General features: G+C 37.3%; 4 protein-coding genes, 1 long non-coding RNA gene and 1 pseudogene across 8 annotated transcripts; 4 read left to right on the forward strand and 2 right to left on the reverse strand.

The window, feature by feature from the left end:
• The first annotated feature begins 11,863 nt into the window (after positions 1-11,863).
• On the forward strand, positions 11,864-28,830 carry LOC136220948 (uncharacterized). Of its 3 annotated transcripts, XR_010684772.1 has the most exons (9): positions 11,864-12,491; positions 13,558-13,617; positions 13,781-14,029; positions 14,151-14,227; positions 16,050-16,126; positions 16,388-16,520; positions 16,610-16,802; positions 27,511-27,666; positions 28,684-28,830. XR_010684772.1 is itself a non-coding variant. In XM_066008819.1 (8 exons), exons 1-7 carry the CDS (start codon positions 12,059-12,061, stop codon positions 16,760-16,762), a joined length of 1,182 nt encoding a protein of 393 aa, XP_065864891.1. In that variant the 5' UTR covers positions 11,864-12,058; the 3' UTR covers positions 16,763-16,802; positions 28,684-28,825. The 3 variants fall into 3 exon arrangements, 2 of the variants coding, with proteins under 2 accessions (XP_065864891.1, XP_065864881.1); XM_066008819.1 differs by lacking the exon at positions 27,511-27,666 and having other exon boundaries at positions 28,684-28,825; XM_066008809.1 differs by lacking the exons at positions 27,511-27,666; positions 28,684-28,830 and adding an exon at positions 17,400-17,797 and having other exon boundaries at positions 11,865-12,491.
• A 14,741-nt stretch (positions 28,831-43,571) lies between these two features.
• Positions 43,572-64,640, forward strand: LOC136220962 (ATP-dependent zinc metalloprotease FTSH 12, chloroplastic). 2 transcript variants are annotated; one of them, XM_066008831.1, is made up of 19 exons: positions 43,572-44,133; positions 44,831-45,015; positions 45,814-46,040; positions 46,245-46,522; positions 47,429-47,506; positions 47,592-47,834; positions 47,917-48,057; positions 48,167-48,334; positions 49,652-49,764; positions 50,124-50,340; positions 50,543-50,614; positions 51,123-51,242; positions 51,320-51,436; positions 52,424-52,600; positions 52,812-52,931; positions 55,218-55,292; positions 55,434-55,541; positions 56,717-56,797; positions 64,099-64,640. In XM_066008831.1, the coding sequence occupies exons 1-19, from the start codon at positions 43,720-43,722 to the stop codon at positions 64,174-64,176; spliced, it is 3,012 nt and encodes a 1,003-aa protein (XP_065864903.1). In that variant the 5' UTR covers positions 43,572-43,719; the 3' UTR covers positions 64,177-64,640. The 2 variants fall into 2 exon arrangements, with proteins under 2 accessions (XP_065864903.1, XP_065864912.1); XM_066008840.1 differs by having other exon boundaries at positions 43,997-44,133; positions 44,814-45,015.
• A 169-nt stretch (positions 64,641-64,809) lies between these two features.
• LOC136220975 (peroxisomal 2,4-dienoyl-CoA reductase [(3E)-enoyl-CoA-producing]-like) lies at positions 64,810-72,698 on the reverse strand (annotated as a pseudogene).
• A 4,821-nt stretch (positions 72,699-77,519) lies between these two features.
• LOC136220984 (DEAD-box ATP-dependent RNA helicase 36-like) lies at positions 77,520-81,266 on the forward strand. Its single transcript, XM_066008860.1, has 6 exons — positions 77,520-78,309; positions 79,554-79,876; positions 80,084-80,287; positions 80,370-80,451; positions 80,597-80,695; positions 80,866-81,266. Exons 1-6 carry the CDS (start codon positions 77,683-77,685, stop codon positions 81,025-81,027), a joined length of 1,497 nt encoding a protein of 498 aa, XP_065864932.1. The 5' UTR covers positions 77,520-77,682; the 3' UTR covers positions 81,028-81,266.
• An 8,758-nt stretch (positions 81,267-90,024) lies between these two features.
• LOC136212051 (uncharacterized) lies at positions 90,025-92,847 on the forward strand. The gene is made up of 2 exons (XR_010679279.1): positions 90,025-90,386; positions 92,392-92,847. It is a non-coding gene; the product is annotated as an uncharacterized lncRNA (long non-coding RNA).
• A 12,862-nt stretch (positions 92,848-105,709) lies between these two features.
• On the reverse strand, positions 105,710-106,492 carry LOC136212158 (SKP1-like protein 14). The gene has a single exon (XM_066002759.1). The coding sequence runs from the start codon at positions 106,420-106,422 to the stop codon at positions 105,895-105,897; it is 528 nt and encodes a 175-aa protein (XP_065858831.1). The 5' UTR covers positions 106,423-106,492; the 3' UTR covers positions 105,710-105,894.
• Between the last annotated feature and the right edge of the window lie 37,687 nt (positions 106,493-144,179).

Consider the following 144,179-nt stretch of genomic DNA (forward strand, 5'->3'; position numbering starts at 1 on the left):
TCTGTCTCGGTAATCAATTCAACAGCTGAGTATACCATGATCTCAAATAATGTTTCATCCTTCGTCACACCCAATTCTCCTTTCATCTTTCAGAATCCATTAAACTATCAACAGAATTTTAGCAATTTCATCTCTTCATGGCAACCCGCAACATTTCCTCAACCACAATTCTCAATCCTTCATCATTACAAACCACACTGCTGCCCAGCGGTAACATTTCTAGAAATCTCACAACGGAACTGCCAATTTCCACCATCCCAGCACCGTTTCAGCAGACAGGCCCACAATTCACATCATTTCCACGCACACAAATCGTAGGTCATACGATGATGCGCCCACGGCTCCTCCACTTGGACGCCTCATACAACATTTCATCCGCAAATTCATTTGGGTGAAAATCTGAACCTCATTAATTCTACATAAGGTACACACTCTCTTGGGTCCATATTGTTCAGCACATGCCATTGCCTACACCAGTATCCTCTAATATTATCATCAACATTAAATTGACTTCCAAGAACTACCATTCTTGGAAGATGAATATCAATACCACACTTCAGACCCATAGACTTTATGAACATGTTTTAAGTTTTGCTCCTGCTCCATTTAAATTTTTGCACCATCAACATAATCCAATGGACTACATCATTAATCCTTCTTTTAGTGCATGTGATAACACAAAAAACACAGCTCGATCTCTTCTGTTAAACTCCATAACAAAAGAAATTTATCCTTTAATCCATAATCTGACCACATCTAATGCAATATAGAATGCCCTAGAAATAACTTATGGGCTAGTATCTGGCAGCAAAAGGCTGTTATTAACCGTTGAAATGCAGAACTTGAGACACAATGGAAATAGTGTTGAGGAATATTTGCAAAAATTAAAAGTTATTTTGGATGATTTGGCTGCTTCTGGAAATCCTTATCCTACTGATTTATTACCAGGTCTTATTTTTCAACATGTCAATGATGAATTTCATCCTGTTATTGCTTCCTTATTGTCCAATTCGGCCATTGATATGGACTTTCATAAGTTATATCACCAATTAGTTTCTTATGAAACTTTATTAAAAGGGAAGCAATCAGGTCCAATTGTTATGGCAAATATCAGTACTAAGGCTGAAACTGTGAGTCCTTCTGAACGTCCTGTCAAAAAGAGGGGACATTGCTTTCTTTATGGTGAAATTGACCATTGGGCTGACAAGTGTAGCCAAAAGAAAAGAAATAAAAATATGTCTGAGTCTAGGTCCCGTGTAAGGACTCGCAATCCTAGGCCACAAGCAAACTTTGCCTGTCAACATCAAGCACCATATTTTGAGGAACCACAATCTTGGTACCCTGACAGAGGTGCAACTCACCACATAACAGCAAACCATCAACAAATTCACAATCTTGTGCTTTATAATGGGTATGATAATGTGTTCGTTGGTAATGGGCAAGGTATGACAATTTCTCATTCAGGTACCTCAACTATAAAAAAATTTCATTTAAATGATGTACTGTTGATTCCCAAATTAACCAAATCCTTACTTTATGTACAAAAATTTACCCATGATAATTTCTATTTTTTTGAATTTTGGCCAAATTTTTTCTTGTGAAGGACCTGGAAATGTGGGAAATCTTATTGTGCGGGCTGAGTAAGGACGGGCTATACATGCTACCCTCTTCTCTCAAACAAGCTCTAATCAATGAAAAAAATCCATTTTCAAGATGGCATGCTAGATTAGGACACTGTCAAAATTCCACAGTTGGTAGCATAGTCCGCAAAAATAATTTACCTGTTTCCGGCAGTCCAAAAGCATGTGATTTTTGTCCTTTAGGAAAGACATCTAGTAAGCCTTTAGTTTCCATTTTTCGCACTAGTACTATTCCATTCCAACACATTCATGTTGATGTTTGGGGTCCTATCCCTATTTTATCTTTCAATGGTCATCGTTATTTTGTTGTTCTAATTGATGAATTTACTCGCTTTTCATGGGTATATTGTCTCAAATAAAAAAGTGATGTTTATTCTATCTTTCAGGAATTTGATGCCATGATTATCAACCAATTTAATGCAAGCATTAAAGCACTCTATCCGGATTTTGTTGGTGAGTTTCAAAAACTCCAACCATTCTTTAAATCAAAGGGCATTACTCATAAAATTGCGTATCCACACACACATGCCCAAAATGGAATTGCAGAAAGAAAAATCCGACATATAGTTGACATAACACTCACCTTACTTGCCAATGCCTTTTTACCTCTTAAGTTTTGAAATTATGCAGTACTACATAACATAAGATTAATTAATATTCTTCCAACACCAACCTTACAAAATGAGTCTCCATCTTTTCATCTTTTTTTTTGGGTTCATCCCAATTATTCAAAATTACGCACTTTTGGTTGTGCCATTTACCCATTCCTACGACCTTATAATAAACACAAATTTGGTTATTGCTCAAAAATGTGCATTTATCTAGGCCCGTCAAATAATCATTATGGTGATCTTTGTTTAGACTTTCAAACTGAACGGGTTTACACATGTAAACATGTTGAATTTTGTGAGTCATTATTTCCTGGTCAAGAAATCAATAAAAAATCATCCCAAGTTTCTGACCTTGCGCCATCAGCCATTACTCTCCCGCTTGAAACTTACTCACCGACACAATATGGATTCTCACCTTCCGATTCTACAATGGCTCCATCATCACTTGCTCGGATAACGTCTTCCTCAGAAACTATGTCTAACCATCTCAATTTACCTAATAATGTATCTTGTACTACTGCTGGACCTATTTCAAACCGTCCCTCATTCCGAATTCATTACATCAGCAACACGTAATGAATTGAATGAGCCTGCTACTATTGAATTTTTTTGCTCAAAAAATCCCACAGCCATATCCAATTCTGCAGCCCCTGTTGACATTCATGGAATAGCAACTACTGCTACAATTCCCGCTCCAACAGCTACACCTACACGTTCAGATACAGTCGCACTTGCTGCATCGACTAGGCCCACATAACATATTGCCTCAGGTTCTTCTGCAAACAATACTACAACACCTGTTGCCCTAAGTTCCTCTTTGATTATCCCAGCAGAACCGGTTGCCTGATGCGGATTCCGTGAAGAACCCGATCTGAGGGATAAGTGTACCCCGTCGTTATCAAGTAATAAATTTCTGGTTAAGTCCAGGTTATCGTCCACAGGATTTATTTCTGCAAGTATCGAGCTACTCGGTTTCAGGTGTTATCTAGGCTTAGGGGGTTTTGAGTTGGTTTTGCTAAGTTAATCTATTCCTAGGTTGAATTATACTAATCCTAGCTAAGTTATCTGATTCTAACTAAGTTATTCTATGCCTAATTAAGTTACTCTACCCCTAATTAATTTAAACTACTCCTAATTGATCTTTCACTAATGCAATTATCCGAAGGAACATGGTATGAACGATAATAATGAAGATAGATTATTAGGTCTATTGAATGAAAACCTAATCTGGGTCACTTGTATTCAAGGCGATTAACCCTACTTACCCTCCTGAAGTTCTTAGCGCGTGATTCCCTAAGGCCGAAACTAGGTCTAAGGCTCAGTAAATTGGCGCTTAATCAACTAAGAGGTCGTCAATCTCCTAGGCTCTGACTAGGTCAGATTCAGCTCGCAATATGTGCCTACTAGATTTTGGGGCTTTTGAATGAGTTAAACCAATTGAATAAAGCGTAAGACAGAGATTAGACAAATAATCATAGAACAAAACAAGAGCTAAATTATTATTAAAGGCGGAGATAAATGTCACAAGATACAATAAGCTAAGTTCGGCAACTGTATCAAAGAGTACAAACAAGGAAAGATAAAAGGAGATACAAAAATCCCTTTCAGGGAACCTGTTTACTCTGCAGCCGGCGACTTAATATTAAGGACGGACCTTGATAATTCCTCGAGAAAAAAGCTTTGAAGGATCTTCAATGGAGGTCGAAGAAGATGGAGGAGATGGAGAGGAATTACAAGGGGAAAGCTAAGATAATTTACAAAAACAAAAGATATAAAATTACATTGGAAAAACTCTATTTATAGGTGTGGCTCGGCCCTCTTTTTGACCTATTTTCGCATCCTTATTAATGTAGGAAGTCGTGGGGTCCATCGTGGCTTCGTGGGGGTGGAATTGGTCTTTTTGACCAATTCCCGCAGGTCTGCTCGCCGAGCAGGGCGAGCTGCTCGGCGAGCAGGCGTTACTTGCGACGAGCAGCACCCTGCTCGGCGAGCAGGCCTCTGGCGGCCTGCTCGGCGAGCAGGCATCCTGCTCGCCCGAGCAGGCACAGTGCCTGGGCAGTGCCTGGGCGGTGCCTGGGCAGTGCCTGGGCAGTGCCTGGGCGGTGCCTGGGCTGCTCGCCGAGCAGCGCCCGGGCTGCGCGCCGATGCTCAATTCGCGAGCGACTGCCGGGTGTCCCCGAGACACGATTTTTGCCTGAAATTGATCATGTTTTAACCTGCACACGCACATAAACTCCAAATAACATTAGTCCAAGGGCTAAATTGACCCGCCAATCGCTTATTTGAGCAAACGCTTCGTTTGGTGCGACTTTTGACGGATCAATTAGCTTCAAAAGATAATGAAATTATAATATGCATGCCATTTTGGCCGTATTTGCCTAAATTGATCATAAAACGAGCCTAAACAACGAAAAGTAAATAAAACGTTTCCAATTTCTAACTAACTCACACAAAAGCATTTAAATGCAAGAATTGCTCGCTTATTAACTAAATAACGCTAAAACCCGTCCTAAAACCGTACCCAAAGATAGGGGTTTTTGACCCCTATCAAACCTCCTCGCACTTAAAACTTTACTTGTCCCCAAGTAAACTAAAAAAACTAAACCCGCAATCACAAGCAAGCTAGAAAACCTCCCGGTTTGACTAGGTGCTTGACACAATTTCGAGCATCTGTAATTACATGCATTCGGAAATACAAAGTAGAGACACGATATCCAAAAGCCGCATTTCAATTATCATAGGTCATATTTTTAAGAAAAAGGACACATGTTCAATTAAACGAGCTTGAGGGGATCGCTAAGTAAAACACCTCACCATAGGTAGTTCACTCAATTCACACAATTTTCTATGGCTAAAGTGTTTACTCTCGGCTTATGTTCTTGCTTAGGATTACGTTGATTTTGCACGTTCATCCGAGTTCCTCTACTATGCTATATGACTCCGATGATATCAAAAACAGCCTCGAATTGGGGTTGTAATGTGGTTAGAGGGTTAAAGGTACAACAAGGGTTAATAGTTCTAGCGCTAGAAAAACAAAGTTCAAATGGCTTTAGCAAATATGAAGTGACCGAGCTTTTTATTCATTCATTACTCTCTTGTTAGGATGTTTTCTTGAGACGTTTTGATTTTAAGAACTGGGGAATGAAGTTCTTCCCTTTTTGTTCGTCTCTCTTCTTTTCTTTTCTTTTTCTGTTTTTCTCTTTTCCCCCCCTTTTTTTTTGGGATAGTGATGCTCATTCACTTCTTAGCCTTTTGGCTTGCTACTATGATGCCATAAACAAAGACAAAGCGCTAGAATTGACAAAGGCTCGATGTGAGCTTTGCAAAAACTTTGGGTTAAGTAGCAAACCAAGTGATGGTTTGCAAAAATTGGGTTAGAATGAAAGAAAAATCTATAAACTACAAAAATATAGGCTCAAAGGGGCTTCCTAGAGTGGATGAAAAAGAGAAAATAAGGTAAAGAAAAGGGTTAATTCTAATGAGGCTGATTCATCGTTTATCATCTCAAATCATTGCATGTAGGTTCAACACAGTATTAGGTGCAAAATCTGTAATCTTTCCACAAGTCAAAGCATTCACACAAAAATGTCAAGAAAAAGAGCTTTTTGATATTCGCTCTTAGGCTCAAATTCAACTCACAATTCTTTGGGTTTCAATTTTGTGTTTACTAGTTCTCCCCAAACTCAAGTTTAATATCACATGCCTTCAATTCTTAAGTTATCTACCTAAGTAATGATTTTAGCATTTCTTCAAAAGTAGGGTCTAAATGCAAACTTTAGCTCATGCTTTTACAGATACAAGGATTGTGTCCTACACCTAAACTAGTTGTCATGCAATCTTAGATTCGGTTCTCAGCCCTCAAGGACAAATAACGAAGTTTAGATTCGAAGGAGGTTCACGGTTTTAGATCCTAAACATGCGAAAACATAAATAAAACCCGAAAATGCTAAACTAAACTAGACACGACGCAACAAAAATTTAAAAATTATACAATTTTTGTAAGTTTGTCTACCCCTCCTCCTCACACTAAAAATATGCAATAAGTTCCAACATTGCATCACAAACCAGAAAGTACAAGTGTAAAAAGTTAGGGTGGAGAAAACTTACGGATTTTATCGCAATCGCCAAAAATTTGATGATTTGCGGTGCAAATTTTTTTTTTATTTATTATTATTATTATTTTTCAGCTCCGTTCGGGATTTTAAAAAAAAAATCCCGAACAGTTTGCTTATCGCGGCCGAGCAGCGGGCTGGGCGGCAGTGCCCAGCGGCGGGCTGGGCGGCAGTGCCCAGCTCGGCAAGCTGGGCCTCTTGGGGCCAAATTTTTTTTTTTTTTTAAATTTTATTTTAAACCTGAACACTTAAAAAAAATAAAAATAAAAATAAAATAAAATAAAATAAAACTAAAATATCAATGTATAAAATAAAATAAACCTGAAAAGTTTTATTAAAACTTGGGTTGCCTCTCAAGAAGCGCTACGTTATAGTCGGTGAGCTCGACATAGAATTTCCTCCTAGGTGTATGCTTCTACTCGCGTTAGGAACTCGAACTCCTTAACAAATAACCCGTACCTACAAAACGGATTAAGAGCCCCAAATAAGTCTAATGAAAGTAGGAGGCTGAATTTAAACATATTATGAAAAAGTTTGGTTTGCTCCCTTTTGGATTCTCTTGGTAGGTCGAAGAGAATGAAAACTTCTGAACAAGGAGTAAATCCAAACTTTTCGAACTTTTGAGGAAAAGGTAGTTGATATACACAAGCTTCGATTTGATCATTTATCTCTACCACATGATTTAGAATTTCAGATTTTGAACCGGGGTTGCTTACCGCTTCCGGTTCTTCACTTACCTCGAGTGATGCATGTGATAGTGGACTTGGTTCTACCTTTTCGTCATTCCTCAAAGAGATGGCTTGAGCTGATTCCCTTTGTGGGATTTTTATGTTTTCCTTTATGCTTGGGAGGGCATCTCGGGAGTGCTCTTGCATCTCATGGTTTATTTGAGCCAATTGGTTGCTCAAGTCCTTGCAAACCTCCTCATTGATTGTAAGTCGGGCTGATATTCCTTTCAAAAGGGACAACACCTCATCTCGTGAGCTAGAGGGTTGTGGAGGAACTTGGCTTGCTTGTTCGTAAGGGAACATTCCCAATTCGTTTTCCATGTGCTCATTAACAAACCTCTTTGGAGGCCTCAACATGTTAGGGTTCCCGTAGGACAGATTTGAGTGTTGAGGTCTCCTCCAATCACTACAATAAAAGCTGTAAGAATTGGGGTTAGAATTATACCTTTGGTGATTACCCACAAAACTTACACTTTCATTGGTGTTGAGGCTCAGTTTCGCCATCAAGATATCCATTTTCTCATTTAAGTCGGCCATGGAGGGATTGGGAGCCTCATTCTCCAGGGCATGAATGTATTGTCTTGATGGGATAGTAAACTTTTGAGTTTGCCACTTGACTTTTTCTTGCCAATTCATTGATCAGAGAATGCTGAGAAAAAGTGAAGTTATAGCACAAAAGTTGATAAGTAACAGTATACAGATATGAACAAGTATAGAAAAGTATAAAGAAATCATATATCAACAAGTATAGACGATATAAACAAAGATATTCACAAAGGAATGCCTAAACTAACAAATCGACCTTTGGTTCGATATTGCAGAAGAAATAAATCCCCGGCAACGGCGCCAAAAACTTGATGCGGATTCCGTGAAGAACCCGATCTGAGGGATAAGTGTACCCCGTCGTTATCAAGTAATAAATTTCTGGTTAAGTCCAGGTTACCGTCCACAGGATTTATTTCTGCAAGTATCGAGCTACTCGGTTTCAGGTGTTATCTAGGCTTAGGGGGTTTTGAGTTGGTTTTGCTAAGTTAATCTATTCCTAGGTTGAATTATACTAATCCTAGCTAAGTTATCTGATTCTAACTAAGTTATTCTATGCCTAATTAAGTTACTCTACCCCTAATTAAGTTAAACTACTCCTAATTGATCTTTCACTAATGCAATTATCCGAAGGAACATGGTATGAACGATAATAATGAAGATAGATTATTAGGTCTATTGAATGAAAACCTAATCTGAGTCACTTGTATTCAAGGCGATTAACCCTACTTACCCTCCTGAAGTTCTTAGCGCGTGATTCCCTAAGGCCGAAACTAGGTCTAAGGCTCAGTAAATTGGCGCTTAATCAACTAAGAGGTCGTCAATCTCCTAGGCTCTGACTAGGTCAGATTCAGCTCGCAATATGTGCCTACTAGATTTTGGGGCTTTTGAATGAGTTAAACCAATTGAATAAAGCGTAAGACAGAGATTAGACAAATAATCATAGAACAAAACAAGAGCTAAATTATTATTAAAGGCGGAGATAAATGTCACAAGATACAATAAGCTAAGTTCGGCAACTGTATCAAAGAGTACAAACAAGGAAAGATAAAAGGAGATACAAAAATCCCTTTCAGGGAACCTGTTTACTCTGCAGCCGGCGACTTAATATTAAGGACGGACCTTGATAATTCCTCGAGAAAAAAGCTTTGAAGGAGCTTCAATGGAGGTCGAAGAAGATGGAGGAGATGGAGAGGAATTACAAGGGGAAAGCTAAGATAATTTACAAAAACAAAAGATATAAAATTACATTGGAAAAAACTCTATTTATAGGCGTGGCTCGGCCCTCTTTTTGACCTATTTTCGTGTCCTTATTGATGTAGGAAGTCGTGGGGTCCATCGTGGCTTCGTGGGGTGGAATTGGTCTTTTTGACCAATTCCCGCAGGTCTGCTCGCCGAGCAGGGCGAGCTGCTCGGCGAGCAGGCGCTACTCGCGACGAGCAGCGCCCTGCTCGGCGAGCAAGCCTCTGGCGGCCTGCTCGGCGAGCAGGCACAGTGCCTGGGTGGTGTCCGGGCAGTGCCGGGGCGGTGCCTGGGCTGCTCGCCGAGCAGCGCCCGGGCTGCGCGCCGATGCTCAATTCGCGAGCGACTGCCGGGGGTCCCCGAGACACGATTTTTGCTTGAAATTGATCATGTTTTAACCTGCACACGCACATAAACTCCAAACAACATTAGTCCAAGGGCTAAATTGACCCGCCAATCGCTTATTTGAGCAAACGCTTCGTTTGGTGCGACTTTTGATAGATCAATTAGCTTCAAAAGATAACGGAATTATAATATGCATGCCATTTTGGCCGTATTTGCCTAAATTGATCATAAAACGAGCCTAAACAATGAAAAGTAAATAAAACGTTTCCAATTTCTAACTAACTCACACAAAAGCATTTAAATGCGAGAATTGCTCGCTTATTAACTAAATAACGCTAAAACCCGTCCTAAAACCGTACCCAAAGATAGGGGTTTTTGACCCCTATCATTGCCCCATGTTTTTCATTAACTCCTTTTGAGGCTCCTGCTCCCCCCTGTGCTTCATCAACTTTGTCAGCATCGTCTCTACTTTTCCCTACTCACTTAATGTGTTTTGCCTTGGAGAACCGATCAATAAATGACATCAACAATGAATTAGCAATATTACAAACAGCCAACACACTGTCCTTATGAGCACATCCACTGATTATAGCAACCCCATGCACACACAGAATGTGCCTTTGTCAATCCACTCACCAATCTCTTGGCTGCTTTGCTGCCCTCACAGCCACTCACAAGGATGGATTAATTTATCCCACCTGTTTCACGAAGGCAAATAAGATCTTAGCATAGTGAAATGCAGTGAGCGGAGAAATCAAGGCTCTACTTGATAATGACACATAGGAACTTGTTCCTCGACCTGCAAACCGTGACATTGTCACTAGCCGATGGATCTTTCGAACAAAACGACGGTTTGACAGAACAATTGAGTGTTATAAAGCATACTTGGTTGCTCGTGGCTTCACTCAGCAATCAGGTCTTGACTACAAGGAGACTTTCAGTCTAGTAGTGAAAGCAACAACTATCAGAACCGTTCTCGCACTTACTGCTTCAAAAGGCTGGTTTGTCAATCAACTTGATGTTTCCAATGCCTTTTTATATGGAAACCTCACGAAAACCATCTTTATGGAACAACCACAGGGTTTCACTGATCCTAACAAATCATCATTTGTCTGTCGGCTAAAGAAATCCTTATATGAGTTAAAATAAGCCCTCCGAGAATGGTTTTCATGCCTAAAAGGATTTTTGGTTACGATTGGCTTTGTCATGTCTCTTGTAGATAACTCCTTGTTTGTCAAAACTTTTGGGCTTCATATGTTATTCATACTCTGTTATGTGGATGATATTCTCATAACATGCTAACCCTTCTGGAATTCAATCCAATATCTTACAAATTGAATCTGAATTTCCTATACGCAATCTCGGGCGTGCATCATACTTTCTCGGTATTGAAATATACTATTTAAAAAGGGCATTCACATATGTGAGGCCATATATGTTACTAACATTCTTGAGCGGGTGTAGATGATCGGCAACAAACCATGTATCAATCCAATGGCAACAACTCCACCTCTCTCTCGTGATCAAGGCACACCACTTCCCTCTGCAACCGAATATAAAAGTGTTGTCGACGCCCTTCAGTATCTGATAATTACTCGTCCTGATTTATTCTTTTCGGTCAATAAGCTTTGCCAATTTTTTCATAAACCAACTACAGAACACTGGAAGGCTGTCAAACGACTACTTCATTACATTCAAGGGAATTCCGACAATGGGCTTCTATTCTCTCGCTCCCCGATTGATCAAATGCATTGTTATAATGATAGTGATTGGAGTGGATGTCCAAATGATCACAAGTCCACTGACGCTTTCTGTATTTATCTCGATCGCAGTCTAATTTCCTAGCACACTAAGAAGCAACCAACCATTGCTAAATCCTCTACATAGCATGAATATAAAGCAGTTGCAAATGCAACTATCGAACTATTATAGCTGCGATCCCTACTACAGGACCTCGAGTACCCACTACATCGTCTGTTACTTTTTGGTGTGACAATGCCAGTGCTATCTATCTTACTATTAATCTGGATGTAATCTGGTGTTCCATGCTCGAACAAAATACATTGAACTTGACTATCATTTCGTTCGTGAACAAGTCCAATCAGATACAATTGAAATCCGCTTCATTTCAACTGATGATCAAGTAGCTGACATACTAACCAAGCCGCTTCTGACATCTCGTTTCCAACGACTTTGTCAACGTCTCAGTCTATCGTCTCGGCATCGGCTTAAAGGGGTGTTAATAATATCTAATTATCTATCAATATGATTAATATTATTAAATTACCCATTCAAACCCTTTTTACCCAGTCAAATAACTAATCAAATTGTTAGGGATTTCAAACTTCAAATTAAGATATTCTAGGAACCGTTACAAACTCTGTATATATACTCATCATTTTATTGAAATTTCAATTGGGATAAAATTGATTTCGATTGGAAATATTAGAATAAAATTTTATCATTCCTTATGTTAGAGTTAAATCTACGACGATAGGAGAATTTCGACCGAATCCATAAATTATAAAAAGATTTTGTTAAATTCTCCAAACAGGCCATTAGAAGAAAGCCCAGAAAACATTATACAGTGTTAAGTCCAATACTTGTCTCCACAATCCTCGGCCCAGTTCAGTGCGAACTTCAACCCAACTTCCTTGTTGCTGCGCAAATCGTCTCTTGCTTGCTCTCTCTCACGCATTTTATCAAACACTTGATTGATGAAAATGGAAAGATCTGCAACAAATTTGAGGCAGAAATTGTTATCCAATTTATCCGAAACTTCGCAATTTCAAAATCGGAATTGAAATCTTTGTTCTGGTAGCAATCTTCTGTGATTGATGGATTTCCCCTCTCCTCTTTTAACCCTTGGAAATTTTCCGCAGTTTCTCTGCTCACCTCACTTGTTTTCTAGCCAAGTTTCCTTTCTCTCTATCCAAACACCCCGTAATAAGAAAACCAAACTCGTTCCGAAAGCTCTAAAAGAATGGCGCGAGTATGAGGATGCTGTGAAGCGTAAGGACCTTGCTAGAGCTCTCAGGTTCTTGAAATCCGTAGAAACCGCTAATTCAGCTGAGAAAGTTAGTGACTCTCTGTCGGATGAGTCGCCACAGCGTGGAATCTCTGATTTAGGGTTCTATGATGGGTCGCTAAGGGATTGGGAGGTCTTAGATACTTGTTTGAATGCTGATGATATGAGGCTTGTAGGCAGTGCTTATGGATTCCTCAAGAATAGAGGTCTTTTACCCAATTTTGGAAAATTCAGCAATATTAGTAAGTTCACTAATTTAGTATGATAATTCATGTGAATTGTTATAAATTTTATGCAAAGTTTGTTTTGGTTTCTAGTTTTTTTGGTTCCATTTGATGATATAGTTCTGAATTTGTAACATCATTGAACTAAGTCTTAATGTTTGATAAAATGCTATGTTGCAAAGAAACGAAAACTGAAATGGAATGGGATGTACTGGACACCGGGAAAGCTTGGGGCGGCTCGGTGCACTACGATTCCCTGCCAAGCAAGGGTTGGGGGAGGTGTCCCACCACAGGGTGTATTGGGGGCAAGCCTTCCCCTGCCAATTTTTTTTGGCAAGAGGCTGCTCCCTGAGACTCCAACCCATGACCTCTCAGTGACACGACAACAACCTGTAAGGCTCGCCAAGGACACCTGGAAACCTTATTTCTAAATAAAATATAGCTAGTTAATGGAAACGGAAACTGACACGAAATGCAGAAATGCTAATGAAGAGAGTTTCGCTGCAACATTGATAAAACGTTACCCTGACTCGTACTAGGTGGAAACAGGGAAGTGCTTATGAACTATGTTACATGGAAACTGATAAGCAGAAAGGGACACAGAGAAACGATATTTGTAAAAAACATAGGAAATGGAAATGTGGTAAAACGTGTAAATAATAAAATACAAGGGTATATTTATAAATTTTTCAGATTATAAGGATTCATGCTTAAATTTGTATATAAATATACATTAAAAGAAATTATGTACAAATCATGTAAAAGAGGGAAAAAAAGGGGACTTTAATGATCTAGAAAATGTTAGGGATTTGCTAAACATGTGATTAGCATTGATCTACTTCTGAATACACATTACATCCTAGGAAATGAAAAACGAGTTTCCAATTTTTTGAAATTACAGAAATGTGACCCGAAATGTTTCGTGCAAGTTTCCGAAATGGCATATTTACTGCCTTTATCTCATGGAAATGGCATTAAATCTCTGGATCAACCTCCTGCCTTCCTGTCTTTGACCCCATATATTTTAAATAGAGGAGCACCAAGCCCTTACTTGTTTATTCCATGTATTTTTTTCCTTCTGCAGTTCTGGAGGGGCCAAGAGATGTTACACCAACTGTTTTCAAGTCATCAACAGGTTTAGAAGGTGCATATTTTAAAATACTTTCACCGTGTCTTTCATATTCATGGCTCATGCTTGTCTAATTGTGTCACTTCAAAGCATGTTATGTTCAGATATGTAATTCCTTTCATGATTAAGTGTGAATCCGTATAATATAATACATATGTTTATCTGTTTCATTATCCAGTGTCTAAATTCTCTCCGAAGAAGTGGGGTGTTTCAGGACCTTCAAGTTTTGCAATGGTTGCTTTTCTAGGTGGAGCGTCTTTTCTCCTCTCTCAAGGGATTGATATCAGACCTAACCTTGCAGCCATATTAGGATTGGCCTTTCTAGACTCTATTTTCCTTGGTGGTACTTGCTTAGCTCAAATCTCAAGTTACTGGCCTCCATACAGACGTCGGATTTTAGTTCACGAGGCTGGTCATCTGCTGGTAGGTATGTAACGAATGAAATAGCTTCTTAGCTGCAACTAGATAAGGATAACAGAGTCAAATGTAGGAATTATTCAGCTTTATGAGATTCTTCAACAATCAGCATTGTGAAATTCTTTTTGCAGCTTATCTTATGGGCTGCCCGATTCGCGGTGTGATTTTAGATCCAATTGTTGCAATGCAAATGGGCATTCAAGGCCAGGTACTCCTAAAAAATTTGTTTTCTCTGTTTTTCCTGGAGCTAATATCTTTAGTTAGGTAATTGTTAATACTTAGATCTAATAGATTTTTAATACTTATGTTCTCTCTTTATATTCATGTTTATTTGCGCAAATTGCTGGAGTTCAAAGAGCCCTTTCAGTTGCAACTCTGCTCCTTTCATAATTGTTGAACTTAAAGGAGAACCTAGATTATGAAGTCAATTAGAATTCCTAGTCATAAACTGGAGCATGGGGCCCTAGGCAGAGAATGAGAGAATGGGACTATTAGCAGCTCTATATTATTGTGGGATAAGGTACAAATTTAGCCCATGGATATTGCGGAAGAACAGATTTAGCCTCTATACAAAACATTGCAAACTTAAGCCTAATGTATAATTTCAAACCTCATTAATGAAATATGAGCTTTTTCATGTGTAGTTTCATGTTCCGGCTACCCTTCAACCTGAACCAAAAGGCTTGAAATTTCACATCTTATGTTAATGACAAAAACTCTTATCCTGTTAGTAAAGCTTGAAATTGTACTGCCTAGTAAATGTTGGGCTTAAGATTGTACTATTTTGCACGTGAATGCTAAATCTGCTCTCCCCGATTAAATATAGATCTAAATTTGAACTTATACCAATTATTGTTAAGAGAGAAGTTATGAAATAAATTTGAATCCCCCTTTGTAGTATTGTTAGAGAGGTGGTGATTGGAAAAAAGAGAATGTATGCTATTGTTGTCGACTTTTGATTTCATTTTATCAAATTGTATTCTTATTTTTTCATAGATGATTACTCAGATATAAGATAATAATTATTTATATGGATAATTTATAGCAATTGAGATCTCAATAATTAATTGAAATAAATTTGATATTTTATAAAAAAAAATAGATTGGATGGAAATTGTACTATGGTCTCGGTCCAATATATCTTAACAATGAAAAGATGACAATTGCATAACTTTATTATTTAAACCAGTCATTTCTCTCAATGAGGTGGTATACATCTCATTTTCATTGGTCGGGTCCATTTCATCAGTCCCCACCACATTCTTGAATTAGAGGCCCCTAAATTGGAGGCCCTAGGCCGGCCCCATGAACTGGAGATAGTTTTGGTACAGTGACAAGTAGCTTCTGGATCAGCTGTCTGTTTACATTTATTTTCTTTTCAGTTGGAATTTACTTCCCTTGCCGATAAGTTCATGTCACTTTACTCTGTAGTTCCCTTATAATAATTGAAAGTCACAACAACAACAACAAAGCCTTAGTCCCGAAATGATTCGGGGTCGGCTAACATGAACCGTCATACAGAACCATGAAATCAAGTCGTGTCAGCGACATAAATTCTCTCCCTCCACTCCATTCTATCCACTGTCATATTTTCCTCAATCCCCAATAAACTCATCCCACTTTCAATCACCCTCTTCCAAGTTTGCTTAGGCCTTCCCTTACCCCTCACTATTGCATCCCTTTGCCACTTTTCAGTCCTTCTAACCGGTGCATCAAGCACTCGTCGTCTTACATGGCCAAACCACCTTAGTCGATTTTCCCTCATTTTATTCTCAATAGATGTAACCAATAACTGAAAGTCACGATACATGCAATATATATATATTTTTTTTTTTGCTGTTTAGTTGAAATAAAAGATCACATTTTTGTGTTCATTTTTTTCTTCTTTTTCTTGCATATTTTCAGATTGACCCATTTGCAAATCCCCCCAATGATCATTGCTGCATTCTTATTAGCATCCTACTATCTTATGATAAAAATTCTGCATTTCGTAACTGGCAATAGAACCTCATAATTATCTATTCTTGTAGGCAGGAACTCAGTTTTGGGATGAAAAGATGAGTACCGAGCTTGCTGAAGGACGATTGAGTGGCACTACCTTTGACAGGTAGGCGTCACCGTTAGAGGCTTGTTTGTATATGTTCTTTATGTTTTGACGAGAAGAAAGAATTGTTTCTATGATTCCCATTTGCAGCTATTTTTTCCGGCTACATGTTTTAAATCATTCAAATCAGATGCTTAATGTGACTTTGTTGCAAAAACTGAACATTGCATTTTAAGCTCACTTTCCTCAAAAAGTTATACAATAGATAGTTAGCTACTTATTATGAGTGAATCTGTTATTATTCCAGCATCGTGTGATGTCTAGGTACTGCACCGTGCTTTTTGCCGGAATTGCTGCCGAAGCTCTTGTCTATGGTGAGGCAGAGGGTGGAGAAAATGATGAAAATTTGTTTAAAAGCATCTCTGTTCTTTTACAACCTCCATTATCCATAGCCCAGGTACGTGTTCTTCTTTCGGAAACAGTGCTTCGTTTACCTTTTTAATTGCTATAACTTTACTCTCTTTCTTTTGTCACTATTTTGTGTAGATGTCAAATCAAGCAAGATGGTCAGTTCTGCAATCTTACAACTTACTGAAGTGGCAGAAGCAGGCTCATCGTGCTGCTGTTAAAGCTCTTGAACGTGGTAGCAGTTTAAGCGTCGTAATTAGGGAAATTGAGGAAGCTATGTCTTCTAGATGACAAAGAAAATGGTGTTTTCTCTCTCCTTGATTCTTAGAAGGTAAACCCTTTTCTTTTTTATCGTTTTTTTAGTGTTGATGCGGAAATCGGAAGGAATTTTTAGGGTTATTGACACATTTGTGGTCATTTTCCAAACATTTTTCCCATTTATGGTGGTGGATTTCAAAGTATTCTGAGTTAGTGGTAGTTTTGGCTCGGTGCACCGGTTAGAAAGACGGACATGTTGGATGTAGAATTTTTATATTTAGACCAATATCAGTCCGCCTGTCGCCTGTTGCACACATCCAAGGAATGACAAAAACCTCGGCAAGCTAGAGAAAAGCCAAAGAATCAAATTTCACAATTGTTTGGATTAGAATCTAAGCCAAACAATTGTGAAATATTCGTCTGCCTGTTTGATAGGCGGACACATATTGGTCCATCTGATATAAGAATTCCTTATCCGCCTTACTAACCTGCGGGGCAAGCCAAAATTGCCACAAAAGCTGATGTAAGGAGGAGGTTCGAACCTAGAACCACATGGTTATGAAGGAGTCCTTAACTACCATTTAGACCAACTGTGTACACTTAATTTTGTGTTATACAATCACGTCCTATATTATAGGTACTAACTTAATTATCTTGGGGGGTTGTTCAGGACTGAACCACTATTCCTCAAGGATGGTGCGAAGGCCGGGGGGTCCAGCCCCTCCCCTCGTAAAGTTGTCCAAGAAAAGCATAACAATTACTTAATAAGCTTGGATGAATACCTCATTAATCAAATAACACGAAATTCATGTCTGTTTGGTTGTTCCTTTTGTAAACTTTTTTTGTTGTTTTACTCAGTAGATATATAGTGTTTGTTTAGGATTAAGAAACAATGGATGATAGCTATTTTAGAAGGAAAAGCAACGGGATAAGATTTAAAAATACCTTCAATTTTACTTCTAATGTTAGTAAGTTGGGTCAATTTCAGACATCATTGTAAAACACAACGATTTTGTTCCTTATTTTGCACCAGTTGCATAGCAATTAGTTCTAACAAAATTTACATTTTTTTTGTGATTTAATAATAGAACTAGATACACGGGGGGTTGTTAATTTGTTTGCATTAATTTTGTATGTATGGAAACTATATTCGGATTACATTATTTTGAATGGTGCCTTCTATGCTTACTTTGTTTTTGACAAAGTAAGCTTTACTTTGTTTTTTCTACCATTGGATGAGCTTACTTTGTCAAAGTTCATCACCAAAAAAACAAAGTAAGCATAGTCTAATCCTATTTTGAATATATAAATTAAAAACAATAATCAAATGCCGGTAATTTAAAATGAAGTAATGAAATTGATTGGACTAAATTATTCACTCTATATTATTAAAAACGTTTGTTGAAAATTTTATAATTATATACTTTCTTCTTCTCATTCCAACGTACAACTATTTCCTTATTGTTGTGTTTTGTGTTGTGAAGGTTTATCAATATAAAATTATTTATTTAAATTTAGGGAAAAAGTAAAAAAAAAAAAAAAAAAAAAAAAAAAAACAAACCTTGTAGGTAGAAGAATGTGATATTTTCTTTTGAAAAAAAATGTGTTTTATATAATTAGTAATTTATTGTAGTGTTCACTTAGATTTTGATTTGGTCATTTATCGGTAATTTAACATTAACACTCACTCATTAGATATTTAGGGGTGTTTGGTTGTTACTTTTCATACTTTTATTTGCCTTTTCACTTTAAAAGGAATGGTTTTAAGTGTTTGGTTCTTGTTTGTCTTTTACACTTGAAAAATAGTATTTTACAAAAACAAGGAATTTCTGGTTTTTTTTTTTTTTGAAAAAACAGTTTTTTCAAACGGCAAACAGCAACAATAAACAGTAGGTAAAACAAACGGGCTCTTAGTTTCCAGCTATGTTGAACAGACACTTTTAGTTAGTAACGTTTCTGTGTTTCGTGTCTATGTCCATGCCATTTTTATTTATAGGTTATTTTATGAAGGTTATGTTTTAGAAATAACGTTTTCTATATACATTTTTGTATCCATGTTTGTTTCCGTATTTGTTCAACGTAGGATTTTAGAGAGTCCAAAGAAGGACGCAGCTAGAACAAAGGTAATTCAATTTGTAAAGTCTTTATTTGAATTGAATGAATGGGAATCCAATCCAATGGAACAAATCCTCTCAAAACCCAAGATCTAAGCACAATAAATTAATAATAATTGAAATTTCCAATAAAAAAACAACATAAATTTATATAATTATATTTTTAGGGTGTTGTTAAACCCAGTCCCATTTTCCCATCCCTAGTCCCGTGAAAGGACGAAATTACCCTTTCATAGGTTTTGGGGTAGAAAATTCACTTTTTTTTCCCTCTCTCGATGCAAGGGCGTATGGGCATCACGCCTCACCACATGGTGGGGCGTGTGAAGATCACGCCTTCCCGTGTGGCCGGGCGTGATAGCCCTACGCCTCACCGAGTGGTCGGACGTATGAGTATCACGCCCGACCACTCGGTGAGGCGTAGGGCTATCACGCCCGGCCACACGGGAAGGCGTGATCTTCACACGTCCGTGTATCGAGAGAGCAAAAAATTGTGTTATGTATCCCGTAAAATTGTGTTATGTATCCCGTATATATGCCGTTAAACCCGTAAATAGTCCGTTAAATGTACTTAACAAAAAAATTTAAAAACATAAAAATTAAAATAAACATAAACATTTATAAACGTAATATATACAACAAAAAGTGTTCAAATATATGAGTATCTAGTTCGCCCGACGCCACGCATCCATCTCCCTCTTAATGCGTGGAACATCCTCGTCAGATCGGTGGGTAGCCGCTAGTTGGGTGACACGCCACAACCAGCTAACCCACTGTAAAAAAAATGTATAAATAAATATTTAAAATTAAACACATATAAACCAATATAAAATAATAATATTAAAAAATAATAAACTTACCAATTCGCTGTTGGCGCGAGAATGTTGTACCGGTACAGCCTGTGGTGCATGAAGGAGATGAGGATGCGAATACTGCATATACCAACCCATATAAGCAGGATCACAGGCAGTGAGATCGTATCCGACTGGTCGGCATCTCCTCCGATCGATGCCTCGAGCCGATGGAAATCTCCGCCAGGTATCCTCAACTGTGACTAAGGAATGCGTGAGCTTGTACGATAACGACTTCCATGGTCGTACTGCTTTATCAGGTCTAATACGCTCAGCTGGGATAGGCTGAGTATATCCGACCTGTCGCAGCGCTCGGTCGGGCATAAACGGCTCGACGATGTCTCTACACCGTATCCAACCGGCGTAGGACACCCGAAGCCGATCATCATCAGCGACAGGACCATAAGGCAACCACGTCACCTGGAAAAAAGTAATACTCAATTATAAAAATAATATACTATAAATAATAATTAAATAAATTCTAGAATTTTATAAATTACCTCTGCCGCCGTCATTCGATCCAGCTGCCCCCGAAAGGTATCTAGTCGGGCGGTCGTCTTGCCTGGGACCCCGACCTCCCATCTCAGTGCACGGGCATGGTCAGCTGGGATCAGGTGAGCTCCTCTATGCGGCCGGAAAACCGAAAAATACTCATATATCCATGCCTGCAGTAGGGTCAAACATCTGCATATACCGGAGCAATCTCCTCTGCTCGCTATCCCCAGCTGCCGGTACAACATGGCTAATGTGGCAGACCCCCATGATAGTCCAGCTGCCCCGCTGACACCGCTGTAAACCTCATGAAGATGGGCCGGCCTAATCCTATCTCCACTCTTGTCAACAAACAGAGTGGATCCAAGCATAAGCCACATCCACGCCGCTGCCCGAGTAGCGTCATCCCTACCCTCACCCAGTAGCCTCTGTATAGCCGCAACAAATACACCTCCACCTGACCATAAACGACTAGTCGACAATAGAAGCTCAGCCTGACTCACCCCAAACATCATCATGCACATGGCATGAAGCGAGTCAACAGGGGGAGACTCGGACACCATCTGACCGTCGATCGGGATCCGAAGAATATGCCACACATCATGCAGCTGGATAGTCATCTCACCGAACGGCATGTGGAAGGAGTTCGTATCGGGCTGCCACCGCTCAACGAACGCAGTCAATAACGGAGTGTCGAGGTTCCTGAACATGGCACGTGGAAGGTGGGACAAACCAGTCCTCTCGATCATCTCCCTCAGCTGTAAAATGACACATAAAATTATAAAATTACAGAATGTTTTGTATGTTTATAGTTAAAAATACGAATTACAATAAATATTGACACACTATATTATGCTTACCTCGGGTGTCGCATCAGAAAACCACTGACACAAATCTTTGCATGCTGCTGATCTATTATAGCATGTCAGAAACGACCGAATCTCCCCTCCCAACATCCGTGAGGCAACATGTCCTAGAAAACTAGGAATCACGGAACCATCAACGGGACCACCAGCAACCGGTCCGGTAACTACCCAGCTCTCGTCCTCATTAGCTTTGGAACGTTTGCTTGTCCCTGATAATTATAAAAAATTATACAAAATTATACTAAATTATACTAGATTATACTAAATTATACTAAAAAATACTCAATTATACAAAATTATACTCAATTATACTAAAATTACACAAAATTATACTCAATTATACAAAACTATACTCAATTATACTAGATTATACTAAATTATACTAAATTATACTAGATTATACTAAAAATACTAGATTATACTAAATTATACTAAATTATACTAGATTATACTAAATTATACTAAAAATACTAGATTATACTAAATTATACTAAAAAATACTAAATTATACTGAAAAATACTCAATTATACTAGATTATACTAAAACATACTAGATTATACTATAAATACTAAATTATACTAAAAAATACTAAAAAATACTAAATTATACTAAAAAATACTCAATTATACTAGATTATACTAAATATACTAGATTATACTAAAAAATACTAAATTATACTAAATTATACTATAAATACTAAAAAATACCTGTACCCGCAAAACGACCTCCTACGCGCTGGGTCGGCTGTCTCCCCGGGGTCGGCTGCTCATCGCTCTCCTCAACCTCGGGATCATGTGCAATAGCGGACTGTCGCACTGCCCGGGCTGCCACATCGAGGTAGTCCTGCAAAGAATCGCTACCGGGCTCTCTGTCATCAAAATCAGTCGCCCCCTCTACGTCATGAATATCGGCCTGATCCGCAATCGGCCCTCTCCTCAACTGCTCCGTCGCAGCCCCTCTCCGCCTACGACCAGATATATCTATACCACGCAATCTCGTATGCCGTGGTGTATCATCCTCGTCCTCCATATCTAGACGACGAGCAGATGACGGGATGGATTTTCCACCCCTAGTAGGCCGCTCCGTCTACATAAAAAAATTATACTAAGTTAATAAAATTGTAAATATACTATAATTATAAAATTATAATAAATTATACTAAAGTTTTAATCAATTTATACCAAAATTATAAAATTACCCTAAATTAATAAAATTGTAAAAATCATGCTAATACTATACTAAAATTAAACTAAAATTAATAAAATGTTAAATAATATAAATTAAACTAAATTAATAAAATTTTAAATAATATAAAATTTAAAAACCCACGTGGGCGTAAGGGAATCACGCCCGAACCATTGGTCGGGCGTATGAGAATCACGCCCTACCAATGGTTCGGGCGTGATATCACCACGCCCTCCCTACGGTTCGGGCGTATGAGTATCACGCCCTACCGTTGGTGAGGGCGTATGGCAATCACGCCCTCACTATTGGTAGGGCGTGATTCTCATACGCCCGAACCGTAGGGAGGGCGTGATACTCATACGCCCGACCTGCGATTCCGGCGAATTCCAACAAAAACCAAACAGATTCGTTACGAGCTCGAATTCAACGAAATAAAGCGGTGAATCTTACCATTTTATCTTTTCCTTTACGTCTTCTCTCGCCATCCATGATTCGGTTCAATGTGTTGTCCGGATTTGAGCAAAAAACGTTTAGGGTTCTAGAGAGGTTTTGGAATTTTTGAAATTTAGTCCAAAGGGTATTTCGGTCAATTCTAGGGGCTAGAGGTGGGAATTAGTGGCTAGGTTTAGTAATCCACTATTTCTATTCATTTGGGTCTATGCATATGGGCCTCTCCCTTGCTCAAACTGATACTCCTTCCGTTTTTTATTATAGGGTAAAGTTCAAATAAAACCCCTGTGGTTTCACTAATTTTCAGATAAAGGACTATGGTTTACTTTTTGTCAAAACGAGGATTGAGGTTTCACACTTTTAATAATGCTATTAAAAGTATATTTAACGACCTGAAAATGAAAATTTTCAAGAATTAAAGTTGTTCAATGCCATATTTTCTATGGAACTACATTTTCGATTTTAGAAAATCATCTTTTTTGGAGCTTTCTCTTTCTAAACATTAACTTTCTCTCTCTTTACCAAATATCATCTAAATAATCTCGAAATAAAAAAGTTGAAGAATTAAAGTTGCTTAGAATATTGGTAGTTTTTAAAATATGTCATTTTTGAAGTCGTCAGTGGTGATTTTAATAATATCAATCGAAAAGGTCCTTATTTTGCTAAATTTGAAAACTTCAGTCCTCGTTTTGACAAAAAGTAAACCACAGTCCTTTATCTGAAAATTAGTGAAACCACATGGGTTTTATTTGAACTTTACCCTTTATTATATGACGTTCTAGATTTTTTAATTTGTTCATTTTTATGTCGTTTTATATTACTAATGCACTTTTTATAATATTTTTTTCAATTTTCCATTATTTATGGTAAGAGAGGGTTATAATCATTAATGCAAATAATCTTAATTAAATATTCAAAAAAGAGAATTTTACATAAAAAGTAGAGATTCAGAAGAAAAGTACTCAGGGTAAACTAGTCATTTTAATAATTTCATTAATATTGTATTAGTTTTGATAAAAAAAAAACTTAAACGACATATACAAAAGAACCATCGGAATATATCTTGCTCATACAAATCTAAAAACAGATTTCTGTCACTATCTTTCTATTTTAGTATACTTTTATCTCCGATGGGTTTTTTTGTATACTTATTCCATGCTCTTCTTGAAAACTAATTATGTTATTTGATGTCTTAGTTGGTCTTTTGGGTCTTGTTTGGATGGAGGTATTCTAAAGTAAAGTAAGGTAAGTGAAGTGAATGAAATAATTTGTTGTGTTTGGATAGAATGTAAGGTAAGTGATGGTTTAATAATGTAATTGTGTTTGGTTTGATGTAAAGTAAGGTAAGGTAAGTTATATGCAAAATTACTCTTATATCCAAACAATGTCTTATTTTAAAATAAAATATAGAGGGTAATTTTGGAAAAAAAAATTACTCTTATATCCAAACAATGTCTTATTTTAAAATAAAATATAGAGGGTAATTTTGGAAAAAAAAAATCTGTCACCTCCCTACCCTCCAATTTGGGGTGTAAAGAAAATCAGCCAAATTTCACCTCACCTACCCTCACTTACTATTACATTCAATTACACCTCGAAACAAACAAGATTAGCTACCCTCACTTACCCTCACTTACTTTAAAATACCTCCATCCAAACAAGCTGTTAGAGTTAAGTTACTGACTAAAATTTTGGTTTGAATAATGCGCAGCTACCCAAGGTCAACTGCAGTTTTAGTTTCGTTATTTTGGTCTTACTAACATCTGTTTTTCGATCTAATTACATGGCACGAGCTTACAGATGTGTTTATTGCTGTTTTTCATCGATTTGTACTAGTAAATTCAAAATTTGTTCTTACAAACCAGTTTTTATACACCCTACTATAATTTTCTAGCAAATGCTCTATTTCCAAATTATGTTTTGCAATTTGCAGCAAATAAGCCTATGCCGGAGTTTCCCACTCCTATGAGAATCTTTAGAGTGTCTAACATATCCCAATAGAGCAAATAAGCCTTTGGAGTCAATGGTCTTATTCTTTTTTACTGACTGAAATTATATTTTTAAACTTTAAAAATAGTAATAATTAAAATAAAAATCTTATAAAAATAATAATGGTTCAAATAATAATAAATAATAATAATTATAATAAATAATGATAAATTACTGAACTGAACTGAAATTACTGATACTGAAATTAAGTGATTAAGAACAGAGCCTCGGTCATCTAAATAAATTTTTGAAGTTTGTTTTAGTTCATTAACTAGTCAGAAAACTGACATTTGCTCTGTACTTTTCCAATGCCAAAATCATAGTTATTAAATCGAAATTCAATTCGTGACTCGAAATCATCATTTTATGAATTGGGATTCTTGAATCGAACCGAATTGTAATATTTAGATCAAATTCAAAATATTATAAAAAATAAAATATTAACCATATTTAACTTTAAATATTAGTCTAAAAATGCAATTTTATTATCAAAATAGAAATTATATCAAGTTATCAATCAAACACTTAAGTTAAAATTCAAATCTAATGCGACCCTAATAAAACTAACCTCAATTGAATGTCTTTTGTCAATTTGATATCTAATATATGTTGCTGCCTATGTTGCAGAGATACGGAAGCAGATACTTGGGAAACGTTATTTTTAAGAAAAATTAGATAGGAAACGGTGGAAAGGGAAAACGCTACTGAAAAAGAGTTTCCGTGCAACATAGGTTGCTGCACCTGCATTGTTGAGACTTGATGATGACTCTTAAACTTGTCACGTTTTGCCTATTGGCACCCTAAACTTTTAAAATAACCTATCACATATAGTTGGCTTTAAGAACCTATCACACACTTATAGTTGGCTTTAAAAACCTATCACACATCTATAGTTCGCTCATTCGGACCTCCTGCATACAAAATCGTTGATCTGCCATCTTTAATAGTTGAATAGCAAAAAAGAAAAGCTCGTAAGTTCGTTTTGTATACCGCCTCATCTGTCAAAGATGATAAATCAACGATTTTATGTGCAGGATGTCCGAATGAACCAACTATAGGTGTGTGATATATTTTTAAAACCAATTATAGGTGTATGATAGGGTTTTAAAGCCAACTATAAGTGTGTGATAAGTTATTTTAAAAGTTCAGGGTGTCAATAGGTAAAACTTGCTAAGTTTAAGAGTGTAAATATGCATTAAGCCTTTTTTAATTCATTTAAATTAAAAACCATTTTTGTGATGTAGTACATGAATCGACTGAATCGATGGACTGACCGATTCACCACTGATTCATGTCCGGTATGATTTTGAGTCATATCATAGATGCGACTCGAAATCATACAGAATAGCCTCGAATCGTACAAGTCGACTCGTTCGATTCTAGCAACAATGGTCAAATTTGACATTAATATTCTAAAATTTGACAACTAATTAATGGAGAAGATTTTTGGGTTAATTTAAAATTTTGACAATTCATCCATTGCTAACATGACATGCTCATATAACGATTATATATATATATATATTCTTTCTTCTATTCAACAAAGTGGTATCAGAACTTGGGTAAAGATATTAACTACTTTACACCTATTGATCTAAAACTAGGGCTGTTTAAAATTCTAACCAATCCAATCTAATCCAACACCCAAATATCTAGTTTATTGGTTTATTTATTATATTGGATTGGTTATAACCAAACCAATAGAAAAATTTCACATGGATAAAATAATTTAACTGGTTAATTAACCAATTCAAACTAAAAAAAGCCCAACATTTTTAAAATGCAGCTAAAACTCTTTTTCCTAACAATTACGAATCAACGTAAGCCCAAACTAAAAGGACCAAAACAATACTACGTAAAGTTATGGAATTCAAAATAATTTTTTATTTTGTATTTATTTAGTTACTCGATGTTTAATGGGTAAATTACACCTATGGCCACTTTAGAGGTGTGTATCGGTATAAAACCAAACCGAAAAAACCGAATACCGAAATGATCAAAATAATTCACACTGATACCGAACCAAATAATAGGTAAAACCGAATTAAAACCGAACTGAAATATGTTGTTCAGTTTGGTTTGAACTGAACAAGCCGGATTAAGTTAAAAATAAAAAATGACAAATAAAAATCACTATATTTTCTCATTAAATTTACCTCAACAACAACAAAAGTTGAAATACTTTCAAAATATATATATTGGGTTCTTATCTCAACAATAAAAAAAAAAATTAAACTTGTTGTCACACCCGACCCTAAACGACCCCAATCGGCATCGGGCGTGAAATAGAAAGATCATAATCAACACTTAGGAGTCTCCAATTTATCCCAATATCATAATATCATATTATACTACAATTGAAATACCAAAGTTCTAACCATAATTCTAACAATAAGCAGCCAACTTCCAAATCTTGATAATTTGAAATAATTTTGTGATCTTGGAGATTATTTGAGGAAGAGAATTTAGATTAGAGAATGTGAATTTCGAGGACGAAATTTCTTAAGGTGGGGAGAATTGTCACGTCCATGTCTAAATTCTTAGAATTTATACCTTGATAGTAATATATATTATAATTATTAGGCGTGTGATTTTTATTTGGTGCTATGGGAAAAGTTTGGAGTTAATTCTGATTTTATGTATAAATTAAAAGTTTAGAGTAATTTTTAAAAGATTATATAAAGATGGAGGATCAAACTGGATATTCTCCATATTTGGATATATATTTGACGAAGAGGTGCAGGATCATTATCTTTTCTTTTCTTTTCTTTTTATATTCCTTCCAAATTCATCAGTTTTCTCTGAACCGTTTCTCCACCGTTTCTTTGATTTACAGATATTCGACCGTCTGAATTTCGAAATTTAAAACATAGCATTCTTATCTATAGATCTAAGTCCTAACCGAAGAGTTTTTGAGTTTTGGAAACGTTTGGAGGGAAAACGTCTTAGACAGAATTTAGAGAAGAATCGATCGGGTCAATTAGTAGCCAAGGTAAGTAACTATCAACTATATTTTGAGTTATATATATATAATCAAAGAAGTTTCAGAAATTGGTATTTTAGGGTTATGCAGGAATTTTGTAAAATTGGGGTTTTTCATGCTTTTGCTTTTTATTGTGAAATTACGGTTCAAATGAAGCTATTGATTATGTTTCTATGTGAATTTCAGATTTTACTTGATTATGTTGGTTTAAGGTTTAATTTGGTTGATTTACATATATACATATATGTTTTTGGTTTCAATATATATCTATATTGAACAAAATGAATTTGATGATTTCTTACGAATTGTTTTTGGATTGAGAAATCTGTTGCGGTTACTGTTGTTATTATTTTGGATTGAAGTCCAAATATGATTTTTATGATACAAATGGGCTAATTGAAGCCAAATGATTTATGATTATGAAATAGTTTGCAATTTGATTGTGAAAGGAAATTTGAGCACGTTATGATTTAATGATTTTATATCCATCGAGAGTTATCTGGATCGGTGGTTTTATATTTGAAGACCATGTTCAGTGAGGGACATGGCCTGTGTACACAGTCTGAAGACCTATTGGGTATGACAGTGAAGTGTTGGGTAAGACCATATGGGATAGGCAATGTTAAGAAACGTCTCGACTATATATGTGGTTATGGATTGATACTTAAGGGGAGAAACTCGAGGATGGATACAATGGTTTAAGTTCATTTGGATTATGTTTTCGGTTATGATTGATTTTGATATAAGGTTTTACGTTTGATTAAATACGAGTTGGTTTGATAAAACACTTATTTGGTTACAATATTTTATAAGGTTTTGAACTCAAGAATGGATACAAGATTATATATATTTTTGGTTTTTGGTTTAATCCTTTGACTATATTATGAATTTAAGTTTTGAGTGGTTTTGATTAAATCCCTTTATAAATTTATATATGTAGTTATGTTAAGTAAAGTTGGTTTTTAAAGCTGATAGTTTCTTACTGAGATTTTTGTCTCACGTTTTTAAATGTTTTACTGTTTTTAGGTGAGAAAGTACAGGCGTTTAGGCGGGGTTTGGAAGTTGGCTGCTTATTGTGAGAATTATGGTTAGAACTTTGGTAGTTCAATTGTAATATAATGACGTTGGATAATTTGGAGACTCTTAAGTAATGATTATGATCTTTCTATTTCACGCCCGATGCCGATTGAGGTCGTCTAGGGTCGGGTGTGACACTTGTAAAATCAAAAATATATATATATATATATATATATATATATATGTGTGTGTGTGCGCGCGCGCGCGCGCGCGCGCCTTCTATGCTTACTTTGTTTTTGACAAAGTAAGCTTTACTTTGTTTTTTCTACCATTGGATGAGCTTACTTTATCAAACTTCATCACCATCCAATGGTGGAAAAAACAAAATAAGACTTACTTTGTCAAAAACAAAGTAAGCATAGCCTCAACCGAACTAAACCGAATACCGAAAAAGACTTAAAAACGGAACCGAATTGTAAAAAAATTGAACCCAAAAAACCGAATTCAATCGGTTCGGTTCGGTATGCGGTTTAAACCGCACCGATGCACACCCCTAGGCCACTTAACTTTGCTCATTTTGACAATGTGGCCCCTAAACTTTAAAACAAAACATAAAAATCATTCAGCTTCACATTTTTTTACATTATGGCCATTAAACTTCAATCAATACCTCAAAATAAAAAATTCGAAGGATTGATAATAATCTAATAAACTTTAATTCTTCAAAAATTTCGTTTTGAGACTATTTAAACGTTGTTTGGTTAGGAGAGAGAAAGCTACTTAAATGACGATTTTGGAAAATAAAAAGTGTGGTTTCATAGTAAATATCATTTTAAATAACTTTAAAGTTAAATGGTTATACCGTGAAAATGAGTAGAGTTCAGTGACCATGAGTGTAATTTACTCGATATTTAATTAGTGAATGATTAGATATTTAGCTATTGAAATATTTGATGTTTTTCGTATTTAATTAACAAGATATTTAATTTTATTGTAATTAATAGATTAATTAAATATCTAATTTGATATTTAAACACAATTATTGATATTTAATTTGAATTACTTTACAAGAATACTTTACATTAATTTATAAGAAAAAAATGCAAACGCTCTAGGAGCAAAATTTACCAGATTAGGAAGAAAAAAATATGAAAAATTAAATATAATAAAATTAAAATTGAAGACATTAAAAAATTAGATTTGATATTAATTGAAAATAAATAAATTAAATTACTTAATCTAATTAAAATAATATGTAATAGGGTTGGTGAAATTAATTTATGGATTAATGGTTAATAACCAATCCAAACCAAAACCAATCCAATCCAATTTTATAGAGTTTTTATGGATTGGATTGGTTATTTATAACCAATCCATGAATTCATTCCTTAATTGGATTGGGGTAGGGATCCTCTAGAGTTGCAAAGTCTCTAGAGTTGGTGGAGTTGTAATCTCAACCATTAATTGCAACATTAATGGATGAGATTTAATTGATAAATTTTAATATTTAATTAGTCATTTATTGATCAATCAAATCTCATCCATTCATTTTGTAATTAATGGTTGAGAGGCATATAACTCCAGAGGATTTCAACTCTAGAGGATCTCCACCCATTGGATTGGTTAGGTTTTTTTATCCAATAACTATTGGATTGATCCATGAACACCCCTAAATTAAACCATGTCAACAATTTTAACTTGAATCCTTGGTTAACATGTCATTCACATTCCAACCATCAAATGGTCTTCACACAATATTCAAAGTTTTCATCCAAGCAACCTGATCCGTTTGATTACTGTGTATCCAACGGGTCAGGTTGCTTGGATGAAAGCTTTGAATACTGTATGAATATCATCCAGGGGTTGGAATATGAAGAACACGTTAGCCAAGAATCCATGTAGAAATGGTTTAGTTTGAGATCAACATAACAAGAACGTAGAGTAACATAGACTAGTTAACACCTTTAGCCAAGCTCTGATATCACTTTGTTGTAAAGAAGGAAGAATACAAAATAAATAGTAGAGAAGACACGAAGAAACTATGTTCTTGTTAGTTGAGGTTGTGATATGAACTTGCAAAACAACATAAATATATAGTGTTAGGATTAAATAACTCTAAAATCCTAGCTATAAATTAACTTAAATACATAAATCAACTAGTAACTTAACCATCCAATAACTCACGTAACTTTAGCTTTTAATCTAAATTGTTATAAGTTTATTCATTAAACTAAAGATTAATTACAAATAACCAATGTTATTGGAACCGGACAGGACATCAAACCGGATTGATGATTGGATTACAAGTCACTTGGTCGGACCGGATGGCTCGGATTGATCGAACCGGATGACGTAATAAATAAATAAATAATATTTATATATATTAAATATATATAATTAATTTAAAATTATTTTTATATATTATATATATCCAAAATAAATTATAAACAACTTTTGGTTTGTTATTTTTTTTTGGTTAATTTTAGTCTTAAATATATAAAGAATAAATTAAGTTTAGAATAAATTGAAATATATCAACGTATTCTATGTCATAAGATCTTTTTAAAAGTATATTATAAACTCAAAACGGACAAATGATGAATGAGAAATTGATGCTAAAAGTGAACGACTTAAAATGGTTTGGAAGAAGATAAAACGAAATTAAGCATTCACATCCTATATAGGAAAGAAAGGAGAAACTTAACTAGTTTGTAAGTAAATGGGCTTTACAAGCCTTTAACCAATTACTAGGGAAAAGACTCTCTCACGCATAGGAGGGTGCAATCGATTAACGATCGGGTTAGGGGCGCACCCGCACGATGTGGGCGACGCGAATGCCGCACCGTAATAAGGTTCCATAACTTGGCCACTTTTGTTATTAATTTTTAATTCCATTGTTAGCAACCCTATACAGAGTCTAACCCAAAAAAATTCAGCCCACCTAACCACAAAAAATCAGCCCGCCAAATTTTTTCCTTTTGCCGGGACCATTGAAAAAACCGGACAGGCTCGGACCGGCTTCCTCGCCGGAACGGCCGGTCGGTCCGAGCCTGATAACATTGCAAATAACTAGTATGTGGTTTGGCCGATTTGCAGACTGGTATATGTGGTATTTTTTTTTTACAAAAGCAACCATCTAATTTGCAAAATTTTGCAAACGCAATTCTGTGGTTTACAAAAGTTTACATTTGAGTTATTTTTGTTAGAATTTAGTCGATAACGACCCCGAAATGAAAATTTTCAAGAGTTGAATGATATTTTAAAATTTGAAGTCATTTAGGTGTTGTTTTTTTATGAGAGAGAAATATAACGTTGAGAGAGAAAACTCAAAAAATGATGATTTTTAAAATTAAAAATATGGTTGCATAGTAAATATGATACTAAACAACTTTAATTCTTGAAAAATTTCATTTTGAGGTCGTTATCGGCCAAATTTGGCAAAGTAAAAAAACATATAAAATTTTACAACTATAGAACTGTGTTTCTAAAAAAAAAAAAACTCACAGGTACCGATCTACAAATCGGCCAAACCATAGAGTAGTTATTTATAATTAACCCTCAAACTAAATTTCTAACAAAAAAAACGGGTGCCTCTCCATCTGATTTTTTTGGTTCAAAAAAAAAAGTTCTTTATTGTGAGTTATTGATACTTAGGGGTAGATCTGTCTTCTCTCTCTCAGATCTGTTGTCATGGTGAAGAATTTTTATGAAGATGGAGAATTTTGAGATCTATCTCTTCTCTTTTAGATCTTTCTCTCTCTTTTAGATCTATCTTCTCTTTTTCAGATCTGTCTTCTCTCTCTCAGATCTGTTGTCATGGTGAAGAATTTTTATGAAGATGGAGAATTTTGAGATCTATCTTCTCTCTCTCAGATCTATTTCTCTCTTTTAGATCTTTTTTCTCTCTTTTAGATCTATCCTCTCTCTCTCAGATCTATTTCTCTCTTTTATATCTTTTTCTCTCTTTTAGATCTTTTTCTCTCTGTTAGATCTATCTCCTCTCTCTCTCTCTCTCTCTCGGCTAGGGTTCATGGTAAAGCGTGTTAGGGATAGATCTAGGGAGAGGGGGGCTGTGGCCGGCGAGGGGGGGTCGGATCTGGAGGGGATTTGCGGCAAGGAAGGGGGCGGTGGCCTGGTGGTTTGGGGCGAGAAGGGTGAGGCAAGTTTTGTTGGCGGCGAGCGTGCACCTGGTGTAGATCGGGGCGGGGCGCTTGGCGGGGTGGAGGCAGGGGAATCCAGGGGCGTCGGTAGGGATCTCGTGGGCATGGATGGTGCGTCAGCAGGGTTCTCGCGGGCGCCGCCCGTGCGACTGGGGACGGATCTTTGTGATCCACAGGCGGCAGATTCGACAAGGTTGTCGCGGCTGGGTGCGGATCAATGGGAGATACGGGCGGCTGGGTTTTCTGATGCCGGGGGTAAGGCTCCCCCAATCTCGAGGGGAGAAGTGGGGAGGGGGTGCCTAGCGCAGGGCTATGCGCCGATAGTGCCGGGCACTGCCCAGGCGCTGCCGGCTCCTCGGTCGGGCAGTGGGCTGGGGCTGTCGGCGCAGTGCCTTGCGCGGGATCCTCTCCTCCGGGCTGTGAGGGGCAGGCAGGGGCTACGACGGGGAGGCAGGCTGCCTCGGGTCTGGATGTTTCTAATAATTCGGGAAGGGTGGGTGTTGTAGGAGTAGCTCATGGGAAGACGGTCTCCCCCAGACCTAGGGTTCAGATGAGCGAGATTGGTAAAAACTCTTGGAAGGACACGGTCATGGGGGTGGCTGAGAAAGAGCCGGTTTTAGAGGAAGTTTTAATGGTGGGAGATTCTGATGATATGTTCTCGGATTCTGATGAGGAAGATAATGGCCAGGAGGATCCTCTCTGTCCGGTCATTAGACTTTCCGCTGCAGAGAAGCGTGAGCTTAGAGAGAAGTGGAAGGTGTCTTTGATTGTTACTGTCCTGGGTAAGCGAATTAGTTTTAACTATTTTGCCCAAAGAATACAAGCGCAGTGGGCAAGGAAAGGTAAAGTCAGTATTACTGACCTGGAAAATGACTACTATGTCATTAAATTTACTAGGGTTGAGGATTATAATTCGGTTATCAAGGGAGGCCCATATATCATTTCCAATCATGTTTTGGCCTTAAGGCCTTGGGTTCCTAATTTTAATCCTCACGACTGTTCGGTTAACAGGATCTTGACTTGGGTAAGATTCCCGGGCCTTCCCATTGAGTACTACAGTGAAAACTTTCTGAGTAAAATAGGATGTTTGGTTGGTAAGGTCCACCATGTGGACAAGACTACAATTGGGGCCATTAGGGGTAAGTTTGCTAGGGTATGTATAGATGTTGATCTGGCTAAACCTTTACTTTCTAAGTTCTGTGTTCAGGATAAAGTGTTCTTTATTGAGTATGAAGGTTTACATAACATCTGTTATGATTGTGGCATGTATGGTCATTCTCAGGAGGGTTGCCCTAAAAGGGAGAGGGTTGTTATAGAGAGGGTTGAGAGTAGTGTGCGGATTACTGGAGGGAACCAGGGGTATGAAGGGAACTTTGGTCCCTGGATGGTGGCAAAGAGGCCCGTTAGACGTAGGAATCAACCTGCAGTGGTTCACAATCGTCCTCCTGATATCAACACAAATTCTAAGTCCCTTTCTCCTAAAGCTACTGTTATTCCAAATGTCAAGGAGAAGCCTGTCCTCAAAGCTAGAAAGGAGGCTGGGGTTTCTTCAGTAGCCTTGCCTGGGTCCAGATTTGGGGCCCTGATGATTGAGGAAGTTCAAGAGTCAGACCAAGATGAGAATCATATGGATGAGAGTATTCCAAGATTTGAGTCTGTAGATCCAGTCGAGAAGGTGGTTGAATCTGTGAACCCGCTTTTTGTCTCTAAGGATGAAGCCCAGGGGGGGACCCTGACCCTTGCAGCTAGAAGGATGAAGAATTCAAATGAGGTTAGTATTCCTGTTCCTGGTATTTATCCTGGGATTGGGAAATCTATGGGAGTTAACAAAACTAATATGAAAAAGCTTAAAGGAAAACAAAAAAGTGGCCTTAACACTTTGGCGTTTCCAGATAAGAGGGGGCCCGGGGGTACCTCGGTAAGGCTCTCAGGAGCCCCTAGTAAATACCTAGCTTAGGGTAGGGGTGTGGTCAGTTGTCCTCCTTTCTATGGATTTGTTATTTTGGAATGTTAGGGGTGCGGCTAGCAAGGCTACCCGTATCCATATTAATGATCTTATTAAGCAGTTTAATCCATCTTGTTTTGCTCTTTTGGAAACTAAGATTAGTGGTGAGAAAGCAGATGAGGTGGTTAAGAAGTTTAAGAACTGGCACTGTGTTAGATCGGAGGCAACTGGCCGGGCTGGGGGGATTTGGCTTTTTTGGAGGCCAGATCGGATTCATTTTGATATTCTTAGCATGGATAAGCAGTTCATTCATTGTAAAGTGAGTATTTCCGGCAATACTCCCTTTTTTATTACCATTGTGTATGCTGACCCTATCTTGTCTAATCGAAAACGGCTCTGGGAGGTTCTCTATTCTATGAGTGTCAGCATTTCGGAGCCCTGGTTTGTGGCCGGTGACTTCAATGATATCGCCTTTATGAGTGATCAGAGAGGGGGATCCAATCATTATGTTAATCGATGTCTGCATCACAAGAATAGTATGGATTTATGTGGGCTTTCCGATCTGGGGGCTTCTGGTCATAAATTCACTTGGAAGCGTAATAATACTTTTGTTCGATTGGACAAAGTCTACGCTAATGTTTTAGCTCTAACTTCCTTCCCCGAGTGCTCTGTGTTGAACCTCCCGTTCCGTCATTCGGATCATTGTCCTATTTTGTTTAGACTTTTGAGAGGTAAGCATCCTAGGGGTAAGAGACCGTTTCGGTATCAGTTGGCTTGGGAGTCCCATCCTAAGTTTAAAGAGTTCGTTCATGAGAGTTGGAGACCTCATTCGTATGTACTGCAAGCTGCTGAAGGGTTCAGGAATAAGGTGCAGGGGTGGAATAGGAATGTGTTTGGGCATATTATCAGAAGGAAGAACAAGTTATTAAAGAGGATGGAGGGCATTCAACGCAGGTTGGAGGGGAGGTTTGATCATAGCCTTGAGGGCCTCCTCAGAACCCTTCAGAAGGAGCTGGAGGCTGTGCTTAGGTAGGAGGAGTTCCTTTGGTTCCAGAAGTCTCGGAAGTCCTGGATTAGAGATGGGGATCGTAATACCAAATACTTCCATCTCTCTACCCTGATCAGAAAGCAGAGAAATAGAATTGAGGCCATTAAGGATTCTAATGGTGATTGGGTTTATGAAGATGAGGTTATTCGGAACTTAGCCCTGGATTTCTACAGAGAGCTGTTCAAAGAGGAACCTGTTCTTTTGGAGAGGGCTCACTCTATTGCTACATTTCCTTTAATCAGTGAGGATTGTAGTCAAGAGGCCTTTCAACCTATTTCCCGAAAAGAGATTGACCAAGCTATCTTCAGCATTGGGGCTTCTAAAGCTCCTGGGATTGATGGTCTTCCGGCGGGCTTTTACCATAAGCATTGGGATGTAGTGAAGGAAGGCATCTATAATTTTGTCTTGGGGGTGTTCAGTGGTTCGAAGGATATTGAGCTGGTTAATAGAACCCTCCTGGTTCTGATTCCTAAGATTGATAAGCCTTCTTCCTTTTTGCATATGAGACCTATCAGTCTTTGTAATGTTCTTTACAAAACTGTTACAAAGATTATGGCTAATAGAATCCGTGGCATTCTTCCTGCGATCATTTGTCAGAATCAGGGTAGCTTTGTGCCTGGTAGACAAATGATGGATAATGTGGTGATCGCCCAAGAGATGGTCCACACGATGAAGATTAGGAAGGGGAGGAAAGGCATTGTGGCTCTGAAGCTGGATTTAGAGAAGGCCTATGATCGAATTAATTGGGATTTCTTGATGGAGAGCCTTGAGAGAGCTAGAATCCCGGACAGCTGGAGAAGTTTAATTAAGGTATGTATTTCTTCTCCTGTGTTTCAAGTTATGGTCAATGGGGATATGTCGGAGGAATTTTCCCCGGGCAGAGGAATCCGTCAGGGGGATCCTATGCGCCCTTTCCTTTTTGTTATTGCTATGGAGAGGCTCTCTCACCTGATTCAGGATGCGATTGATAATGGGAGTTTCCACCCTGTGGCGATCAACAGCTTCTGTCCCCAGGTGACTCACTTATTCTTTGCAGATGATGTCCTTATCTTTCTTGAGGGTAATGAGGAGCAGTTGAGAGTCATTATGGATATTCTGGATTGTTTTTGTTCGGCCTCTGGGCAGAAGCTTAATATCCAGAAATCTAGGATGATGTGCTCTAAGAATATGAATCAGAGAGTCTGTAAGAGATTAAGTGATCTCTCAGGTATTCCTCTTACTGATTCTCTTGGGAAGTATCTGGGCGTTCCCCTCCATAGTGAGCGCGTGTCTAAAGGCTCCTTCAAAGAGACTTTGGATAAAGCTAATTCGAAGTGTGCCACTTGGAAAGCCAAGACTCTGTCTCTCGCTGGCCGCCTCACGTTAATTCAATCTGTTAATTGTGCTGCTCCCAATCACATCATGCAGGCTTGTAAGCTTCCGGATCCTGTGCTTAATGATCTTGACAAGATTAACCGTAGGTTCCTGTGGGGGGAAGCTGCGGAGGGCAGGAAGATCCATCTTGTGCCTTGGAGTGAGGTTTGCCAGCCTAAAGATTCTGGGGGTCTGGGTATTAGGAAAGCAAATGACAATAATAAAGTTTTATTAATGAAACTCCTTTGGCGTATGTGGCAAAACCCCTCCTCTCTTTGGGTTCGCCTCCTTTGTGGTAAGTATCGGAAAGACAAAATCTTCGGGGGCCCGAAAGAGAGAGTTGCTAATTGTTCCTTCCTCTGGAAAGGACTTAGTGCTGTGTTTGATGAGTTCTGCTCGGGAGTTGGCCTGGAGGTGGGGAATGGTAAGTCCATTAGTTTCTGGTTTGATAACTGGATTGGGGATAAACCGTTAATTGAGGTGTGTTCTTCCCCCCCGCCTAGTGATATACGCAACTGGAGGATTGCCGATGTGGTTGACTCGGAAGGGGACTGGATCTGGTCAAAGTTTGATACTTTCTTTAGCCTTGAGACTCTCCTTAGAATGCGGGGAGTGAAGGTGAGTAATCAAGAGGAAGACTTGGATAGGCACTGTTGGGCGCTGACTAACAATGGAGTTTATTCTTGCAAATCGGCCTTTGAAGCTTTCTCTCTCTTTAGATCTGATCCTCCCTCGGATGTGTGGAAGTCGATTTGGACCCTTAAAGTTCCTTTCCGTATTAGGAGTTTCCTGTGGCTGGGCGTTAAGGACAGGCTTCTTACTAATTCGGATAGGCACAGAAGGCACTTGGCTGATTCTGGAGCTTGCAGTAGATGCAGAGGCCATGTTGAGACTTTGTGCCATGCTCTTAGAGATTGCTCTAATAGTAAAGAGGTTTGGAGGAAAATTCTCCCACACCATATTTTCTCTTCCTTCATGGCACATTCTGAGGTCGACTGGTTCTCTGATGGTGTTAGAGGAAAGTTGCTTCCATACATGGAGCATGGTGACATTTTCTTTGCTATTATCTGTCACCAAGTTTGGAAATGGAGAAACGAGGAGATTTTTGGAGATAAAACTGTTTTTATGACAAACTTAGCTGATTTCTTCTCGAAAAAACTTTTCTCTATTATCGATAGTTTCAAAGGAGAGTCCCTTGCCAGAGCCTCTCAGTGTTGTGATGTCCATCTCGTGGGATGAAGCAGGCCAAGAGAGGGGGTTGTGAAGCTGAATACTGATGGTTCCTGCCTCAGTAACGGTAAGATTGCGGCTGGAGGTGTGCTTAGAGATGTAGGGGGCGTCTGGCTTTCTGGGTTCTCCCAGAATTTAGGGTTGGGTTCTTCCTTTTCTGCGGAGCTCTGGGCTATTCTTACTGGAATCAATCTTGCTAACAGGCTGGGTGTTAAGAGGCTCTCTGTGGAGTCTGATAATTTGGAAGCAATCAAAATGATTTCTGAGAATCATTCTATGGGTCTTAACAGTCGCAACCTCATCAAAGCTATTATAAGGCTTTGCTCCTCCTTTGAGTTCGTAGAGTTCAGACACATTTTTAGAGAGCAGAATCGTGTTGCTGATCGCTTGGCGGCGGCGGGCCATGAAGGGACGTTAGGCGTTACTACCCTTCCTGTTTCCCCTAGTTTCATCTCTCATCTTCTCTTAGAAGATAGGATTGGGGTTAGCTTTCCTAGGCTAATTCCTGGGTAGTTTGTTGTTGTTCGTTTTTCTTTTCCTTTTCTACCAAAAAAAAAATTTGATACTTAGGGGTGTTCTCAATGGGTGGTCAATTTTATATGTGCGTGTGTAATTTATTATTATTATTATTTTTTGCTAAATTGAACTAGTTCATTTTTTTTTGCGTGTATATATATATATATATATTATCATCTGAGTGATCAAGGACCAACTTTTTCGCACCACTGTAAAACTTCTCAAAATTAAGCTAGATTTAAACTAAAAAAGTAAACTCTGAGTAGTTTTGAATAAACTTAAGAGAAATTTACCGCCTATCATATATTAATTAAGTTAGATTTTGTAATTAAATACAAACTCAATTAGTTAATTAGCCACTAGAACCTTAATTTGTAAGAAACATGGAGCTGAAACCATATAGAGTAGAGATAGTTCCAACGCCAGGGGGACCGAAAACATCCATGGTAGTGGTGGTTCCGGCGACGGGGGGAGGGGAGTGTGGCCCCTCCAGGCTCCTCTGTCTCCGTCTCTGGGTATTCTACACTTGGTCCTATGCCAACAAGGAATAATAAGGTTGAATGCAGATTCAATAGAATCGGAAACCTTACATTTTTCAATTATTGAAATTCGGTGCATTGTGTCGCATTACCTAACGTTCATCAGATCACTCATTGTTTATATTGCACGGAAAGGGAAACTCAGACATAAATGGAACCAGAAACATAAACGAAAAAGGATACCGGGAAACAGTTGTTTCTGAAAAAATGTAGCTAGAAAACGATAATGAAAACTAAAAAACTTTCTGAAATATTAAAGCCCTGTTTGGGAATTAGCTGTTAGATGTTAGCTGATTACATTAGCTGTTAGCTGATTACATTAGCTGATTTGACTATCTGTTTGTGTAGACCTGTTTGGTAAAAATTAGCTGATTGATAATAGCGGGTTGTGCAAAAAGATGAATAAGGGTGTTAATTTTGGCGCAGGAGAAGAGGAAGTCTATCTATTAGAGTTAAAGAAGTTCATTAATTTTAATATTCCAAAACGCTAATTGAAAAGGCTCATTTTAAGAGCTTTTTCTAAATTAGCGTTTTCATCCCAAAACTCTCTCCCAAACCTCTCTCCACCAAACACTCCAATCAGCAGTGTCAGTGGTCAAACCTCTAAAATTGGTCAAAACCGCTCTTCTTATCCCAAAATGCTCTTTACCAAACAGGTCTAAGATGATTCGCTGTTTTTTCAGTGAAGGCCATATGTCTAGAGTTCGAAATTCAAACCTTATGGTTCTCATTACAAAGTTCACATATGCTATCTCTACTGAGCAGTACAAGTCGTTTGTTTTAAGGAATTTCAGTCTCAGGATAATTATTTATCAGTTAAAATACCGACTTCTCGATTAGATTTCATCTCGAGCATAATTATTTCACATAATCAGTTCAACTTTATAAAGGCATGAATGTTTTAGACCGTGTCGTTGGGGCCTTTAAGGGTGTTAATATTCATAAAAAAATGTTTATGTTAATATTAACTATTAATTTATGATTAATTGGTTACGTGTGAAAACTTGTTTTTAATAATACGAGAAAGCTTATTTTTGAATAGTGTGAAAATGCATACTAATTTGATAAAGCATTCTTTTGAAATAGTTGGGGAAGACAAAGTTTACATCTAAATTCACTTTTAAAAACTATTTACAATTATGTCAAGTCATAATTTTAAATTATATCAAACTAATAAAATCATTATTTTTAAAATGTTTTAAGAATTAGAGTTTATAAATTAGGAGTCTAGTATATATTGTCTAGGGTTTAAGATTTATGAATTGAAGTTTAGAATTTTTAAATTAGGGTGTAAAAGCATACTTTATTTGTTATATATATAGAAAATAATAATATATTCAGAATTAACTTTAATAATCTAATTTAGCTGTAATTTTATAGTTAATTATGATATTCATATAGGAAACCCATAATTCCTTCAAAAATATAATTTTTTTTATGGAAATGTTTATATCTTCATTAGATATGAAAAGAACAAGTACAACAAGAAACGGGAAAGGTAAAAATCTTATAAACTCCATAATGGAATGAAAACGACTACAAAAAGCATAAAAAGTATAAAAAACACAGAATAATAATAAAACATATTTTCATGGAAATCCAAATCAGCAGAAAAGCAACTATAATCGAATCTTCATCATTTAGGTCTTTTTTTTGTTGCAACCACGTAGATATATTGATCCACGGATAAAATAATCTGTTTTTGTTCTTGCTAAATTCGAAAAAGCTATAAATAGCTGAATAATAAAGAGCAAATATAATTCAATAGGATAAAGAGATCTGATAAAATATATAAACATTGACTAAAAAGAAAATACAATAAAGAAAAATACAGTAAACTTAATATGGTGGAAGACGAAGAAGAAAAGTAGATCCAAAAAAAAAAAGATTTGAAGCACTTTGACAGAAAATGGGAGGAGGAGGACCAACGGTTACTATTCATAGATTTGGTCTCGACATAAATATTTAATAGTTGTCCGACCTAAGTCCGCATAAATCCGAATATAAAATAGATTGGGTTTAGAGTTTATCTTAAAACTCGGGCTCGATCCAGTCCAAAACTTATGTATATAATTATAATTATAATAAGTTAATAAATTAAAAAAAAAATAATATACTATACACCATTCTAATTCACATAATTTTTTTTAAATAACTTTTTAATTATTAGGCCTTGAATTTTAACCGACTATTTTGATCCATACTTCTATTGGACAACTGCCGAGCTTTATCACGGTGAAGTTCGACTCGGAAACTCACGAGCAGGCTCAATCATAGATTCATGAAAAAAAGTCGATTATAATATTCATGAACATGCTTGTGAACAAGTTTGGTTTCAATTATATTTTTTAATAATAACATTTCTGTAAAGGAGAATGTAAAACTACGTAATTTTGAGTAAACTCTAGTTTTGCGCATTTCAAAACTATGTAGTGTTGTGTCAAAATTTTTTAAATCAATATATAATTAATGAACATATAATTAATAAGTTGTTGACGAGCGAATTTCATGAACTGAATTTAGTGAGCTACTCGCGAGCAAAGCTCGTAAACAGGCTCCTTAACAAGTTTGCGAATAGCTTACGAAAAGAATGTTAAGTTCGAACTCGTCAATTTTCTGATAAACCGAGTTTGAGCAGGTCAATACGGCCCTATCTTTCACCATTAAATTCCAGGGAAATTTACATAGAAATTCACTTTTGAAAAACTATTTACAACTATGTCAAATTATAATTTTGAATTATGTCAAACTAATAAAATCATTATTTTTAAAGATTAAAATTTATAAAGTAGACTTCTAGAATATATTATCAAGAGTTTGGGATTTATGAATTGGAGTTTAAACTTTTTAAATTAGGTGTAAAAGCATATTTTATTTGGTATATAGAAAAAAATGACATATTAAGAATTAAGTTTGATGATATGATTTAGTTGTAATTTTGTAGACAATTATGATATTCATGTAAAAAGCTCTAAATTCTAAATCAATTTTATTTTAAAAAAAGTTTGGCCTCTGGTGGGCCTGAAATTTATTTATTTTTTATTCGTAAGAATTAAGTTTGATGATATGATTTAGTTATACAGTAAAACCTCTATATATGAATACTCTATATAAGAATAACCTCCAATTTGTTATAAAAAATTTCGGTCCCAACTTGGGCCGGTTATAAATAAGAATAACCTCCCAAATGTTAATTGTTATACATAATCCAAGTCTCACCTTTAGAAACTATATCTCTATATATGAATAATTATGTAAATAATGTATATATGTATTAAGGATTTAAACAAAATTTATTAAAAAATTTAAAAATTATTGAGATTAAATATGAGTTGGCACACAAATTCCAATGTGTCAAACAACGTTGCATAATTACTTTTTGAATAATAAAAATCAGAGAGTTCTTATTGTTGTTAAATTTATAAACTTTAAGTGTTGATTTTTTTTTTGGGTACCAAACTCTATATAAGAATAACCTCCCAATTGTTATACAAATTGTCCGGTCCCAAACGTATTCCTATATAGAGGTTTTACTGTAATTTTGTAGACAATTATGATATTCATGTAAAAAGCTCTAAATTCTAAATCAATTTTATTTTTAAAAAAAGTTTGGCCTCTGGTGGGTCTGAATTTTTTTTTTTTTTTTTTTGTTCGTAAGTGTATCCAACACCGACAGCAATGGTTAAATTCTTTCTATTCCCAAAGGCAATGATCAAACCTTGGACCTTTGGTTAAGGGAGGATGAGCCTTTACCACTCTACTACAACCCCGTGGTTGTACTTAATTATGATATTCATGTATTTGACCCTTTTTTATATGGGCTGAGCCTGGCCCGAACCCGACTTTTGAAAAATACGGGTCGTGTTAGGCTGGATAATTTTTAGTATTTAACCCAGTTGAGGCTGGCCCGGTCAGCCCATGATATCAATCTCCATTTTAACGTACGGCGGCGACAACCCCTCTCACGGCGGTGCACAGTGGCCATATAACGGACCGTTGAACGGCCCAATGGGCTAACCCAAAACGGCGGCATCAATTTTGTCCTTTTTCTCTTCCTTTTTTATTTTAAAGAAAATATAAGAATTGCCATTGCTAGAATGCTAAGTTACAGATAAACCTCAAAAACCCCCAAATTTATGTCAATGGCCTGCTCTTCTTCTTCTTCAACTGTGAGAGACTGAAAAACACACTGATAACTCTTAAAAACATCACAGATTCTCAAATGTCTTGATAAACAAAAACAATTCCGAAAAAATGAATTTAATTCCACACAAACAGAATCCATTTCTTCTCAATCCATCAACATTTCAAATCCAAACCAGTCCAAATCCCATTATTTACCGGTTTCCCCCTAAGTACAGGCCAAGAATTCCCAGAAACATACCTAATTTTAGAATATATTCCTCTGCAACACCAAATGATTCTGATGGATTTTCGTGGCCGCGTCTAAGTAGAGCTGTGCGGCTCGGTTCGGGGCGGTTTTTGCTGAAACTCGGCGAGTCTGTGAAGAGGGAAACTGGGGTGGATTTTGATGAGGCAAATTTGAAAGTGAGTGAGTTTCGCGAGCGTGTTAAGGGTCAGGTGGAGAAGGGTGAGGCAGAGCTGACTCGGTTTAGGACCGAGTTGTTACCCCAATTTGTTGAATGGAATAGATTGGACCTGTGGAAGGTAATTTTTTCTTCTTCTTCTTTGAATTAGTTTGAATTGCTATATGCTCAATACACAGTTATGCTTGAGATTAGCTGAATTCGGCAAAATGATTACAATTAGGGACAATCCATTTTGGTCACTTTGCCCCGAACTTAGAACAACACATTAGCCACTCCAACTCCATAAAAGTGCTATAAACCGCCCCTTATTTTTCCCTCAATCGGGAAGATGTTGACCCGTGAAAACCAGGCAACTTTCGGTTGACTTTCCATATGCAATTAGGTTTTTCGTTTTATAAAAGTTTGCAACGTGGCCTTTCAGGATAATATGTTAAAGTGTGTATGAGTTTAGAGGAGCTATTGCAAAATATGCAGGACTAAAATTTTTTTGAAGGGAAAACTCACATTACATATGGGAAGGCAACAGAAAGGCGAGTGGTCAAAATAAAAGGCACATTATGTCACTTTTAGGGAGTTAGAGTGGCTAATAGGTTGTCCCTTATGTTCGGGTGGCAAAGTGACCAAAATGTACAACTTTAGGGGCTCCTTATGGTTTAGGCCTTACAATTAACAAGAAACAGCAGTATCTGAATAGAACTGGTCTCATGAATAGGAACTAAAAACTTTAGTTTTGGCTATCTAATTTCGTGTTTAGTAAAAAAAAGTTCAACTTCATTGAGGAACTAAACTATGATACAGTAATTTGTTGTGATCAGGACTTCAAGAAGTGGGAGCCTAAACGAGTCGGTGTACTCATTCTCTATATCTTTGTTACATTTTTTGCTTGTCAAAGAACTTATATTGCTATTCGAGCTCCGTTCCAAGTTCGAGCAAGAAGAGAGTTAACAGAGGCTTATATGGAGGCATTGATTCCGGAGCCATCCCCTATTAATATCCGGAAGTATGTGCGTTTTCTCATTTGTTATGTATTCAGCCATCTATTGAGTATAAGACATTTCCCGTTGGTGCTTAATTTACAGGAAGCTTATCTAGCTTTTAGTTTATGTTGATTGCATGACGTCTAGGAATAATGAGGTTGCCAGAGTCAATTTATTCATTCGTGTCGGAGTAATGAACTTTATTGTATGATTGGTTTGTAATCAATAGTATAATTAACAGAAGCTTATATGAAGGCATTGATTCGGGAGCCTTCCCCTATTAATCTCCGGAAGTATGTGTGTTTTCTCATTTGTTATAAAAAAAATTGTATTCAACCATCTATTGAGTATAAGACATTTCTGTGTTAGCGTTTAATTTACATAGATCTCATCTAGCTTTTAGTTTATGTTGATTGCATGATGTCTAGGAATAATGAGGTTGCCAGAGTCAATTTATTCATTCGTGAACGGAGTAATGAACTTTATTGTATGATTGGCTTATAATCAATAGTATAATTAACAGAAGCTTATATGAAGGCATTGATTCTGGAGCCATCCCCTATTAATATCCAGAAGTATGTGCGTTTTCTCATTTGTTATAAAAAAAATTGTATTCAGCCATCTAATGAGTATAAGACGTTTTCTGTGTTAGTGCTTAATTTACACGGATCTCGTCTAGCTTTTAGTTTATGTTGATTGCATGATGTCTAGGAACAATGAGGTTGTCAGTCAATTTATTCATTCGTGACGGAGTAATGAACTTTATTGTATGATTGGGTTATAATCAATAGTATAATTAACTATTAATATGATAAATGCAGGTTTAAGAAGGGTATGTGGAAGAAGCTAACACCGAAAGGCCTGAAAATGAAAAAGTTTGTTGAAGGTCCTGATGGAACATTGGTTCGTGATACTTTTTATGTTGGAGAAGATGCATGGGAGGATGACCCGGTGCCGCCTCAGGATAACTTGAAACAAATTATTGACAAAGAGGTTGGATTAACTGCAGAAGAAAAGAAAGAATTGAGGGGAGACTTGGGTCTTTCAGGTTAGGCTGCAATTATCTGTGTTTACGGATAAATAAACACGATGGATACTTTGGTGTTGGTAATATGACTTTTGTTCTTATTTCATAGTGTTTTCGTATTTCATCTACACTCTTGAGATGGTAAAGATATGAATAGATGAAGGCTGTTTATGGTTCTCTATTACTGTCTGCTGCTTGGCTTTATTTTTTGTGCTTGCTTGTCAGGCAATGTTCAAGAAATTCAAGGAACTTGGCGTGAAAGGCTCCGCACATGGAAGGAGATACTGAGAAAGGAGAAGTTAGCCGACCAACTAGATGCCCCGAATGCTAAGTTTGTGGTTGAATTTGATATGAAAGAAGTTGAAAACAGTCTTCGTAAGGAAGTTGTGGAGAAGGTCAGTGACACACAGGGAACCAGAGCGTTGTGGATATCTAAGAGATGGTGGCGTTATCGCCCCCAACTCCCATATAATTATTTTCTTCAAAAGCTCGATTGCTCTGAGGTAATTGCTCCCATTTTTTGAATGATCACATGTTGACGTTTTTGGATTTTGATTTTCAAATGTTTAGTTCTTAAAAAAATTTAATACCTTGTAGAGAAGAGGTCCGTTTGAGTTGAACTAAGTTTTCATGATCACATGGATATATAATTCATTGGGATAAGGTACAAATTTGGCCTATGGTTATTGGAGGAAGATTTAGACTCCACGTACAAAACCACGAATGTTTGCACTAACATTTTGTAGAAAAAGCAATTTCAGACTCCATTACGGATAGATTTAACAAAAGCCCATGTTCTTTTAATTTGGTTCCATGTCTGTGTCACCTAAGCTCCACTTTTGTCCACGTGGAACCAAATGTAGTGCTAATATTGCACAATTTTATGCGTGGAGTCTAAATCTGTTCTTCCCCAATAACCATAGGCTAAATTTGTACCTTAGGTCGCGTAGACGTTAGTGGAATATGAAATTGCTAATCCACAAACAGGCAGTGCTAACATTGCACGGTTTTATACCCGGAATCTGGATCTGTTCTCCCCAATGACCATAAGGCTAAATTTGTGCCTTATCCTAATTCATTCTTTAGATATGACAATATATACTTATATAGACAGGAGCACTAGGCAAGTAGTAATTTTGCAGCCGACGGATACAGGATTCACTTAGAGGGGGTGCTTATCGTTATTTATGGGTGCTAAATCAATATTTTTGAGTTTTTTTTTTACATAAAAAATTAAAACAATATTCACAGTTTCCATAGAATTTTCGGCGTTTTCTGGCGACCCGTGGGTGCTCAAGCCCCCCCCCACACCCCCTGGATCCGTCACTGAGCTGAGTGCAAAATACTAGAAAATTATTGATGATTTTACCGTTGATAGATTGGCTGGTCGATTGTTTGTTTTTGTACAGGTAGCTGCTGTTGTTTTCACAGAGGACCTGAAAAGACTATACGTAACTATGAAAGAAGGTTTTCCTTTGGAATATATTGTAAGTCTAAATTTGATTTCTGTTAGCTTTAAATCGAACTCCGTGCTGTTTTGGCGTAGAATTCCAGCTTGTTTCTATGTCATAGGTTGATATTCCCCTCGATCCATACTTGTTCGAGGCAATTACAAGCTCGGGAGTTGAAGTAGATCTCCTACAGAAGCAGCAAATCCATTATTTTCTGAAAGTTCTGTTTGCATTGTTGCCTGGATTAGTGATCCTCTGGCTTATAAGGGAGTCCGTGATGTTATTGCACATCACTTCTAATCGTTTTCTTTACAAGAAGTATAATCAACTTTTTGATATGGCGTATGCTGAAAATTTTATCATGGTAATGCCTTTATCCCTTTCGGTGCATCTAAATTTCATTCTCGTCGGTGCTATTTCCTGATTATCACTATGTACTCATTTAGCCAGTTGGAGACGTTGGTGAAAAAAAATCTATGTATAAGGATGTTGTACTTGGAGGTGATGTTTGGGATCTTCTTGATGAATTAATGATTTATATGGGCAATCCAATGCAATACTATGAACGAGGGGTCAAGTTTGTTCGGGTAATGTTTTATGAAAAAAAAGAGTTGATTTCTTCTTTTTTTTGGCTATGCTTTGAATTTTCGGAGATTTAAGAAAATGTCTAATACTTCATGGCTGTATGAATGACAGGGTGTTCTTCTTTCCGGACCCCCTGGAACTGGTAAGACACTTTTTGCCCGGACACTTGCGAAGGAAGGCGGGTTGCCTTTTGTTTTTGCTTCTGGTGCAGAGTTTACTGATAGTGAAAAAAGCGGTGCTGCAAGGATCAATGAGATGTTTTCCATTGCTAGAAGAAATGTAAGCCGTTTTTCATTTTTAATTTTCATGTGCTATATGAGTCTTAGGAGCGGCCTCTTGCCAAATAAATTGGCAGGGGAAGGCTTGCCCCCAGTACACCCTTGTGGTGGGACCCCTCCCCGGACCCTCGCTCAGCGGGGATGCGTAGTGCGACCGGGCCGCCCTTTTTTTTTTATGTGCTATATGAGTAGTGGTTAGACGTGGCAATTGTGTACATGAATCCAACACGAAGTTAGTGGGTCAGTGTTTCATTAAACATGTAATGAGTCATTTTTGGGTTGACACGAAATCGATACGCAAATTTTCGAAGGTAAAGTGGAAAGCAAGCCAAAAACACGGTAAAATGTAACTTTAACCAATGTTGTCAGGCCCGGACCGGACCGGCCGGTCGGACCGGGAACCGCCAGCCAGTCCGGCCCGAGCTGGATTGGGTTTTTGAACCCTCAGAAAACCGCAGTGAACCGGCGGTGGGTCACTTTTAATGAAAGTGACCCATTACATGTTTAATGAAACCAGTGAACATGAAACGAAAGAGAGGCTAACTCGAATGGGTTGACACGATTTTGACATGAAATTTTTGGACTGACTCATTTGGCACTAACCCGATAATTGAGATGACACTAACACCACCCACGTACACGAATTGCCATCCCCAGTAGCTTTTGTATGCTTACAGTGACCAGGAGATATAATTAGATAATTTCACTATTTGCTAGATTTTTTTATAGTGGTATAATTTTTATAAATGAGGGTGAACGTTGTTGTCGTGTGACCGAGAGGTCATGGGTTCAAGTCGTAGGAGCAGCCTCTTGCCAAAAAATTGGCAGGGGAAGGCTTGCCCCCAATACACCCTTGTGGTGGGACCCCTCCCCAGACCCTCGCTTAGCGGGGAAGCGTAGTGCACCGGGCCGCTCTTTTTTTTTTATAATTTTTATAAATGTCTCGTTCTTTTGTAAATTCATTCTGTTCTCTTATAGTGTTTTCCGTAGCTACAGACTTTAGTTACATACTACTCTCTTTGCAGGCTCCTTCCTTTGTGTTTGTCGATGAAATTGATACCATTTGACACTAACCCGATAATTGACATGACACGAACACGAGCCACTTACACGAATTGCCATCCCCAGTAGCTTTTGTATGCTTACAGTGACTAGGAGATATAATTAGATACTTTAGCTCCACTATTTGCTAGATTTTTTTATAGTGGTATAATTTTTATAAACATCTCATTCTTTCGTAAGTTCATTCTGTTCTCTTATAGTATTTTCTGTGTTTTCCATAGCTACAGACTTTAGTTATATACTACTCTCTTTGCAGGCTCCTTCCTTTGTGTTTGTCGATGAAATTGATGCCATTGCTGGAAGGCATGCAAGGAAGGACCCTCGAAGAAGGGCAACATTTGAGGCTCTGATTGCTCAACTTGACGGGGAGTGAGTACATCTACAGCCTGATTCTTCTTGCTTAAATTTGATTTGAAGGGGGAGAAAATCTAGATCTATGTTGCATGGAAACGGAATCTGAAACAGAAACGGACACCGGGAAACATTATTTCTAAAAAAATATATAGCTAGGAAATGGTAATGGAAACGGAAAAGAAACTGAAACGGAAACGAAAATGCAGAAACGCTAATGAAGAAGAGTTCCCGCGTAACATAGATTGAGACACTCTTTTCTGCTACTTAGTTGAACTATATGTTTTTGGATGTTTCTTTTTTTTCCGTTCAGGTTTTTTTTTTCCAGTTAAGCATAGATCAGTGGAAGGTTGTTGACAATAAACTTTCTAATGCAGGAAGGAAAAAACTGGTGTAGATCGATTTTCACTTAGACAAGCAGTGATATTCATTTGTGCTACCAATAGGCCAGATGAATTGGACCTGGAATTCGTTCGAGCTGGACGTATCGATCGTCGTATGTACATTGGTTTGCCTGATGCTAAGCAAAGGGTGCAAATTTTTGGTGTACATAGTGCAGGAAAAAAACTTGCAGAAGATGTAGACTTCGGAAAGGTAAGAAGATTATACTTATGTTACCATATATAGTAACGTAAGAATAATCGTGTTGTCGTGTCAGAAATTGACAGCCCAATTTAATGTCTACAGTGTGATAGCTGAATACTCAACCATTAACATTCGGCTTTTTCAGTTAGGAATATAATTGCATCGATAACGCTCAAATTCAGCTTACTATTTTCTCCTTGTCATGTTACAGCTTGTCTTTCGTACTGTTGGCTTCTCCGGGGCAGATATTCGGAATCTTGTTAATGAATCTGCAATTATGTCTGTAAGTGAATCTTTTCAACAAATCATTACTTATGTACCTTTTTTTTTTTAACCTCAGTTTGAGGTTGAACTGTAAGTTTGGGGTGTCCCATATTTGCTTTACAAAATTCTAAGGGGTAAGGGCCAAATTTGACCCTAACATTTTTGGGGAAGTGCAGATTTGGCCCCAACGTACGAAATTGTACAAATTTTACCCTAACGTTCCCAAGCAAGATCAAATTTAGCCCTAGGTTGCCAAAAATTTGATCTTGCTTGGAAACGTTAGGGTAAAAGTTGTACCATTTCGTACGTTAGGGCCAAATCTGCACTTCCCCTACAACGTTAGGGTCAAATTTGGCCCTTATCCCAAATTCTAATGCCCCAAAATCAGTAAGAAGGTGAAGGGTTCTCTAATTCATTGCAATTTATAGACATTTTTTTTTCGGGTTCTCGATAAATATGAGAATTGAAGTCACCTCCACTTTGTAGAGAGCTACACTCAATTTGGCAGTTTTTAATTCCTCTTGCAGGTAAGGAAAGGTCATACCAAGATCAACCAGGAAGACATTGTTGATGTTTTAGATAAGCAATTGCTCGAGGGCATGGGTGTTCTTCTTACTGAAGAAGAACAGCAGAAATGCGAAGAAAGTGTAAGTCTATCTGTTGTTCGCAGTGGTTTCTATGATGAAATTTGTGTAGTCATATGGCTAGCTTTTTCACATTTCAGGTGTCATTTGAAAAGAAGAGACTTCTTGCTGTACATGAAGCTGGTCACATTTTATTGGCACACTTGTTTCCGAACTTCGATTGGCATGCATTTTCTCAGCTCTTGCCTGGAGGAAAGGTGGATAGTATAACAATTTTTTATATTTTATAACATCATTATTATCAGGTGCCCCTCAGGCACAAAAGGCGTTAGCTAGGCTCCAGGCATGTTGCCTGAGAAGCCAAAAGGCGGGCTCTGTTCAAGAGGCGCGTGCCTGAGCATGCCTTTGTGAGCCTAGTGCCTTGTTGGAGGTGCGTCTAGGTGCAATTTATAAGCCAGACAATTTTTTTTAGAGTTTCAAGCTAAAAAGTGATTGTTCCAATCTCAACCTTTCCCTATCTATATCATCTACGATTAAAGAAAGTGCTTATCATGCTAAAGTAGGAAGAAATATCTTGAAGATGAAGAGGATGAGGTTGAAAACCTTGAAGATGAATTTGATGTCGGACACGATGGTAGTGATGAGCGATGAATATGGACTATGGAGAGTTTAGTCTTGATTAAAAATAGTTATTAAACTATTAGTTGATTAACTTAAGATTTGATTGAAGTTTAGTCTTTAGATTTAGAAGCTATTGTTATGAATTATGATTATGGAAGAGTTAATAGTTAATTTGGGATTTATTTCATGCTAAAATTTATGATTAAACCCCATTTGTTTGCCGGAAAATATTATACAGGAAAATATGTTCGTAAGCTTTTGAGTAGAACATTTTCCTAAGCTTTTGCAATTGTACTTTATTCTTTCTTACCCTTTTAAAAACAATAGCCACCCGCCAATTCTTCCCGTTTTCCGGTGTTGTAGCCAAACACCGGAAAATATTTTATTTCCTACACAAAATGTGCCTAAGATTATGGATAATTGGATGATTTAGTATTCGACTATTTGTTGAATTTTAGAAATATTAATTGTTGTTTATGGTTTAATTATATTATTTTTCTTTAGTGCACCTTGTGTTGCTCAGGCGCACGCGTGCACCTTGGCTCCAGGATCACGTGGCGCCTTTAATAACCATGCTTTCCCCTTAATTTCTCCTATTGTCCCTTTGCTTTCTTCATGAGCAGGAAACTGCAATATCAGTGTTCTATCCTAGAGAAGATATGATAGACCAAGGTTATACGACGTTCGGCTATATGAAGATGCAAATGGTGGTAGCTCACGGTGGACGTTGTGCTGAACATCTTATTTTTGGTGATGACATTACTGATGGAGGCACTGACGATCTTGAAAAGATAACAAAGGTCCGTTGTTGCAACACTTTGTATTATGTGGGTGTCAAAACGGGTCATAATCGTGTTATGTAATCTATATTTTTACGTGATTGTATATGATGTAAATACAACAAAAATGATAATCCTGTTAAATGGGTCGTGTCGGGTGGGTTATATCTGTAAATAGTATTGTCGTGTTAGAAATTGACAGCCCTGGTCTCACCATACTGTCTCCTTTCAGATTGCCAGGGAAATGGTAATCAGCCCTCAAAATGCAAGGTTGGGACTTACTGCTTTAACAAGGAGAGTTGGACTCATGGATCAACCAGATAGTTCAGATGGCGGATTGATAAAATATAGGGTATGTTCTTTATCTTCTATTCAAATTTAGTGAGTTAGTGTTTTTTTAGACGGGTAAAAAGTTTCTACGGTAACTTAAGTAGAGACTTTGTGCATCAGTGGTCACTAAAGTAGTTTTTGACCCAATAAAGTCGCTAAAGTAGCAAATTTGTATTAATAAAGTCACTATGGTCGGATTCGACAATTTGGACCATCGAAAAACCGTCGTGGTTGCCACATCAACATCTCAGGATATGTATGATACATGTCGCCATATGGCAATTAAATTTACTTTTTTCAAAAGAGAAATGTATCAATTTTGGATATGAGTTACAGATTAGAATATTCAGAAAATTCATTATTTTGATTGTCACGTGTCATTATATGGTTGCCACGTGGCAACACATGTCAAATATATTACGAGGTGTTGTTGATATTGTAGCCACATCAGCTTTCCGGTGGCCTAGATGGTTGGATGCGGTTATAGTGACTTTAGTGACGCAAATTTGCGTGACTTTATTGGGTAAAAAACTACTTTAGTGACCGTAAAAACTTTTTACCCCTTTCTAGACTAAGTAATGTGTCATTTTGGGTTATATGAAATTGGCACAAATTTTTGGGTTGGGACAAGGTTTGACTTTCTAATTAAAAAATGACTCGAATATTTAAAATTATTATTATATTTTGTTATGTCGAGCCTTGGCGCAACGGTAAACGTTGTTGTCGTGTGACTGAGAGGTCACGTGTTCGAGTCTTAGGAGTGGCCTCTTGCCAAAAAATTGGCATGGAAGGCTTGCCCCCAATACACCCGGGACACGCAGTGCACCGGGCCGCTCTTTATTATATTTTTACATATCCCCTTAAATGAGGTAATATTTTCTGGTTGACCCACGAACATAACTTGAACCTTCCATATTGTTATAATGTCATCCCTAATAGAGATATTTTTTGTCGTACTTTTAGATGGTTAGAATCAATGTTATCAGAACCGGACCGGACATCAAACCGGATTGGTAATTGGGTCACGGGTCACTTGGTCGGACCGGATGGCTCGGATTGGTCGAACCGGATGACGTAATAAATAAATAAATAATATTTATATATATTAAATATATATAACTAATTTAAAATTATTTTAATACATTATATATATCCAAAATAAATTATAAACAACATTTGGTTTGTTATTTTTTTTTTTTTTGTTAATTTGAGTCTTAAATATATGACGAATAAATTAAGTTCAAAATAAATTGAAACATATCCACGTGTTCTATGCCATGAGACCTTATTACGGTGCGGCATTCGCGTCTATATTTTTTCCCAAATAGAAAATATAAAATTCGTAATAAAAATATATAAAGCAATTAAATTATACATAAAAAAAATCCTATTTTTAAAAATCTAGAAATTATTAATGTAAAATGTTTTGGTAACATTTAAAAATAGTAATAAATTTTAGTATAACTCAAAAACTAAATATTTGAGAATATTTGATAAGAATTGCTGTTTTTGGTTTTTTTAATGTTAAGTTGTTCAACTTAAAAAAAAAGTGTTGAATTCTTTCTTTTCTTTATCCATTGGAAAAAAAAAATATTCAGCTAAAATTAAAGCAAACTAGAAGCATCCCACATCGAATTGTGAGGAGAGGAAGAGGCAATGAAGCTACTATAAAGCAAGATGGGTTAACAGACATTTAATCAAGGCCCATGATGTAAAGTCATCACCTTGAGAAAGAGGGAAATTTGTTTCATCAAATTTTTTTCTCACAAAACCGGAGTCATTCTGGTTCCGGTTAGACCGCCGGGTTAATGGTCCATTCTGGTTCTCAGCGGGTTGTTGTGCATTAAAAAACCCAGCATGACTCGGACTGGAACTCTATCCGGTTTCCGGTTAGACCGGTCGGGCCGGCCGGTCCGGTCCGAGTCTGATAACATTGGTTAGAATTAACCTGTTAATCCAAAAATTATTTAAAGATATAGTAAAGTTACATGGAGGGCGAGCCTTGGTGCAACGGTAAACGTTGTTGTCGTGTGATCGAGAGGTCACGGGTTCGAGTCTTAGGAGCGGCCTCTTGCCAAAACAATTGGCAGGGGAAGGCTTGCCCCAGTACACCCTTGTGTGGGACCCGATTATGATACAAAAAAGTTGAGTTGGATTAGAGTTGACTCGTTTGATATTAACTCAATTGACACAACACGAAGAGGATTCACTTGCACAAATTGTCATTCCTACTGTATATCGCTTAAAGTTTATCTGCTTAGTGCCTTTCTTAACTTGTTTTTGTTTGGATTTTCCTTTATGATCTTAGTGGGATGACCCGCATGTGATTCCTGCAAACATGTCACTTGAAGTATCAGAGCTATTTACTCGAGAATTAGCACGGGTAAGTCTTGCTTTTTTAAGCAAAGATCCTTTCTATTTGATATTTTAATCAATTTAGTCCTTCAACTTTGTATCTTTTTGTCAAATCAGTCTATACTTGCTCTTTATTGACTGAAATCATGAATTATGTTGTTGGTGTCAGTATGTTGAAGACACTGAAGAACTCGCAATGAAAGGATTGAGAGACAATATGAACATACTGGATGTGATTACCAGGGAACTATTGGAGAAGTCAAGGATAACTGGATTGGTAATTCTATATTTAAAACAAATTTATTCTATGTTAGGCCCGTTTGTTTGCTGGAAAATATTGTGTGGGAAAATATTTTTCTGAGTTTCTGGTGTTTGTTTGCTTAGAAAAAGAGTTGAATGCACCATTAGTCACTGAATTTATATGGTTGTCTCAAAATGGCCACTCAATTTCAATTTGTCTCAATAAAATCACCCAACTTTGAATTTTGTCTTCACTCTGACAATTTCAGTGATTAAAAAGTATCGGAATGATGACATAGGTGACACGTCAGCACGAGTCAACTCAGGCCTCTGACTGAAACACACATGAAATCCACGTATGCGCCACCTAGCTATCACGTGTCGGTTATTTTTATGAAAGAAAATTAGTTTTTTTCATTAAAATAACCGACACGTGGCTGTCACGTTTCGTTCGGTCAGAGATTTGAGTTGACTCATGTTGACGTGTCACCCATATCATTATTTCGATACCTTTTAATTGCAGAAATCGGCAGAGTGACCTAATTGAGACAAAACTCAAAATTGAGTGATTTTAGTGAGACAAATTAAAGTTGATTGACCATTTTGAGACAACCATGTAAGTTCAGTGAACAATTGTGCATTTAATCCCTTAGAAAAATTAAGTCATTGGAAAATTTTAGATCAGACAACAGAAAACACACACTGTTGAGTCCCCATATTTTGAAAAAAGGTCTCTATCTTTTATCAATACTAACACTTTGGTCCTTTTGTCTATCTTTGTCTGTTTATACCAAATATAACAGTTGAAAATCTAAAAAAAATCGACAGAATGACCAAATGGTTAATAGTGACAAAGGATAAGGACTTTATAACGTGTTTTTTAAAATAGAGTGTTAGGTAAAAAGGAGGGGACTAATAAAATTTTTACCCAAAAATTTATGAAGAAAGCGGGGAAAATGTTATACCCTTTTGAAAAGAGTAAAACATTTTTCTAAGCTTTTGGAACTCTACTCCTTTCCTCCTTACCCTTTTGAAAACAGTAGCGACCTACTACTTCTTCCTGTTTTGCGGTGTTGTAGCCAAACACCGAAAAATATTTTATTTTCCAAAACACAACTTTTTCCGGAAAAAAAACGGGTCTTAATCTCATTTTGAAGTTTCAATTATCTCAAGTTTTATAATGCATTATTATCTTGTTTGAGATCTTTCCAGGAAGTTGAGGAGGTAATGAAGGGACTTGATCCTAAAATGTTTGAAGATTTTGTCAAGCCATTCCAGATTAACTTGAATGAGGTACTTCTCTATCAATTTCAATAACTATTGCCATATTTTACTAATGTAAGGTGGTCTTACCTAGGGGTGTAAGTCGTGTAGTGATCGTGCTCATGTCGTGTCAATTATTGGAGTCTTGTCTAATGAGTCAACTGTAACCCAACCCAAAAACTTTCGTGTCACAATTGTATCAATCCAATCGGGTCCATGTCGTGTTCGCATGTCGCATGTAATTTTATTAGGGTAAATAATTTATTCGTCCCTACATTTTTACAGTGGTCTTACCTAGGGGTGGTAATTCATGTAGTGATCGTATTCATGTCATGTCAATTATTAGATTATTGTCAAATGAGTCAACTATAACCCAAACCCAAAATATTATGTGACCCAATTGTGTCAACCCAATTGGGTTCGTGTCGCGTGTCACATCTAATTTTATTAGGGTAAATAATTTATGTTCCTACATTTTTACCTAACACATTGTTTAATCCGTGTATTTTAATAATACATTGTTTAGTCCTTACTTTTTATTTTATTTAATAGTTTAGTCTTTTACAGAGGGCTAAACTGTTTAATAATTCAATATTTGAGGGACCAAATTGTTGAATAGAACAAAAGTTAAGAACTAAACAATGTATTGTTAAATATGAGGACTAAACAGTGTGTTAGTAAAAAATGTAAGGACTAATAAATTATTTACCCATTTTATTATATCCGTTAGACATTTAAACCACAAAGAGGATATAGAGATACTTTTATGTTATTTTAGAATTAGCAGTTAACCCTGAGTTTGACCCAAAATATATTTAATAAACCACCGATCTACTAATATCATGTTGGATTCCTATAACGTGTTCACATCATATGTGTAATTTTTATTATCTCTATTAGGGATGACATATACAAATACGGGAGGTTCGGGTCATGTTTTTGAGTCACTTGTAATTTTATTACCTTCGTTAAGATATGTAAATATAAGAGAGGGTATAATAATAATTTTTAATATTTATATCATTTTTTTTAATAAATGCTGGGACGAGGTTAGAGGAAGAATTCGGACATCCCAACTATGTAGGCATCCCCTAGCTCTACCCGAACCAAACCCGAATATATTAATAAATGAAAAAATATTACAAGAGAGAAGCTAAAGAGAACGAATGTGAGCAATGTTACATAAGTAGTCAAAAATAAAAGACTGACAAAAGACTGGGGCCGAGTGCCACCAGGTTATCTCGGGAGCAGTGACCCCAAAACTAGCTAAGGCATCCGCAGCACGGTTGCCTTCCCTGTAAATGTGTGTGACTGCAATCTCCATTAGAGAACAAAGATGCAAGCAATGAAGCCATTCCTGACGAATTATCCAAGGTACCTGAACTGAGCGTTGCCTCAAGAGTTGTACTACCATGGAGGAGTCTGATTCGATCCACAGACGGTGCCAATCTTTTTCCCAAGTTATCTCAACAGCAAAGATAACAGCTCTTAATTCTGCAACGTGCGCATAGCTGTCCGGTATGGGAAAGGCGAAACAGCCCCTCGCGAACCCTCTACCAGTACGGAAAATCCCTCCCGCCCCTGTTGCGCCGGGCGCACCTCTAGCCGAGCCGCCAGTGTTGACTTTCAGCCAGCCCGGGCTAGGCGGAACCCATCGTACCTGTTTATAATCCGGAGCCGATGGAGGCCTTACCGTTGTCGTCGCGTAGGACTTGCGGAGCAGCTAGCGAAGCCGAAAGCATAACTTTTGGATTGAAGGGAGCTCTTCATCGAACACGACCCTGTTGCGAGCTTGCCAAATCAACCATGGGCACGTTACAATAGCCAGAGACCACCGAACTGTGAGTGCCCGACGCACCCTGCAGTGTTGAAGCTCGTCGAAGAACATGTTGAAGGCAGAAAGAGGAGGCCTATTTAAGCCAAACAACCCGCAAACCATATCCCATAGAGCAATAACAAAAGGGTAGGAAACAAATAGGTGATCAATTGACTCGTTATCCTCCTTGCAGAGAATACATTGTGACGCCAACACCACCCCGCGCTTCTGCAGCAAGTCATGGGTTGCAACCCGACCGAGAAGGATCCGCCAACAACAAGTAGAACGACTCGGAGGGATATGTCGGCTCCAAATAAATTTCGACCATGTCGGCGTCGGTGCGGATGATTCCATTAACTGACCATAGAATTTCTTCACGGTGAAGACCCCGGTTTCAGAGGGTCGCCACACGCACCGGTCGGTGTCCTCCAGACCCCTGCGCGTGCGTTGAATATTCGAGCGGATGTCTGCAGGAACGAAATCAATGTTAATCCAATGATCCCCTATAAGAAACTCCTCCACACAAGTGTCAATAGCTGCCTGCTGTTTGGTGTTAATGTCAAGCTGGTCTGCCACCGTAGGAGATATCCAATTATCCGTCCAAAAGTTGAGGACGAGGTAGAACCAATCCACCAGTGAGTTTGACTGTGAATAGTTTAATAACAAGCCTTACACGAGCCCCAAACCGATGAGTTTACTATGTACTGTCGCGGCTGACTGGAGGCCGAAAAGAACCGCATTCTCAGTAATTTAGTCACAAAGGAATCCCCCTGCAGGAGCTCCCAACAAACTTTCCCCCAGCAAAGCAGTGTTACCATGCCTGAAATTCTTGATACCCAGGCCCCCCTGATCCATTGTTTTGCCACAGGTCTCCCAAGAAACCGTTATCATTTTTCTCACCTCACGACTACCCGACCAAAGGAAGTTCCTGACAGCTCGGTTTAGCCTGTTTAGTATAGCAATCGGCCAACGGTAGATCATGAAGGAGTGAATCAGCGCCCCTATTAAAGCTGATTTAATCAGAGCCAGTCTATCGGCAAAGGAGAGGGAACTGCCTTTCCAGGAACTGAATTTACTAAGAAAACGGTTGGCCAGCTGGAGTAGATGATGGCTTTTTGGGGTTCCACGGAACAACGGAACACCAAGGTACATGAAAGGGGGCTCGGCGGAGCGGATGCCCAGTATTGCTGCAAGCCGAGTAGCCCTGCGGCTCGTGACAGAGCTGCTAAAGTAGACCGCGGATTTCTCCCAGCTAACCACTTGCCCAGAAATTCTGCCATAAAATTGATAAAGCTTCCTGATAGCTAACATATTCCTTTTAATAGCCTTGCCAAATAGAATCATATCATCAGCGTAGAGCAAATGTGAGGGAAAATTGGAATCACCTGTGTAGTGCATTGGAGTAAACCTGCCATCATTCACTAAAACTGTAAGCCACCTGCTGAAAAAATCCTCTACAATTCCAAACAAAATTGGGGAAAGAGGATCCCCTTGCCGGACCCCTCTCGAACAACCAAAGTAACCGCAGGCCGAACCGTTGATCGAAATGGAGATACGGGCAGAGCTGAGGATGCTTAAAATCTATTCTCTGAAGCGAAGGGAGAAGCCAAAAGCTTCCAAAACAGCCAATAAGAAATTCCAGTCCATAGTGTCAAAGGCTTTGCAGATATCAACCTTGACGGCCATGTTGCCCCCAAAGCAGCGCTTACCTAACATGTTTACCCCCTCCGATGCCGCAGCAATGCAATTGTGTATATTCCTACCAGCAATAAACCCAAATTGATTCTCTGATATGATTTTTGAGCCTATGGGAGCCAGTCTGTCAGCTAGGATTTTTGAGAGAATCTTGTAGTTGAAGTTACTCATTACAATCGGGCGAAACTGTGTGATCTGATTAGCCCCTTCAACTTTAGGAAGCAATGCCAAAAGATTAGAGTTCATGCCAGGGAGAATATAGCCTGTGTCGTAAAAGTGCAGGACCATATTACAAACATCCGTTCCGATAATTTCCCAAAACCGCTGGTAAAAAATCCCACCAAACCCATCAGGACCCGGGGCACTGTCCTTATCGAGGGCAAAGACAGCGAGCTGAATCTCCTCCAGACTCGGTCTCCTGGTCAAATCCTCGTTGTCCGCGCTGCTAAGCAAGGAGGGAACAACAGAAGCAATTGGACTAAGATCGGTCAGAGCTGTAGTCGAAGCGAAAAGAGAGTAAAAATCAATTACGTGCCTTGAGATCTGCTCCGCATCATAAGACATCTCACCGTCGATAATTACCCCAGTCAGGCCGCCCTGAGCCTTTTTAACTTTAGCCGCTCTGTGGAAGAAGGCCGTGTTGCGGTCCCCAGCCGCTAGCCACTTCACTCGGCTCTTCTCCTTCAACAGAAGTTCCTGTCTGTATAGCTGAAGGTCCAGTTCTTCCTGTGCCAAAGCCTCACGGGATTGTAGATCAGCTGTAACCCCATTGGCGTCCATCACCCCTTGAATGTCGGCCAATCGCTTCTGAGCATCCTTGATGTTTGTTTCAATTCTACCAAAAACGGTGCGGTTCTAAAGACGCAGAACCGGTCGAAGCGTCTTTAATTTGTGACACAAAAGTTGTGCAGGGGAAGAGATATATGGGAAGACTCCCAGTGAGAAGCAACTACAGCTTGCAGGGACGGATGCGTTGACCACATGGATAAAAATCTGAACCGTGAAATTCTAGGAGGACCATTTGAACAATTAACCAGCAGAGGGCTATGGTCAGAGCTATGTCGAGGCAGCGCAGAACAATGAATCCTGTCCCAACAGTCGAGGAACGTGTCTGAAATCAAAGCCCGGTCAAGCCGGCATTCCACATGCGCAGCGCCCTGCCTACTGTTAGTCCAAGTGAACTGAAGACCCGTGGTACTGACCTCCACTAACTCACAATTCCGAATGAACTCTCTGAACTCCATACAGGAAGTAGCTGACGGCCGAACCCCTGTTTTTTCATGTGAGCCAGTCATCGCATTGAAATCCCCCAGAATTAACCTTTTGGACGCCGGAAACTGAAGAAGATCAGACCAAAGCTCTCTGCGCCCAGTAACCGTGTTACTAGCATAAACAAAAGAAACAAAGTACCTGTTATCAGAAATCGTAACAGTCAGGGTAATGTGTTGTTCGTGCTGTCTGTAGACAGAGACCTCCATAACTGAATCAACCCTTGCAAAGATCCAAAGGGAGTTATTGTTGTTAGAAGTAAGCAACTGCAGACCCAGGGAAAGCCAAACAGTGGCAGGGAAGCGATCATACTGAACCATTGGTTCCGCCAAACAAACAAAGTCCGGACGATTAGATTGACAGAGCAGTTTCAATGCTCGTTGTGTCCTGTGGTTATGTATACCCCTGCAGTTCCAGAAAAGCACGATCATTGGTATCGAATAGGGGTCTGCTTCGCCTCTTAGAGCGAGTTGCTGACATGGTCTGTGGGACCTTGGCCTTCTTCTTGACTGTAGTCCATTCATCCTCATCTGCCAATTGGGTATCCTGTGATTCCAATTCCGTCTGAGGGATTAAAGCCAGATCATCATTAGGCAACATATTAACCGAGGACTGACCCTGGAGGGGATTCCATCCTTTTTTTAGGATATTCGGGTGCAATTGAAAGCGCGGTTCCTCCTCTGTGGTAGCGCTGCTATGATTATCGCTGTTTTCGTCACACTGATCCCCCCATTTCATTTTGTGAGTGCTACTGTCCTCAAAAGCAGATTTATGGAGAACTAACTGTAGGTTCTGAACCGCGGGCTCAGGCCTGGTTTGATTCGGCTCCCCGGAGCGACTGTTATCACGAGACTTTGGCTTCCTAGAAACCGATCTGCCCCTGTACTTTCCATCCTCACGAACTGGGTTAGTGCTTTTCACCCGATGGTTAGTAGAGTTTCTCCTGCAGTGTACTGCCGAGTGGCCAATAGAGGAACAGATAGAACATAAAGCAGGCAGACGTTCATATTCTAGATAGACCCATTGCATACTCGAATCTGTGTCTACCCTTAATTTGGTCTGAATATCCTTGGCTAAGTCTACATCCACCAGGACACGAGCATAATGTCCAAACTCCCCATTCACAGTATTATTATCAAACCTCAAAGGAATCCCAACAGCCCTAGCAATACTAGCAATTATCCGTGTACCCCAAAATTCCCATGGTAAATTATAAAAGCGAACCCATACCTGAGCCGAGGTTGATTTGTGCGTGTCCGGATTGAATCCTGGCTCCCAAGTAGCAAATCTCATTATGCCTGGCTTCAAAGCAAGAGCCCCAGTACCCCAGACGGCCTGCAGGGAGAGAGCAGTAGGCATGATTATGTGAAAAAAACCTTTCCCTAAAGAGATTAGCTTCCAGTTCATATCCATCTTCCAAATCTGATTCAGTTTCAGCTTTAAATCCGAGTGCTTCCACGGGGAATCACCTTTGGCGAGCGACAGACGGCCGATAACCGAGTGCTGGCATGAACGAACTCGGTCGTTGTAGATTGATTGCGGAACCCAGATAGCCTTGAACCCGCCTTCTTCTGAGATACGGGGGTATCATCGTTTGAAACAATGGTGGGAGAGATCGATTTGGACAACGCCGCTGCAAAGGTTGGGGCTTTCGACGACAGCGGCTACTGGGGCGGAGGGTTCGCATGGCTGTGTGCGTCGCGGCTGAAGAGGTGTGCTATAGCAGGGTTTGTAACTGATGGCTGTAATCTGGAGAACTTTTCGAAGGAAGCACGACTGAAAAGGTGCGCAATGGAGAAGGGCGAGGTCGGGGGCGCCGATTGATGCATGATCGGAGCAGAGGGAAGGGGCGGCGATAGGCGGCTAGGTCATCGCGTCGTCAATCGTCGATTTTCTTCCGGCCTTTCAATATTTATATCATTTTCAAATTAACAAGTCAACCTTAATCTAACCTGAAAACCTGCGTGTCGATCTTGTGTCAACCAAAAAATGACATGTTACTTGTTTATAAACTAACACACTAAATTCGTTTACTTGGGTGCGTTCGTGTTGTCGGGTGTTGCCACCTCTAGTCTTATTACCTTTCTCATCATTAAACAACTTTATTAATTTTAGGAAAAAATACAAAATAAATCTTACGGTTACATGCATTTGCATTGATGTCCTTGAGGTTTAAAATTTTGCAAACACGGGTCCGTAGTTTCCTACATTTGCAAACACATACTTTTTCACTAAAATCGATAGTAAACAATAAGAATTTGTCATTTTATCATTTTTGTTTTCTTCTTTCAAATGTTATTATATGTTAAGAGATGTACAAATACGACGAAAAAACCGCTAAAATTTTAGTTTGAATGTTCAAGTTTAGATAGATTTAGTGAAAAAAGTTTGTTTTGTAAACGAAAAAAATCTCGTAACTCCATTTGTTTACAAACTTTTATACCAAAGGAATGTCTTTGCAAATGTGCGCTGTAATTTGATCGATCATTAACTCTAATTCGCATTGGTCTCCAGCTAATAATGTGCTATATTTTTTGCCTAAACCTTTCAGGAGGGACCATTGGCTCACAATGACAAGTTGAGGTACCAGCCATTGGACATCTATCCCGCTCCACTCCATCGCGGTTGAAAGGTTCTATCCCGCCCCACTCTATCGCGGTTGAAAGTTCTGATATCAATCAACTACTTTTAAGCTTCTGCACCATTCCATCAATGCTTGAAGGCACGTGGTTGTGGATGCCATGATCTTCACTTCACTTCCCGGCGGCGTCAAAATTCCGATTTCAGGAGTTACAAGAAGCTGAAGGAAATGGATACACATGAATTGATCTAGTGAAAATGGAGGAAATAGTTGAAAATCTTGTAAAGAAATGGAAGTTAAAGTCACAAGGCGATGTCGACATCGCTTTGAGGACGAGATTGGTCCAAAACTATGAAACAAGGCACGTTCGTGCCCTCGAAGATGAGAGTTTTTTTTTTTCTATAAATGTTTCTTTTTGTTACATTAATTATAAATAGAGTTTAAATATCTTTTGTAAGAGATACCGTAATTTGAAATTGAATAATAATTCAAAGAGAATTTCTTTTTTGGTATTCGTAAACTCAACATAGTTTGTACAATCTTAGTTTTTTGGCATTCAGCTGAATCAACAGAGTACTGGTAAAACTCGTATTCAATGTTGCCGATGTATTCCTTTCTAGAATCCTAACTTTTTAATATTCGTATCTATGAAATAAGTCATGAACATGCTTCCAGGATGAGTTTTTCTTATAAATGTTTTTTTTTTTTTTTTTTTTTTTAAATAGAGTTTAATCATCTTTTGTAACAGATACTTTTGCCGTAATCTGAAATTGAATTATAATTCGAAGAGAATTTCCTTTTTGGTATTCGTAAAATCAACATAGTTTATACCATCTTAGTTGTTTGGCATTCAGCCGAATCAACATGGTACTAGTAAAACTCGTATTCAATGTCACCAATGTATTCCTTTCTGGTATTTGTAAAATCAACGAGTTTATAGAATCCTAGTTTTTTGGCATTCAGCTAGTAAAACTCGTATTTGACGTCTCCAATGTTTTCAGAATCATTATAAGATCTGCAGAATCGAGTCTAGATTGTACAATCAAACCTACAATGATTTATTTGTATAAGAATAAAAATACAGTTCCTACTGGATTAAGTGACTGTTGACAATAATCCAGGAGGAATTGAGCAACGTCTGGTTGCTAGAAAACACTAAAAATTCTATGAAAACCGTGTATGAAACTTAGATCAATTTAGCATCGAGAAGCACCTCTTGGATCCGTCAAAGTTTGCTAGGTGGAAGTCCAATTGGTGCTTCTCTTGATCTCTTTTCCACAGTTCTTGAAAGCTGCTTTACTGCATCTTTCGGTCCGAAACGAGGACGACTCAGCCAAATTCCACCATCGACAACCATTGTGGTTCCATTCACAAATTTACCTTCAAAATTCATATTGAAATTATAAGTATTCTTCGAAATTCGAAAACAATATTATAAAAATCACTCAATTTTACACTTTCTAATATTATAACCACAAAACTTAACGCCTCAAAATAATCGTTTACGAGCTCAAAATGGAAAAATCCAAATATTAAAGTTGTTTAAAACCACATTTACCATAGAACCACGTTTTTTGTTTTCCAAAATCATCATTTTCACAGCTTTTTCTCTCTACATATTCACTTTCTCTTTCCTAACCAAATAACACATAAATGATCTCAAAACAAAAAAAAGTTAAAGAATTGGCTTAATACATCAAAAGCCACTTGAACTTATTCAAAAAACTTGATGGGCTTCTTGAACTTACATGGTGTCTCGTTAGTCCCTTTAGCTTGCTTAAAATAATCAATTGGCCACCTGAATTTATTTAAAGTGACCTATTGGCCATAGTGATTCATTTACCCCTTGAAATTGTTTAAAGTGATATACATTGCAATTTGTCTAAATCTTTTTTTAAAAAAAAAAGGCGGCCCGGTCGCACTACGCGTCCCTGCTGAGCGAGGGTCCGGGGAGGGGTCCCACCACAAGGGTGTACTGGGAGCAAGCCTTCCCCTGCCAATTTATTTGGCAAGAGGCCGCTCCTAAGACTCGAACCCGTGACCTCTTGGTCACACGACAACAACGTTTACCGTTGCGCCAAGGCTCGCCCTCAATTTGTCTAAATCTTAAAAAAAAAATCAAAACTTCAAAAATAAAGCCCCGGTTCGTGATTCTAAGTTTTTTAAAAGAAATTAACTTTCTGTTTTGTAGACTTTTATGTCGTTTTTATAGATTTATGGACTTAATACTGACACTTTAAGCAAGTTTAGGGGGCTAACGAGACATCTAAATTTAGGGGGTCAATCAAGCTTTTTGGACAAGTTCAGGAGGCAACCGATATATTAAACCTAAAGAATTAAAGTTGTTTAGAATATCATTTCCACTAAAAGTTAACTTATATTGAAGTGGTCAAAGTTGAGTGACTTTTATGTTAAGTTTTGAAGTACAGTGGTCATAATTTTTCAGCTGAGATAAAGTTCACTGACCATGAGTGTAATTTACTCACAAATTTAAATGGGTAAATTACACTCATACAAATTATGTAGTTTGAAAGTACATTACAGTATAATGAGTCTGCTCGCGAGCTTTCGGCCGAGTTTCACCGTGCTCAAGCTCAGCTCATTTATAAATCGAGTCGAACGCTGAGCCGCTCATGAACGGCTCGACTCATTTACAGCCCTATCTATGATCAATTTGGTAATATGCAAAGTATTACAAGTCACTAACCTGCATCAGAAGTAAGGTAGAGAGCAGCCATAGCAATGTCCCATTTCTCCCCTAATTTATATAACGGCTGGAATTGTTTTCTCTGCTTATTGATCTCATCCGGCACGAGTTTACTCATTCCAGGCGTGTCGCCAATCGGACCAGGAGCAATCCCATTTACTCTAATATCATAGTCTGTGCCCCATTCCAGTGCCAGGTTTCTACCAAGTGCATCAATGGCAGCCTATTTCAAACATATCATTATGCTCACTTTATAATGCCATAAAAACTATGGCTAAAATGCATCGCGGAACTTCATTTTCTTTCAATAAAAAGCCTAATACATCACTCACCCTTGTATTTGTTCAGAAAATTCAACTACCCCCTATATTTTGGAAACGTCTTATTTATCTCCTAAACTTGCTTAAATTCTTAAAATGACCTATTGACTCTTCTTGAAATGACATATTGACCGCCTGAACTTGCTTAAAGTATCAGCACTTTAAGTTGTCCGAAATCTTACCAGGTGGACTTGGGGGGATCAATAGTCCACTTTAAGCAATTTCAGGGATAACTAGAACATTTCCAAAAGATAGGGGGCAATTGAATTCTAGACAACTACACAGACTAAGAATGTATTAGGCCTTCAATGAAATCAGTGAACTTCTCATTTAATTTTAATAAAATCATTTCAGCCAATTTACGTATAAAAAGTCACTAGAATATTGACATAGTAGAAGACAGTTGACTATATCGCAATTAAGTGCCATATTGGGAAGACTGAAGAGTTCCTATTACGATTGGAGTGCATCAAGGTTCTGCACTAAGCCCATTTCTTTTTGCCATTGTTATGGATGAACTAACGAGTTCACTTCAAGATGGTATACCATGATGCATGTTGTTTGCAGATGATATTGTGTTGGTTGATGAGACGAAAGAAGGCGTGGAGAGGATGTTGGAACTATGAAGACAAACTTTAGAATCTAGAGGCTTTAAGTTGAGCCGAAGTAAGACAGAATATTTGGAGTGTATGTTTAGCGGCGATAGGAGTAGGGAGGTAGGGACAATCACCCTAGATGGGAGAGTTGTTCAGACATCGGATTGCTTTCGGTATTTAGGATCTATTATCCAAACGGATAGAGAAGTAGGTGGAGATGTTGCTCATAGGATTAAATCTGGTTCGGCAAAGCGGAAGAGTACTACGAGTTTCCTTTGTGACCCCGGCATACCTAATAGATTGAAGGGAAAATTCTACCGCACGGCAATCAGACCAGCACTGTTATATGGTACTGAGTGTTGGGCAGTAAAACACTGTCACACTCATAAGATGTCGGTGGCGGAGATGCGTATGTTGAGATGGATGTGTGGTCATACGAGAAAGGATCGGGTGAATAATGAAATAATTAGGACAAAAGTAGGGGTTACATCTATTGAGAATAAAATGAGGGAAAACCGACTAAGGTGGTTTGGCCATGTCAGACGAAGAGCGCTTGATGTGCCGGCTAGGAGGACTGAAGAGTGGCAAAGGGATGTAGTGGTGAGGGGTAGGGGGAGACCTAAGCAAACTTGGAGGAGGGTGATCGTGAGTGATATGAGTTTATTGGGGATTGAGGAAAATATGGTAGTGACAGTGATGGTTCATGTTAGCCGACCTCGAATCATTTCGGGACTAAGGCTTTGTTGTTGTTGTTTTTATGGGACATGTCTTACTTTATGGTTGACGTGTGTGCCGTGTGGCACATCACAAATTTCTTTGTCTTTACAAAAAAAATCATATCTTTATTCATCATGACGCTTAGTTGGGATATAGTTAACTATCTTCCGTGCCACATCAACATTCTGATGGGTTTTTATATATAAATTATCCGAAATGACTTTATTGAAATCAATGTGAAGTTCACTGACCTTTCTAAAACAGATCCGAAACTACAATTTACCCAAAAAACTATGCAAGAAATAGAGGCAAAAAATTTCACAAACCTTTGCTGCAGATACATGTATTTGATACTAGGCTGCTGTGTAGTGCAAAGTAGCACTGATGTTTATAATTGATCCCCCTCCATCCGAGGCGCCTCGGCCGAGCCCTCCTTTCTTGAGGTATTTAAGGGCTTCATGGCACATTGTGAAGGTGCCAACAGTATCAATATCCATAACTGTGAATGGCAGTAGAAAAAACAGTAGCATCTGTTAAAGAGCTGTTCTTCTTAAGTACTAATTTGTGAGTTGTTGATTAGCATAATTAAGAGTTCCTTCATTTAAATAAGAGATAAGGTACTAAAATAGGCCTAACGTTTTTGGGGAAGTATCAATATGGGCTCCGCGTACAAAATAACGCCAATATTGCTTAACGTTTAAAAATGAGTACCAATTTAGGCATCGATAACGGAACTTGGCACGTCATTTATATTACTCCCTTAAGTTCTGTCAATTGTACGTGGAGAGAATATGAATGACGTGTCACATTTCGTCATCGAGGCCTAAATTGGTACTCTTTTTTAAACGTTAAGCCTACATTGGTGCTATTTTGTACGTTGAGCCTAAATTGATACTTCCACAAAAACCACAAGTCTATTTTGGTACCTTATCCCTTTAAACAAGGTATCAAGTTGAAATCTTTGTACACAAAAATATTGTTGCAAGAGCTTTTGGTTCCATTATCAGTTCTTCAAGGAGGTTCAGATGAATCAGATCAACATAATAATAGAGTGCAGTCTATGTTGCACGGAAACGGACACTGGGAAACATTATTTCTAAGAAAATTTAGCTAGGAAACAGTATTGGGAACGGAAATGGACACGAAACGTGGAAACGCTAGTGAAGAAGAGTTTACGTGCAACATAGAATGCAATTAACTTGACTTATTCCTAACTGCAGCAATTTTCATGATGTTACTACCCATGTTGCACGGACATGGAAACAGATACGGATACCAGAAACGTTATTTCTAAAACATAACCTTCATAAAATAGCCTTCAAACAAAAACAAAAAAGACACGAACATGGACATGAAACGCTGCTAAAGAGAAGTGTCCGTGCAACATAGGTTACTACTAAATGCCTGCTTGGTTCTCCTTTTTGTAGCTTTATGTTTTTTTGTTGTTGTTTTACTCCAAATAATAAATATATAGTGTGTGATTACGATTTCGAAACAGCTGTTGATAGTTATTTTAGAAGAAAATCCGCTAATATCCACTAAACAGTTGAACTACACAAACCTGAAATCAGCTCTTAATCCGGTCTCCTTTTTGTTTTTGATAAACAAGAATTTTGATTCTTAAACTTAAACTTGGCCAAAAAAAAAAAAGGGAAATACTTGCACGCACCGGGTGTTCCCAACACCTCCCACTGCAATTGCGCCACCCGGTGCCTGTAATAAGACCTCCTAAAAAACATATCAATTTGATTCACAACTTAGACCTCTTTTTGTCAAATACGAAAGTAACTTATGAGTGTTTGGGAACCACGAATCATATGTTGACACATACTTTTGAAGTATTTTTACAAAGAGAAATTTTTTTATGTTGCTGAGTAAATGGATTTGCAAAGTTTATTATGAACATATTGGCTTAATACATATTTAGCCTCTCCAACTTGCACTCAAAGGCGTATTAACTCTTTCAACTTTCAAAACAACTTTTTTGCCCCTAAACTTACTTAAACTGTCATAATATCTAGCCACTTATCGTGGCAGTACCACACACTTTATGACCCACTGGTAGTTCAAGCATGTTGAGGGGGCGGAAATATTCTTTTAAGGAAGTTGAGGCAACGGTAAGGTCTTTTTAAGCACGTTGAGGTGGCAGAAAAATCATTTTAAGCAAGTTGAGATAGCAGAAAGATCCTTTTGAAAGTTAGGAGGGCTATTAGGCATTTGAGTGTAAGTTGGAGAACTAGTTACGTAATGAGCCTAAATATATCTATATGTAAGGACCAAATTCATTATCCATCCGTTTTGTTTCAATGGTTCTGAATCTATGCTGCACAGAAACAGGAACGGTACCGGAACATATATTGTAACGGGAACTAGAATGGGAATAGGAACGGGAAACGTTATTTCTAAAAAGGATATAGCTAGGAAACCGCAATGAAAACAGAAACGGAAAAAGACACGAAACGCGGAAACACTAATGAAGAAGAGTTTCCGTGCAACATAGTTCTGAATCAGATTCATAACATAAGTAACTTGCCTGACTCCTAACTGAAGTAGTTTTCATAATGTGTTACCAAGTTAGCTGTACAAGGCAATCTGATTTCCAAATACAGTTTGGTTCAATCTGATTTCCAAATACAGTATAGTTTTTGGATTTTAATACTATTTATTTCTGAAGAAAATTCCTAAAGTAAGGCCCGATTAAAAAAAACTCCGAACTTAATGTTCATGTTTGGATTGTCAACGTACAAAACCAGTGTTCAAAATTAGGGTTGTAATCGAGTCAAGCCGAGCTTTGGACTGCTTATGCTCGGCTAGTCAAAAAATTGACAAGCTCGAGTTCGAGCTCAACATTCTGTTTGCTTGTGAACTGCTCACGAACTTTACTCTTGAGCAGCTTCTTAATTCTGTTCATGGCCTTCACACGCAAACAACTCATCAATTATATTTGAAATTTCTTTAACAAAACTACGTTAAAACAACCTAAACAACCTACAAAACTAGGTTGTTTTACATTTCCCCATTGAACCAAGCTTTTGACAAGCTCGAGTTCGAGCTCAACATTCTGTTTGCTTGTGAACTGCTCACGAACTTTACTCTCGAGCAGCTTCTTAATTCTGTTCATGGCCTTCACACGCAAACAACTCATCAATTATATTTGAAATTTCTTTAACAAAACTACGTTAAAACAACCTAAACCTACAAAACTAGGTTGTTTTACATTTCCCCATTGAACCAAGCTTGCTAACGAGAGTATTCATGAACATTATAATCGAACTTGTTCACGAAAGTATAACAGAGTCTGCTAGAAAGACTTCAATTCAAGTTTCACCGTGGTAAAACTTGGCTTGTTTATAATCGAGGCAAACAACGAGCTCCTGATTTACAGCCCTATTCAAACTACTGGTTTCAAATGCAAAGAACCTATTGATTGAATCAGTAGGTTCAGTGAGCATCTGACACACCTTTACCAGTTGAAGCAGCATCTGAGACCCAAGCCGTGAGTGTTCTTTGCAATTGAAAACAGCTTTGCAACTTTCAAACGGGCCTTATTCAAAGAATTTTCTTCAAAAAAAGCACTATTCTGAGAAAAAAAAATCCAATTGTTTTGAAAACAAACCTGTTCGAAATCCATTTGGAGATAAATCCTCAGGTGATACAAGAAAATTTCCAGCTGCAGAATTAACCAGAATGTGAACCCTCCCAAATTGTTGAAAAGTTGACTCCAATACTCTTTTCGCATCTTCCTGTTTCCGTACATCCCCAGCAAAACCAGCAGCCTGCAAGTTCAACAGCAAAATCAATGGCTGAATTAGAATCACAGAACCCTAAATTCAATCCATGAGTTGCTAAAAGAGAACTAATCCAATCCAATCCAATCAAAACCATTAGATTTCATGAAAAATTAAGACCTGGAAATGAACTCAGATGGAGAATCTCATCCGAGTCAGAAATTGCATACCGGAATTTGAAGGGATTGGAGCTCGGAGACGGCAGAATCCAGGGCTTGTTTGCGTCTGCCCATGATGGCAACAGAGGCACCATGTTTTCCAAACTGTGTTGCTATCTCAAATCCAATTCCTGATCCACCTCCTGTTATCAGAGCAACCTTTCCTCTCAATATATCTGCTTTAAATGGAGATTCCATAGCTCTCTCTTTCTCTATCTCTCAATTCTTCAACAAGAAAAACTGTTTCTCTCACTTCTTCTCAACTTCTCCACAAGAAGACGAAAGCTACAGCGGTGACTACTTCAACACAGTGGCACGTGGTATCCGTGTGCTTGTTAACTTTACTAGGGGTTTGGTATTCTATTGCGATACAGATAGAGATAAAAGTTGGAACAAGGATAAGGATAAATAGTTGGGATAAGGATAAAAATATGATAGTGGAGAATTATTATTCAATATTTGGTATGTGGGATAGAGATGAGGATAAAATAACAAATCACTATTTTAATCTTATTTAAACTAAATAACATTAATTTGAGGGATAAAATGGACTTTTCCATCCTATTAAAATCGCAGGAGCTTATCCCACCTCCTTATACCACCCCCTCCTGGGTATATGATTTGAGGGATAAGAAACTTATCCCTCATCCGTCTTACTCTTCTATCTCCCAAACAAACATGAGATAACTTATCTCGTGTTTTTTATCCCTATCTCACCTCCTATATCTCTTCTAACAAACACCCCGTTAGAGAATAACAAATGGGATAAATTAAAAAGAAGGATAACTCATACATTTTAATTAGGGCGAGCCGCTCATGAGCGGTTCGGTGGTCGGCTCGATAAAAGCTATGTTCGACTCGACTCGATTTATAAACGAGCCGCTTGTGAGCATGATTTATTGGTTCGGTTCGTAAAGGAGCCGAGTTTGAGCAGACCAAAACTTGCGAGCAGACTCGATTAGAACATTTATGAACAAATTTTAGTTTTGTAGAAAACTATATAATTTTGGGTTAGTTCACAAATATCTAAACTTAATATTATTTCATTTGCTATTAGATGAGTTTGTTCACAACATAATAGATGAGTAATAGACGAACTATTTGTAAGCATCTTGTTTATTTATTCACGAACTTTGTTTGTGAGCTTGTTTATGTACACAATTAAAGAGTTATTTGCGAGCAAACTTCACAAGTATAGTTAACGATTTACTCACAAACAATTCATGGTTAGATAATTTTCTTAATGAACCAAGTCCAAGAGGATTTGGGCTCGAAACAAGTTCGAAGCTCGGTTCGAGCTCGTTGAGCAAGCCAAAACTCGGCTCGTGCTCGAGCTCGAGCTCGTTAATTTTATAGCGAGCCGAGCTTCAACAGGTTAAAGTTCGGCTCAACTCGATTACAGTTCTAATTTTAATCATTTTGCTCCTTAAAACATCTTATTAGCCCATACAATACCGTTAAACTGTATAAGACACCCTTGTTTTACATGGTAGTGTTTGCATAGATCCTGATAATCACGTCAATTTGATCATTCACCATTAAATTTAGGCTGATTAAGAAACGTATTATATAACTTTCCCGAGTTGCAGCGACCAAAAAAATATGAGCCAAACATTTATCTATCCAACCAGGGACGGAGCCAGCCTTAGGATTCGGGGGGCCGGAGCCCCTGCCACCGGCTCCGCTCTTTAGTATTGGTCGATTTGTCCCTTGTAGCCTCCTAAAATTCGTATATATTAACTCTTTGTAGTATTATTTTAATGGGAAAAGTACAAAAATAATGCTTGTGGTTTGCCTAATTTGCAAACAGATGTATGTTGTTTAAAAGTTTGTAAATAGAGATCTGTGATATGATTTAATTTACAAAATAAGATGTTTCAAATTAAACTATTAAGTTCTAGTTACAACCAATGACAATTTTATCTTGAAAAAAATTATTCTTACATATCGACAAAACACGGTCCTTCCTCCAAAACGTTGCTCCCTAAATTGAAACCATATACCATATGATGAAAATTTTACGTTTTTCACTAATTTCATGGTTTATGAACTAAAATTGATGTTGAAGTTCATTTTACACAACTGCAGTTTAATTTTTGGATGTGTATTTTGTCAATATGTGAATGAAATTTAAAAAATAAAATAAAAATATTATTGATTGCATCAGAACATAACAATGTAATCTGAAATAACTTATTTTGTAAATCAAATCATACCACAGACCTCTATTTGCAAACTTTTAAACTACATACCTATGTTTGCAGATAAGGCAAACCACAAACATTATTTTTGTATTTTACCCTTATTTTAATATTTAAAGATAGATTGGATGGTTAAGGATACATATTGAGAGATTCTATGTTGAATTCTCTCCAACATCATTTTCTTTTAGAAAGTTTTTATTTATTTTAACTTTATTTTTTACTAATTATAAAAACATGTTACCATTATTAATTAATTTAAATACTCTTTATTTTGATAATTTTGAATTTATTTTTATTACGTGTTTACCATTAAAAAAATAAACATATTTAATTTTCTATTAGTTTAATGCTAGTTTTTAAAAAATGATAACATTTGTACAGTTTTAACACATTTGAGGCTAAAAAAACTTGAAAATTTACCCTCAACCACACGGCTAAAATTAGCCCCCCAAATCTAAATTCCTGGCTCTACCACTGTATCCAACCATAAGATAGATCAATCCCAATGGCAAAATATAGGATTACTCGGTTAGGGAGAGGGGCAATTTTTCACGTGCGTTTGTTTTTTTTTTTTTTTGCTAAATTGAACTTGTTCAAATTTTTTTTTTTTTTGTATATATGTGTGTTATAATTTGAGTCAAGAACCAATTTTTAAGTATTAATGTACAATTTCTCAAAATTAAGCTAGATTTTATTTAAGATTCCTAACATGTAAAAAAAATTTAGATTTAGAGAGGGCTGAATAGGTAAAAAAATTAAAAATTTGGATTTAGAGAGGGCCGGAGGGGTCTGGCCCCCTAGATCTCTCCGTCCACACCTCTGGCCTTAATTAATAATTTTTAGGGTAAATTCCAAAAAAAACCCCTGTGGTTTTATCGATTTCCAAAAAAACCCATGTGGTTTGTTTTTACCAAAAAAAAAGGACTGTGTTATACGCTGTTACCCGAAAAACGAAAAATGGCTTAACACCGTTAGTTTAGATGACGTGGCAAGAGGTAAAACAGGAAAAACCAATTATTTTTTATTTTTTTTTAGGGTTAAGGTGCAAAAATACCCCTAACGTTTTGGGTCTGGAGCAATTTTACCCCTAACGTTTAAAATGGTGCAATTTTACCCTTAACGTTTGTAGCCAAGAGCAATTTTACCCCTAACGTTGATAAATTGGATCAATTTCAGAAATAATTCATCAAACTGTCTTCTCGGTCATGAATCTTATCATCTACACTTCATATATGCGTCATTTTATCAGTAACAAATCATAAACATATGCTGGGATGTGAAAAAAATAAAAAAATATATTGTCTTTTGTATGAATTAGATAAAAAAAAAATTCAAAAAATTCACCGAATTTGTAAATATTAATCTCCAATTCTATTATTAAATTACAAAAAAACATGAAATTCTTTTTTTAGGATGAATTGATATGAAATTGGTGCAAAATAATGAATAAAAATATATGTGTTTTATAATAATATCTGAAATTGACCCAAATTACCAACGTTAAGGGTAAAATTGCTCTTGGCTACAAACGTTAGGGGCAAAATTGCACCATTTTAAACGTTAGGGGTAAAATTGCTCCTGACTCAAAACATTAGGGGTATTTTTGCACCTTAACCTTTTTTTTTATTTTTCTTTCTCTCTCCTTCTTTCTTCTTCTCTTTGTTTGAGAAACCGCAGCTCCCCTCTCATGGCTGACGGTCCTCCTTGCTCCACCCCTTTCTCTTCTCTGTTCTTCTTTCTTTTTCTCTTAAAATAGAACCAGTCCTGACCGAGCTTCTCATTTTCACAAAAGCTTCTCATTGAAGTGCTTTTTTTTGTTAATGGAGCGACAGAAGTGCTTTTTTGGTTGATGGTGGCCTTCGTGGAGGGATCTGAAACATACTTCCTACGCAGGCGTGCCACATCTGTGGATCCAAGCTTTTCTCCTACTCTTTCATGGCTTCTGGCGGCGGAGTCGTGGAAATGTAACTAAAATCAAATCTAAAGCAAAAATTAAGAACAGAAAAAAGGAAATTGAAAGACACAGATCATTAATTCAGAACAAGAATTCTCATCATTAGCTTCCTCTACCTGAAGTTAAAGAAAATTACACAGTGAGGCAGAGACAACAAACTGAGCAAAAGAGAAAATTGTGCTCCTCTCTCTCTCTCTCTCTAAATAGATCAAAATTTGAACATTAACTAGAAAAATTGAGCTCAGAATCCCAAAATGCTTATCGAAATGAAGAAATTTGGAGTAGAAAATTCTAAAAAATTGATAATCTAGAATTAATTAGTTGTTCAGATTATGTCTGCTCCGTGCTTTCTTCGCTCATCAACCGTCTTTCATCCTCTTCGGAGTCTCAGTCGCAGACGATTGGTATTTGTCTGATTGGCCTTCGCGAAGCTCCTCCTTCCATGGCCGCTGTCTGCTCCGTGCTTTCTTCGCTCATCGACCGTCTTTCTGTGTATTTTCTGACTTGAAATTTCTTTAGTTTTGATTGATCTGATATTTTGATTAATAAGAAGAAGAAGAGAAGAAGACAAAGAAGAGAGAAGAAGCTTAATTTATTGTTAGTTTTGCTGAAAATATTGATTTTAGTTTTTTTTTCTTTTTATTATTTTTTTTCGGACCGTTTTACCCCTTGCCACGTCATCCAAACTAACGGTGTTAAACCATTTTCCGTTTTTCGGATAATGGCGTATAACACAATCTTTTTTTAGTAATAACAAACCACAGAGATTTTTTTAGAAATCGATAAAAAACACACGGTTTTTTTTAAAATTTATCCTAATTTTTTTTTATGTAGAATAGAAACTCAATTTATGGTTTTTACTTAATCTTAAATGATGATTTTCACGGTTTATATTCCTAATTGTCTTTTGAACTTTAGTTTAGTCGAGTTCGGAGAGCCGAATAGTATTAACTATTTTTCCTTGAATTAGGAACTGAGGTCTGCAAAGTTCTGAATTTTCCATAACTTGAAAGTAATTTTGATGTACAGGAAATATTTTGCTACAAAATTGAAGAAATCCATAACTGAGGTTTGCAAAAGGTCTTCCCTTTCCTTCATCTGAATACAACAATGGAGCAAGAGGAAGAAATCCTGGTTGATAAAAACTTTCCCCTCTTCTTCAAACCTTCCAGAAACCCTAATAAAACCCTTCAACCTGCTAAACCCCCGAAACCTGTCCAAGAGCCCGTAATTCCCCAAATTGAAAGAGAAAAATCCACAAACCCTAACCCCGATTCAATCACAGCCTCCACAGCTTCGTTTTCCGACCTAGGTCTCGCCGAATGGGCCATTCAGACGTGCAAGGAATTGGGAATGAAATGCCCCACTCCAGTTCAATCTCACTGCATCCCCAAAATTTTAGCCGGTAAGGACGTGCTAGGTCTAGCCCAGACTGGTAGTGGTAAGACGGCGGCTTTTGCGCTGCCGATCCTCAACCGTCTGGCAGAGGTTCCTTATGGGATTTTCGCGTTAGTGATTACGCCGACTAGAGAATTGGCGTACCAATTGGCAGAACAATTCCGGGCTCTTGGGTCTTGTTTGCATTTGCGGTGTGCGGTGGTTGTTGGGGGTATGGATATGCTGACTCAGGCGAAGACCTTGATGAGCAGACCGCATGTAGTTATTGCTACGCCGGGGAGGATTAAGGTCTTGTTGGAGGATAATCCTGATATCTCAGGTGTTTTCTCTGGAACCAAGGTAAGTAATTTTGCCTTTTAATCTCTGTTCTTATTTGTGTAATTGTTGAATTTGATCATTGTGAAGTCTTTTTTTTTGGGAGGAAATTAGGTGTCCTGTGAGATATTTTGATCTAGTTTTATTGTGTTCCATCAATAATAGAACAGAAGAATGATTGAAATGAATGATTTTGATAGGAAATATTTTTATCTAGTTTTGATAGGAGAAACTTGCGCTATGCCAAAGTCTCCATCTCCCTTTGGCACCCATATTTTCTCTTCTATAAGCATTGCGGCAAGTCCTACCTAAAAGTATGTTTAAATGTATGATCAAACCTAAGCCAATACTCGTTATCCACTTCAAAATCGGACATAAAAGTCCCTCAACTTTGCCTTTTACTAACATAAAAGTCGCTTAACCAATTGCCTCTCCAAATATCAGTTAACCCTCAATTGTAATTATGTAATGATGATGTAAATGATATTCTAAGCAACTTTAATTCTTGAACTTTTTGGTTTGAGGTCATCTATTTGTTGTTTGGTTAGGATATAGAAAGTGGATGTTTAGAGAGAGAAAGCTCAGAAAATGGTGATTTTGGAAAATCGGAAACTTGGTTCCATGGAAAATGTGGTTCTGAGCAACTTTAATTCTTAGACTTTTCAATTTTGAGATCATGAGCGGTCGTTTTCATGTCGTGGTTATTAGTTGTATACTTATACGGTCAGCCCTTTTTTTTATCCGGACTCTAAAAATCCAACGAGTCACACACTAACAAATTGTGGGATGTCTTGATGGAAAAGAAATTGCACCTCTTGCTTGAACTAACTTGCATGAATTTATGGTAAGAAAAGTGGAAACAAGACCAGATATAATTTGATCATTATGAGCAAATCCAAAATCTGTATAAACAGAACCAATCATTCCTTCCCAACCGTGGGAAGGAGGGTTCGCATTAATCATATGCTAATCAGTACTCTGTGGTTTGCGTCTTTAGCAGGCCTATGGTCATGGTATAAAATATATTTTTAGAGGCTCATAAAGGTCCCTTCACATTTACTTTCATAAGAGACTTTTGTGTTAGCAAATGGTAAAGTTTAGGGAGTTTTATATCCGGTTTTGAAGTTCAGGGTCATAATGAAAATAAAGTTAAGTTGAGGGGCCATGGGTTTAATTTACTCATCACTTAAGCCAAGTGGATGTTCACTGGTCCAGGGGTGCGGAGGTTTATGTGTGAGTTGATTTCTCTTTTGTTTTTGTGTTTTCAGTTCTTAGTTTTGGATGAAGCTGATAGAGTTCTGGATGTCGGATTCGAAGAGGAATTACGAGTAGTATTCCAATGCTTACCGAAAAATAGGCAGACTTTATTGTTTTCTGCAACAATGACAAGTAATCTAGAGTCGTTACTTGAGGTTTCTGCTAACAACGCATACTTCTACGAGGCCTACGAAGGATTCAAGACCGTTGATTCTCTTAAACAACAATATGTTTTCATACCTAAGAATGTGAAGGATGTTTATCTTGTACACATTTTATCTAAAATTGAAGATATGGGTATCCGATCCGTGATAATATTTGTCTCGACCTGCAGGTAAACTTGCCTCTTATCCGAAAACTCTTGTCATTGTTTGTCGATGTTTCTCATGATGTAGTCGTAGTTTTTCTTGTGTTAAAATCCCTGCAGAGTTGACTTCTGGTTCTGTTCGTTAGTTGATTATCCTGTTCCTTTTCTAGTATTTAAATAGTCGTAGTTTCGGGATCTATTCGTTACTAATTCTTTTCTGTAACGTGGAAGCAGAACATGCCACCTCTTGAGTTTATTATTAGAAGAGCTTGATCAAAAAGCGACAGCATTGCATTCGTTCAAATCGCAGTCTTTGAGGCTTTCTGCGCTACATCAATTCAAATCCGGACAAGCTTCTATCTTAATTGCAACTGATGTTGCTGCTCGTGGTTTGGACATTCCTACTGTTGATCTTGTTATTAACTATGATATTCCAAGGTTATAATCGTCAAATATCTCCGTCCTTGTCCTGAAAAGGTTCGTAATTGGGATTTTAACTTTTAAGTTGTTTCTATTGCAGGTTTCCTAGAGATTACGTTCATCGTGTTGGGCGTACTGCTCGAGCAGGCAGAGGAGGCCTGGCTGTAAGTTTTGTCACAGAGGTATATAAATGAAGCTTGCAACTTTTTCGTTTTTTCGTTTTGGGTTTTATATTACAATTTTGTTCTAATTCAAACAATTGAAGGACCTTTGTGCTGCTTGTATTTCACTTGCTTATAACTTAACTTTACGACGTAAATTTTGCAGAATGACGTAGATCTCATCCACGAGATAGAAGCTGAGGTCGGAAAAAAAATGGAGTTATTCGAATGTAAAGAGAAGGAAGTTCTTTCAGAAATTACAAAGGTAAGATCTTGTACACGAACTACATACAGACATAGAAACGTGTCCTATGCGCGCTAAATGGTTAATTCCAGAGTCGAGAGGAAGTGGATTCATTTTTTTTAGATAATTGATATATCTCTGAGAGGAGTAAGAGATAAAGTGGATCATTCTTTGATTATATATTTTCGCAGATTTATAAAGCCAAACGCGTGGCAACAATGAAGATGATGGACGATGGCTTCGAGGAGAAAGAGAAGGAACGAAAAAAGCAAAAGATGAAAACTCTAGCAGATAAGGGATTGCTGAAGAAGAAAGGTAGAAAGAGAAAGAGAATCAATTCAGCGAAACAGTAGATCAATGCTCGTAAACTGCTCATGTGTAAGTGTGATCTATACTTCAATCCTGCATTCCCACAGCCTAAGCGCCTTTTCTCCATCGGAGCCAATGAGTAAACTTTGTCTTAGGTAAGAAATTTTCTTCGGATAATGCAGATATGAGAAATGCTGATATACCGGCTGAATATAGGCCTCGGAAGAACTGTATAATATGCTTCAGGTTTAATTTATCAATTGCAACGGATTCAAGCGTGCGATTTTGATCTTTAAAAGGGTATATTTCAATGAAAATTCAAGTTGAGAGCTCAAATTTCATGTTCGTTTAATTTATCAAATTTGATAACAGCAATGAGCACGGTTTTATATGATGGTTCATGTTAGCCGACTCCGAATCATTTCGGAACTAAGGCTTTGTTGTTGTTGTTGTTGATAACAACAATGAAGTGTTTGAAGCACATATTTCCAATTAGATTGGATGAAATAGATTTCAGGTGGAAGTTCACTTTAATCTATTTTTAACCTAATTAGATCAGAAATAGTGAGGAGTCCATTTTTTATTTCTTAATAGATCGAGAGCTTAATTAGTGATTTTAGTAGTTTAGGAATATAATTGACTTTTGGTCTATAGTTTAGGGATTCGAAAGGGAGAAACAGTCGGAGATGACTGAAAGAGGATATTATGATATCAGCACCCATTGCCCGATTAGTTTGGATAGGACGTACGAGTGGTAAGCTTAACGCATTCGCTAACCCCGGAATATGAAATAGCACAAATAGAATAAAATAAATAGAGCCATGCGCCTTTACGTACAACGGAGCTCACAAGCCTAATTCAGCCGATGAGCATTAATCGAAAAAAACTAGTCAGAAAAAGAACTATCCTCTTCTAAAAGACCTCACAACACATGGGAAAAAGAACACATCTTTCGACTACTGAGCTATACTATTAAAGTATAGTAGTCTTACACTCTTTCTTCTGTGTAAAGATTCATTCTCTACTTGCTCCGGTCTTCGTCCCTTCTTTATCACTCCCGTAGAGGAGATGACTCTGCGAGTAAATACTCTCTCTTATATAGGTAATTTCTGAAGAGATAAGATATAGCATGTGTGCCTAGACTGGCCTTGATAGCTAGTCTCAGTTCCAGCTAGTCCAATCTTACTGGGGAGAAGGAAGTTACGTCCAATTTTCCCGAGTTTCGAATTCGCTTTTTTCTTCCATAGTAGAAAGACTTGGCTTCGGGTTGCTAGAAATGGTCTTTCCTTACAAAAATGTTGCATTCCTTTTCATTTCTTTTGCAGGAATGACAGTAGGATGATCTATTGAGGGACACGGCGGGAGAGGTATCCCCGCCATAAGCACGTTGCAAGCAACTCTTTCAAATATAATCTAAGGCAGTGAAGCCCCGAACGTCTAGCCAGCCGTACTAACTAGTAGGATCCAATGCAGTCTTCCTTGGTTAGCCTTGAGGGCGGCCAGAGTATCCGTCTCTTATCTTAATAAAGAAAAAGCATCCGCAGTTAGTGGCGGATGTTAACGTTAAACTTAAATAGTTGGAGCCTACCCAGACCTACCTATACAAATATGTAAAAGAGTATGTATCTAGCTTAGAGGATAAATTAAGGGTAATCCCTAGCCTGTAGAAGTAGAATAAGACCACTCGCTTTTAACTAGCGAAGCGGATCTTTCGGTATCTTAAAAAAAGGGTACCTTGCCTCATGGTTGATTGTTCACTCCTGCACATGATGTCTCTCTTAGTGCTTAGGCAGATCATATTTTGCAGGTTGCCCTAAATATATATATATATATATATTACTTTTGATTGTCTTGTCTCGCCATAACAAGCTGTGAGCGAGATGGGCCCGAACCTGCTCTCGATCATGGTAATGGATTCTCATCTTTCAGCTGGGTTTCAAAAGTAAATCCGGGATTTCGAAAGGTTTGTTAGCCATACACTCCAATACCCTCTGCACACTAACCTTGGTGGTCAAATTGGAAATATGGATGACATCCGGACGTGCTATAGTTGCATAGCCAAAAGAAAGGCGGGCAGAGGATGCGAGATAGATATAAGTGTTATTTGTTGGATGGGACGGACTTACTTCCTTAAACAGGAGGCTGACTAGAAGATGGATATTGCGGAACGCTAAAAGGGGCTGCTCGGGTATGCTATTATATGGCGGATTACAGATAGAAAAAAAGCTTATCGAATAGGCAATTAAGGGTCCCGGGTAAGATCGAATCAGTTCCGAGAAGCATACTTTCCGCCTGGGGAAGATAGAAGTAGTTCGAAGGTGGCCACATCTCCAACTTACGGTAAGACGGGCACCCAACTCTTACAAAGCCTACTCCGATTGCAAAGTTTAGAGATCCGATTGCTAATTTGAGAAGAATGATGGACTAATTAATTTTGACTCTATAATTTAGATAGTCAATAATTTTTTATAAACAACCCTATTATAATCATAGTTAGGGATAAGATACAAAAATACCCTAAGTTAGGACCAATTTTATCCTGACGTTTAAAATGGTGGCAAGCTGGGTCAATTTTATATATTATTGTAAATGCAGATATTTTGTTTCTTATTCTGCACCAATTTCGTATCAATTTGTTTCTGTGATTTAATAATAGAAAATGGAGGTTAATATTTATTAATTCAACGAAATATTTTGAAATTTTTTTTATCCAACTCATAAAATAGACAATATATTTTTTAATTTTTTTTCACGTCTAATCATATGTTTATGACATGTCACTAATGAGTGATAAAATGACTCACACATGAAGTGTAGATGACAAGATTAATGACCGAGAAGACAATTTGATGAATTATTTCTAAAATTAACCAAACTTGACAACGTTAGGAGTAAAATTACTCTTAACTGCCAACGTTAGGGGTAAAATTGCATCATTTTAGACGTTAGAGGTAAAATTGCTCTTGGCTATAAATGTTAGGAGTATTTTTACACCTTATTATGATTTTAATTTACTCAAAATCTATCCGTTTCATAATAAGTTTTAGGCCGAATGCTCTCCCAGCCTTCTTAACTTGTCCAAATTGGTCATTTTACCACTCCAACTCATGAAATCTCCTATTTACCCCATAACTCCATAAAAGTAGTATTTTTCACCCCCTCGACTTGTCCATTAACCCCCCAACTCATAGAATGTTCTATTTACCCCCTTAACTCCACAAAAGTGGTATTTCTCACCCATTGCAATCCGTTATCGAGGCCTAAATTAATATCATTTTTTAAACGTTAAATCTATATTGGTGCTATTTTATACGTGGAACCTAAATTGATACTTTCCCAAAAACCATAAGACTATTTACTTTCCCAAAATATTATTGTAATAAACGCATGAAGGATCAATATAATTATCAAATTAAAACAAAATAAAAAAGTTGATATTAAATAAAATATTTTCAAACTCATTTGAATAAGTCCTATTAATTTTGCACTATAAAGGGGTAAGAAATACTACTTTTATGGAGTTAATGGGGGTAAATATGATCATAAGAGGTGTGAAATACCACTTTTATGGAGTTAAGAGGGGTAAATAGGACATTCGATAAGTTGAGGAGTGGTAAAATGACCAATTTGGACAAGTTAAGCGGGTGAGAAAGGAGGCTGGAGGAGCATTAGGCCTAAGTTTTATATTATTTGTCACTTTAAATTTTAAAAGTATGTTTTTATATATATATTTTTTCTTTATTTTAAGTTTTTAAAATATGAAATAATGGTCAAACCAATTAAAATTTATCCTGCTTGAAAACATTTAAGTTAAATTTGCAACATTTCATAGTTAGGGCTATATTGACACTTATTTAAAAACATTAAGATCAGATTTGATCCTCGTACCTTTTCCCAAAAAAAAAAAAAAGGTTTCTACATAAATATCATAATTAAATTTAGGCTTAATATCTTTCTAGCCCCCTCAAGTTGGCCCAATACTGCAATTGACCCTCCGTACTTACACTTTTAACAGATAACCCCCCAACTTGCTTATTTCAAACAAATAACCCCTCAAATAGGTTATTTCGGGAGTTTTTTTGCCCTTTACTTAATGTATCACTAGATTAGTTAGATGTAGCAACCGATAATTTGAAATCTTTTATTTCTGATTTAATATTATGTTAAATGTTTTTTTAGGTTTAGGGGTTATTTGTTCTAAATAAGCAACTTAAGGAGTTAGTTGTTCCAATTGAGCTATTTGAGGGATTATTTGTTCCAAATAAGCAAGTTGAGGGGATTACTTGTTAAAAGTATACATACGGGGGTCAGTTGCAGTATTGGGCCAACTTGAGGGGGTTGGGAGGGTATTAAGCCTTAAATTTAAAATTATGACTAAATCATATTATCAAATTTTATTCTGAATATGTCATTATTTTGCATATATAATAAGTTAAGTATATTTTTACACTCTAATTTAAAATTTCTAAACTTCAGTTTATAAATCCTAAACCCTAGATAAAATATCCAGACCCATAATTTATAAACTCAAATTCTTAAAATAGATTAAAAGTAATGATTTTATTAGTTTGACATAATGGGAAATTAAAACTTGATGTAACTCTAGATAATTTTTTAAATATGAATTTGTATGTAAATTTACAAAAAAAAAAAAAAAAACACATATAAGTGAATCTAACTGGATTAAACCACTCAAATGAAATTGGGTCAACCGTTTCAAGATTAACTCAACCGGTTTAAACAGTTTTGACCAGTTTATAAAGGTAAAAAAAAAACTGAACATCCTCCAACCCAAAAATATGACCGGTTCCGATTGAACCGAAATTGACTCAATCAGTCCGATCCGAATCTAACAACTATGAGTAAAAAACACAAATTGATAATCATGTCAACTAAATTATCCTTATAAATCGTGTTATATCTTTGTAAATCGTGTTTTCATGCCAGAATTTAACAAATCCACTCAGTCACGGTTGTATATCAAATTAGGGATCTAGTTCGTCAAATTTGGGGGTGCACTAGCACTCCCAATCGATAGGCCGAACTATTGTCTAATAGATTTCGACAGCCAGAGATGCATCAGACCCGTTCACCCCCTCTCTCTATGTCGGAAAACGAATTCCGACTTTGATTAAGAATAATGACACCATGATTAGACAATAACCAATTGCACCTATCAAACCTAATTAGATTTGAGAAAGAAAAATTGGATAAAAGAAATAAAAGACTTGATTTTACTAATTTAGACATATTCGTCGATTTCGTCACACAATGAACACGAAATTCTAGCTCTCACCTTGAATTTTCATCGAAATATACCATTTAAAGATCAAAATCGTCACACTTGAATCTGTTGCAATTGATAAATTAAACGAACACAAAGTTTAAGCTCTCAACTTGAATTTTCATTGAGATATACGCCCTTTTAAAGATCAAAATCGTCACGTTTGAATCCGTTGCCATTGCTAAGTTAAACCTGAAGCATATTATACAGTTCTTCCGAGGCCTATATTCAGCCGGTATATCATCATTTCTCATATCTGCATTATCAGAAGAAAATTTCTTACCTAAGATAGTTTACTCCTTAGCTTCACATCACAGAGCCGATGGAGAAAAGGCAGCTTAGGCTGTGGGAATGCAGGATTGAAGTATAGATCGCACTTACACACGAGCCGTTTACGAGCACTCCCCTTGTTGAGATATCTATTTATCCTATTGTTCTGATTTATTTGTTTTTGTTAATTCTCGTTTCTAGTATGAGTTTTTTTTAAAAGGAAATTATATTAATGAGCCACCAAAGAGCAAGCATTTAACAAAATGGAAGGAATAAAACTCATTACATCTTCATTAAACGTGGGACAAGTGTTAGAACGAGAAGACAATGCAAATGCGTGGACTAGGTCATTGGCGTATCGCTGAACGAAGCTCGCTAAGAAGGTGGCTTGAAGTGACATGATTAATCTGTCTTAAGTCCAATAGTCCACGTGACAGAGCAAGAGAAGATGTAGACAAATTAATATATATATATATATATATATATATATATATTGCTTTAAACAAATTTGGATAAATTACACCCATGGCAACTGAACTTTACCCATATAACATTGTGGCCACTGAACTTTACACTTTTTAACATCGGTGACCACTCCACGCCTCAAAATGACTGCTAACGGTCTGAAATAAAAAAATCAAAGATTTAATGATATTCTAAGGAACTTTAATTCTTGAAAATTTTCGTTTCGGGGTCATTTAGACGTTGTTTGGTTAGGAGAGAGAGTGAATTTTTAGAGAGAGAAAGCTCCAAAAAATGTGATTTTGGAAAATGAAAAATGTGGTTTCATGGTAAATATCGTTCTTAACAATTTTAATTCTTGAATATTTTCATTTTGAGATCGTTAATGGTCATTTTGAGGACTTGGTTAAAGTTGAATGGCTACCGGTATTAAAAAGTGTAAAGTTTAGTGGTCATACCGTTAAAAATTGAAGTTCAGTGACCACAATGTTAACATGGATAAAGTTCAGTGGCCATGGGTGTAATTTACCCAAACAAATTTAGTGGACTAACACTATAAACAAGTTTAGAAGATGAATAGGAAACTTTAAACAAATTCAGGTGGCAAATATATCAGTTTAAGCAAATTTATTCAGAGGTCTAACGAGACATGCCGTAAATTCATAAAGTGAATCAGTTTTTTTGGCCAAATACAGATGCTCTGGATGTATTAATCCTATAACATTTTTATCAAAAATCTTACATCTGAGAAAAGAATACAGAATTTCGTCTATTTTTCAACTCCTAGTGTAGCGTTATGAGAGAAATATAGATTCGATCATCAAATACTAGCTAACAAGTGAATTAGCATTACTCCTCGCCTTCATCAACACAAGCTGAAACCAAAATGAATAAGCAATGAATTTCGTTTATTTTCATGTTTCTTTTATACCTTCTTTCCGACCTTTATCATTGGATCGCAGTAAAAATTGCACTAAAATTGCAGAAAAACGCAGTAAAAATCACACAAAAATCGCTCTGTAGTTGTCTCCGCACAAATTATGTTCCACATAAAATATGTTAAGTGATAGTTGTCGCAACCGGAATTCTCCGGGCGCGGACGCCGGGCGTTAAAGTTTTTGGTTAATTAATAGTTTTTTTTACGTTTTTTAACTATTTTTTAGAGTCGCTACCAATCAAAATTAAGGTGTGATTGGACACCAAAATTAGGTGAATTCTAATGGACAAGAAGGTCTGCGAAATAAAGATTTCAAGTTCGTTTGTCGGTTACGTGTAGGGAAGAAAACTTCGAGTAATCACCCTACCCCGCCCAAAATTGGTACTAAAAGATGTGATTTTTTTATATTAAACTTACTTGATTTATTTGATTAATTTCCCTTTAGTTTATGTATTTTTTTTATAATAAAGGAGTATAAGTTTGGACAATTTAATTCAACTGAATTCATACCCCTATAGCATAGGTGTATGAATTGAGCCGTTTTAGTTTAATTAACTTTATTTTGACTGTTTTCCATACTCCTATGACATAGGCGTAGGAATTGAGTCGTTTCATTTCGATTAACTTGATTGTGACCGCTTTCATACCCCCTATAGCATAGACATATGAATTGAGCCGATTAATTTATATTCATTTTGTTTTTGATCGATTCCATACCCCTATAACATAGACGTATGAATTGATCTGTTTGATTTCAATAAATTTTATTTTGACCGTTTTTCATATCCCTATGACATAGGTGTATGAATTAAGTCGTTCGTCTCGATTAATTTTATTTTTTTGATCTATTTCATACCCCTATGACATAGACGTACAAATTAGACCGTTTTATTTTAATTAAATTTATTTTGGTGTATTCCGTACTCCTATAGCATAGACGTACGAATTGAACCGTTTTAAATTATTTATTTATTTTTATTTTGACCGCTTTCATACCCCTATAGCATAGACGTATAAATTAAGCCGTTTGTGTTATTTTAATTAATTTTATTTTTGACCGACTTCACACCCCTATGACATAGGCGTATAAAGTAAATCGTTTTATTTTGGCTAGTTTGATTTTGACCGCCTTTCATACCCCTATGACATAGATGTATGAATTGAGTCGGTTTCTTTAAATTAATTATATTTTGCCGATTCCATACCCCTATAACATAGACGTATGGATTTGGATCGTTTCATTTAAAGTAACTTTATTTTAGATCGATTTCAAACCCCTATAGCATAGACGTATAAAATGAACCGTTTTATTAAAATTAATTTTATTTTGACCGAATTCATACCACTATCACATAGATGTATAAATTGGACAAACTTATATAAATAGAGAGAATGTTTTTTAAAATTTATTGTATTTATAATTAAAAATGACAAATTGATAATTTATTTACGTAAAGTTTGTCGTTGTCTTTATAGCATCAAAGGTAATTATTTATATTTTAAGTAGCAAGAAATTTTATTTTTGGTAAATGCTAGTTTTATTAATTATTTTTTTTATAAATAAATAAATAACTTAAAAAAAAGGGGAGATGTATGGATAAATTCGGGCTAAGTATAATTAAGGCCCAATCAACTAACTTGATCCAAATCCATTTTCCAAATCTTTTATCCTAAGAGGGTGTTTGTTAGGAGGGATATAGAAAGTGGGATAAGGATAAAAAAAAGACGAGATAAGTTATCCCGTGTTTGTTTGGGAGATAGAAGAGTGAGACGGATGGGGGATAAGCTTCTTATCCCTCAAATCCTATATCCGGGAGGGGGGTGATATAAGGAGGTGGGATAAGCTGCTGCGATTTTAATAGGATGGAAAAGTTCATCTTATCCTTCAAATTAATGTTATGTAGTTTAAATAAGGTTAAAATAGTAAAATGTATTATTTTATCCTCATTCCTATCCCACATGCCAAACATTGAATAATAATTCTCAACTATCATATTCTTACCCTTATCCCAATCATTTATTCTTATACTTATCTCAACCTTTATCCTTATACTTATCTCAACCTTTATCCTTATCCTGTGCCAACAGAATACCAAAAGACGGTAACATCTCTTAACACTCAAGCTATGAATCTCCTTTTCCTCTCTCGAATAAAACGAAACCTTAGGGTTCTTTCCCTCATTCCAGCCACCTCCCTCAACGGCGATTTGTTCTCGATGGCGACGAGTCTCTCTCGACAGTGGTTAGATCGTTTACTGTCATCGACATGTTTCTATTCCGACGACCCCTCTCCTCTAGACTAGCGATTATGCTATATCTATAACCGGACGACGACGTCAAATCCGGAATGAGGAAAGGAGACAGCAACGCCGGAACTCAAAGGAATCATGAAGTGAAAGGGTGGACGGGGTGATTGTTCAGAACCGAAACAAGTACCGGATTCCCCTTAGGTATGTTTCGATCTGTTCGTATGATTTTCCTCTGTTTTTCTAATTCTCCAGTTTTTGTTTGATAAGTCAATTGCATTTGCTGATTTGTGGTAAAAGCTTCTATTTGAGTTTCTTTGGTTTTACTTTTTGGGTTTGCTGTTTGGGTTGATTTTTGTTAGTTTAGTTTGAACAATGCTAACGAGGTTAATATGGTTCACTGTTTGATTGGGTTTTATGTCAGGTTTATGAAATTTGGGAAATTCCCTGAAGCTATATTAATGTTTTATTTCTTGTGCGAAATGGTGTCATTCAATATATAACACATGGTTTGCCCTTGTTGTCAAATAGATGATCTCTAGATATGGAGTTTTAAAAAATAATGAATATTCAACATTAAGGTGCTTGCTGAATCGACTAACAAATGCACTTTCAAGTTATTGTTTCTTTTCTAATTTTATTTCTGAAACAATCATGAAAATAGAGCTTTTAGATTACTGTTAAATGCGCTGATGTCTACATTAAACACCAATCAAACATATTCTATGGAGAGAATTCCAGCGGATTCAGGTTAAGGATTATATCTTTGATTGCCTGAGAGTTTAGGAACCAGCCAAATGTTTCCATTTATTCATGCTTTCATTAATAATGCTTAAAATGCACAGTTGGACTTTAAATGATGTGAAAGAATATAGCATATCCTTCCATTCATTTACAGTCCTCCTAAAAGAGAAAATTCAGTTTGTCCCTAATAGCATAGGAACTCCCCAAAAGTCCCCTACACTTTGTCTTTTTTAGTGATAGGTAATGAACTAATTGTTACAGAGACTTAGATTTGTATATAAAAGACAAGGGAACAAACGAAGTCCCTTTCTTGTTTCTTTTGTCTGTGACCCTTTTTTTTTAGGGGTGGGCAACAAAACCGATCAAACCGGTAACCGAACCGAACCGAAAACCAGTAATCCGAACTGAAAAAAATGGTTAACCGAACCGGTGGTTTTCTTAATGGTTAAAAAAATATATAGGTACCGGTTTCGGTTTCGGTTTCGGGTTAGAGTTTCACAAACCGCGGTTAACGGGTAACCGAACCGTTTAATAAATATAACTAATTTTTTTTTTAAAAAAAATTAATATATAATTATATAGAGGGCGAGCCTTGGCGCAACGGTAAAACGTTGTTGCCGTGTGACCAGAGGTCACGGGTTCGAGTCTTAGGAGCGGCCTCTTGCCAATTAAATTGGCAAGGGAAGGCTTGCCCCCAATACACCCTTGTGGTGGGACCCCTCCCTGGACCCTCGCTCAGCGGGGACGCGTAATGCGGGTCGCCCTTTTTTTTTTTTTTAATATATAATTATATAACATATATTATATAACATAGATTATAAGATTAAAAAAAAGTCTTTAACATATATTATAACCTATACTAATATAAATATATAACATAGATTATACTTGAATGTAAACTTGATGGATTAATGTTGTAATAAGCATTTTCACGAAATATTATTTACATTTCTTTATGTTTTAAATGTAAATTTGATGGATTGTTTTTTAGTTCGGTACTTATGTTTGAATTTGAACTTTTATATGAATTCGTTTCGTTTTAATTTTTGAAATGTGTATTTTAATATTGTTTAAAATTTTAGGTTTGGGTAAAAATCATGGTTAACCGTTGATTTTTGGTTACTGGTGATAATTGGTTAAAAACCTAACCGAAAAACCTAACCGAAATTAATGGTTAACCGATTGATATGGACCGGTTTCGGTTTGGATGGTTAAAAAACCGTTGATAATGGTTCGGTTAATTTTTTTACCTAATAGACCGGTTAACCGAATCGTGCCCATCCCTACCTTTTTTTACTCAAAAACCACTTGTGTTCCCAGCTTTTTTTTTCTATTTGATGAATCCTGTTGGATTCTCTGCCTGGTTATTGCTGATATTGTTTTCTATTTGATAAATCTGGTTGAATTCTCCCATTCGTTATTACTGGCCTTGCTTATTGATGTTAAAAATGCCTTCGTTTGACAGGGTTTTGAAGTTTACAGATTTAAGAAGTAAAGATGAAGAAGAAAAATAGGAAGGTACCAATGAAGAAGTTGTGAAGAGGTGAAGGGAGCAGAAAAGTGCTCTATATTTCCAGCCAGAGAAAAGTCCGTTTTCGGAAACCCAACTCCTCTTGCCCCTTTTGAAGAAGTGAAGATCAAGAAATGAGACCACGAAGTTTTTTTTTTCCGAGAAAAGTCCCCCTTTGCTGTATGTTTTTGCTCTCTAAATAGAGACAGACTTGGTGCCTGCTTCCCAAGCATTGTGGCGTGGCGCTCTCTAAATAGAGAGCCAACAAACTCAGTTTGTAGACCATCAGGATTGTATATTTTATATTTTATATTCTGTATTTTTTGATAAAATTTTTATTCTGTATTTTGTTGTATTGTTTGGTTGTTTGTATTTGGCTGAGGAATGGGCTTATCATGTTGGGTCTCTTAATACTGGGTCCTTTGGCCATTAATTATAAAAAAGGGCTAAGGTGCAAAAATACCTCTAACGTTTTGGACCAGGAGCAATTTTACCCTTAACGTTTAAAATGGTGCAATTTTACCTCTAACGTTGGAAATCAAGAACAATTTTACCCCTAACGTTGATAAATTGGGTCAATTTCAGACACTATTATAAAACACAGATATTTTTATTCATTATTCTGCACCAATTGCATAATAATTCGTTCTAAAAAAAGATTTCATGTTTTTTATAATTCAATAATAGAATTTAAGATTAATATTCATAAATTCGGTGGATTTTTTGAATTTTTTTTTGTCTAATCCGTACAAAAAGACATATTTTTTTATTTTTTTCACATCCCAACAAATATTTGTGATTTGTTACTGATAAAATGACACACATATGAAGTGTAGATAACAAGATTCATGACCGAAAAGACAATTTGATAAATTATTTCTCAAATTGACCCAATTTATTAACGTTAGGGGTAAAAATGCTCTTGGCTTCCAACGTTAGGGGTAAAATTGCACCATTTTAGACGTTAGGGGTAAAATTGCTCCTGACCCAAAACGTTAGGGGTATTTTTGCACATTAACCCTATAAAAAATAAAAAACTTATTAATAAATTTTTTTTATTTTTATTTTTTCTTTTTCAGCTTAATCCTATGAACAAGTTAATTACGTTCTTTCAAACGCACACACGTCAATTAGCATGGAGGTTTATTGTTTCTAATTACTTAATATAACTCTATAAAATAAAATACAATATTATTTCAAACATATTTAATTAAAGACATAGGTAATATCTTTTAAACTAATAACTAATATTCTAATTAATTGATTGAATCTTTACCATATAAATATTTAACTGATTTTACGAATTATACGAATATATAATTAAAAACAATATAAGTACTAAATATAGTAAAACATCGGTATATCTAGTAAATAAATTACTCTAAATATTTATAAAATAAATTGGTTAAAATGATAAATTTATAAAAAAAATGAAAATTTACCCTGGACAAAATGGGTATCTATAATAGTATATATATTAGGGGTATTTTTGGAAAGTTAACTTTGAAAGTGTCTAATTTAGTAAAAAATATTTTAATAGGTCTAAATATGTGAATGGGTCTCTCAATTGGGCATGTTTTATAATTTACTCATTAAAATATAAGTTGAATATCCAATATTATTCTGATAAATAAAAATAAATATTATTTATTTATACAGTCCATCCATGAATTATTTTTTCATTTCTTGAATCATATTTTTACTTAGTTCATCCTTTTCCGTTTCTAGAGCCCCTTCTTCATCTCATTTCACTCTCCAATCCATAACCCACGCAAATACTGTTGAAACACCTTTCCACATAATTTTGATTTGACAAAATTGTTTAAGTATAATTAAAAACATATTCTAAACACACTAAGTTTAAAATGCTTTGATTTATTCTACTAATGTGTTTGTTCAATGTTGAGTTAAATTGTTTATAAGACACAAAATTAAAAGGCCCAAGCCCAATATAAGAGTCAAAGCCCAAGTCAAATGATTCAAGACAACTCGGTCCGCGAATGTCAAAACGTTGTCGTTATGGACAAAACGCAACTCAGCGGAAGAAGGATCTAGAAGACCTTCAGGGAACAACTTCGGAATGAAGCTGCTGAGTTGATTCGACAAAGCGTACAAGACAGCAGCTGGCTAAGGAAAACTTCCAGACAAAGTGTTTCCACTTTGGGTAAAGTTCAGACGACACAATATGCTGTCTGGTTGACATTACCATAAATGGAGAGACACTCTGCCGAGCTGACCAAAAGCTGACCGAGGACAGAAGATACTCAAATTTGATTGGCCGAGAGCTCTGAGCAAGTCAGGATGACAACGACAGGAAGTCGTTTCCTTCCAACGGTTATTTCGAAATTCGAAATGACCGATGTCCAGACGTCTCTATAAATAGTGCCATCAGAAGCTTCATTCATACAGAACTTGATCAAGCCATTACGCTGACCAAATTTCTACGCAAGTTCTGCAAGCAAAAAGCAAAGCAATCTTACACTATATTTCATATCTTTTGTGTAAAAGTCTAGAGTGATTATTCAATCATCTAAGGTGTCTTAGCAATCATTGTTTAGGACAAACACTTATCATTTCTAGAGATTAGAAAGGAGAGGCTGAGTACTCGGTTATAGTACTCAGCGAGAGATTAGGATTGAGTAGAGGTATAGAGGAAGGTACTCTTGTTATACTCAGTTGCTAAGATTGTAAAAGATTTGAGGCTCTACCTTTAAAGAGCTCAGTAGAGGATTCGAAAGCTCGGAACGTGTTCCGGGGATAGGACGTAGGCTTAGAAGCCGAACCTGGATAAATCTGCTGAGTAACGCATTTCTTACCTTAAACTCCTTATATATATTGCTTGCTTAAATAACCAAAAACTGACCAAGTAAAGAGATCAAGCTGAGTTGTGCGCATCAAACATCTGAGCTCAGGAATAGACTCTAAGTGCTATCTCCTGACTCAAGCTAAGAAACTGACCTAGTCACCAGTTGACTAAGCCAGTATCTTGCTGTTTACTCAGCGCCGCTGTTAAAACCTTTTCTCTTAAGAAAAGAAGTCTGCCCTAAATTACAAAAAGTTTAAATAGTTCCTAACCTCCCCCCCTTGGAACTATACTTGTAACGTTATAAGGGACCAACAAGTGGTATCAGAGCCTAAAAGCTCACTGTAAAAGGTTTAACAACCTTGAGCTGATCCCCACTATGGGCGAAAACAGTACTCGGTTTCTCCCAGGAAACCAAACAACTCAGATATTGCCTGAGGGGCTGTCCATCACTCGGCCTCCCCTATTCTTCGGGTCTAACTATACCTTCTAGAAGAATAGGATGAAAAATTTAATTCAGGCTACAAATATGAGTGCCTGGCTATCTATAGTGCAAGGCCCATTTGTACCTGTCGAAGTTGTGGCTGGCCAAACAGTTGTAAAAGCTGAGGCCAAATGGACAGAGGATGATCTCAAGAAGCTTCAAAATCACGCTTCGACTATTAATATGCTTCACTGTGCGCTCGATGCTGCAGAATATAATAAAATTTTAGGTTGTGAGTCGGCGCAAGAGATCTGGAAGAAGCTGGAGGTCACCTATGAAGGAACCAATAAAGTAAAGGAGTCCAAGGTGAACCAGCAGATGAGACTGTACGAGCTGTTCGAGATGAACAATGATGAGGGCATATATGACATGAATGCAAGGTTTACCAACATCATAAATGAGCTTAAGAGACTTGGAAAGATCTTCACTGAGGAAGAACAAGTCAAAAAGATACTCAGGAGTCTTCCTAAAGACTGGCAAGCAAAGAAGACCACTGTTGAGGAAGCTCAGGACTTAACCACCTACAAATATGACGAACTCATCGGCTCATTGCTGACCCATGAGATATCAATGAAAAACTTCGAGGTGAAGGAAAAGTCTGAAGACAAGAAGCAAAAATCTCTTGTCATGAAAGCTGACTTCACTGATGGGAGCTCAACAGATGATGAAGAGATGGCTATGTTCACAAGGAAGATGAAAAGGCTGTTCAAGAAAAATGACAAATATTCTAAGAAGCCTTACAGAAAGTTTGATAAGTATAAAGCTGAGTCCAGCGACATCAAATACAAGAAAGACAACTCAAAGCCCATTACATGCTTTGAATGTCATCAAACTGGCCACATAAAGTCAAGCTGCCCCACGCTAAGGAAAGATAAGAAGAACGGAAAAAAGGCAATGGTGGCTACATGGAGCGACAGTGATGAGTCTTCATCAACAGAAGCTGAGGCCACTGAGTCAGTGAAGATATGCTTCATGGCTGACGAACTTGCTGAGCCGTGCATCTCTGAGCATGCTGACCCCTCCGTTGCATCTGACGATGAGGAGCAATCAAATGAGGTAAATCCACTTTCCCAGCTCAGAAACGAAATGGGTAATACCCTGAGTGATCTCTATACACTTGTCAAAAAGTGTAATAAGAAAATTAGAGCACTCAGCAGGCGCTGTGACGAAGTTAAAGAGGTTAAGCTGAGTGACCTCAGATACCTTCTTCAGGACAACTCAACCTTGCATGACAACATGAAGGTCATACATGAGTCTGTCTCTGAAGTCCAATCAGCTTCAAAGAAACTGAGAAAGGACGTCACAACTATCCAGAACCAATTAAAGGTTCTAAATAAAAGAAACATTCCTTTGAGAACTCAGTATCAAGGTACTCAGCAGAGATGGAATCCCCAGCGGAATGTCCATTGTGACTTCTGTGGGAAGAAAGGTCACACCACAAAGGTGTGCTGGCATGCTCAGCACTGGGGTGCTGACCAGTCAGTGAGACAACCTAAATAGAAGGTCAGCTATGACTTCTGTGGAAAGAATGGCCATACTGTCAAAGTATGCCGCCATAAAATAAAATATGATGCTTTACATGTTGAACCTAACAAGCAAGGACCCAAAAAGAATTGGGTACCTAAAAGTAACTAGTTACAATGTAGGTAAGCCTGAGGTGTGCTGAGAAGTCAAAGATGTGGTATATTGACAGCGCATGCTCGAGGCACATGACTGGTGATGAAACTCAGTTCATCACATTTGAGCGTAAACGAGGAGGAAGCGTAAGTTTTGGAGACAACAAAAAGGGTAAGATAGTAGGGTCAGGAACCATCGGAGGTAATCCTACTATTGAGTCAGTCTCCCTAGTCAGCGGACTCAAATATAACTTACTCAGCGTAGCTCAGCTATGTGATAATGGGAGAAAAGTTATATTTGATGATACTGGATGTAAAATATACGAGGGTAAATCAAATGAGTTAAGTTTAACTGCCCCTCGCATAGATAATGTCTTTATGCTAGACTTAGAGAAAAAGTTTCCAAAAACTGTATGCTTAGTATCAAAGGAAGAAAATTCCTGGCTATGGCACAGGAGACTTGGTCATGTAAGCATGGACCTCCTGGCCAAATTAGCAAGAAAGCAATTGGTTGAGTGACTGCCTGAACTTAAATTTGAAAAAGATCAATTATGCCACGCTTGCCAAGCTGGAAAACAAACCAAACAATCTTTTCACAGCAAAAACATTGTCTCAACTAAGCGACCGTTAGAGTTACTACACTTGGATTAAGCAACAGCTTGAAGACTATGGTGTTCAAACAAAGACAATTGAGGTCAAATGCGACAACAAAAGTGCAATTGATCTATCAAAGAACCTAATTCAACACAGCAGAATGAAGCATGTCAGCATAAAGCATCACTTCATTAGAGACCATGTACTCAAAGGTGAGATAAAGCTGACCTACGTCCCAACGGATGAGCAGCTTGCGGATATCTTCACAAAGCCACTGGCTCATGAACAGTTCAGCATACTGAGAGAAGCCATTGGTATGTTTAATCCTCTTCAGTAAATTCCTGTTCTAAAATGTAAATTTATGCTGAGTGAATTACTATGCTGAGTGATTTATGCAAATGCATGCTGAGTGATTGTTATGCTGAGTACTTAACACAAAATATACATCAATACTGAGTCAATATGCACACCGAGTAGTAATCTTAAACTGATAAATAATCCTTTCATATACTACTAACCACTCAGAATCCAAAACGCTTAGTATTCTAAACGCTGAGTGTTAGATCCGTTGCATTAAATGCAAAAGCACACGTATAGCCACCTAGGATGACGTATGCGCCGAATGTGTCATAAAAGCCAGGATCTTTGTCGATTGACAATCCCAAGGCAAAACTGACACATGGATTCGATAAGATCCACTCTTCACCGCTATAAATAATGGGTAAATCCCCATTCTTTATTTTCTTTACACCTATCGAATTCTAAAGCAAGGCTTTCTCTCTAAAAACTCTCAAAGCTTCCCAAACTTGTTCTGAAACTATGACTAAAGTTTCCGTCAACATCTCCGGTGCCGGTCACCCTAAGACCAGCTCCGATGAACCCTCCAGGCAAACTTCTGTGCCTGAAACTACCAAGGTCACTACGCCGAGTAAAGGAAAAACTGGGCAAGCTACCTCCTCCAAAGGAAAACCGACCAAAATCAGAACCTATACAAAGGTATTCGAAAACGTGAGGGAATGGAAAGTAGACTTCTCGCGATGGGTTTCTGAGACCTTCGTGACATCTGAACAACCCTTCTGCGAATGGATATCGCAAAATGGATGGACCGAGCTGTTCTCCATTAGGGATCACACCTATCCTGACCTAGTAAGGGAGTTCTACCACAATCTCCGAGTCGCTGATGATAACCAGGACTACCTGGTAACTGTGGTAAAGGAAAAGACAATTTTCATAAACCCTACTTATCTCGCTAACCTGCTGAAGTTAAAGAATGAGGGAACAAAACTGAGGCGATCTGGAGATCATGAAGGTACTGGGTACGATACCACCTTCTGTAAGCCCGCTGGCCACTCAGGAGAAGTCTCGAGCACCTGAATGGGTCAGCACCAAAAGATGGCTCACTATCTACTGACCTTCTTCATTTATCCAAAGATCAACTGCACAACCTCAGCAACGAACTTCGACCAATGCTTCATATGGAATATGCTGACATACAAGCCGATAAACATGCCAGTATTCCTGATTGCTGGGTTCATAAGAAGCATTGGAACTCTCAGGCTGGGATCGCTCATCACCAGGATCCTCATTGATCATCAAATAGACCTAACTGATGAAGTTAAAGCTAGAGGATCTGAAATAACAGCTGCTTCGCTGAGGGCTTTGAAGTTCAATCAGCCACTAAAGAAAGGAAAAGCTGCTGCTGAACAACAAGTTGAGGAAACAGCTCCAAAGCAAAGCCAAAGGACAATGGGCTCCAGCTGCCCGCAAGAGGAAAGCTGTTGTGACCTCTTCCAAGGAGTCTGAGCCTCAGACCAAGAAGTCAAAGTCAGCTGCTGAACCAGGTCAGGAAAGACCTAAGTCAGCTGAGAAAAGGAGCAGGCAAGAAGAGCCTGAAATTGAGGAAAGAACAAATGATGATGAGCAACCTCAAAAGAAGCAGAAGTCTTCTACGCTGACTCCCATTAATGCTATCCCTACTGACATTGTTGTGCCTGGTGATTCTCACTACACACAGTGTCTAGGAACTGTAGCTGAGCATCAAGAAGATGAGGTGCATTTGGACGATCAGTTCATTGCACAAGTTGAGGAAGAATTGGATGGGGAGGATGAAGAAGATGAGGAACAGGGAGAAGAAAACAGTGATGAAGCTGACTCCGAGGAGACAGCTAGTGAGATTGAAGCTGAGCAAGCCAATACTGAGTTGGCTGCTGGAGAAGTACAAAAACAAGCTGACCAGCTTAATGCTGATCAAGAAGCTGATCAAGAAGAAACTTCTCCATCTCACTCAGGAGAGTCTATTCAAGCTGACACTCCTCCTCGCAGAAGAAGATTGGTTAAGGCAAGTCAGAAGGCAGTCAGTGACATTCCTGTTCAACAACCAACCCTTCCTGACTTTGTTATTCAGAAGCCAACCAAGGACCCTTCTGCGCTTAAGCTGAAATTTTTCAGAAAGCAACCATCCTCTACTCCACCGACCTCTCTAGAAAAGCAAGCCTCTGTTTCTTCACTAAAGGAACATGCCGACTTGAATGCTTCCGCAAATTCTACGAGTCAAGTGGAATCAATTCCCGTCGATGCTGTCAATCCAAGCATTGTGCTGACTCAGAACATTCCTGCCTCAGTTGGCACCGACAGCATCCGGATTACTTCCTCTCCACCCAACACATCTGCCGATCAGTCAACTCTACCACCAACTCAAGTGCAGATTGAAACTACACCTCCAGTCACTGACCACGTCATTCCCTTGACTACTCTTCCCACCGGTCATACTGATGTCACTGGACAACTTAATGAAGGCTCTCAAAGCTACATAAATGTCACTGAGTCTGGTAAACGAATCATCGACTCAGTGCAGACATTAATCAAAGACCTTCAACAAACTACTCCTCCTGCTGCTGGGTCCTCTACTGTTGAGACTACTCAGCTCTCCCTAGTAACTCAGCTTCTCAACGAAGTTAAGGGATTCAAGGACTTGCTGAGTCTCATCATTACCTTTCAAGCACAGCAAGCTAAGCAGGATTCCATCGCAAAGCTGGCTGAGATCCAGCTGACAACAGTTCAACATCTCAACTTTCTTTAAGAACAAGTTCAGACTTTGTCAGCTGCGAACACACGCTATGCTACTTCTGATGAAGTTAAAATGCTCTTTGCTCAACTTCACACCGAGCAAATTAAAACCAACGAGCAAATGGTCTCCTATTCTCAGTGCTCAGTGGAGCAAATTGGTGAGGCCGTTCGATTGCTGAATCTGAACAAGCAAGAAATGGATACTGACGCTATGAAGCAAAATGAAATGCTGTCTATCACCAGACAAACCTTCAACCACATCCGTCACAGCAATATTCAGCGTCAATACTATGACACATCCTTACTTAAAACATTCCATCAAGTCGTTGCTGGTCTGACCGATGCCCTTACCTGGATAGGCAAATCTCAAGCCTTCATAGTCAGCATGATCAGCGCTGCTGAACTTAATATACCCTCCGAGGTATCAGATAATGGAGTGGCTATTTTTGATGGTGTCAATGAAAGCGCCGATAGACTTAAAGCGCTGTCCACAGAACTGACCTGAGCCGTCTTAACCGACGCCTTTAGGATTCCTCCTCCCGATGCTGACAAAACGGGGGAGGAAGAACAAGCAAGAACACAGCATGAGTCTAGTCAGTCCAAACAGAAGAGAAAGAAATAGATATAGGCTAGCTCAGTATAGGCTAGGTATGTAGTCTCTATGCCTATAGGCTAAGTATGTAGTCTCTATGCCTGTCTTCAACTTTTGTTTGTAAACGCTGACTACCTATATTAAATATCAATACTTGCATATTCTGTTCAAACCATGACTTATGAATTATTTTTATATACGATGCTGCGTATTAAGTTATTATGTATCTTCAATTACATCAACTATGTTTAATGCCTATAAAACTTGTTGATTGTACCCAATACTGATAACATGTTTGACATTGACTTGTATGTTTATAAAACATTGTCTTATAAAACTCATTGAACAACAAATTACTCAGCGCCCTCTGAATGATAAAACCTTCTGCTTAAACACTGAGTAAAATAGAATATGTTCCATGAGCTGACCTATATCTGAAAACTGACCTTAGACTTACTCGATTAAACCTTCAATTGTTTAGAGTAAAACTAAGTCAGTAGCTCAACCCTTACGGGGGAGTTTGCTAAGTTATATTAGGTCAACTATCATGGGAGAGCTCAATACTGAGTTCTTCGCTGAATAGTTTTGCCAACATCAAAATGAGGGAGTTTGTTGAAACACCTTTCCACATAATTTTGATTTGATAAAATTGTTTAAGTATAATTAAAAACATATTCTAAACACACTAAGTTTAAAATGCTTTGATTTATTCTACTAATGTGTTTGTTCAATGTTGAGTTAAATTGTTTATAAGACACAAAATTAAAAGGCCCAAGCCCAATATAAGAGTCAAAGCCCAAGTCAAATGATTCAAGACAACTCGGCCCGCGAATGTCAAAACGTTGTCGTTATGGACAAAACGCAACTCAGCGGAAGAAGGATCTAGAAGACCTTCAGGGAACAACTTCGGAATGAAGCTGCTGAGTTGATTCGATAAAGCGTACAAGACAGCAGCTGGCTAAGGAAAACTTTTAGACAAAGTGTTTCCACTTTGGGTAAAGTTCAGACGACACAGTATGCTGTCTGGTTGACATTACCATAAATGGAGAGACACTCTGCCGAGCTGACCGAGGACAGAAGATACTCAAATCTGATTGGCCGAGAGCTCTAAGCAAGTCAGGATGACAACGACAGGAAGCCGTTTCCCTCCAACGGTTATTTCGAAATTCGAAATGACCGATGTCCAGACGTCTCCATAAATAGTGCCATCAGAAGCTTCATTCATACAGAACTTGATCAAGCCATTACGCTGACCAAATTTCTACGCAAGTTCTGCAAGCAAAAAGCAAAGCAATCTTACACTATATTTCATATCTTTTGTGTAAAAGTCTAGAGTGATTATTCAATCATCTAAGGTGTCTTAGCAATCATTGTTTAGGACAAACACTTATCATTTCTAGAGATTAGAAAGGAGAGGCTGAGTACTCGGTTATAGTACTCAGCGAGAGATTAGGATTGAGTAGAGGTATAGAGGAAGGTACTATTGTTATACTCAGTTGCTAAGATTGTAAAAGGTTTGAGGCTCTACCTTTAAAGAGCTCAGTAGAGGATTCGAAAGCTCGGAACGTGTTCCGGGGATAGGACGTAGGCTTAGAAGCCGAACCTGGATAAATCTGCTGAATAACGCATTTCTTACCTTAAACTCCTTATATATATTGCTTGCTTAAATAACCAAAAACTGACCAAGTAAAGAGATCAAGCTGAGTTGTGCGCATCAAACATCTGAGCTCAGGAATAGACTCTAAGTGCTATCTCCTGACTCAAGCTAAGAAACTGACCTAGTCACCAGTTGACTAAGCCAGTATCTTGCTGTTTACTCAGCGCCACTGTTAAAACCTTTTCTCTTAAGAAAAGAAGTCTGCCCTAAATTACAAAAAGTTTAAATAGTTCCTAACCCTCCCTTGGAACTATACTTGTAACGTTATAAGGGACCAACAAATACAATGGACGCACATCTCCCTCTTTGCCGTTAATTTCTTCAACTCACTATTAGTATTACCCCGTTGTCCAACTGACGATAAAAATTAGAATTCTTATATTATTTTTATTTATATTTACTAATGGTTAGAAAACGAAAGAAAAGGTTACTGATTAGTGGTTAATCAAATTTAGCGGACTAATATATGTTTAGTGTTTTTAAAAACCCGACTAAATGGTTAGCGACCGAATTATATTTAATAATAGAATTGAAGATTAATATTTATAAATTCGGCGAAATATTTTAAGTTTTTTGTCCAACTCGTACAATAGATAGTATATGTTTTAAGTTTTTTTTTTAATTTCACATCTCATCACATGTTTATGATCTGTTACTAACGAGTGATAGATGACAGGATTCATGAACGAGAAGACAATTTGATAAATTATTTCTCAAATTGACAATATTAGGAGTAAAATTACTATTGGCTGCCAACGTTAGAGGAAAAACTGCATCATTTTAAATATTAAGGGTGCGTTTGGTATGACGTAATGCAATGTAATGTAATCAAACTTGTAATGTAATGGAATGTAATAGAAATTCCATTACCATGTTTGGTTGATAAATTAAAAAAAAAATTTATGAAATGTAATTACCATTACAATACTTATATGTTTAGTTAAATGTAATCACAAAATTTTATTTACACAATTAAAATCAACAAAAAAACATAAAAACGTGAAAAATGAGAAAAACATGATAAATATAAATTGCAATTTTTTTCTCGTTATTCGTGTTTTTTTTAAAATTTTCATGTTTTTTTTTCCATTTTTCGTATTTTTTCTAGTTTTTTGTTTTATCATTTAATAAGAATTGTACATAATAAATATCGATATTAAAAATACAAGGGTAGTCGTAATGGAGATTCATGTCTAATTTTTCATGTTTTTCTAGTTTTTTTGTTTTATCATTTAATAAAAATTGTACATAATAAATATCAATATTAAAAATACAAGAGTAGTCGTAATGGAGATTTATGTCTATTCTTTATGTAATGGTCATTACATCAATTTGTAAAGAAAAGTTGAATGATGTATTTGTGATTCCATCACAACAAAAATAATATGGTAATCTAAACATGGTAATGAGCCTCCATTGTAACGGGCATTCCATTACAACATTCATTACGGCGTACCAAACGGGGCGTAAGGGTAATGGCTATAAACATTAGGCCTTAGACCTGCTCACGGACCTGATGGCCCGCCCAGCCCGTCCAGGCCCATAGATAATGGGACGGGCTTGATCAGACTAAATTTCTATTCAGTCCGGTGCGGTCCAAGCCCGAAACTACCCCATAATGGGTTGAGCTTGGGATTTATGATAGAAGCCCACCTCAACCCGGCTCGGCCCGCAATTTATTCACATCTATTTATATTATATTATTACAATTTATACTATATTTTCTTAATAAAACTCAAAAATAAAAAGTTGATGCACCTAATTGAGTTATAAAACTTATTTCATATTTAATTATAAAATTTATATGATTCAGTTCTATTAATAGTGTAATAAAACAATAAGCCTACTGTTCTCTGTTAGTATGAGTTTAAGGGCCCGTTTGTTTTACCTAATGTTTGCTATTTCTGTTTACTGTTACCGTTTATTGTTTGCTGTTACGGTTTGCTTTTGCTGTTGTTGTTACGGTTTGCTGTTTGCTGTTGGAAAAAGCTGCTTTTCTAAAAACCAGAGATTCTCTTTTCAATTGTAAAAGGTAAACAGATCACTAACCAAACACCTAAAACTCTCCCTTTTGAAGTGAAAAGGCAAAAGGAGCCTGAAAATGAGCAACCAAACACCCCCTAATATTTGTATAAGTCCCTCTATTACTATTTTATTTATATTTGTAATTTATTTTTAATGAAAATAAAATTAAAATTTATAAATATAAAAAAATAGTATGGTCGGGCTTAGGCTGGGTCTGGGATTAAGGATCTCTAATTCAGCCCAGCTCGGCCTGAGTCTGAAGTATATTTAATACGAGTTGGGTTGGGCCTGACTAAGACTTTTTATTCATAAGTCTGGTGCAACCCGACCCGAGTCCAACCCGGCCCAACCCATGAACAAGTCTACATTAGAGTATTTATGCACCTTATCCTTTATTTCCATAGAAAAAAAAATTAATGAAAACTAATTACTCTATGGTAATAAGCAAATTCTACATACTTATTAAGGTGCATGTGATCAAGACGGTTGATAAATACAGGAATTTATTAGTACTATATTTGTAATTAGTCACTCCAATTTATAATTTTTAAACAAAAAAAACTGATCATATAACTAAAAGCAGAACATTAAATTAATCAATTAATTAAAAAGAACGCCGATTCAGTTTTCAACATCCTCATGAACCCAAGCATACTCCCGGCGATTCTCGGCCTCCTCCTCCGGCGAGACATCATTATCGATTCCGAAGAAAGCTCTTACTCTCTCCACACTCCAGTTCTTAATTCTGTCAGCCACCGCCTGATACAGCATATCTAGGAAGCTTTTGATTTCCAGATAATGAACCGCCAGTAAAATCTCTTTCAGTTCTTCGTCGCCCAAAACTTCCACAAATTTCGCGTCGTATTTGAACTTCTCCTCCTGCCGTTCTGAATCTGCGCGGAACTTCAGCTGCTCTTCGATGTACTGGATGATCAGAGACATATATTTAGCAGAGACATTCGGCACCGGAAAAGCAGTTCCGGCTTCGGCATCATCGTCAGAAAGAAATGTTCTCACCGTCGCCATTTCCATTGCGATTGATTCCTCCACGTGGAAGTAGGTGTTATCGCCAGTCTTGAGAGTGATCTTCTTGGACGGAGGAACCGAGACGGCGGCGTTGGAAGTGTTTCCGGTTGACGATGACGACATTATCAATTGAAGAGATTTTGCTGTGAAGCGAGAGGGTTTTCGAAATTTTGAAGAAGATTGAAGTTGAAAGGGTTTTGAAGAATTGGGGGAGATTAGTAGCTATTTATATATGTCATATATATATATTTTTTTTTTTGAGAAAATATATGTCATATATATATATTTTTTTTTGGTTCGAATATATGTCATATTAAAACCTTATCAAAACTGTTCAAAATAAAAATTCTATTTCAGTTTGGAAAAGGCTAAAGGTGTTATTGAGAAAAACCTATGTAAATTAATAATGGTTTAAATTAATAATTTTTGAACCATCAAATTTTATTAATTTATAGAGATATAAACGGCCTAAAGAACTGCTCTCTCTTTCTCAAAGAAAAACTGTCTCCTCCTTTTCTTCTCTGTTTTTTCTTACTATTTTGTGGAAGTCTTCAAGCCTTTTCTTCTGTGGATCTATCTTAAGGAGGAAGAAGGAAGGAAGTTGCTTCTCCCTCCTCTCGTCGGGTTAGATTTACCATATTATTTTTTTTATTGTAGTTTTTTCAGTCCTTGTTTATATATTTTGTTAGATCTTATTATCCGTTTGAATTGTATTTACTCTCTATTATTCTGCTATTTATACATTTTTCGGATTTAGCAAGAGCAGAAACGATTTATTTTATACGTGGATCAATATATCTACGTGGTTGCAACAAAAGAAAGGACTCAGATCCGAATGTTCGGAATGACCTAAATGATGAAGATTCGATTGCGGTTGCTTTTCTACGGATTAGGATTTCAATGAAGTATATGTGTTATTGTTTTTCTGTATGTTTTCTACCTTTTATGGATTTTATTGCTCTTTGTAGTCGTTTTCGTCCCATTGTGGATTTTGTAAGGTTTTTTACCTTTTCCGTTTCTTGTTGTACTTGTTCTTTTCGTATCTCATGAAGATGTAGACATTTTCATCAAAAAAAAAAAAATTTATAGAGATGTTAATTTATGTAGTATTAATTTACTGAACTGGTCTAAATCGGGACCAGAAGAGATTATTATTTTAAAGAGCTTATTAATTTATTGAGTATTAATTTATGAAGGTTTTACTGTATTAAAAAAAATACATTTGGCTCCAGTGGTGGAGCCAGGATTTCATATATGGGGGGGCTTATTTTGCTCTGCTGTGAGATGTGATTTTCTAAAGTCCAGCCCGCCAGGGCTGGGCAAATTTTCTTTACCTCCAGCATGATAAAACTGTTTCATTTTAGTGTATTAACTAAAGAATTAAAAGTCTCTAACGTGAAAAGCGTAGATATATTTAATTTTCTATAAGTTCAACTTTGTAAAATGAACTTAAATATCAATTTAGTTTATAAACTGTCAAATTAGTAAAAAAACGCCAAAATGTCCATACTATGATTTATTGTTTCGATTTAGGAAGTTGTGCAAGTGGAGATTGTGTTTAAAGGGGAAAAAAATAAAATTAATTAATAACAATGATAAAAAAATAAAATAGATGATAATATTGAGGAATTTTTTTTATCATTAGATCAAAAATAATAGTAATAGAAAAAATAAAAACAAATTTTGGTTTAAAGAGGGATTTAAGGGAAAATTTATAATTGGTTAAAAATTTGAGGAGTTAAGAGTTCGAACCTAGTAAAAAAACGTAAAATGTCCATACTATGATTTATTGTTTCGATTTAGGAGGTTGTGCAAGTGGAGATTGTGTTTAAAGGGAAAAAAATAAAATTAATTAATAATAATGATAAAAAAAATAAAATAGATGATAATATTGAGGAAATTTTTTGGTGTTGTTATACTTAGCTACAAATTCCCACCCCTAGCCCCGTGAAAGGATGAAAATGCCCTTTCAATGGTTTTGGGTGGAAAAAGCCTCTTTTTTGTCTTCCCGACACACGGGCATATGGCTATCACGCCTCACCGTGTGGTCGGGCGTGATAGCCACACGCCTCACCTTGTGGTCGGGCGTGTAGCTATCACGCCCGACCACACGGTGTGGCATGTGGCCATCACGTCCGACCACACGGTGAGGCGTGATAGCCACACGTCCGTGTATCGGGAGGGCAAAAAAAATTAGTCCGCTATTCAATTAAACCCGTAAATACATGTTATGTGTTCAAACTACACAATTTTAATTAAAACCTGTAAATAACATACAATTTTAATTAAAACCAGTAACAATAATATAACTTAATGAATAAATATTAACTAAAATTAACAAAATAAATTAGCAAAATAAAAATTTAGTTAAATAAAATAAAATTTACAACAACTAAACTTAAACAAATTAAATTTACAATATAAAAATTTAGTTAAACTAGATTAAACAAATTAAAAATAACAAAAATTTAATTAAATTCAACTAAATTAAAAAAAATTGCCCATACGCCACACGGGCGTATGGGCATCACGCCGTCACCATTGTGAGGGTGTATGAACATCACGCCGCACCACAGGTGACGGCGTATGAATATCACGCCGTCACCTGTGGTGCGGCGTGATATTCATACGCCGCACCAGAGGTGACGGCGTGATCTCCACATGCCCCATGTCCCGATTCCTATTTTGAATAACAGCAAAATCTGATGAAAAAAACTTCAAAAAAACATCAAAATCAAACGGAAATACGTATCATAGGTCCCTTTCCTTTACCGATCCATGCTTTTATTGATAAATTAGTCCGGATTAGATTAAAGGGTATTTGAAAATTTTAAAAATTGTCTAAAGGGTATTTCGGTCTTTTCACGGGATTAGGGGTGGGAATTTGAGGCTGTGTATAGTAATTTACAACTTTTTTTATCATTAGATCAAAATAATAATAGAAAAAATAAAAACAGATTTTAGTTTAAAGAGGAATTTAAGGGAAAATTTATAATTGGTTAAAAAATGTGACAAGTTGAGGGTTCAAACCTGCACCATAAGACTGTAAGTAGCATTCTAACAACTAGTTAAACCAACCAGGCAAACTCAATTTCATGTTATGTGATCATGTCCTAATGTTTTAACTCTGTTACGGGGGCTTCTCGGGACCAGACTAGTATTTTTTAGGGGTAGTACCGGAGATCGGGAGGCTTCGGCCCCCGAGCTCCGGGCTGTCTCCGCCCCTGTTTGGCTCTTGACCTATTATTCATCCACATTTGGCCTTTGAACTATCTCAATTTGTGAGATTTCATCTAATTTAGATGGAGACTTGACAAAACTGTTATCTCCCTTTATATATAGTGATATTTTAATACATGAATTTGACATGTCATATGTCTTTAAGTTTATTTGACACATAAAATAAAAACAAATCCCTAAACTAAAATTTATCAAATTTAAGTATCAAAATATTATCACGTGTCAATAGAATAACAATTATGTTAAGTCTCAAATTGGGTAAAATTGTACCAATTGGGATAGATCATGGACCAAATGTGACCAAATAAATAGGTTAGGGGTCAACTAATAAAATTTTGGATAGATCGAAGGGCAAACAATGGTTTAAGCCTTTGAAAAATCATGATGTTTTTATGGGACAATGTGCTAAAATATAGGGTCAATTATATGAATATCATAATTAACTACAAAATTATAACTAAGTCATACTGCCAAACTTAATTCTTAATATGCCATTATTCTTTATATATTGTGATTTTACACTACAATTTAAAAAAATTAGACTCCAATTCATAAATCATAAACCCTAAAAAATATATTCTAGACTTCTAATTTATAAATTCTAATTCTTAAAATATATTAAAAGTACTAATTTTATTAATTTGATATAATTCAAAATTATAACTTGGTATAGTTGTAAATAGTTTCTAAAAGATGAATTTCTATGTAATTTTCCCTAAAATATAACTAACATTTACAATTAATTTTATTCTTAATGTTCAAATCGCAATTGTAATTGTAACTACTTAGTGTAAAAAAACGTTTAAAATTAATTCTATTAGTTAGAGTCATTAACGTCAACATTTTCAGAAATTGAAGAGATTCAAATAATTAAAGTCATTTGGTGGAATTTCTCACCGTGAGTTCTTTGTGTGATTTCAATGGCAAAAGTGAGAAAGAAAGAAAGTCCCTAATGTTATTTATGAATTGTGTGTGATTTTTGTTTAGGGTTTAGGATGTTTGAGTCTTGTGTGTCGGTTTAGAGTTATTTACGATTTATTTGCGATTTCTTTGTATATAATGTTGCGATTTTGTTCTAGGGTTTAGGGTTTTGTTTTGTTTGCATTTAGCTTTTTTCTTTTTGCGATTTTGGTTTAGGGTGTTTGTTGCGTTTTTGGTATCATTTTTTGCTGGAATGTTATTTCTGATGTATATTTACGCATTGAAACTGAAAAATGACCTGATTTCACCAGAATGACACCTTCATAGTCATGAATTTGTTCCGCATTGGACGCAAAATGTGAAGCAAAACCATAGCAATTGCGTCCAATGGGAAACAAATTCAAAAATGCGAAGGTGATTTATGCTTTCGTAGTTGCACAAACTATGAAGATATTGAATAAACTGTGGAGTCACAGTTTGACTCCTGTTTCGCAGTTACACTCAACTACGAACTATAATATATAGACTTTAGTTCACAGTGCGAAGTATTTGTTTGATACTGCGAAGTAGTTTTCTTTAATTGTTTCCCTTATACTTAGTTCTATTTTTGTGATGACTGATGATTCTAAGAAGGATTCCAAGAAGAGGAAGAGAATAGCTCTTGATGATAGTGTTAAGGCATCAAATTCAAGTATTCATTCAGCTTGAATATAAATGCATCAATTACAGTGAGGGCCGACATCGACGTGATGAAGAAGGTAAAGAGCAAATTGTGAAAAGACCAAATGTTGATGTTTAGGAATTCTTCTTTCAGACATTTGGCGGATATGGAGGTGTGCACGTTATCCACTCCTTTATGACATGGCAAATTATTAGAGATATTACTCCACAGAAACCAAAACATAAAGAAATTTGGTTCAAAATCAAAGGAGTTGAACTCGAATTCAATAACTGAGAGTTCAGACTTATCATCGGGTTGAGATTTGGTCATCCAACACCAATTTTGCTGAGGGTGGGCAAGTTAAAGAAGACAAACAGATTAAGAGATATATACTTTAGAGGAAGTCGGAGCTTAACACATAAGCAAATATGCGAAGCTTCCGAGAACACAAATTGGTACGACGAAGAAGACGGTGATGCAGTCTTTATGACGATGTTATATGTTATACATAAGATATTCTTCACTATGCATTCATATCATTCAGTGGATAATAACATCATCGACTTCACTAAATTTCCAAAACTTTTTATTAAGTCTCCATGGGGTGTACTTGCTTGGGAGGAGACTTATAAGACCATGCAAAGGGTTATAACTAGTTCCATCAGAAAGGAAATTTTTGAGAAATTCAGTACAAGTAAGTGATGCGTATTTTACGTATACATGCATGTGAAGGCAAGTGCAACTTAATCATATATCAAGTAATAAAGTGAAAGTAGAGTATCGTTCCTACGATGATGGCGATTATAAGTACTAATCTCTTTGCTTACTATCTATTATTTAAACAATCAAATTGTAGAGTTTGTTGGGTAACCAAGTTAAGACTTAATCAAGAAGTGAAATGAAAATTGTACAAATTAGGTGAGAGATTACTTATAATGGAAGAAACTAAGGCTTCTAGCTTCACTTAACCTCTTTGCTTGGTTATAGCACTTAACCTTTTTAAGTTGTTTTATTCTTTTTAAGATGTCGATTTTTCTTATTAACTAATAGATTCTCGAGATTGGTTCTGAACTCTCGATTAATTACTTTACCTTAGTCTGGCTAAAGTAATTAATCTAGAGAAACATTAAATTTTATTAATCTAAACCTTTTTAACCTACTTTATCTTGATCCGGCTAAAGTGATTACTTAAGATTCAACAAAAACCGCTCGAGTAATTAGTTCTCAACTTTCGATTAATTACTTCACTTTGGCCCGGCTTAATTAATTAATCCAAAGAAGCATTAAGTTTTCTTAGGTCCAAACCTTCGATTTATTACTTCACTTTGGTCTAGCTCAAGTAATAAATCTAAGATTTATAATAAGATTCATGAAAAACCAATAAGTCACAGTAAATGGTCATTAGGTCCAACTTATGAGTTTCGATTAATCAATTTAATCACGGTCAATATAAATGATTAATTATATTCGAGTTGGGATTTGGTCCATCTCCAACAAGCATTAAGAATCATAAGTTAGTTCTTAAAAGGATAAACATAGCTTAAATAGGTTAAACGTAATTACCATATAATTAAGTTTAAGATCCGCTTTTAGCCTTAGTTAAAGGGGTTTTAGCCCATGATTAGATTAAAACACACATTAGAAAGATAAATAATGGAGTTTATAGTAATAAAAGAGATAAGTTTAGAAGAAACCGTAATAATGATTGCTGATTGGACTTTCTCGGTGACTTGAAACTTACTTTTATTCGATGAACTTTTGCACAAACAACAACTTAAGCACAATAACAACAATTACAACAGCAAACACAAATGATTCTTAAAGAGAAGAATCAACAAACTAACATGAAAGAGGGAAGAATTAAGCCTAAACTTGGTGTGTCTTCAAACGGCTCACAAGGTCTCATTTTATAGTAAAATGGAACATATGCTTCCAAAGACCAAGTCTTCTTATGTCCCCCAACCCCCTAATCTTCCAAATTTAGCTTTAAAGAGGGTAGTGGAAGACTTTGACAATTTAGGAGCTGAAAATGTGTGAATGTGGGAAAATAATCTTAGGCTTCAACATGTACATCAACTTAGGACAATATTTTTAGCCTATTACACTTCGAATTTTGAGATGATTATTATTAGTCATCTATTCACATATCTCTTAGCTTTTCAACGCATTTTCAATCTCCTCAATCCGAGTTCATATGAGAGAGATACGATTAAAATACCAAAATATGTCAAATCTGGCCGCTATGTGAAAATATGACTTTGTAACTTACATCTCCCATCTCGGCGAGATGCTTTTCCATCTCGATGAGATGCATGGCTAGAAGTGAATAAACTTCATTTTTTGCTCCGTTTTGTTGGTCCCTTGTTAGGTTGCAAGTATAGTTCCAAGGGGGGGGTTAGGAACTATTTAAACTTTTTTGCAATTAGGGCAAACTTCTTTTTCTAAGGAAAAAGGTTTTAACAGCAGCGCTGAGTAAACAGCAAGATACTGGCTTAGTCAACTGGTGACTAGGTCAGTTTCTTAGCTTGAGTCAGGAGATAGCACTTAGAGTCTATTCCTGAGCTCAGATGTTCAACGCGCACAACTCTACTTGACCTCTTTACTTGGTCAGTTTTTGGTTATTTTAAGCAAGCAATATATATAAGGAGTTAAAGGTAAGAAATACTTCACTCAGCAGATTTATCCAGGTTCGGCTGCTTCTAAGCCTACGTCCTATCCCCGGAACACGTTCCGAGATTTCGAATCCTCTACTGAGCTCTTTAAAGGTAGAGCCTCAAACCTTTTACAATCTTAGCAACTGAGTATGACAAGAGTACCTTCCTCTATACCTCTACTCAATCCTAATCTCGTGCTGAGTACTATAACCGAGTACTCAGCCTCTCCTTTCTATCTCTAGAAATGATAAGTGTTTTGTCCTATACAATGATTTGCTAAGACACTTTAGACGATTGAAATAATCACTCTAGACTTTTACACAAATGTATGAATTGTAGTGTAAGATTTGCTTTGCTTCTTTGCTTGCAGAACTTGTGTAGAAATTTGGTCAGCGTAATGGCTTGATCAAGTTCTGTGTTGAATGAAGCTTGTGATGGCACTATTTATAGAGACGTCTGGGCATGGGTCATTTCGAATTTCGAAATAACCGTTGGAGGGAAACGACTTCCTGTCGTTGTCATCCTGACTTGCTCAAAGCTCTCGGCCAATCATATTTGTGTATCTTCTGTCCTCGGTCAGCTCAGTAGACTGTCCCTCCTTTTATGGTAAAGTCAACTAGACAGCATACTGTGTCGTCTGAACTTTACCCAAAGTAGGAATACTTTGTCTGGAAGTTTTCATTTGCCAGCTGCTGTCTTGTACGCTTTGTCGAGACTACTCAGCAGCTTCATCTTGAAGTTGTTCCCGAAGGTCTTCTAGATCCTTCTCTTGCTGAGTTGCGTTTTGTCCAAAGCGACAGCGTTTTAACAAACACGGGCCGAGTTGTACTGAGTTGTTTGACTTGGGCTTTAACACTTGTATTGGGCTTGGGCCTTCTAATTCTTGTGTCTTATAAACAGTTTTAACTCAACATTGAACAAACACATTAGTAGAATAAATCAAAGCATTTAAACTTAGTGTGTTTAGAATATTTTACTTAAACAATTTTGTCAAATCAAAATTATGTGGAAAGGTGTTTCAACAAACTCCCCCATTTTGATGTTGGCAAAACTATTCAGCGAGGAACTCAGTATGAGCTCTCCCATGATAGTTGACCTAGTATAATTTAGCAAACTCTCCCGTAAGGGTTGAGCTACTGACTTAGTTTTACTCAAAACATTTAAAGGTTTAATTGAGTAAGTCTAAGGTCAGTTTCTTAGATATAGGTCAGCTTATTAAACATATTCTATTTACTCAGTATAGAGTGGAAGGTTTAATCATATAGAGTGCGCTAAGTAAACTGTTGTTCAATGGATTCTTAACAAACAATGTTTTATAAGCACATAGGACAATGTCAAACATGTTATCAGCATTTGATTCAGTCAATAAGATTTATACGTATAAAACATAGCTGATTTAATTGAAGATACGTAATGACTCAGTACACAGTAACATATATTAACATATATCATAACTCATGAATAAGAATAAAAGATGCAAATATGATATATTAATAGTAGTCAGTGTTTACACAACAAAACTTATAGATAAGGCATATAGATTTCATCTGACTTAGTCTATACTGAGCTAGCCTATCTATTTCTTTTTCTTGTGTTGCGACTGACTTCTCTCATGCTGAGCTCTAGCTTCTTGTTCTTTCTCCCCCGTTTTGTCAGCATCAGGAGGAGGAAGTCTGAAGGCATCAGTTAAGGCAGCTCGAGTCAGTTCTTGGGACAGCTCCTTAAGTTTCTCAGCGCTTTCATTGACACCGTCAAAAATTGCAACTCCATCAGTTGATACCTCTTCGGGTATATTGAGTTCAGCAGCACTGAGCATATTGACGCTAAACGCTTGAGCTTTGCCTTGCCAGATGAGAGCTTCAGTAAGACCAACAAAGATTTGGTGAAAGGTCTTTAAGAGGGCTGTGTCGTAATACTGACGTTGAATATTGTTATGACGAATGTGGTTGAAGGTTTGTTGTATGATAGACTGCAGCTCATTCTGTTTCATTGCGTCAGTATCCATCTCTTGCTTATTCAGATTAAGCAAGCGAATAGCCTCACCAATTTGCTCTATTGAGCATTGATTGTAAGAAACCATTTGCTCGTTGGTCTTGAGTTGCTCGGTATGTAGCTGAGAAAAGAGCATCTTGACTTCAGATAAAGTGGCATAGTCGGTGTTCACAGCTGACAATTTCTGAACTTGTTGTTGTAAAGAGTTCAAGTGTTGCACAGTTGTCAGCTGGATCTCAGCCAGCTTGGCGATAGAATCCTGCTTAGCTTGCTGTGCTTGAAAAGAGATAATGACGTTCAGCAAGTCCTTGAGTCCCTTAACTTCGTTGAGAAGCTGAGTGACCTGGGAGAGCTGAGTAGTCTCAATAGATGAAGACCCAGCAGCAGGAGGAGTGGAATGTTGAAGGTCTCTGATCAACGCTTGAACTGAGTCAATGAGCTTTTTGCCGGACTCAGTGGCATTCACATAGCTTTGAGAGCCTTCAGGGACATCAGTGTGACCGGAAGGAAGAGGAGTGAAAGGAGTGATCTGGTCAGTGACTGGAATAACATTTTCAATCTGTACTTGAGTTTTAGGTATAGTTGATTGATCGGCAGAGAGTTGAGTTGGGGAAGTGGTAATACGAATACTGTCTGTGCTGACGGGGGCGGAAATGTTTGGAGTCAGCACCATGCTTTGAGTAATAGCATTAACAGTAATCGGCTCAACCTGACTTGTTGAGGTGGCAGAGGCATTTTGGTCGGTATGTTCCTGTTGAGAAGAAACAGAGGCTTGCTTTTCTAAGGACGCCGAAGCAGTAGAGGTTTGTTGGCGTTTGAAAAATTTCAGCTTGACTGTAGAGGGGTCCTTAGTTGGCTTTGAAATAACGAAGTCAGGAAGAGTTGGTGGTAGCACAGGAGGTTCACTGACAGGTTTCTCACTGGCCTTAACCAACTTTCTTCTTCTACGAGGTGGAGTGACAGTTTGAGCAGCATCTCCTGAGTGAGAAGGAGAAGATTCGTATTGCTCATCAGCAGGTTGGTCAGTTTGTTCTTGGACTGGATCAACATTGTGTTGATCAAGTACTTGCTCATCTCCAGCAGTAAACCCAGCATTGGCCTGCTCAGGCTCATGCTCACTGGCTGTCTCCTCAGAGTCCTCAGCGTCATCCTGACCACTGGCCTCTTCTTCTTCTTCTTCTGTACTGCCACCATCAAGTTCTTCCTCAACTTGTGAGATGAAGTGATCATCCAGTTGTACCTCATGTTCTTCAGACTCAGCTACAGTACCTTGACATTGGGTGAAGTGAGAGTCACCCGGTACTACAAAGTCTGTAGGTATGGCGTTGAGGGGAGTCAGTGTAGAAGGTTTCTGCTTCTTCTGAGGTTGCTCAGCAGTTTCCTCAGTTCCAGGCTCACCTTGCCTGCTTCGTTTCTCAGCTGACTTACCAGCTGACTTCTGCCTTTTTGCTGGAGACTCAACATTTTTGGAAGGAGTCTCAGTAGTTTTTCTTTTGCGGGAAGCTGGGGCCTTAGTCCTTCGTCCTTTCTTTGGCTCAGCAGTTCCCTCAGCTTGTCCAGCAGCAGCAGCAGCTTTACCTGTCTTCAAAGGCTGTCCAAATTTTAATGCTCTCAGCGAGGCAGCTGTTATCTCAGATCCTCGAGTCTTCTCCTCACCTTCGAGATCAACTTTATGGTCAATGAGGATTCTTGTGATGATTGATCCTAGCCTCAGCGTACCAGAGCTGCGTAGGAAGCCAGCGACGAGAAAGACTGGCATATTGATCGGTGTGTATGTCAGCATATGCCATATAAAGCATTGCTCAAAGTTTGTTGCTGATGTAGTGCAGTTGATCTTCGGGTAGATGAAGTAGGTCAGCAAGTAATGAGCCATCTTCTGGTGCTGACCCATGGATGAAGCTGAGACTTCTCTTGAGTGACCCTCAGGCTTGCAGAAGTTGACCTCGTACCCAGTACCATCCTGATCTCCAGATATTCTCAGCCTTACTCCCTCAGTTTTTAATTTGAGCAGATTGCCTAAGTAGAGAGGGTTGATGAAGATGGTTTTCTCTTTCACCACTGTACACAGATAGTCAGTGTTGTCATTTGCAACGGGGAGGTTGTGGTAAAACTCCCGTACTAGGTCAGGATAGGTTTCATCCCTAACCAAAAATAGCTCCGTCCAGCCATTTTGTGAAATCCACTCGCAGAAGGGTTGTTCGTTTTGTACGAAGTTTTCTGATACCCATCTTGAGGGCTCAACTTTCCATTCGCGGACATTCTCAAAGACCTTGGAGTAGGTCCTGACTTTTACAGGCTTTCCCTGACCAGAGGTTTGGCCAGCTTTTCCTTTACTCGGCGAGGTGACTTTGGTAGGTTCCGGCACAGAGGTTTGCCTGGAAGTGTCATCGGAGCTGGGTTTAGAGTGGCCAGCACCGGAGATGTTGTAGGAAACCTTAGTCATTATTGAGGATGGGAAAGCTTAGAGGATTTTTAGAGAGAAAGAATTTCTTAGCCAGAGTATTCGATAAGCGTAGAGAGTAAAAATGGGGAATTTCCCATTATTTATAGAGGTGAGAAATGGATCTTATCGAATCCATGTGTCAGTTTTGCCTCGGGATTGTGAACCGACAATAATCCTGGCATTTATGACACATTCGGCGCGTACGTCATCCTAGGTGGCTATACGCGTGCTTTTGCAATGATTCTAACGGATATAACACTCAGCGTTTTAGAATACTAATCGTTTGATATTCTGAGTGGTCGGTATGCATAATGGGATGATTTCTAAGTTCAAGTTTAAACTAACTTACTCAGTGTGCAAGTTTACTCAGTATTTGCTGTTTAATTAATTTCAATGAGTACACAGCAAAAACAATCATTCAGCATAGTAATTCACTCAGCATGCATATTCATTTAGTTCAGGAATTTACTGAAGAGGATTAAACATACCAATAGCTTCTCTCAGTATGCTGAACTTCTCACGAGCCAGTGGCTTCGTGAAGATATCAGCAAGCTGTTCGTCCATTGGGACAAAGGTCAGCTTGACCTCACCCTTAAGTATATGGTCTCTAATGAAGTGATGTCTGATGCTGACATGCTTCATTCTGCTGTGTTGAATTGGGTTCTTTGAAAGATCAATTGCACTTTTGTTGTCACATTTGACTTCAATTGTCTTCGTTTGAACACCATAGTCTTCAAGTTGTTGCTTAATCCATAGGACTTGAGCAACACAATGACCAGCAACAATGTACTCAGCTTCAGTGGTAGACAAGGCTACTGACGCCTGCTTTTTGCTGAACCAGGATACAAGACAGCTTCCTAAGAAGTGACATCCTCCAGAGGTGCTTTTACGTTCTAGCTTATCCCGTCCATAGTCAGCGTCAGTGTATCCAATGAGTGTAAAGTCATGAGTATTTGGATACCATAAACCTGCGTTCACTGAGCTTTGCAAGTATCTAAGGATTCTTTTTACAGCAATGTAATGAGATTCCTTAGGGTTAGATTGATATCTAGCACAGTAGCATACTGAAAACTGAATGTCCGGTCTACTGGCTGTTAAGTAAAGTAGAGAGCCTATCATACCTCGATATAATTTGCTGTCTACTGACTTACCATTCTCGTCAGTGCAGAGGACAGTGTCAGTGCCCATAGGAGTGGATATTGGCTTGCAATTTTCCAAGTCATATTTCTTTAATATCTCCTTGACATATTTGGCTTGACTGATGAAGATGCCGTTCTTTCCTTGTTTAATTTGAAGACCGAGGAAGAAGTTGAGTTCTCCCATCATGGACATTTCAAACTCAGTCTGCATTTGTTTGCTAAACTCCTTGCACATTGATTCGTTAGTTGCACCAAATATTATATCATCAACATAAATTTGGGCCAGCAGGGTATCTTTACCCTTTCTCTTAATGAATAAGGTTGTATCAGCTTTACCCCTGACGTAATTTCTAGTCAGCAGGAAACTGGTCAGCCTCTCATACCAAGCACGTGGTGCTTGCTTGAGGCCGTACAGAGCCTTTTTGAGTTTATAAACGTGGTTAGGGAATTTATGATCCTCAAAACCTGGAGGTTGATTAACATAAACCTCCTCGTTTATAACTCCATTAAGAAATGCACTTTTGACATCCATTTGGAATAATTTAAAGTTCATGCAAGATGCATATGCACATAGAATTCTAATTGCCTCTAGCCTTGCCACTGGGGCAAAGGTCTCACCATAGTCAATACCTTCTTGCTGACTGTAGCCCTGAGCTACAAGCCTTGCTTTGTTCCTGACTACATTCCCTTGTTCATCCATCTTGTTTCTGAAGACCCATCTTGTTCCAATGGTCTTTTGACTCTTTGGATGAGGCACTAGCTCCCATACATCGTTCTTTCTGAATTGATCGAGCTCCTCTTGCATTGCGTTCATCCAGAATTCATCGTACTCAGCTTCAGCGAAATTCTTCGGTTCTTGAACTGAGACGAAAGCAACATTGCTGAGGTACTTCCTGAGTTGATTCCTCATCATCAGGGTATTCCCAACAGAATCAAGGATCGCACTCTCTGAGTGCCCTCTTGGGATCCTTATCTCTTTAGGTAGATTCATGTCTTGTGCTGTTTCTGTTTCAACAATCTCTGCAGAAGTAGATGTGTCAGTAAAAGTAATCTTAGGTTCACTCTTACTCTTGGTCAGCCTTTTAGTGAATGACTCAGTAGCTGGTTCTTGGTCAGCGGTGGTTACTGAGTGTGGATCATCTTCGGTCAGCGGCTGGTATCTACCTGCAGGGTTAGTTTCGTCGAACTCTACATGTACTGACTCTTCTAAAACTTGAGTTCGCTTATTAAAAACTCTGTATGCTTTGCTGTTTGTTGAGTAACCCAAAAAGATAGCCTCATCAGCTTTTGAATCAAACTTTGCTAAGCTATTTTTGGTATTTAAAATAAAACATCTACAGCCAAAGGCACGAAAGTATCCAATATTGGGCTTTCGTCCTTTCCAAAGTTCATAGGGGGTTTTCTTTAATATAGGTCTAACTAGAGCCCTATTAAGAATATAGCATGCTGTGTTAACAGCCTCTCCCCAAAAATACTTTGGAAGCCTATGCTCATCCAGCATTGTCCTGGCAATTTCAACCAGAGTTCTGTTCTTCCTTTCTACAACCCCATTTTGCTGAGGTGTTCTAGGAGCAGAAAAATTGTGGTCAATGCCGCTGGCTTCACAGAATTCAACAAACTTTTGGTTTTTGAATTCTCCACCATTATCACTACGGATGTGAGCTAATTTTAGGTCTTTTTCATTTTCAATTTTTCTAACCAAATTTGAAAATGTCTCAAAGGTTTCATCCTTGCTGGTCAGCAAGATGACCCACGTATACTGAGAGAAGTCATCTACAATGACCAAGGAAAATCTTCTTCCACCCAGACTCAGCGGCTGGACTGGACCAAAGAGATCCAAATGTAGTAACTCTAACAGACGCTTAGTTGAGACAATATTTTTGCTGTGAAAAGATTGTTTGGTTTGTTTTCCAGCTTGGCAAGCGTGGCATAATTGATCTTTTTCAAATTTAAGTTCGGGCAGTCCCTCAACCAATTGCTTTCTTGCTAATTTGGCCAGGAGGTCCATGCTTACATGACCAAGTCTCCTATGCCATAGCTAGGAATTCTCTTCCTTTGATACTAAGCACACAGTTTTTGAAAACTTTTTCTCTAAGTCTAGCATAAAGACATTATCTATTCGAGGGGCAGTTAATATTAACTCATTTGTTTTACCAGCGTATATTTTACATCCAGTAGCATCAAATATAACTTTTCTCCCATTTTCACATAGCTGAGCTACGCTGAGTAAGTTATATTTGAGTCCGCTGACTAGGGAGACAGATTCAATAGTAGGATTACCTCCAATGGTTCCTGACCCTACTATCTTACCCTTCTTGTTGTATCCAAAACTTACGCTCCCTCCTCGTTTACGCTCAAACGTGATGAACTGAGTTTCATCACCCGTCATATGCCTTGAGCATGCACTGTCAATATACCACATCTTTGACTTCTCAGCACACCTCAGGCTTACCTGCATTGTAACTAGTTACTCTTAGGTACCCAATTCTTTTTGGGTCCTTGCTTGTTAGGTGTAACAGGTAAAGCATCATATTTTATTTTATGGCGACATACTTGGACAGTATGGCCATTCTTTCCACAGAAGTCACAGCTGACCTTCTGTTTAGGATGTTTCACTGACTTGTCAGCACCCCAGTGCTGAGCGTGCCAGCACACCTTAGTGGTGTGTCCTTTCTTCCCTCAAAAGTCACACTGGACTTTATTCCATCTCTGCTGAGTACCTTGGTGCTGAGTTCTTAGAGGAATGTTTCTTTTATTTGGAACCTTTAATTGGTTCTGGATAGTTGTGACTTCCTTTCTCAGTTTCTTTGAAACTGATTGAACTTCAGAGACAGACTCATGTATGATTTTTATGTTATCATGCAACGTTGAGTTGTCCTGAAAAAGGTATCTGAGGTCACTCAGCTTGACCTCTTCAACCTCATCACAGCGCCTGCTGAGTGCTCTAATTTTCTTATTACACTTTTTGATAAGTGTATAGAGATCACTCAGGGCATTACCCATTTCGTTTCTGAGCAGAGAAAGTGATATTACCTCATTTGATTGCTCCTCATCGTCAGTTTCAACGGAGGGGTCAGCATGACCAGAGACGTATGGCTCAGCAAGTTCGTCAGCCATGAAGCATATCTTCGCTGACTCGGTGGCCTCAGCTTCTGTTGATGAAGACTCATCACTGTCGCTCCATGTAGCCACCATTGCCTTTTTGCCGCTCTTCTTGTCTTTCCTCAGTGTGGGGCAGCTTGACTTAATATGGCCGGTTTGATGGCACTCAAAGCATGTAATGGGCTTTGAGCTGTCCTTTTTGTATTTGCTGTCGCTTGAGTCAGCTTTATACTTATCAAACTTTCTGTAAGGCTTCTTAGAGTATTTATCATTTTTCCTGAATAGCCTTTTCATCTTCCTTATGAACATAGCCATCTCCTCATCATCAGTTGAGCTCCCGTCAGTGGAGTCAGCTTTCATGACAAGGGATTTCTGCTTCTTGTCTTCAGCTTTTTCCTTCACCTCAAAGTTTTTCATGGATATTTCATGGGTCAGCAACGAGCCGATGAGTTCGTCATATTTGTAGGTGGTTAAATCCTGAGCTTCCTTAACCGCTGTCTTCTTTGCTTGCCAGTCTTTAGGAAGACTCCTGAGTATCTTTTTGACTTGTTCTTCCTCAGTGAAGATTTTCCCAAGTCTCTTGAGCTCATTAATGATGTTGGTAAACCTTGCATTCATGTCTGAAATGCCCTCATCATTGTTCATCTCGAACAGCTCGTACAGTCTCATCTGCTGATTCACCTTGGACTCCTTTACTTTATTGGTTCCCTCGTAGGTGACTTCCAGCTTATTCCAGATCTCTTGCGCCGACTCACAACCTGAGATTTTATTATATTCTGCAGCATCGAGCGCACAGTGAAGCATATTGATAGCCGAAGCGTGATTTTGAAGCTTCTTAAGATCATCCTCTGTCCATTTGGCCTCAGCTTTTACAACTGTTTGGCCCTCCACAACTTCGACAGGTACAAATGGGCCTTGGACTATAGATAGCCAGGCACTCATGTTTGTAGCCTGAATGAAATTTTTCATCCTATTCTTCCAGAAGGTATAGTTTGACCCGAAGAATAGGGGAGGCCTAGAAATGGACAGCCCCTCAAGCAGTATCTGAGTTGTTTGGTTTCCAGGGAGAAATCGAGTGCTGTTTTCGCCCATGGTAGGGATCAGCTCAAGGTTGTTAGACCTTTTACAGTGAGCTTTTAAGCTCTGATACCACTTGTTGGTCCCTTGTTAGGTTGCAAGTATAGTTCCAAGGGGGGGTTAGAAACTATTTAAACTTTTTTGCAATTAGGGCAGACTTCTTTTTCTAAGGAAAAAGGTTTTAACAGCAGCGCTGAGTAAACAGCAAGATACTGGCTTAGTCAACTGGTGACTAGGTCAGTTTCTTAGCTTGAGTCAGGAGATAGCACTTAGAGTCTATTCCTGAGCTCAGATGTTCAACGCGCACAACTCTACTTGACCTCTTTACTTGGTCAGTTTTTGGTTATTTTAAGCAAGCAATATATATAAGGAGTTAAAGGTAAGAAATACTTCACTCAGCAGATTTATCCAGGTTCGGCTGCTTCTAAGCCTACGTCCTGTCCCCGGAACACGTTCCGAGATTTCGAATCCTCTACTGAGCTCTTTAAAGGTAGAGCCTCAAACCTTTTACAATCTTAGCAACTGAGTATGACAAGAGTACCTTCCTCTATACCTCTACTCAATCCTAATCTCTTGCTGAGTACTATAACCGAGTACTCAGCCTCTCCTTTCTATCTCTAGAAATGATAAGTGTTTTGTCCTATACAATGATTTGCTAAGACACTTTAGACGATTGAAATAATCACTCTAGACTTTTACACAAATGTATGAATTGTAGTGTAAGATTTGCTTTGCTTCTTTGCTTGCAGAACTTGTGTAGAAATTTGGTCAGCGTAATGGCTTGATCAAGTTCTGTGTTGAATGAAGCTTGTGATGTCACTATTTATAGAGACGTCTGGGCATCGGTCATTTCGAATTTCGAAATAACCATTGGAGGGAAACGACTTCCTGTCGTTGTCATCCTGACTTGCTCAAAGCTCTCGGCCAATCATATTTGTGTATCTTCTGTCCTCGGTCAGCTCAGCAGACTGTCCCTTCTTTTATGGTAAAGTCAACTAGACATCATACTGTGTCGTCTGAACTTTACCCAAAGTAGGAATACTTTGTCTGGAAGTTTTCATTTGCCAGCTGCTGTCTTGTACGCTTTGTCGAGACTACTCAGCAGCTTCATCTTGAAGTTGTTCCCGAAGGTCTTCTAGATCCTTCTCTTGCTGAGTTGCGTTTTATCCAAAGCGACAGCATTTTAACAAACGCGGGCCGAGTTGTACTGAGTTGTTTGACTTGGGCTTGGGCCTTCTAATTCTTGTGTCTTATAAACAGTTTTAACTCAACATTGAACAAACACATTAGTAGAATAAATCAAAGCATTTAAACTTAGTGTGTTTAGAATATTTTACTTAAACAATTTTGTCAAATCAAAATTATGTGGAAAGGTGTTTCAACACGTTTCACTTCCGAGTCCTCGCCTTAAGCCCCGATTTTGGTTATTTGTGACGAAACCTTGCGAAAGTGCCTGAAAACAGATGAAAATGACCTAGATACATAAATGATGAAAATATAAGAAAACTATCATTAAAACTTATTAAAATGGTACAAAATAACTAGTAATTAAGTACGAAAAATGTTATAAATTATGACGATAACAGTAAGTCCCTAATGTTATTTATGAAATTGAGTAAATATATCATGAGACCACTGATACGTGGCACCTAGTAGGTGTGGTAAATGATGATGGAGTGTGGTAAGTGGATATAAGTAAGTGTGTAATATGTGTGTACGTATTCTTAAACTCTACTAGACGCGGCTACTTAGGGGCAAGTGTACCCCGTCGTATCAAGTAATAATCTGGTTAAGATCGGGTATCGAATCCACGGGATTTATAACCACAAGTATTAAACTACTCGGTTCTATTCGTTATCTAGGCGGTGAATACTTTAGGTTGGTTTGGGTCACAACTACAAACTACTCCTATGGTGAGACAGACTTATGTAAACGAAACTCTACGGGTTGCGATAAGTTATAAATATAATAAGCAATGACTCCGAACATATATGATTGATATTTTACTCTTGCAAAGACGACTACGTGTAGACCGACCGACCCGTGAAGTGCTTAGACTACGTGGTTCCTAGTCAAGGCGTGTCTAATGCTGGGAATCAAAAACTAGGGCCCGTAAGTGCCGTGGCTTGTCAATTCCTACGGTTTCCGGTGTGTTACTTCCGGTAGGGCAGCACCTATATGGTTCCCTAAAGATGACTCGTACAAAGGGCGCCGGGTATCGTGTCCCCCTACACAATAATCAATTACAAATATCAAAACAAGTAGTAAATATCAACACGTATAGAGAAACAGGAATTGCAATTCATATATTATAAATATGGAATGAAAAGAATATGAATACAACCAAGCCTAGTACATAGGAAGAGTGCAAGCTAATTAGCAAGTAAGAAGGGAAGAATCGGCCTTTAGAACTAGCTAACCAGACTCAAGGCCGTCTCTTAGGTCTTAGAGGTGGAACTTCTCGAGCTTGGTGGAAGAGGATGGAACGTAACTTCGACGGAGTGACGGGATAAGCGAACAAGCTCTCAAAGTGATAGAGTTTAGTTACATAAAAATCTGAATCTAAATCTATAACTACATGTCTAAATGAGTGCCAAGCACTCATATTTATACACAAATCAAGCTTGGGTCATAATTGTAATTACATAGTGTGAAGAGAAGACTTTGAATGTGAATGGAGACTTTGAATGTGAATGGAGACCTTGAATGTGTGTAAAAGTGGTAGAAAGACTTTTAATTTGATGTAGAATAATGAAGCATGTGATGCTTCATTATTTTCTTATTTTCTCCCTTGTATATTTCACACCCATGAAAGATTTCCTAAGCTTCAACACGTCCAGCAATTTAGATTAATTATTTGAGCATGTTACGCTGCGAATTTGGAGATGACATTATTAGTCACTTGTACATCTTTCTCTTAGCTTTCCAACGCATTTTGAATCGCCTCAATCCGAGTTCGTATGAGGGAGATACGATGAAAATACAAAAATGTGTCAAATCTGTCCTCAATGTGAACAAGGTGACCGACACTTCACGCTCCGCGTGGAATATCCCAAGCCCCGTGTGGATGAGCTTCTGAAGTCGTATTTTTGTCCTCTAAAAGGTCCACGCTCCGCGTGGAAAGGGTCACGCTCCGCGTGAATGATTTGCTGATGTTTATCAAACACTTCTCACTGATTTAAGCTCCGCGTGGTACATGTTACGCTTCGCATGGTACATGTTACGCTGCGTGTGGATGTTCATTCATCGCCTTTTCCATCTCATACGTTTGTCCTGCAAAGCACAGTTATGAACACCGAGATTACTTGATTTATTTCTTTATTTTATTTATTCAAAATGACGAAAATTAACTAACAGGGCGTTTGGTATTCTATTGGGATATGGATAGAGATAAAGGTTGGGATATGGATAAGGATAAATGGTTGGGGTAAGGATAAAAATATGATAGTCGAGAATTATTATTCAATGTTTGGTATGTGGGATATGGATGGGGATAAAATAATACATTTTACTATTTTAACCCTATTTAAACTATATAACATTAAGGGTAAAGTTCAAATAAAACCCCTGTGGTTTCACTAATTTTCAGATAAAGGATTATGGTTTACTTTTTGTCAAAACGAGGATTGATGTTTCACACTTTTAATAATGCTATTAAAACTATCTTTAACGACCTGAAAATGAAAATTTTCAAGAATTAAAGTTGTTCAATGCCATATTTTCTCAATGCCATATTTTCTATGGAACTACATTTTCGATTTTAGAAAATCATCTTTTTTGGAACTTTCTCTCTCTAAACATTAACTATCTCTCTCTTTACCGAATATCATCTAAATAATCTCGAAATAAAAAAGTTGAAGAATTAAAGTTGCTTAGAATATTAATAGTTTTTAAAATATGTCATTTTTGAAGTCGTCAATGGTGATTTTAATAGTATCAATCGAAAAAGTCATTATTTTGCTAAATTTGAAAATCTCAGTCCTTGTTTTGACAAAAAGTAAACCACAGTCCTTTATCTGAAAATTAGTGAAACCACAGGGGTTTTATTTGAACTTTATCCTAACATTAATTTGAGGGATAAGATGGACTTTTCCATCCTATTAAAATCGCAGGAGCTTATCTCACCTCCTTATACCACCCCCCTTCTAGGTAGAGGTGACAATTTCTAACACGAAAACACGATTACAGAGCCAACCCAATTGACACGAAAATCATTTTTCTAGCATTTATAACATATAAAACCATATGGAACATAAATATGAGATAACACGATTTTGACACGAAACACGATAATTGCCAGGTCTACCACAAAGTATATTCACTAACTGAAACAATAAATTTTTTTATCTGAAATTGATTGAACCCAATGAAGAAAAAGGGAACGAGTTTCTACTCCATTAATGGTGGTGATTATCACTGAACTTGCATTGAAAAAAAAAAGATATAAAATATCAAAATTTCCTTTTTTTTTCATTGAATAATACTATTAAAAAAATAAGAGATTAACTCACTATAATTAAAATTATTTTTCTTTGCACATGCAAACTATCGATGCTGAAATAACCATTTGCTTCAACTATTATATATCTATAATGCTTTCTAAAATTTATGGCTATCATATCTAAATATAGAATTTATTATGGAAAAAATGAAAAACATGAAAGATGAAGGGATTTTAAGGTTCAAAGACTATTAATAGATGAAGTTTTACGGAAGAAACGGAAAAAGTAGGAAGATGAAAGGATTGTGAGGTTTAAATACTATTAATAGACGAAGTTTAAATTGGAAGGAAAAATGTAGTATGACATCTCATTAAAACAATGATGTGGAAGTTTGAGAAAATGTTTAGAGATTATAAAAAATAAAAAGATAAGTTTGAGAAAAGGCCTAAATGGTTCAACTTATATATATATATATATATATATATATATATATATATATATATATATATATATATATATATATAAAATAGATCATGAGCGACAAAAATCTTATGGTGTGACAGAGCTTATGGTGTGACAAAGACCAATTTTTTATAATTAAGTAGGACAATATGACAAATTTGTAAATAAAAGAAAAAGAAGGATACGCATAAGAGAATGGATGAGGAGGATGATGATGTTATAGTAGGAGAGAGAAAAATATTTTATTTTATTTTTCTTTAAAATGCATTTTTCCGACTTTCGCAACCTCGTTTTTTGAAAATTTTTGTACCGTTAGACTCATTTTAATTAGACGGTCATTTTAAGATCTCAGAAGCCCAGGTAAAAAAAGTTCCAGTGAACGAAGTCCAGCGATCCTATGACGGTTTTTCTGTGAGAAAAAAATACCCAGAAAATTTTCAAAAAATTTCTGAAAAATGTAAAACATCATTTTAAAAAACTTTAATTCTTGACTCAAAGTGAGATTCCTTATGATTTAGTCCCAATAAATTATTGAAGTATGTAAAATAGATAAAATTAAGGAAAATTATTTATTGGGACTAAACTATAAGGAATCTCGCTACGACCCAACAATATAAGTATTTTGTTCGAACAATATAATAATTCTGTTGGAACAATACATGTATTCTATTGGAACAATATAACTATTATGTTGGAAAAATTGGTACACTGATTTGAAACAATTGGTACACAGATTTATTCTGTTGGAAGAATATAATAATTAATTCTGTTGGAACAATTGGTATACTGAGTTGGAGCAATTGGTACACTGATTTGGAACGATTGGTACACTAATTTATTCTATTAGAACAATATAAGTATTATGTTGGAACAAATGACACACTGATTTGGAACAATTTCGTACACTGTCGGAACAATATAAGTATTCTGTTGGAATAATTTAAGAATTCTATTAGAACAATATAATTATTTTGTTAGAACAATTAATACACTGATTTGAAACAATTGATACACTGATTTAGAACAGCGTGCTGACGTCCAGCAGTATGTGCTGGTTTTTCCAACATATAGTGCTGAAAGTAGGATAAAAAACCTGCCCAAAAAATTATTAAAAAAATTTTAAAACATGTAAAACATCATTTTAAGAAACTTTAATTCTTGGCTCAAAGCGAGATTCCTTACGGTTTTGACCCAATAAATTGTTGAAGCATGACAAATGGATAAAATTAAAGAAATTTTTTTATTGATACTAAACTATAAGAAATCCCGCTTTGACCCAAGATTTAAAGTTTCTCAGAATGATGTTTTACATTTTCTGAAATTGGTTGAGAATTTTCTGGACACTTTTTTTTTCTCGCCGGAAAACGCCCATCTAATCACCGGATTCCGTTCACCGATTTTTTTTTTACTTGAGCTTTAGGGATCTTAAAATGACCATCTAATTTAGACGAGTCTAACAGTATAATTTTTTTTTTCGAAAGGTCGGGAAAATATATTTTAAAGAAAAGAAATAAAACAATTTTCTCTCTCATATCAGCGCTGACATCATCCTCCTTCTTCTCCTCCTCTATTCTCTCCTACGTTTACTTCTCTTTATTTTTATTTACAAATTTGTCACCTTGCCCTTTTCAATTATCATCAAAACTACGTAGTTTTACTCTGTTACATTATAAGCTCATTGCCACACCATAAACCATTGTCAAACCAGATCTCACCCATATATATATAAATAAATCTGTATACATCTTCTCTTGCTCTGTCACGTAGACTCAGACTTAAGATAGATTAATCATGTCACTTCAAGCCACCTTCTTAGCGAGCTTTTCCTTTAAAAAAAAACTCATACTAGAAATGAGAATTAACAAAAACAAATAAATCAGAACAATGGGATAAATAGCTATCTGAACAAGGAGAGTGCTCGTAAACTGCTCGTGTGTAAGTGTGATTTATAGTTCAATCCTGCATTCCCACAGCCCAAGCCGCCTTTTCTCCATCGGCTCTGTGATGTGAAGCCAATGAGTAAACTGTCTTAGGTAAGAAATTTTCGTTGGATAATGTAGATATGAGAAATGATAATATACCGGCTGAATATAGGCTTCGGAAGAACTGTGTAATATGATTCAGGTTTAATTTATCAATGATTTTGATCTTTAAAAGGGTATATTTCAATGAAAATTAAAGTTGAGAGCTCGAATTTCATGTTCGTTTAATTTAACAATTGCAATGGATTTAAGTGTGACGATTTTGATCTTTAAATGGTATATTTCGATGAAAATTCAAGTTGAGAGATGGAATTTTGTGTTCATCGTGTGTGGTGTTCATGTGTGACGAAATCGACGAATATGTCGCTTCTGAACCTCATGAATTTATTTTAGCAAAATCAAGTCTTTTATTTCTTTTATCCAGTTTTTCTTTCTCAAATCTAAGGTGCAATTGATTATTGTCTAAACTCGGTGTAATTATTCTTAATCAAAGTCGGAATTCGTTTTCAGACATATAGTTCGGCCTGATCGATTGGGTGTGCTATGTGCACACCCAAATTTGACGAACTAGATCCCATAATTTGATATACAACTGTGAGTGAGTGGATTTGTTAAATTCTAGAATGAAAACACGATTTACAAAGATGTAACACGATTTATAAGGATATTTTAGTTGACATGATTATCAATCTGTGTCTTTTACTCATAGTTGTCAGATTCGGATCAGACTGATTGAGTCAACTCGGTTCAATCGGAACCGGTCATATTTTTGGGTTGGAGGATGTTCAGTCTTTTTTTACCTTTATAAACTGGTCAAAACTGTTTGAACCGGTTGAGTTAATCTTGAAATGGTTCACCCAATTTCAATTGAGTAGTTTAATCCGGTTAGATTCACTTATATGTGTTTTTTTTTGGAAATTTACATATAAATTTATATTTGAAAAATTATCTACAGTTATGTCAAGTTTTAATTTCTCATTATGTCAAACTAATAAAATCATTACTTTTAATCTACTTTAAGAATTGGAGTTTATAAATTATGGATCTGGATATTTTGTGTAGGGTTTAGGATTTATGAATTGAAGTTTAAAAATTTTAAATTAGGATGTAAAAATATACTTAATTTATTATATATGAAAAATAATAACATATTCAGAATTAAATTTGATAATTTGATTTAGTCATAATTTTAAATTTAATTATGATATTTATGTATAGGAAGCCTGTTTTTTTGGGAAAAAGGTATGAGGATCAAATCTGATCTTAGTGTCTTTAAATAAGTGTCAATTTAGCCATAACGTATGAAATGTTGCAAATTTAACTTAAATGTTTTCAAGCAAGATAAATTTTAATTGGTTTGACCATTATTTCATATTTTTAAACTTAAAATAAGATTTAAAAAAAACTTAAAATAAAGAAAAAAATATATATAAAAACATACTTTCAAAATTTAAAGTGACAAATAATATAAAACGGATAGATTGGGTATATTATATATGGATTACGCGATAAACTTTTTAGTTTTTCCGAGTCGAAGAAATTTCACGTTAAAATGTTTTTTTTCTTCTTATAATTGGAATTAAAATCTATTGAGTACATTAAAATCATATAAAAATACTCCTAACATTTACAGCCAAAAGCAATTTTACCTCTAACGTCTAAAATGGTGCAACTTTGCCTTAACTTTGACAGTTAAGAGTAATTTTACTCCTAACATTGTCAAGTTGAGTTAATTTTAGAAATAAGTCATCAAATTGTCTTCTCGGTCATTAATCTTGTCATCTGCACTTCACATGTGAGTCATTTTATCACTTATTAGTGATAGATCATAAACATATGATTAGACGTGAAAAAAAATTAAAAAATATATTGTCTATTTTATGAGTTGGACAAACAAAATTTAAAAAGTTGAATTAATAAATATTAATCTCCAATTTCTATTATTAAATCACAGAAACAAACTAATATGAAATTGATGCAGAATAAGAAACAACATATCTGCATTTACAATAATATATGAAATTGATCCAACTTGCCAACTTTAAGAGTAAAATTGCTATTGGCTGCCAATGTTATGGATAAAATTGTACCATTTTAAATGTTAGGGTAAAATTGATCCTGACTGTAAACATTAAGGGTATTTTTACACTTTATTCCAAACTATAATTATAATAGGGTTGTTTATAAAAAGTTATTGACTATCTAAATTATAGAGTTACAATTAATTAGTCCATCATCCTTCTCAAATTAGTAATTGAGTCTCTAAACTTTGCAAAACCCATTAATTAAATACAAACTAATAATGTCATTTTTTTCAAATAGGAAAATGAGATTCTAAAAATTTAACGGTTGTTATATTTTACTTATAAAGCTCATTCGAATCCCTAAACTATACACTAAAAATCAATTATATTCCTAAACTACTATAATCACTAATTAAGAAATAAAAAATAGACTACCTCCCACCATTTCTGATCTAATTAGGTTAAAAATAGATTAAAGTGAATTTCCACACGAAGATCTTGTTGGAAAATTTTGAATAAAATTATATATTAATTTAAATATCAACAAATATGTCCGTTCATGAACAATCATGTTCGTCGTGAACAGTCGTGTTTGTCAGTCTACAGTCGTGTTCGTTCGTGAAAAGACATATCCTTTGAGTTCTATTTATATAGAATAGAATTGTCAAATTCAGTGACTAGAGTCTTAACTGTTGTAAAGATATTCTCTGGAATTTTCATACTCTCTGTTTGTTCAAAGTGTTCTTGTTTTTCTACTCCGGTGATAACGGGCCTACACACGGTTTGAGTTCGTTTGCGTAGTCTGTTGTATCCTGTGAGACGATCGTCAATAGCGACGACATCTGTCTTAAGGAAATTGCTAATACAAGCCTCAGATTCATCTAATTCTTTCCTTTTATTTTTTAATTTTATTATTAATGTGTTTTTCTGTGTTCGATTTATTTTTTGATTAATCACATCCAACATTCTTAAAACAGACGTAATTATTTATTCAACAGATCCATCTTGGCAAAGACCTAACAAATCTAATTTTACAAGGAAATCAACCAAATTGATTAATATTTGTTTACTATCCTACAAAATGATCCGAGAAGTCAAATGCACAAAAGGCTATAATTGTAATTTCATCTCTCCTTGATTTTCCTTCGGTCTTCTTTCTAAGCTTGGAACCATGGATTTCCCTCTCGGATCAGCAAGAAAGGACTCCATCAAACTGCACAAAACCCATAGAATTAAAATAATTTTGTTTTGTGTTGTTTACGGGGTCACTTAAGTTTGGACAATATTCTTAAAAGGTTCCAAAAGTTCAATTTATTTTAAAAAAAATCATTTAAGTTTGCTTTTGTTCCAATAAAGTCACTTTGAACGTTTTTCAATCATCTTTTCGTTAAAATTGCTGATGTGCCATCTCAATGTTATGTCAACGCTACGTGACATATTTAAAAAAATGTTAGGTGGATTAATTTGTGGTTAAAATTTTAATTGACAATCTTTATTTACTTGGGTTACTTTGTGAGTAAATTTATTTTTATTATGTCACATGCCATTGAACATGTGATAAGATGTCACGTAACCAACTCTGGAGAAAAAATGATTGGAAAAACGTCCAAAGTGACTTTACGGGGACAAAAACAAACTTAAGCAATTTTATTGAGACGAATTGAACTTTTGTAACCTTTTAAGAACATTGTCCAAACTTTTGTGACCACCGATACTAATAAGCCGTTGTTTATGTAACTCAAATTCTCTTTCCCGATAAAATTTGTCTTTGTTCGTTAAAAGGTTTGCCAAAGCATGTGGAGCTTCATTGAGAAGTTCACTTTAAAAATAATGTTAGATAGAAATGGTGATAGAGTTAATTGTTGATTTCTTAATAGGTCAAGGGTTTAATTGGTGATTTTAGTAGTTTGTTTGTGAGCTTTATGTCTATATTTTACTTTCTCATAAAATCTAGCGTCTCTCTTTCCCTCTCTTCTCCTCACCAATTTTGCCTTTTTCGATTTTTCATCTCTTTACTAATTTAGATCTAGTCCATTTTCACTTATGTCTAGACCTAGGTATGGATCGGTGAGCCCGTTCGGTCCGCCCAGGTCCAGACCGATTTAGTTGGGTTTGGACACATGAAATTGGTGTCAGGTCTGGTCCGAGTCCAAGCCCGTATAAGCCCGTCAGAAACTGGGCGGGCTTGGGCTATATGAATTTTCTATAGGGCCGGCTCGATATACTAGATATGCGTTGCGTGTACTATTTTTTTTATTAAGAAAAGTTGGTGTGACATTTTAATTATATTTTTTTTATATACAAATGAGTTTGGACAGGCAGGCTCTGGATTTATATTTTAGGCTCAAGCCCGACTCAATTTATTGCGGGCTGGGCTGGGCTTGGGCTCGTCAGGTTTTATTAAAAGCTCGACAGGCCCGGTCTAAGCCCGGCCCAGCTCGGTCCATGCCCAGGTCTACTTATGTCTTAACTTAATCCTCGTTTTTTCATCTTCCTTGATTTTCCTTTCTCCAATTTTGTTTCCTTATTTTTTTTGTTTGTTAATTTTATTTTTGTTGGAGTGCATATATTTTATCGCATCTCTTAATCCGTTTGAACTGCATCTGTTCTCTATAATCTTTTCATTTTTACCCTTTTCGGATTTAGTAGTGTGGAAAGATCAGATTTTATCCGTCGTAAAATCTTTTTTTAGCACCAACAATATGTAATTGATTCAGAATACTGGTACAAAATATGTTTGTTGTTTAGATAATATATGAAATTAGTTCAACTTACCAATGTGAGAGTTTGAAGGTTAATGTGGTGAGAGTTAAATGAGATAATGGAAAGAAAAGTGAAGTGATGAAAATGGAAGTTAAAAATTAACATTATTTGAGAGTTTATACGATGTAAATTAGATTAAAAGCTTAACTTCGATTGACGGTTTAAATACACAGAGGAAGAAAAGTTAAATTTACTCTGTGAAATAATTTTTTTTAATGAACTTTCCGTTACTTCCATTAATCTCCAATTTGGTGGTTAGAGTTTGGAGAGAAGTAAACATTTAACTTCTATTAATCTTCATTTACTCTCTAAAAAGGCTTAATACATAATTTGTCTCCCAAACTTGTCCAAAAAATCATGATTGACCCCTGAACTTTCAAAGAGTCCCGATAGCCTCCTGAACTTGCATAAAATGTTCAGTTAGCCCCTAAACTTGCACAAAATGTAATCAATTGATCACTTGTTGGAAAAAAAAGTAGGTTAAATGTGGAATAATTATTGATGACATCTTAAAAAAAGTAAAACGACCAAGATCGGGGTATCCGATTCTAATATTAGAGAATACAAATTTTATAGTTGAGCAAGTAATAACTTCATTTTTAATCTATTTTTGAATTATTTAATAACATTCTAAGATGCGTGGAATACATCTTCCATATTTAACTTAGTTTTTTTTTTACAACCGAGTGATCAAATGATTACATTTTATGCAAGTTAAAGAGACTATCGGGACACTTTAAAAATTTAAGGGACTAATCAAGATTTTTGGACAAATACATGCGGCAAATGATGCATTAAGCCCTCCAAAAACAACTCATAAATAAGATTAATGTGATATTTATGTTTCCATTACTCTCATTCATTTACCTCCATTGACTCCTTTCCAAAACCACCGAAACCACCAACATTAGAGGTAAAATTCTTCGCAACATTCAACTTAAAATGTATTTTTTATGTATATATATATATAGGCCTACTAATCTCCCCCAATTCTTCAAAACCCTTTCAAGTTCATCTTCTTCAAAAATTCAAAACCCTTTCGCTCCAATTTCACAGCAAAATCTCTTCCAATTGACAATGTCATCAACCGGAAATACTACCAACGGCGCCGTCTCGGTTCCCCTGGCCAAGAAGATCACTCTCAGGACTGGCGATGGCACCTACTTCCACGTGGAGGAATCGATCGCAATGGAAATGGCGACGGTGAGAAAATTTCTTTCCGACGATGGTGCCGAATCCGGAACTGCTTTTCCGGTGCCGAACGTCTCTGCTAAAGATATGTCTCTGATCATCCAGTACATCGAAAAGCAGCTGAAGTTCCGAGCAGATTCAGAACGGCAGGAGAAGTTGAAATACGACGCGAAATTTGTGGAAGTTTTGGGCGACGAAGAACTGAAAGAGATTTTAGTGTCGGTTCATTTTCTGGAAATCAAAAGCTTTCTGGATATGCTGTGTCAGGCGGTGGCTGACAGAATTAAGAACCTGAGTGTGGAGGGAGTAAGAGCTTTTTTAGAAATCGATAATGATTTCTCGCCGGAGGAGGAGGCCGAGCATCGCCGGGAGTATCCTTGTTTTTTCGAGGATGTTGAAAACTGAATCGTGGTTCTTTTTAATTAATTAATTAATTAGAGAGAAAATCTGCTGTCCCCATTTCGGTGTCCCCTTCCATGTCCCTCTTACAAAAATTGGTCCTTTTTAGTTAAAATAATATATTTTATGAGTCAAGAGGACCTACATGATTAAAAGGGACCACTTTTTGTAAGAGGAATATGGAAGGAGACACCGAAATAGGGACATCAGATTTTCTCCCAATTAATTTAATGTTCTGCTATTATTATTTGATAAGTTTCTTTTTTTTATTATTTGTTTAAAAATTATAAATTGGAGTGAACTAAATATAAATATAGTAATAAATTCATTTATTTATCTAATAGATAATTAGTTTTCATTAATTTTTTACAGTTTTGCTATTAACTGTGAAAAAACATTTGATAAAATGCCTCATAGTCCAAGTCTTCACCCTTTCAGTCTTTTACTCGTATTCTGTTCTCAGATCTAAGATTTTTGATAAGATAGGGGTGGCAACAGGGATGGGGGGCGAATATTTTCGGATGCGTTTTCGGAGAATCGCAAATAAATGTTCGGGAATTTTTTAGTATTCACATCCACCCGTATGGATAACGGGTATCCACAATCCCCAAATAAAATTTAAAAGTTTATATATACTTTTATAAAAAATTTAAAATTTAATGTTGAACAGACTGTTTATACCAACAAATTAAATTGATGTATATAATAGTATTAGTTTATAATACATTAATTAAAGTGTATATATTATCTAATATATATATATATATATAATATTATTTTATTTTTCGGGAGATTTTACGGTCGGTTTTTCGGGAAAGGTTTGTGGATCTCCACGGTCCGGGGATTGTAACACCCACTACCACCCAATTTTAATGTTCGGGGCTAAAATTTCCCCCACCCCCAGTCTCGTGCCCAAAAATTTCAGTTTTTCTCCGGCCCCGTCGGTTCGGATCCCCACGGTTTTCGGTTTTCCACCGTCCCATTGCCACCCCTACATCCATCTGTACTTGGCCAAAAAAACTGATTCACTTTATGAATTTACAGTATGTCTCATTAGACCTCTGAATGAACTTGCTTAAACTGATATATTTGTCACCTGAATTTGTTTAAAGTTTTCTATTGATCTTCTAAACTTGTTTATAGTGTTAGTCCACTAAATTTGTTTAAAGCAATATATATATATATATATATATATATATATATATATATATATATATATATAAAGAGTAGAGATCAGATGTGACACACTTCTTATGGTGTGACAAGCCTTATTGTGTGACAAAGACCAATCTTGTAATTAACCAAGAGAATGTGACAAATTTGTAAATAAAAGGAAAGATAAAATTATTTTATTTCTTTTCTTAAAATGCATTTTCCTGACTTTTCCAATCTCATTTTTCAAAAACTTTTATACCGTTGGACTCGTCTTAATTAGACGGTCATTTTAAGATCCCAGAAGCTTGGGTAAAAAAAATTCCGGTGAATAGAATCCGGCGATTTGTTTTTCTGTGAGAAAAAAAATTTCAAAAAAATTTCAAAAAAATCTAGAAAATGTAAAACATCATTCTGAAAAACTTTAATTCACTCAAAGTAAGATTCCTTACGGTTTAGTCCCAAATCAACGGAATCCGGCGATCAGGTGGGCGTTTTCCGGAGAGAAAACAGAAAGTACCCAGAAAATTTTCAAAAAATTTCAGAAAATGTAAAACATTATTTTGAGAAACTTTAATTCTTGGGTCGAAGCAGGATTTCTTACGGTTTAGTCCCAATAAAACAATTTCCTTAATTTTATCCATTTTACATGCTTCAACAATTTATTGGGTCAAAACCGTAAGAAATCTCGTTTTGAACCAAGAATTAAAGTTTCTTAAAATGATATTTTACATATTTTAGAATTTTTTGATATTTTTCTAGGCACTTTTTGGTCTTACCTTTCAGCACTATGTGTTGCAATATTTTGTTGGAACAATATAACTATTCTGTTGGAACAATATAATTATTCTGTTGGAAGAATATAAGAATTAGAATTATTTTCTAAATAATATAACTAATATAAATTTGAAGATACTAAGAAACAAAAATGAAATTGAAGACATAGATTATAAACTTGAGTTGGAACAATATAAGTGATTCGGAATATCTAAAGAGCCCTTTAGGCCCATGGGCCCGGCGGGCTAAAGGGGAAGAGGCCTCAAAGGCCCAAGAGGATTGACTATAAATAAGGAGGAAGCAACCAAGGCAAATGGATCGGGTAACACACTTTCTAACTCACTTTGAATAGATTATTAATACTCTCGAACGACTAACTATCTTGATCGTCGGAGAGTTCCCAGGGACCGATCCCCGCACAGAGAAGATCCTCGAGGAACACAAGGACCCTCACCCGAAGGAAGCTAGCTCAGATCACTGTTCTGCATATCCTAATTATTTGGTGCGGTGAAGGTGGAATACAAGTGACCGCAGAGCCTCCAGCGAGATGCAAACGCTGGTTGAGTCCTCCCCAACAAAGGCGCCGGAAATCGAAGCAACGAGTTCTATGACAAACATGGACCGGCCCGCTCCGATCGTCCCAATCTCCCCTAGAAATTTGGCCCCATTAATGGAGGAGGTAAGCCCGGAAGAAGAGGAAACTTACAATACCACGCAGCTCCTCAGTGCGATACAAGGCTTTCAAAACACCCAAGCTATTCATACGGCGGCTCAGATGAAGATCATAGAACAACAGAGAAGCTTGCAAGAGGAAAACGCCAAGATTTGGCAATACCTCAAGGCGGCCGCGGAAACACAAAGGGAAGGCGTATCCCCGGAGCAGTCCTTAGGGCCCGAGTTGCCCGCAAGAAGAAGGGCCGGAGCCGCCACGACTGGGGGAGGTGGCAGACCGCGAGAAGAGGCAACAGTTGTGAACAACGAAGACGCATTGGAACTGAAGATCCAGCGCTTTTTGGACAAGAGAGCCCTCAGAGGCGTCATGGGGGGAAGCATTACCTCCAGCAAAACACCGCTGGTACAAAGAATTATCGAGACGAGGTTCCCACGAGACTGGAAGGCTCCTCGCCTATCGCAATATTCGGGAACCGAAGACCCAAACGACCACGTGGCGTCCTTCATGAGCACTATCAACCTGTATTCAAAAGACGAGGACATCATGTGTAAAGTTTTCCCCACCACACTCTCATCAAGTGCCCAAGAATGGTATCGAGGACTAGCTCCCGAATCGATTGACTCATTCGATCTGCTAAAGGACCTTTTCCTCTCCCGTTTCGCCGCGACAGCAAAGGTGAGAAAGATCAGCTCGGACCTCAACGGACTCAAGCAGCGAGCAACCGAGCCACTGCGTAACTTTCTTTCAAGGTTCCACCACATGGCCTCTCAGGTCAAGGGCCTCATGATGCCTTGGCGAAGGGAACCTCGTGTGAGCCCCTAAAGCAGAAGTGCTTCCGAAAGATGCCGCGGTCCTTCGAAGAACTCATGACCATGGCGCAAACTTTCGTCCGGTATGATGACTGCGACCGGCCGGTAGGATACGAGGAATCAGAAAGGGACAAGGCCAGGGGAGATGCACACAAACAGGAAAAAAGCAGACCAACTGCGGAAGCACGAGACGAGGGCCGGGCACTCAAGGAGGCCCCGATGCCTTTCCCAGCGCGGGTCGAGCGAGCAAACCTTGAGCGGAGGGGGGATAGATCCCGCGGAAAGGAGATACATTATGGTGCTTAGAGCCAGCCCCGCCGATTCACACACCTAACCCCGCCGGCGGACAAAGGCAAAACCCGAGTCGAGAAGGAGTACTGCAAATACCATAAGTCCTCCGGACACTCCACGGAGAACTACTATCACCTGCAGAAAGAAATTGAGCGGATCACAGAGCAAGGTGCTCCACCGAAGACCATTAGACAGGAGGAACAAAGCCCGAAGCAACGAGACACCGGCCGAACAGATGAAGCGAAGCGACCAAAGTATCACGGAGAGATCCATGTCATAAGGGAAGGAGCGCCAGCGCTCTGTCCGCTCCCGGGGAGCTCCCAAAAAAGAAGAGCAGCCGATCAGACCCTGACAATAAAGCATGCCCCAAGGATTCCTACCTGCTGCTTAACATAGATCAGCTTCTTGACCAGACAGCTGGTCGTAAAATATTGTCCCAATTTGATGCCATCGCCGGTTTTCAGCAAATCCCACTAGACCCGGCCGATGCCGAGAAGACCTCCTTCATAACGCATGAAGGCACATATTGCTACAACATGATGCCTTTCGGCTTGAAAAATGCGGGAGCCACATACCAGCGGCTAGTAGATAAGATGTTCGCTCACCTCATCGGCAGAACGGTGCAAGTATACATCGACGACATGGTCGTGCTAAGCGCTGTTGAGAGTGACCACCCGCGTGACTTGGCGGAAGTATTTAACATTTTCAGGGAATACAACCTTAAGCTGAATCCGGAGAAAACTTGATGCGGTTTCTGCGAAACCTCACTAAGGGATAAGTGTACCCCGTCGTTATCAAGTAATAAATTTCTGGTTTAAGTCCAAGTTATCGTCCACAGGATTTATTTCTGCAAGTATCAAGCTACTCGGTCTCGGATGTTATCTAGGCTTAGGGGGTTTTGAGTTTAGTTTGTTTAATTAATCTACTCCTAGGTTGAATTATGCTAATCCTAGCTAAGTTATCTAATTCTTAACTAAGTTACTCTACCCCTAATTGATCTTTCATTAATGAAACTATTCGAAGGAACATGGTATGAACGATAATAATCAAGATAGATTATCAAGTCTATTGAATAAAAACCTAATCTGAGTCACTTGTATTCAAGGCGATTAACCCTACTTACCCTCCTGAGGTTCCTAGCGCGTGATTCCCTAAGGCCGAAACTAGGTCTAAGGCTCAGTAAATTGGCGCTTAATCAACTAAGAGGTTGTCAATCTCCTAGGCTCTGACTAGGTCAGATTCAGCTCGCAATATGTGCCTACTAGATTTTGGGGCTTTTGAATGAGTTAAACCAATTGAATAAAGCGTAAGACAGAGATTAGACAAATAATCATAGAACAAAACAAGAGCTAAATTGTTATTAAAGGCGAAGATAATTGTCACAAGATACAATAAGTCAAGTTCGGCAACTGTATCAAAGAGTACAAACATGGAAAGATAAAAGGAGATACAAAAATCCCTTTCAGGGAACCTGTTTACTCTGCAGCCGGCGACTTGATCTTAAGGACGGACCTCGGTAATTCCTCGGTAGAAAGCTTTGAAGGAGCTTCAATGGAGGTTGAGGAAGATGGAGAAGATGAAGAGGAATTACAAGGGGAAAGCTAAAATAATTTACAAAAACGAAAGATATCTAATTTACATTGGAAAAACCCTATTTATAGACGCGGCTCGGCCCTCTTTTTGACCTATTTTTGTGTCCCCATTGATGTAGGAAGTCGTGGGGTCCATCGTGGCTTCGTGGGGGCGGAATTGGTCTTTTTGACCAATTCCCGCAGGTCTGCTCGCCGAGCAGGGCTACTCGCGACGAGCAGCGCCCTGCTCGGCGAGCAGGCCTCTGGCGGCTTGCTCGGCGAGCAGGCTCCTGCTCGCCGAGCAGGCCTCTGGTGGCCTGCTCGGCGAGCAGGCACAGTGCCTGGGCAGTGCCTGGGCTACTCGCCGAGCAGCGCCCGGGCTGCGCGTCGATGCTCAATTCGCCGAGCGACTACCGGGGGTCCCCGAGACTCGATTTTTGCCTAAAATTGATCATGTTTTAACCTGCACACGCACATAAACTCCAAACAACATTAGTCCAAGGGCTAAATTGACCCGCCAATCGCTTATTTGAGCAAACGCTTCGTTTGGTGCGACTTTTGACGGATCAATTAGCTTCAAAAGATAACGGAATTATAATATGCATGCCATTTTGGCCGTATTTGCCTAAATTGATCATAAAACGAGCCTAAACAACGAAAAGTAAATAAAACGTTTCCAATTTCTAACTAACTCACACAAAAGCATTTAAATGCGAGAATTGCTCGCTTATTAACTAAATAACGCTAAAACCCGTCCTAAAACCGTACCCAAAGATAGGGGTTTTTGACCCCTATCAGTATACATCGACGACATGGTCGTCCTAAGCGCTGTTGAGAGTGACCACCCGCGTGACTTGGCGGAAGTATTTAACATTTTCAGGGAATACAACCTTAAGCTGAACCCGGAGAAATGTTTCTTCGGCATTCGTAGCGGCAAGTTCCTGGGTTGCGTAGTTTCGGAGAGGGGTATCGAGCCTAATCCCGCGAAGATCGAGGCGATCTTAGGAATGGAAGCACCGCGCAACCTACAGGGAGTTCAGAGGCTCAACGGGAGGGTTATCGCATTGGGCCGGTTTATCTCTTGCTCGGCACAGCGATGCATGCCTTTTTACAAAGCAGTCAAGAAGGAGCATCCCTTCAAATGGTCCACGGATTGCCAGGTGGCATTCAACGCCATTAAAACTTTCCTCGCCACACCCCCACTACTGTCGGTACCAAAGCAAGGGCGGGACATCCAACTGTACTTCACCATCGCCGATGAAACTACGACAATCCTCTTAACTCAAGAAGAGGGGACGGAGCTCTACCCAATTTATTTTTTGAGCAGGGTCCTGAAGGGCGTAGAAATCCGATACTCCGAGGTGGAAAAAGCTCTGTTCCCCATCACGCAAGCGTCCGAGCGTCTCATGCCATATTTCCAAGCGCATACGATTGTGGTTCGGACCAATTATCCCCTCAAAAAGGCAGTCCAGAAGCCAGAAGTTTCCAGTCGAATCACCAACTGGTCGGTGCGCCTGTCGCAGTTCGACGTACGTTTTGAGCCCCACACAGCGATAAAAGCTCAAGTGCTGACCGACTTCATTGTCGAATTTACCGGATCATCGACTAACGACCTCACACTGAAGAAAGCTCACAGCGGCGACATGTGGACCATAAGTGTGGACGGCTCTTACGGCCCAGGGCGGGCAGGCGCAGGCATTGCCATTCAGGGACCAAATAATCTCCAGCTATGGTACGTCATCCGACTCGACTTCCCAACGACCAACAATCAAGCAGAATATGAGGCACTGATCGCAGCTCTTCGGTTAGCCAAAACAATGGTAACCGAGCACCTGACAATATACTCGGACTCCAAACTCGTCGTTAGCCACATCAGCGGTACTTACAAAGTGAAAGACCCGGTGATGTGTCAATATCTGGCGCTCGCCAAATCCCTGCTCGAGGACCTCAACAACAAAGGAGTAACCTTTTGCCTTACGCCTGTACCACGAGAGGAGAATGAAGAGACAGATGCCATTGCCGCTCTTGCAGCGGGCGAGCAGTCCCATGACCCGCATACCCTTATAGAGATTGCTGCGACCCCAGCTATTAACACAGAATGCTCGTTACAAATTG

This window comes from Euphorbia lathyris, chromosome 1 (assembly GCF_963576675.1).
Source record: "Euphorbia lathyris chromosome 1, ddEupLath1.1, whole genome shotgun sequence".
Taxonomy (NCBI): domain Eukaryota; kingdom Viridiplantae; phylum Streptophyta; class Magnoliopsida; order Malpighiales; family Euphorbiaceae; genus Euphorbia; species Euphorbia lathyris.

Coding starts and splice junctions, on each gene's coding strand:
- LOC136220948 (XM_066008819.1), top strand. CDS start 12,059: ATGGATTTCCCCTCTCCTCTTTTAACCCTTGGAAATTTTCCGCAGTTT. Junction 12,492..13,557: donor TGGAAAATTCAGCAATATTA/GTAAGTTCACTA, acceptor TTCCTTCTGCAG/TTCTGGAGGGGCCAAGAGAT. Junction 14,030..14,150: donor GGCTGGTCATCTGCTGGTAG/GTATGTAACGAA, acceptor TTCTTTTTGCAG/CTTATCTTATGGGCTGCCCG.
- LOC136220962 (XM_066008831.1), top strand. CDS start 43,720: ATGAATTTAATTCCACACAAACAGAATCCATTTCTTCTCAATCCATCA. Junction 45,016..45,813: donor TCCCCTATTAATATCCGGAA/GTATGTGCGTTT, acceptor TGATAAATGCAG/GTTTAAGAAGGGTATGTGGA. Junction 47,507..47,591: donor GTTTTCCTTTGGAATATATT/GTAAGTCTAAAT, acceptor TCTATGTCATAG/GTTGATATTCCCCTCGATCC.
- LOC136220984 (XM_066008860.1), top strand. CDS start 77,683: ATGGAGCAAGAGGAAGAAATCCTGGTTGATAAAAACTTTCCCCTCTTC. Junction 78,310..79,553: donor GTGTTTTCTCTGGAACCAAG/GTAAGTAATTTT, acceptor TTGTGTTTTCAG/TTCTTAGTTTTGGATGAAGC. Junction 80,696..80,865: donor TTCTTTCAGAAATTACAAAG/GTAAGATCTTGT, acceptor ATATTTTCGCAG/ATTTATAAAGCCAAACGCGT.
- LOC136212158 (XM_066002759.1), bottom strand. CDS start 106,422: ATGTCGTCATCGTCAACCGGAAACACTTCCAACGCCGCCGTCTCGGTT.